At 40.9% G+C, this 120,005-nt stretch overlaps 1 protein-coding gene and 1 long non-coding RNA gene across 4 annotated transcripts; one reads left to right on the top strand and one right to left on the bottom strand.

Moving 5' to 3' along the window:
* Nucleotides 1–21,896: 21,896 nt before the first annotated feature.
* On the bottom strand, nt 21,897–49,849 carry LOC125458835 (uncharacterized). The gene is made up of 3 exons (XR_007248912.2): nt 49,596–49,849; nt 23,757–23,971; nt 21,897–23,673 (listed from the first exon to the last, which is right to left on the bottom strand). It is a non-coding gene; the product is annotated as an uncharacterized LOC125458835 (long non-coding RNA).
* Nucleotides 49,850–50,021: 172 nt separating this feature from the next.
* On the top strand, nt 50,022–106,055 carry LOC125458885 (transcription factor Dp-1-like). Of its 3 annotated transcripts, none has more exons than XM_048544683.2 (12): nt 50,022–50,511; nt 51,957–52,047; nt 69,659–69,725; nt 71,729–71,829; nt 75,998–76,119; nt 87,959–88,124; nt 94,958–95,101; nt 95,678–95,746; nt 96,174–96,325; nt 97,892–98,058; nt 102,310–102,394; nt 103,150–106,055. In XM_048544683.2, exons 2-12 carry the CDS (start codon nt 52,036–52,038, stop codon nt 103,319–103,321), a joined length of 1,257 nt encoding a protein of 418 aa, XP_048400640.1. In that variant the 5' UTR covers nt 50,022–50,511; nt 51,957–52,035; the 3' UTR covers nt 103,322–106,055. The 3 variants fall into 3 exon arrangements, with proteins under 3 accessions (XP_048400640.1, XP_048400642.1, XP_048400641.1); XM_048544684.2 differs by lacking the exon at nt 50,022–50,511 and adding an exon at nt 51,186–51,205; XM_048544685.2 differs by lacking the exon at nt 71,729–71,829.
* Nucleotides 106,056–120,005: the final 13,950 nt, after the last annotated feature.

Raw genomic sequence — 120,005 nt, 5'->3', positions numbered from 1 at the left:
AAGTTACCTCTTTTGGCTCTTCAACTTTGCCGTGTTGTTCTATATCGTAACTATCTCTTCCTTGAATGCCACCTACTGCTTTAAAACAGGTTTATCTTCAACTAAATGGAATTCAGTCTACTTTTGCGAAATCGCATCTCAGTTTCATAAAATTGAGACCCTTATTGTTTGTTATATATACATAAATGTTATAGATGAAAATGTGGGGGTGAATGTTAAGCAAATTTGCAAATGACACCAAGATAGGTGAGTGAGTCATGTTGAAGAAGGTGGTTATAGGTTACAGGAAGATATAGATGAGGTTAGTCAGATGAGCGGGCCAGTAGTAGATGGTGTTCAACTTTGATAAGTGCAAGGTGGTGCACTTTGGAAAAAGAAACAAGATGAGGGAGTATTTAATGAATGGTAGGACACTGAGTAGCTTCAAGGAACAGAGGGATTTTCCGTAATTATTCACAGATCCTTGAAGTCACCAGAGCACATGAACAGGATAGTTAAGAAGGCACATGGGACACTTACTTTCATCTGTCGTGGCATACAGTATAACAGCAAGGAGGTAATGATGGGATTGTGGACAGCATTGGTCAGGCCACAACTGGTGTACTGTGTGCAGTTCTGGTCACCTCACTACAGGAAGGATGTGATAGCACTAGAGGTGGTAGAGAGGAGGTTCACCAGGATGTTGTCTGAGAAGGAGAAATTAAGCTATAAAGAGAGACAATGTAGGGTTGGATTGCTTTCTTTAGTGCAAAGAAGATTGAGGGGTACATGATTGAGGTGCTTAAGATTATGAAAAGTATGAACAAGGTGAATGGCAGCAGCTGGTCCTTTTGGTTGAGGAGTCAATCATGATAGGGCATAGTTTTGGGGTAAGGAGCAGGAAATTTAGAACGGAATTGGGGAAAAATGTTTTCACTCAGAAGGTGGTGAGAATCTGGAACACACTGCCTGGGAAGGTGGTGGAGGCTGGAAACTTTACAACCTTTACAAAATATTTATATGAGTACTTCGAATATCATAACATTCAAGGATATGAGACAAGTGCAGGAAATTGAGATTAGCCCATTTTTACTGGTCGTTATATTGATGAAGACTCAATGGGCCAAAGGGCCTTTTCTATACTGTATATAGTATAGAATATATACGGAGGTAGAGGAAGCAAAGGCTAAAAACAGACAGAAAAGGATTTAGCAATGTTGAACAATATATTCTTCAACACAAAGAATATGTGTTGAAGACATATTCTTCAACATCTATGCACTCTTCTGATTTTTATTCCTTTTCTTTGTATTTACCCTAAATCTAACTGCGTTATGATCACTCACTCTAGAACAGTCTCACCTGCCCATTTTCATTCCTCAAAATCAAGTCTAGAATAGCCCTACATCTGTTGGTCTAGCCATAAAATGGATAATAAAGTTGACTTGTGTGCTTCTCATGAATTCTAAACTCTATATTCTGCTTACATTATTTAAATTCAAGTCAATATTAGGGTAGTTGAAACATCTAACTTACCAATTGCTTTTGCACTTCTCAGCAATTTGCCAAATATTTGCTGTTCGATTTCCCTGGACTATTTAGGGGTCTACAGTATACTCACAGAAACGTGACTGCTCCTTTTTTATTTTCCTATTCAACCCATATAACCTCATTTGAAATGCTTCCAACATATCATTTCTTCTCAAAACTATAATCCAATATTATGGTTCATCCATCATACCTTGTCTGAAAAGTGTTACCAGGAATGTTGAATTGCAATTATTGCCTTTCTTCAAGACGTATTTCAGAACTAACTATGATAGGCAAGAGTATTTCTGGCCTTAGCTCATCTATCTTATTCAGTAAATGCCTTGTGTTGAAGAATATATTGTTCAACATTGCTAAATCCTTTTCTGTCTGTTTTTAGTCTTTGCTTCCTCTGCCTTTCACACGTATGTATTGAATTTTGGCTTCCAACTCCAATTTTGCCCTTCTCCCTTCTGAATCTACACTCAGGCCCCATCCATTCATTACTTTACTTTAAACCCTTCCTGGAAACACAGGTTGTTTTTAAATTCATTCATGGGATATGGGTGTCACTGGCAATTTACTGTCCATCCCTAATTACCCTTGAACCGGGTGACTTGTTAGGGTTATTTCAAAGAACAGTTAAGAGTCAACCACATTTTTATATATCTGAAATTCCAAATAGATCAGACATGTAAGGTCAGCAGATTTCCTTCTCTAAACACAAAAGATTATGATGAGGCTAACAGGTAGAAATTGAAAAATCGTTTCAACTAGTGGAGGAATCTTGAGCTCGCAGACATAGTTACAGAGTAAAGGGACACTCATTTGAGATTGAAAAGTGAATGAATTTCTTTTTTTAAAAGGTGGTGAATGTCTGGAACTTTCTAGCCCAGAGAGTTACTGAGGCTAGATCACTGAAAGCATTTAAAGAGTAGGTACAGAGATTTTCGAATCACCAGAGAGTCAGGGACTATGACGAGCTGGCAGAAAAGCAGGGCTTGAAGCTTGGCGAAGATCAGCCATGATCTTTTTGAATTGTAGGGAAATGTTGAGGAGCTAAATGGCCTACTACAGTTCCTATTTCTTGTATTTTATGTTCTTGAAGTAACTCCAAAGAGGTTGGTATCCTGTCACCAAGGCAACCTTTATTAACATATAGACAGTCCTTGACTTTAGCACTACATTTTCAGAGTCAGCTATCAGAATGCCAGACTCTCTGACACCTTTCTTTTTATCTGTCAGCCATGGCTCCCTGAATGGATCAGATTAACAGTTCCAATTAGGGAACCCATATTCTTTGAAATTCAGTTGGCTAACCTCGTTACAATTACTACAGTTCTAAAGAACATTAGTGAACCAAGTGGATATTTCAATAATCAACAATGGTAATATGATTGCCATTGTGCCAGTTTCAAATTCCAGATTTTAATTGTGTTTGAATTTCACCATCTGCCAATATTAGGAATCAAACCCAACTGTTTGGGTTATTAACTACTAGTCCTGTGATATTACAATTGCACCACTATCTGCCCAAAAATGAAACTCTCTACAACAATATTAGTCTCATTAGTGAGCAAGTGCAAGCCGTCTGGATCATATAAAATCCATCCCCGTAGAACTGGTCTCAGTTTCTAGGAGTCTAAAGCTGTTCCTCCTGAAACATCTCTCCAGCCACAAGTTCAGTTACATAACCTTCCTATTTTTTGCATTCATGTACAGAATTTTAAAATAATATTGGGCATTTGTACAGTATCTCTAATATCGTAAAATATTACACAGTATTAGATTTTATCTTCATCAACACAGCCTATCATATGCCAGGGTCCTTGGTCAAGCAATGTTAAGAGGAGTTATAAAATGTTGCTGGAAATAGTTGGTGTGGAAGGTCACATGTCCCTTTACTCATTAGTGATGATTACAATGTCTGTACAACCTAATGGGGTGGGGGGAGGTGGTAGTCATACCTGTAATGATTTCTAAATTAATACAAATAAAATTAGGTGGGTATGTTTATGCACGTCCAATCTTCCTAATTTTCTCTGGAGTCAGAAACAATTCAGCATTTCAGTGATTCACTGCTATCATTTAGGTGGCATTACTGAAGTTGTGAGGTTTTCATTGTGATCTTACAAGTGGGCAAGAGGAGCAGGCCACAGCAAGAAATATGCTCCTCATGGGCGCCTTGGCCCCACAAATAAATACTACATATTTAACTTGTACGCTACCTTCTGTCTCAGTGGGGAAGATGACAGCAGTTTCCACACTGGGATAAAGCTAAAATGACCTTGAGGGTTCTATGAACATTAAAGGGCTGAAGTGATCATTTATGTCTGGGCACCTACCTGGGCCCGAAGCAATTGAAATCAGCAGGAACAGCATGGGAAATGTTTCGGCTTCATTTCAACTGCTTGCCTACTCAGCTCTAAGAGTGACGGGGTGGCCTTTGACAAACAGTCAGAATCTCCTGTCTGCTTACTTCATGACTCCTGTTAGGATTGAATAAGTGGCTGGAATGCTTTTTTTTGAGGTGAAAACTTATGTTTATACAATACTATAGATTTACAACAAAACCTTTCTAACTCTCCCAAAACTTTTCGCTACCTAATTAGGAAGCATTGTTAATTCTGAAGCTAAAGCAGAGCTGTGTAACGTTGCAGTAATAAGAAAGATGCAGAGGCCTTATGCAAAGGCCAGTTGTTATAAATGTTTCCAGCCCTCCTGTCTTGTTGATTTACTTCTCTCTAAGGCAATTAAGAAATTCAAGGATTCATTACGAACAGGAGAGAACTGCTTTCTTCCTGTCTCTTACTCCACAGGCTGGCTGATGTAGCTCATTTAGTGACACTCCTACCCCTATATCAGAGGATTTCGGATTCAAAGACATAGATAGGCTAGTATTCCAGTACTGCATCAAAAATATGTTCCACTACTGGGCCAGGAGTACTCTCAGAGAGCTGCATTGCATGGTTGCTGCCCCCTCCACACTTCACAGAGCTCTGATGAAGAGTAATCTATACTTGAAACATTAGCTTGCTCATTCTACAGATATTGCCTGCTCTAATGTGATTTTCAGCATTTCTTTTTGTTTTCTGTAATCTCAGAGATGCTGTCCTTTGCATTGGATGTTAAAATCATGTTTCATTTATCCTCTCCAATGGGTGCAAAGCTCCTACAATGTATTATTCAAAGAAAACATGTGAATTACCTTATTTCCTGGCCAACATTAATCCCTCAGCCAACACTTAAATGGCAATATATAAATGCATATCTTTCATTCCTTTCTTCCCCATGGAGAACTGAAAGACATGCATGGTCAACAATATGGTAGCTTCTGCTTCACTAACATGCTCTCCAGCGTCTTCTTCAGAAGGCCAATTTTACCTTTGCGGGCTATAGTGGTCCCATCAGATTTTACGCCATCCCAGTTAGCAAACTGTCTACAAGGAAAGGGATTAGCATTTGCTGCTCAGTAAATGAGGCCTGACTACAGCATTTGATATGGGTGGATAACCCAAACACTCCTTGCTCAATAAATGTTGGAAACGAAATCATATTTACCGTGATAAGTGATGCAGAAAAATACATCAGTACCATATTGGGGGTTGTGTCATGTGAAGGGAGCTGATGCCACCTAGTGATGGACAGTGCAAATTGTGCTTCATTATTCAGAACACACACTTCTATCACCCTGTCATCGAACATTAGAGTGCCTTTCCTGACCACAATTTGTTGCAAAGTGCCATATTGCCAATGAAATTGATCTCTGAAATGAAATACATTGGTAGTCACTGCAGGGATAAATTCTATTGTCTGATCCTGGCAGACAGTAAGTCCAGCAAGGGAGATGCAGAGTAAAAACCTGAAGGAATTAGCCAGAACTTCAGATTTTAGATTCTATCAGAATATAGTAGTGTGTGAAGATAACTTCATTTCAAATTAGTTTTGACACTGAAAGCTCCATGACAGCATATAGATGAGAAAAAGAACAAGAAGGAATAAAGAACATGAACAACCCAAAGAAATGAGAATTTGCATTAAGTCAACACAAAAAAGATTTCAAGCTGTAGATATCTGAGACAAAAGTTTGAATTGGATTGAGAATTGGTTGAACATAATGGATACTAGTTGGATGGAATGACAGAATGGAAAAATTCAATGAATTGAGTACCGGAGTAAATACTGCATAATGCTTGCAATTTATTTTTCCTGATCATAATCCCAACTTCATCTCATGATTGCCCTTCATATATTAGTCAGTAGGTACATAACAGAAAACAAGAATGATAGAAACTGTTTCGCACTTGATGAAACTTAACATTGATCTTTAAACATTTTTTTCTCTTTATTCATTAAAGGATGAGGGCGTCGCTGCTAGGCAACATTTATTGTCCATCCCTAATTGCCCAGAGGGCAGTCATCCACATTGCTTGGGATCTAGAGTCACATGATGGCAGCTTCCTTCCCTAAAGGGTATTAGTGAACCAGATGGCTTTTCTCGAATAATCATAATCCAATGAACAATGGATCCATGATCATCAGTAGATTCTTAATTTTGGAAATTTTATTGAATTGAAATTCCACCAACTGCCATGGTGGGTTTTGAACCCAGGTCCCCAGAACGTTACCTGGGTCTTTGAATTACCAGTCCAGCTATAATACCACTAGGCCAGCACCTCCCAAATAACTGCACTTGGATCAAAGTTAATTCCATTCTTGCTCAAACTTAGGCCGTCAGCATTCAGTTCTACCATTAAAATTAAAATATGCTGAAAACATTCTGTAGGTCTGGCAGCATCTGTGAAAAGCTAATTATTTGGGTATTTAGGTCGTGACTTTTTCAACAAAACTGGGCAAAAAGGAAGAAGTTCTTCAAGGTGGCAATCTCTGGAAGAAAAGTGACATTGAATTAAACTCTAATTTAAAAGCCAAATACTGGGATGCTGGAAATCTGAAATAAAAACTGAAAATGCTGGAAACACTTATTCTGGTGAAGAAACATCAACCTTAACTATTAAGTCAATTTCTAGAACATAGAACAGTACAGAAAAGTACAGGTCCTTCGGCCCACAATGTTGTGCTGACCTGTTATCCTACTAAGATCAAACTACACTGCATTCCCTTCATTATACTATCATCCATCTGCCTATCCAAGAGTCGCTTAAAACTCTCTAAAGTATCTGACTCCACTACCGCTGTCAGTAGTGCATTCCACACGCCCAATACTCTCTGTTCACAGTTGCGGCAAAACCATACATTTCCAACATATTTCAGTTTCTATTTCAGATTTCCAGAATTTGCAATATTTTATTTGCTACTTATCTCTTCTAAGCTACTCCAGAATTGTATTCAAAGTTGATTCCAAGCTATACTTAGAATCTTTCTTCTAGAAATCATACTTCTTCAAATATGATAGTGTCACAGAAGCACAATTGTACTTTTTGGCCTCTCTAGGAGCTCTGAATGTTGACGTAATTCTGTCGCAAATATAATTCTGAATTGGAAGAAGCAGAAAAAGAAATCTGCTAAAAACATAGAACTTGTTGGAGAATTCCAAGAAATCATGCATAAATGACACAGGAACATCATAGAGACCTAGAGTCATAAAGTCCAACAGCTCAGAGACAGGCCCTTTGGCCCAAACTAGTGCGTGCGACCCAAAATGTTCATCTACACTAACACCATTTCCCTGCACTTGGCCCATATCCTTCTGAACCTTTCCTATCCATGTACTTATCCTAATACCTTTTAAAATGTTGTTAACGTACCCATGTCAACCACTTCCATTGGCGGCTCAATCCATATGCATACCATCCTCTGTGTAAAACAGTTGCCCCTCAGTTCCCATGTATTATTTCCCCTCTTACCTTAAACTGATGCCCTCTCGCCCTTGATTCACCAACCCTGAGAAAAAGGCTGGGTGCATTCACCCTATCTATGCCTATTATGATTTTATACACTTCTATAAGAAGCCCCCACCTCAGTCTCCTACGCACTAAAGAAAAATATCGCAGGTTGTTCAACCTCTCCTTATAACTCAGTCCCTTGAATTCAGGCAACATGCTTATAATTTTTTTCTGCACACTTTCTAGTTACATTATTCCTATAGCAAGATGATCAAAAATGAACACAATACTCCAAGTGCGGCCTCACCAACATCATGTGCAATTGCATCACAACTTTCCAGCTTCTATACTTAATATCCTGACTAATCAAGGCCAGTGTGCCAAATGCCTTCTTCACTGCCCTGCCTACTTATGACCCCACATTCAGAGAACCATGCACCTGAACTCCAAAGTCCCTCTCTTCCACTATACTCCTTAAGGCTCTATCATTCAGCACAAAGCTCCTACCTGGATTTGACTTTCCAGAATGCAACTCCTCACACTTATCTATATTAAACTCCATTTGCTATTTCTCAGTCTGCTTCCCCAGTTGATCAAAATCTTGCTGTAATTTCTGATAACCTTCCTCACTATCCATGATACCACCTATTTTAGTGTTCTCATCCAAATCATCGATATAGATGACAAACAGCAATGGGCCCAGCACTGACCCCTGAGGCACACCACTAGTCACAAGCCTCCAGTCAGACAAGCATCCTTCCAGTATTACCCTCTGCTTCCTACCATCCAGCCAATTATGTATTCAATCTGCCAGCTCTCCCTGAATTCCATGTGATCTAACCTTCCAGAGCAGCCTACGAAATGGACCCCTATCAAAGGCCTTATTGAAATCCATATTGATTATGTCTACTGCCCAGTCCTCATCAACCTTCTTGGTCACATCAAACAGTTTTAACAAATTTATGATGCATGATCTCCCATGCACAAAGCTATACTTACTACTCCAAATCAAACCCTGTCTTTCCAAATGCATGTATATCTTATCTCTCAGAATCTTCTCAAGTAACTTACCTATCACAGGTGTTATGCTCACTGGTCCATAATTCCCAGGTTCTTCTTCGCAGCCCTTCTTGAATAAGGGCACAACATTCGCTACCATCCATTCTTCTGGGACTTCACCAGTAGCTATCGATGATGCAAACATATCAGCCAGGCCCCCCGCAATTTCTTCCCTTGCCTGTTGTAGAGCTCTTGGATACATCTGGTCAAGACCAGGAGATTTATTCACCTTCATACATTCTAATAATTCCAACAAGTCCTGTACTGTGGTATTGACAGTGCCCAAAATATCGCCACCAACTTCCCCAAGCTCCCAATTCTTCATGTCTTTCTTCACAGTAAACACAGAGAAGTATTCATTGAGGACCTTGCCCATCTCTTGCAGTTCCACACATACATGTCTACTTTGGTCTTTGAGGAGTCCTTTTCTCTCTCTAGTTATTCTTTGTCCTTTAACATTACTTAAAGAATCTCCCTGGATTCACCCCAAACTTTTCAGCCAAAAGCTATCTCATGCCCCCTTTTTTGCCCTGTTGATTTCCTTCTACAGTAAACTCCTGCATCCCCTATGTATCTCCAGGGATTCTCTTGATCCTGGCTGCCTGCTCCTGAGTCATGCCTCTTTCTTTTTTGTGATCAAAGCCTCAATATCACTTGTCATCCAGGGTTCCCAACTCCTACCAACCTTGCCCTTCAACCTGATAAGAATATAAAGATCTTGAAGAAAACTGAAAGAACTGCAGATGCTGTTCTGAGGAATGGTCACCGGACCCAAAACATTAACTCTGTTTTTGTCTTCACAGATGCTGCCAGACCTGCTGAGCTTATCCAGCAACTTCTGTTTTTGAGTTGATAAAGATTTTGAACTTTAGCTATCACACTTCTAAAGGCATCCCATTTGCCTGATATCCCATTGCCTGCAAACAAACTATTCCGATCAACCCCTGCAAGGTCCTGTCTAATTCCATTAAAATTTGCCTTACCCCAGTTTAGACTTGAACCTGTGGACCAGTTTTGTCCCTCTCCATAACTATTTTAAAATTAATAGAACTATGGTCACTGTTCCCAAAGTGTTCCCCCAAAGTCACCTCAGTCACCTGTCCCACCCTATTTCCCAAGAGTAGGTCAAGTTTTACCCCTTCCCATGTAGGACCCAAATATACTGCTTAAGGAAACTTTCCAGAACACATTTAACAAATTCTATCCCATCTAAGCCCCTAACACTATGGCGGTCCCAATCTATGTTGGCAGGGGATTTTAATTTTCCTATGACAATCCTATTGCTCCTGCAAGGATCCCCAGTTTACCTGTATATTTGTTCTTCTAATTCCCGTTAACTATTTGGGGGCCTATAGTACAATCCCAATAATGTCACCATCCCGTTTGTATTTCTTAGCTCCACCCACAACTCCTCACTGAATGATCCCTCAGTTATTTCATTTTTGACTACTGTTGTGAAACGACTCTTAATCGAAAATGCAACACCCCTCCCCTCTTTCCTCCACCTCTGTCCCACCTCATGCACCTGTACCCCAGCATGTTAAGCTGCCAATCATGTCCCGCCCTTAGCCGTGTTTCTGTAATGGCTATATTATCCTAGCCCCACGTACCTATCCATGCCCTGAATTAATCGGCCTTACCCATCAGCCCTCTGGCATTGAAGTAGACGTTTAGTCTAAGTTGAAGTAGAATTTAAATCAACAGGCATTCCTTGCTCTCGGCCATGTTTCATCCTGACCTGTCCCTTCAACTTGCTATTTCTGATTACTGCATCTCCTTCCAGCCTCGCACTTGCCTCCCTGCTGTTGAGGATCCCAAACACCTGCCAATCTAGTTTAAACCCTCCCTTGCAACACGAGCAAATTTGCCCGGCTGTATATTGGTCCCCGTCCAGTTAAGTGCAATCTGTCCCCTTGAAAAGATCACGTCTGCCCCAGGAAAGATCCCAATAGTCCAGGAATCTGAATCGCTGCACCCTGCACCAATTCTTTACCCATGCATTCATCTGCTATATCTGTGTGTCCTTAATCTCACCAGCACATGGCATTGGAAGTAATCTGGAGATTACCACCTTGAGGACCTGGTTTTTAAAAACTTCTTTCCCAGTTCTCTGTAATCACAACAGAGGACCTCATCCCTATTTCTATCTGTCATTTGTGCCAATGTGCACAATGACTTCTGGCTGCTCACCCTCCCCCTTGACAATATACTGCAGCTGCTCCAAGACGTCCCAGACCCTGGCACCTGGGAAGCAGCACACATTCCTGGATTCCCATTGGTGGCCTCAGAATCTCCTGACTGCCCCACTAATTATGGAGTCTCCTATCACTAAGGTCCTGTTTACCTTTACCCTTTCCCACAGTATCCCAGAAGTAGTTGTAGCTTCACCAAACTGGCTACTCATGCTTTTCTGGCCAAAGGAGATTCCTGCATTCTCTACCTACTTCCTTCGTATTTCCTGGTGGTCACTCAGCTACTCTCTGCCCGCACCTTAGGTGTGACCATCTCACTAAAACTCTTATCTATGATGTGCTCAGCATCTCAGATGATCCTGAGTGCAATCAGCTCCAGCTCCCTAACATGGTCTTTCAAGAGCTGCAGTGGGTGCACTGCTCACAGATGTAATCATCAGGGACAATGGAGGTCTCCCTGATCTCCTACATCCTGTAGGATACAGAGTCCAAAAGGATCAGTGGACATGACTGCTTCTAGGCTCTAAATGTTTGCGCTGAAGTGATACCTCTCCCCTACAATCATTCTCTGCTGGACGCTTTTTCTCCTGCTGATTATGGGGACTGTTGCCAGACAATCCGCTCTTCATTGGAGGTGACTGCTTCCAGGCTCTAATGTATGTGCCAAAGCGATGCCTCTCCTTCGCTCACACCCTCTGCTGGCCAGCTGTGATGATGGGACAGCTGTGTTTTTCCACATGGTTATGTAAAAGTTGCTGCCTGAGATATACTGCTTCACAAAAAATAACATCTTGCTGACTTATCTAACACTGCAATGTTTTGGCTGAGAGTCTCTATTCTTGCACAGCAGATAGAAAGTAGATGCAATACAGGAAGTGAAGTTTTCTCCATTTCAGACTGAGTACCTTTATGATAAGTGTTAGTTAATAATTGCCAATAATCTCTCGGCATTGAAAATCAATTTATAAATGGGGAGTTTCAGTCCTTCAGGCTTTAGTTTGAAGGTTTTAACAATATAACAATTACTTTTGTTTTAATGTTTCCTTCCTGTCAGAACCTTAATCCAAGCCCTTCTCTCTTTTTCCTGCTGTGCCTAATTAGACATTGAATTTATCCACTCTATATTATGCTTCTTTCTTGAACCTTACATTCTGCAATTATTCACTCTGATTGGTTAAGAAAATGTATAGTTGATTGGCCTAGTCAGTGTGTAAAACCTGAAAGGACTGACTAATGGAAGGTGGTATTACATGCCTACTCCAGTAAATTAAGTCCTAATATAGAAATTATAGTTTACCCTCAGTTGTGGCAAACAGTATGAAGGATAGGACAATTAGGATTTGGAACTGTTGAGAGAGATTTGCAAATGGCAATATAACCATCAAGTTGAAATGTTAACTCGGTTTCTCTTTCCACAGTTGCAGCTTGATTTGTTGAGTATTTCTCATACTTTCAGTTTTATTTCAAAATTTCCATGATACACGTTGTTTTGCATTTTGAACTTAACCAATATAAGTGGATGATGATGCAAAGCAAAAGCATATGGGATCAGATAAGAAATAAAAGATGAACATGGGGAAAAAAATGTAAATACAAAAGCAGAATCATCCCTTATAATCCTGATAGATAGTATTCTTGGATATGGAAGCAAGTTATATTACCATCAGTAGTAGGGAGCATGTAAGTACATTAAGATAAGCAAAGAAATGTGGGAAAACTGCTTTGATGCTTAATTGGTTATACCATTATACATATTTATGTAGCTTTCAGTTTACTACTAACGTACAAGACTATGACTCAAAATCTTGACAAGAATTAAGACTATTAGACAGTCTTCACCAATAGGGTTTTAACAGAAAAGCAAAATAAATGTCTGCAAATGTACTTATTAGAGAAAAAAGGGTTTGAAAAGAAAATAAGAAATGAAATTACTAGCATTGTCAAAGCAAATGCAAGATGGTGGCCATCAGCAAATAATGTAGCATTGCTATAGATTACAACTTTTGAAAAACTTTAATCAATAGTACTTGAATTTTACCGATCACTTTAACATCTCTTAAGAACATAAGAAATAAAAGCAGGAGTAGACCACATTCAGGTCGAGTCTGCTCCACCATTCAATGTTAGCGTGGCTGACCTTCAGCATCAGCTTCACTTCTCTGTCTACTCCCCATGACAAAGCTTTTTTCTTCGAGGGCTCAAGTTAAGATTTTATCAAGGCTTTCTTTTATTTTTAGGGTTACCTTTTGATTTTCAATTTTGCCACCTAAATTATTAGTTGATTCAGTCACATAGTAACAAGATCACCAATTTTGTAAGTTCTAGATTACAATCAGTGAAGTTCCCATTAAATAAAATGTTAACCCATCACTGGCCATTTGCTCTTCTGAGATCCATTTGATGAACTTTTTTCGAGTGGTACTTGAATTCTTGAAAGAGTTATAATTGCATTTACTTTTTTAAAAAAGGCAAAAGATATAGTGTAAATAAAGTTTCTAATAACTATAAAACTATTAAAACTAATACAAAAGATCACAAAGCACTAATTTGAAGAAAATGTCTTACACAGTATGCAAAAAGATAGTGAAATATTGTTCAATACAGTAGTCTTGCATGATGAAAGTCTTAAGGATTATACAATTACAAACTTAAACACATTGTATTAGCATTAATTTTGCAACAAAGGTTACATTGACTAAAAAAATATATTTAGTTACACATAATTGCTTCACTTCTCCAACAAATTAAAACAACACCAGAACAGGGGTATAACTGTGACCATGATGTTTGGTGAGGGCTAATGAACTGGGAGGATACCAACTCATCCTTTGAATTCTGGAAATAAGTCCAGCCTTGTAGCTCTATCTCTCACACTTTAGTGTAATGTCTTCATTCTGTTCACAATGCCATGATGTATATCTTTGTCAAGCGAAGCTAAGTAGAGTCATATGATATTAAAGCACGAAACTCTACACCTTAAACTGCATAATATTAGATTAATTAATGAATATACTTCCAATATACGACTATAACTAAACAAAGCCAATCACAAAATGTTAATTTCCCTATTAATCCTATCATATTTGGGCTCACCCAACTCACTCACAGTACTAGAAAAGTTCATCAACATCTCCGATAATAATCAACTTTCCATTAACTATAAAGCTCAACACACAAAGAAAGGATTACTGTCCTAGATACCATAGTATTTAAATTGATGCAAGACAACAGGCACAAAATAGCAACAGAAATTCTTACAATAGCTGTTAACACTTCTAAATATAAAAGCCATCGCCCGAAACATACTTTTCACAGATTTCTGAGTTCACAAGTTATACAGTTCCATTGCATGCACACAAATCTAGAACGTTTTAACCAGGCAATTACCTACCTTTTCTACTGTATTTCAGATCTCAATTTCAGAGTTAATTTTAGCAATCAATACAATGTTCATTTCAGCAGGATCCATAGTCTTTTCCCAAGTTGCTGAACTTATCCTGTCTTAAACTAGAGATTCTACATTCATTTATAAGGAAGTCATTACCTCCGTGATTTAAAGTTTTCATGGGTCCCAGTTATCTCAACATTGTTTTGTTTACAAGTCGCTTTTGTGTTTTTAATTGTTTCCTGTATTGCAACCTCCTTCTGCCCCCAGTACAACCCCTTCTTTCCCCCAACACTGATTATGCACCCTATTCATCTTGCAGTCTTTTTTTCACTTCACAATCCACTTTTGGTCTCTTTCTCTATTCACATTAAGTTTGCAGACCCCTTCTCCACCGCAGTATTTTCCAGTCTCCATCAATCTCCACAACTCCTTTGTAGCTGCCAGCTCCTTCACCCGACCCCTAGCAACGATTCTGTTCTATTATGTCTCATGGTCAGTGTGTCTGTGCATGTTGAGGTCACGTGCTGTGATACAATAATTATGTCAAGAACATGGGTCAGTATGTCAGTACACCTTTCAGAGGTATACTCTTGATAGCATCATGATTTATTGTATAAAGGTATCATATTTCATCTTACCAGGATCACTTGATTCATGACACACTAATTAGAGATTGCTGATCAGTTGTAATCTAATAACTTCATGTTAGCATAGATACTTACATTCATAAGAATATAATTGTTATACACGTGGGCATTTATACAACTGCCTATCAGATACTTCAATACAATGATATGTACACTTAGTTTCTTATATTATGGAGAACAATATAAACACCAAATAAAAAAAACGAAAGAACTGCAGATCTTGTAAATCAGGAACAAAAACAAAGTTGCTGGAAAAGCTCAACAGGTCTGGCAGCATGTGTGAAGGAAAAAACAGGGTTAATGATGCAGGTCCGGTGACCTTCCTTTGAACAGGGAGGGTCTGAGGAAGGGTCACTGGACCCGGAACATTAACTCTTTTTTTTCCTTTACAGATGCTGCTAGACCTGCTGAGCTTTTCCAGCAGCTTTGCTTTTGTTCATAATATAAACACTGCTTAATAGGGTAAAATGCTCTGTTGGAAGCAAAACTGACTGATGGAATTTCTGGATACTGAATACTGGCATTGGCAAAAAAATTGCTTCAAGGTACTGGCCCTGACTAAGATTCTCCTTGGGATTCACTGTTATAACTTACTTTCCTAACAATTTGTTGCTGCTTTATTCACAGGTGCTTCTCTCCTGAAGTTGGTTCTAATAGATTCATTTCAAGTCTATCGGCTACAAACATCAGAGAACACTGGCCTGTGATTGGAGAAGCAGTTCCTCACCACGTTCTGCCATTTTACCAACATGAGTAAATTTTCTCTTGTTTCCTCATCCCCATGGACGAATTTTCCCTGGCAGTTTGGAGATTCTCAGATACAGATTTATCTCTTGCTTCTATGTATTTTGCCATATCCCTTGATTTCACAACAGACCAAAACTTCTTTTCCAAGCCTAAAATGTATTAAATGGAGCACTCACAATCCTCTGAAATTTCAAAGATTCACAACACTAAGTGAAGACGTTCCTTCTCATTTCAGGCTTATCCATTCAGTTAATTATCCATAGTCTGTGCAGTCAAGTTCCTGCCTTCTCAGTCAGCAACAACAGGCACTGAGTGTCTACCCTGTCAAACCTCTTCAGAATTTTGCACATTTCAATGACATCTCTTCTCATTCTCGTAAATTCCAGAGATATAGATACAATTTACACAGCATCTCATCATAGGACAACATTGTCATCCCAGGGGCCAGCACAGTGAGTGTTGGCTGCACTTCCTCTTATACAAGGGCATCCCTCATTCAATGTGAGGACCAAAGAACAACATATTATTGCATTCTAGGTGTGGTCTCATCAAAGCTCTGCACAGAATCACAAAATTGTTACAGTAGACCATAATAGCTGGACCATCTAGCCCATCACATCTGCTCCAATTTTCTGAATGAGTATTTTGACTCGATAGCATTCTCTTGCAGTTTTCCCATAACCCTAAATATCGCTTCTCTTTAAACAATCATCTAGTGCCCTATTTAATATCTCAATTCAACCTGCATTCAACACACTTCAATGCTGTACATTCCAGACCCCGGTTACTCGCCGTATAAAAAGTTCTTTCCCTACATATTTGCTTCTTTTGGAATTACCTTATATCTGTGCCTCGTCATTTTTGATTATTTCATGAGAAATAACTTTCTCCATACCTACTCTGTCCAGCTCCCTCATAACTTTAAACTTTTATCAAATGCCCTCATAGCCTTTTCCTTTCCAAGGCAAGTCCTAATTTCCCCAATGCTTCTGTATAACTGAAGTTTCTTATCACAAGAGCCATTCTTGTAAATCTCTTCACCAACCCCTGCAATGCATTCTCATCTTTCCCAAAATGTGGCACCCAGGATGGTACTCCAGGTGAGGTGTAAAAGTTGTAAAAGTTTGGCATAAGTTTGAAGATAGATAAGTCCCCTGGGCTTGATGGGATTTATTCAAGGATTCTATGGGCAGCGATGGAAGAGATCGCAGGGCCTTTGGTGATGATCTTTTCATCCTCACTGTCCACGGGTATAGTGCCAGAAGATTGGAGAGTAGCAAACCCTGGAAATTACAGGCCAGTCAGTCTTACTTCGCTGGCAGGCAAATTATTGGAAAGGGCTTTGAGAGATTGGATTTATGACCACTTGGATAAGCACAGTTTGATTTGTGATAGTCAGCATGGATTTGAGAGGGGTAGATCATGCTTCATAAACCATATTGAATTCTTTGAAGAGGTGACAAAACACGTGGATGAAGGTAGAGCAGTGGATGTGGTATATATGGATTTAAGTAAGGCATTTGATAAGGTTTCCCCCTGGTAGGCTCATGCAGAAAGTAAGGAGGCATGGGATAGGGGGAAATGTGGCAGAATAGATTCAGAATTGACTTAGACAACAAATGGTGATAGCAGACAGAAAATATTCAACATGTTGCTCAATGGTGTACACAAGGATCTGTCCTGGGTCCTCTTCCTATTTGTGATTTTTGTAAATGATTTGGATGAAGGAGTGGAAGGGTGGATCAGTAAGTTTGCAGACGATACAAAGGTGGGTCAAGTTGTGGGTAGAGTAGAGGGCTGTTCTAGGTTACAAAGGGACATTGATTGGATACAGAGCTAGGCTGAAAAGTGGCAGATGGAGCTTAACCCTGAAAAGCGAGAGGCAATCATTTTGGAAGGACGAACTTGAAAGCAGAATACAGGGTTAAAGGAAAGATTCTTGGCAGTGTGGAGGAGCACAGGGATCTTGGGGTTCACATCCACAGTTCCCCCAAAGCTGCCACCCAGGTGGATAGAGTTGTTAAGAAGGCGTATGGTGCGTTAGCTTTCATTAGTAGAGGAAGTGAGTTCAAGAACTGTGAAGTTATGCTCCAGCTATACCAAACCCTTGTTCAGCCACATCTGGAGTATTATGTCCAGTTCTGGTCGCCTCATTACAGGAAAGATGTGGAAGCATTGGAAAAGGTGCAGAGGAGATTTACCAGGGTGTTGCCTGGAATGGAGGGAAGGTCTTACAAGGAAAGGTTAAGAGAGCTAGGGCTTTTCTCTTTAGAAAGGGTGAGAGGTGACTTGATAGAGGTGTACGAAATGATCAGAGGTATAGATAGAGTGGACAGCCAGAAACTTTTTCCTGGGATGGAGGTAGCTATTATGAGGGACCCTAGCTTTGAAATGAGTGGAGGTAGATATAAGGGAGACATCAGAGGTAGGTTCTTTACTCAGAGTCGTAGGGGTATGGAATGCATTGCCGGAGAGTTGGCCTCATTAGGGGCACTTAGGCATATGGATGATAGTATAAGGTAGGGGTGGAGGTTAGATAGATCTTAGGTTTAGTGTAAAAGTTCAGCACAACATCATGGGCTGAAGGGCCTATACTATGCTGTACTGTTCTACGTTCCATGCTCCAAGCTCCTTACTCCCGTTAATAAAGCCTCGGATATTGTACACTCTATTAGGTCTTAACTCTACCCCTTCTGCAAATTTTGGTTACTTATGCACATTTATACCCAGGTATCCTTTCTCCTTCACCTTTAAAGGTAGCATCTTCTATTTTACACTGTCTTCATGTTCTTTCTACCAGTACGCATCATCTCACATATATATGTATTGAACTCAGCATTGCATCTGTCACCTATCTGTCCACTCCACCAACTTGTCAATGTACTTTAAACTGTACTTATCATCACTGCATGTTCTGTATCATCCACAAACTTGGAATTGTCCCCTGGATCCAAATCATAAATATACATTAGGAAAAAATCAAGGGTGCACTAACATTGGGAACTATTGCTCCTGGTTACCTACCTTTCAGCCAAATTTGTACCCATGATGTTCCTGTTCCATTTATTACATAAGCTATACATTTTCTCACCAGTTTATTGAGTGGCATTCTATCAAATACCTTTTGAAATCCAGGTACACTATGAAAAAATCTGTTATCTCTTAAAAAAACTCCAGTAAAGTTAGCTAAACATGATTTTCCCTTAACTAATTCAAGCTGGCTCTTCCTATTTAACCCACATTTTCCATTTAATTATTAATTCTATCATCTATTCTAATAAATAATTTAAACAGGTTTTCTCACCATTGAAGTTAAAATGACTGGTCAGTAATTACTAGGGCTATTCTTACAACTTTTTATGAACAAGGGTGTCACACTTACCAATGCTCCAGTCCTCTAACATTCCCAACCACCCCCAAACTGATTGAAGAAAAGTTTGAAAGCCTATTTCTAGTGTCTCTACAATTTCCACTCATTCCCTACAATATCCTTAGATGCAAAACTGGTTCTACTCCCTTATCAACAAGCATCAACAGCCTATCCAATATCGACTTTTGTCAATTTTAAACTCTTCCATTGATGGAATTTCGTCCTCTGTCATCAATGACTTGTGGATCATAATCCTTTGTGAAAAAGATGCAAAGGATCCAATTCATTCCCCAGCCATGTCCCCCATCTCCGTGTGATGTTTCCGGTCCATAATCAATTTTATTCCTACTGTTATCATTCATTGTTTGTATGCCTATAGAAGGCTTTGTCTTGATTGGTAGTTTTTTCTTCCATAATCCCTCTTTGCTGCTGTCACAACTCAATTGGGAAGAGTGAACCGTTAATCAAGAGCCACTATTACACCAGTTTGTAAGCACACAATTAAATCAGATGAACAACGTACCCGACTGACCAATATTCCGGACAACAGTGACTCCACGCCAGGCTTTGTTATTGAACATGAAAATGACTATTTGCTGTAAGCAAAGGTGCTTTTTCAACTGTACGAAATGGACTACTAATACACTACTACGTGCCTTAAGCTGTATTATATCCTAAAACCACAGACACAGGCATTCATTCATGAATAAGACACACAATAAAAAGGATAGTTTGACTCAAACGTTATGGATGGAAAAAGTATAGAAAAGAACCAAATTCTCCAGATCAAAAAATGTCCAGATCACAAGAGGTGGCTGGTGTTATTTCTCAAATTTCGTTTGATTTTTTGTTTCAGTCATGGTGACTTGTTGTCATCTGTAGTGCTACCGTCAATGTTCAATTCAACTGCTGTTTGGGTACACCTGAGTCTTTCAGTGTTAGAATTATTTTCACAGCCCCCAAGTTTCTGTTTTTGTCATTCATAGAGAGTAACGGAGAGATGTACCTTTTGTTTACAGGCTTTTGGATGTTTCCGAGTGCATGGCCCTCGCTGGACTGTTACAAACTGCATCAGAGATAGTAGGAACTGCAGATGCTGGAGAATCCGAGATAACAAGGTGTGGAGCTGGATGAACACAGCAGGCCAAGCAGCATCAGAGGAGCAGGAAAGCTGACGTTTCGGACTTAGACCCTTCATCAGAAGGGTATAGGCCCGAAATGTCAGCCTTCCTGCTCCTCTGATGCTGCTTGGCCTGCTGTGTTCATTCAGCTCTACACTTGGTTACAAACTACAGCTGGGCCAATCGGTAGGCTGTCATTAAGAGGTTTTACCCAAACCTGAAATCTTATGGTGTTACTCCATCTCAAAACATATCCACCTCACTGCTCTAAATTTTAATAGTCTCAAACAGCTAAAGTGTACATCATGTAATACCAATTAATCTTTAAGCTGCAAAAGTTCTTGTGATACTTTTAGCTAAATCACAATCCAATTTCCATTTTCCAGGTTATATTCTAAAGGAAAGAAAATGTGGTCCCTTACTTCTCTTATTTTTCACCTACCTTGTCAACCTTCATTCTCAATTGTATTTTCTACTTGACATCTGTCATAAGCATATTTTTTCTTGTTTAACTTAATCTCAATTTTGTTTTTAAATCAAAAAAAGGTTTAGTTTTTGCCCTATAATGTTTGAAAGAATATAGCTCAATTTCTGGCTTTGAAGGTAACCCAATTTCCAGCCACAGCTTTTCCCACCGATCTTTAGTTCCAGTCTATCAATCACTGCCCTGCTTTTGCCCCATTGAAAACCCCAGGTAATTATTCTTACAGTTTTCCATTGACATTCTAAAACATTATTTTACATGATCCCTGTCCTGTAAATCGTCCATCATTAACACTTACTTTACTTGGCTTGTGCATTTCCTTAGTACCAGGTCTTTGCTGTGCTAATTTTCCTATTGGACTGAACGCAATCTAGGAAAAATTCCTATGCTGCTCTTTACACTGACACTATTAAAGTCCTCTGTTATTACGATTTTATGATTCTTGCATCTCTCCACAGTTCAATTGCGGATTTGTTTCACTTGGTGATCTGTAAGCTGCGTAAAGCAATGCAATTTCACCCTTTTTCATCCTTAGCTCGAGCCAAGTCAACTGTCCTTCAACTCTTTTGGGCTTTCAGTTTCTGCAGCACCAAAATGCTCTCCCCTTAACCAATGCCATTACCCCTGCCCCTATATTTCATGAACTTTGTAACCAAAAATATTTAACACACTGTCTTCCCCTTCCTTGAGCTATGTTTCTGATCTAGCCAAAACAAAACTATAATTTCAATTGGCAATCTGCACCTGTAGTTCACTATTCTTCTTGACTATTCTATGCATTCACATAGCTTAACCCTAGTTTGGATTAAATTTCTTTCTTTCTGCAACTTTGTCTATTAACTCATCATTCTCTAACGTTCTCTCCCAAATTTTTGTGCCCCCCCCAGTATAGGTATACTCTCCTGATCCTGCAATTTGCTGAATTAGTTTGAAACACCCCCAACCTCCTCACACATACAAAATGGCACCAGAAAAATGGCATGCTAGGCACACAGTCCTGATGCATAGAGTGTAACTCATCTGGTTTGTACAGTAACATATCCCAGTTGTGGAAAACTGAAGCCCTCCATGCTGCACAATCCTTCCAGTTTCATTAACACTTCATCCCATGTGATTTGGATTTGCATCCTCCTAAATATTGTATCCCATAATTGATTAATCAACCCCTGCTGCTGACATCAGTTGCATCTTTATATTTCCTCCATCATCTATGAAGATTGTCCAAACCTAAAAGGCGATATGGTTTAAATTGTAAAATACTTACATATTCTTAAATTTACAATTGAAAAAAATCCAGTGTATAGTTTGTGTAAAACACAGGAGAGTCTTTCATCACATCAACAGAACCAATGTCTTCACTTCCTTCCGTCTTTTTTTTATTCTGCAATGTGTGCCGATAAATTTCAGGGAAACAGTGGCCTTAAAACATTTAAAAATATTTTTAAAAAGAACATCGATTCACACAATCCTTAGGACTCAACATGCAATTTATTTCCTTAAATGATTCATTATTGAACAACATAGAAGACATAATTTTTTATTTACAAAAGGTGTAAAGACATGCCTTGTCAGGTAATGGGACAATGTAAAATACTTGACATTTTTATCCTTCAAATATTTTAAGATTTAGGCAATAACATCCTTGCAGAATTTGATAGGATTAGTCATTGTTAAGGTTAGGCATAAACACCTTGCTAGCTACAATATTTTATTGGAGAGATATTGAATGAAAGGGTCTTGTAGATGATACATATTGCAGCTGTGTCAGTGGTGGGGGGAGTGAAGATTCGTGGATATATTATATCTCAAGCAGGCAGCTTTGTTGAGCTTTTTGACTGAGTGCAGTTCCAACAACATTCAAGCGAGTGGGGAGTATTCAACCAAAACTCCAACTTCTGTCTTGACTATTGTGGACTGACTCAGGAGATTCAAATGAGTTACCCAATGCAGGGTTTCCATCCTCACCTATTCTTGTAACCACAGTTTTGACATGACTAGTCCAGATCAGTTTTTGGTCATGATATTGACAGTGGAGGAGTCACTGATAGTAATGCCAATGAATGTCAAGGGGCAACTGCTAGATTTTGTCTTGTTAGAGACAGTTATTGCCAGGCATTTGTTTGGAGCAAACAACATTTGCCACTTGTCAACACCAATCTGGATACTGTCCAAGTCTTGCTGCATTTGAACTTTAGACTGCTTCAGTATCTGAGGAGTGCCAAATGGTGCTGAACATTGCGCAATCAGCAGCAAGCATTCCCACTTCTGACCACATGGAGGGAAGGTCATTGACAAATCAGCTGAAGATGATTGAATGAGGACACTGCCGAGGAACTTCTGCAGAGATGTCCTGGAGCTGAAAAGATTGAAATGACTCCAATAAACATATCCATCTTCCTACATGGCAAGTATGACTCCAACCAGTGGTTAACTCTCCTGCCCTCCAACCTCATGCCCATTGACGCTAGTTTTTTTTTGAGGGACTTTGATGCCACACTTGGTTGAGTGTGCCTTCAGTTCAAGGGTAGTCACTCTCACTTCACCTCTGGAATTCAGTTCTTTGGTCCATGGTAGTACCAAGCTGGAAATAACCTCAGGAGCCGAGTGGCAATGGCAAATGCAAATTGAACTTCAGGTGAGCAGGTCATTGCTTAGCAAATCCTGCTTGATAGCACCATTGATGGTCCTGCCCATCATTTTGATTATGTATTGAGGGTAAACTAATGGCATGTTGGAGTTCTCCTGCTTTTGGTGTACAGAACATACCTGGGCAATTTCCCACACTACTACTGTTGCAACATCACTAGACCAGCTTAGGTCAGGATACAGCAAATTCTGATTTGGATTCATGTGATTTATTTATTGTCCCATGTATCTTGTTAAAAAATACAGTGAAACATGCTGTAGTGTCGCCATCTCCAGCACCATCTTATAACACAGTAAAATGAAACAAAACATAGAATATTCAAGGCAGAAAAATGAGGAAGCAAGTATCCAACTTTCCAGTCCTCCTTGTTAAGAGTTCCATCATGGGCCAAGGGCCTGATGGCCAGGCACAAGTCTCCTTCGCCACGTTGCCACTGCTGGAACAAAATTCATCACTCTTTGGCACCATCTTGTGTCCACCAATGCCCTCACTACTGTGAGTTTTCGCTGGATCTCAGTACTGCACACGCCACTGATGCTGCTCAGTACTGTTCCGCCTAAACTCGACTTCATCGCCATCATGAGTCTTCTTTGGGCCTACCTCGCCAATGCAGCCACTGGGTCTTGTACCGGGCCCAAATTCACCTGTGCCGCCACCTCCTTGAATCTGTGCTGAACGCAAACGCCATCAGGAAACCAAACTCACCTCTGACATCACTGGCACAAGTCTGCACTTTTGAGCCTACTCACCGCCACTGATGCAATCACCACGATTGACGTCTTCACCAAAAGCGGAGAAGCCCAGGCCTCAGAATCCCTACTCCACCGTCATCTCACCAGAATGGTACGCGTCTTCCATGCTATTGTCAGTATGTTGACAGGCCCCATACTCCTTACAATATCCATTTTCTCCAGCTATTCTTTGACATCAAATGGAGAGAACTGAATTGGTTGAAGACTGCCATCTATGACAAATAGAAAAGAAGCAGTTAAGACAACCTAAGTTAATAAGGAAGGAAAGCAGCTCTGGATTTTTAAACTGCAAAGTGATGATTTTGTGTACTACATCAGATTTCGTTTTGCCAGGTGTTGGAATGTTTTAAACTATTAAATGAATAATAGTCTTCCCTTTTATTGTTAGAACCAAATCTGCAGGCTGGCATGCTGATGTTTCATTTTAAATAGTGATCTTTCAATGTTTCTAAACAAAAAATTAAAATATGATCTATCAAACAAGATTTTATTCCGGGATTTGACTTGTTCAGTAGAACTGCAGCTGGGGTCCTCACATCTTCTGTTGCAAACTCTCCTTTTGGAGGATGTTTGGCTATTGCTAGACATTGCTGTTGATCCTGGACCTGCAGACTTCCTCCATTTCTACGAGTGTTCTTTATGCCACGGCGTCAGTGGTGGTAACAGCTGCACCTGGATCTATTGTTGGTTCCAATGAGGCTACGTGGAGTATCAACACCAAAACAGTTCCTTAGTAATGTGATCAGTTAGCAATCATAGCACAAAAAAGGTAATTGGATACCTTTACATGGTCAATGACATAGTGGTGGTTGATGGAAAATATTCAGCCTGGAGTCAGAGTGGTGTGCCTCAAGGACGTGTTTTGGGACCACTGCTGTTTGTCATTTTTATAAGTGACTTGGACACAGGCATAGGTGGATGGGTTGGTAAGTTTGCAGATGACACTAAAGTCGGTGGAGTGGTGGACAGTGTGGAAGAATGTTGTAGGTTGCAGGGAAACTTGGATAAACTGCAGAATTGGGCTGAAAAGTGGTAAATGGAGTTCAATGTGGATAAATGTGAGGTGATTCACTTTGGGAACAATAACAGGGAGGCAGAATACTGGGTCAAGAGAAAGATTCTTGGTAGTGTGGATGTGCAGAGGGATCTTGGAGTCCACATACATAGATCCCTGAAAGTTGCCACCCAGGTAGATAGTGCTGTTCAGGCGGTTTACGGTATGTTAGGTTTTATTGGTAGAGGGATTGAGTTCCAGAGCCATGTCATGCTACAACTGTACAAAACACTAGTGCGGCCTCATTTGGAATACTGCGTGCAGTTCTGGTCGCCCCATTACAGGAAGGATGTGGAAACATCAGAAAAGGTACAGAGGAGATTTACCAGGATGTTGCCTGGTCTGGAGCGCAGGCCCTATGAAGAAAGGTTGAGGGACTTGGGTGTGTTCTCATTGGAGAGAAGGAGACTAAGAGGGGATTTAACAGAGACATACAAGATGATCAGAGGGTTAGGTAGGGTGCACAGTGAGAGTCTTTTTCCAAGGATGATGACTTCAGCTTGTACAAGGGGGCAGGGCTACAAATTGAGGGGTGATAGATTTAAGACAGATGTCAGAGGCAGATTCTTTACTCAGAGTGGTAAGGGCGTGGAACACCCTGCCCGCCAATGTAGGGAACTCAGCCACATTAGGGGCATTTAAACAGTCCATGGATAAGCATATGGATGATGATGGGATAGTGTAGGGGGAGGGGCTTAGATTAGTACACAGGTCAGCGTAACAGCGAGGGTCAAAGGGCCTGTTCTGCGCTGTATTGTTCTATGTTCTAAACTGCACAAGCCATGTTGTGCACATACAGTAGATCATAAGTACAGTAGAATCAGACACCTTATCACAAACCCTTATGCCATACCTAACCCAAGAAACACATTCCATATAAGACAATATTTTGAAATATTTAACAGTTCAAATGACGGAGGTGAGCAGCTCTCCTCCTTGCATAGCCTATGAGGATTAAAAAGGTGTTTGCAAATTGTGGATTGTAGATGACACTTGAAAAGATCTGGTGTTCATTTGTGACTCAGGGAGATTCCTGGGATTAATTTGTTAACGTGAATATCACGATCAGGATTGCTTGTACCTAGATTTGCAATCAACACTGTTGTTGCATTCAAGCAAATTTTGAGAGTCAGGTGTCTTTGATTTGAAATATGAAAGCTTCTTATTAATGGAACCAACCATTCAAAGGACTCACATCATATACAAGTGGAGATTGCTCCTGAGTCAAAACAAACATTATTCTGCCCACTCTGGGTGAGCTGGTCAGAGTTTTTCATTTTCATTGTGTATTGGCAACACAGATGAAGATGGAAGGCAATATAGATAGCACATAAGAGAGTCAGTCACAGGCTCTGCATGTTATCTTAGGTACACTAACCACACCCCCACACCCCAAATCAACACCCTTCAAAGTGTCATGTTTCTTTCTGCATCACATCGCTCTCAAAGCCATCAGGTTTGAACCTCTCCACATTCCGAACTGACCATCTTATTTGACTGTACATCTTCATTCATTATGCCCTTCAGCCACAAGCCCCCCAGCCCCAGAGCAGGATGATGGGGATGACTTTCAGTGACCTAACTTTCTGAAGCACCTCTCATTCTCTATGGTCTCCCACCTTAAAGTTGATCTGCTCCCCTTTGTTTCTGAGAACGTTGCCTCCAATTCCCACACTTGATTTCCCACTTCAACACCACAGCAGCAGTTCCTGACAAACTCCCTTTAACTCAACAAGCCCCAGAACTGCGTGTGGCCCATGCCCAACTAACTTGGAATGACAATCCCAACTGATTACGGACCAGACCCCAGACTGATCTTTGCGCACCTCCCTGATTAAATTGCCACTAATCTCTGGGCAGGTTGGACTCAATGTGCTCAACTGACCATACCCACTCTGCAGACTGTAACGACAGGAATGCCAGACCCTGATCACAGCAAATGGGCTGACTGATCACGTCCATGCCTCTGAACTGCAAGTGAATGCTGCCCTCCGTTGAATATGACAGGACCTACCCCGATTGGCCATTGACCTCCTTGAGTGGACTAAGGACCATTCTTCTTTGACATTTTGACATGGTCATTTCATTGAATCACATGCAATGAGTTGGCCATGTAAGCTGCTAGCACGTGCTGTAGGTGTGACATTGATCTCACATGGTGCCTTACAGTGACATGCCTGTCCCTTGGCAGACTGCCACTGGAAAATACGCCAAACTGTCTGGCTATCTGTCTACTCTAAACAGCAAGGCAAGACAGGTGAGCCAACAAATACTGAATGAAGAAGACACGCATAAAAAGACAAGGCAAGATAGAGATGCTGTGAGCATCCAAGTAAGTGAGTGAATACCAATAAAGTGAGCTAAGAGATGTAATCCTGTTGTGATGCACGAGAGATAGTTGCCTGTACATGTGCAAAACAGCAGCATTGCAATGTTAGATTTCAGTGTGTTCCAAAGTTTAGTATTGAAGCACTGAACTTTATTAACAAAAACAGAAGTTGCTGGAAACACTCAGAGTTCAGAGTTAATGTTTCGGGTCTGGTGACCATTCCTCAGAACTTTATTAGCAGTTGGTCCAGTATGTGCCATAATGTGGTGAAGCTGGTACTTTGCAAATGCCAATTTCTATGGCTGACGGGCAGGCAGATGCTGCCCATGGAGCACACCCATAAAAGATTGGAGATTCTTGGTCAAAATTGATGCAAATAGAATTCACTGATGAACTGCAGCCAACAGCTCTGACTTTCATATTAAGAACTAGTGCCATCTAGTTTTCCCGGGTTATAGAGGTAAAGGGCAACCTGCCTAGTACTGACGTGAAATTAGCTAATACTGAGACATTAATGAATGCAAGTAAGCCCCTTACTACACACTAGCAAGATTCTGATGCATTCGTTAAAAATGTTGTGGAAAAAAATAGAACTTATTTTTTCCTCAGAAGTCGAGACTCTGTTGGCTCCGTTTTTGTCATATTTTACTAATTGTCTCACCATTTCCCATGTCGTTCAAAACAAATATTCTATCCATTGTTTTTAAGCACTGTTAAAATACTTTGTACGTCATGCCTCATTTTCTGTTTTTCTTGCTTCTAGGTTTTATTAATCTTGTAAATAACGTGCTTACTTAACTTCAGACTAAACCATGTATTTTGCTTTCTATCATGAGTAAAAGTACAAGGTAAGACCCCGATAACTTCTTGTGCAAAACTATGATCAAAGAGTAATTGTTGGACCAGTAGCACACTCGTCCCATTCACTATTCCTTCAGGGTGTAAACCTAGGATCATGAGCTAGCGGGTGAGCTGAGGGAAGCTGTTTCGCTGCAAACACAAAGACAGAATTGGGAAAGAATCCAAACTGTAATACAATCTTACCCCAGTAGTCAACATGACCCCTGCTTGGCTTAACTGACAGAATAGTTTGCTTCTGTGAAAACTCCCCTGTGAAATGGCAGTGACTACATATGGGTCAAAGAAAGCTGCCTATTGCAACAAGGAAAGATTTTTCTCATTTGATTTGAACTAATTGCACATCTGTATTTACACACGTGTCAGGCTATTTTCTGTTATATAAATTGTGCGTCAGTATTTTGGGTGCACTGCACTTATTATCTGCAAGCTATGCTTGAAGAAACAATGTTGGAGAATTACAGAACTTTCCCTCATTCATCTTCTTTATTTATAATGTGAATTGAATAAAATATACACATATCCAAAATGTTTTGTTTTATGATAGGAGATTGTGGAAATCCTTGACACAATGCAAATTGTATTGCACCTAAAAATTTCAGTTGCTTTTCATGACTTGCATTATTATATTCTGAAGATATGCTTTAATAAGGAAACACTACATTTGTTCAGATTTTCTGTGGTAAATACATTAAAATGCTAACACATTAATTTTTTTTCCACTGAAACTGACAGCAACTTTGGGAGTCTACACTTGTGCAGAATAAATGTGGAAATTCAGAAACTGCATTGGTTAAATCTATCAGAGATAATGGGAACTGCAGATGCTGGAGATTCCAAGATAATAAAATGTGAGGCTGGATGAACACAGCAGGCCAAGCAGCATCTCAGGAGCACAAAAGCTGACGTTTCGGGCCTAGACCCTTCATCAGAGAGGGGGATGGGGGGAGGGAACTGGAATAAATAGGGAGAGAGGGGGAGGCGGACCGAAGATGGAGAGTAAAGAAGATAGGTGGAGAGAGTGTAGGTGGGGAGGTAGGGAGGGGATAGGTCAGCCCAGGGAAGACGGACAGGTCAAGGAGGTGGGATGAGGTTAGTAGGTAGCTGGGGGTGCGGCTTGGGGTGGGAGGAAGGGATGGGTGAGAGGAAGAACCGGTTAGGGAGGCAGAGACAGGTTGGACTGGTTTTGGGATGCAGTGGGTGGGGGGGAAGAGCTGGGCTGGTTGTGTGGTGCAGTGGGGGGAGGGGATGAACTGGGCTGGTTTAGGGATGCAGTAGGGGAAGGGGAGATTTTGAAACTGGTGAAGTCCACATTGATACCATGGTATCAATGTGGACTTCACCAGTTTCAAAATCTCCCCTTCCCCTACTGCATCCCTAAACCAGCCCAGTTCATCCCCTCCCCCCACTGCACCACACAACCAGCCCAGCTCTTCCCCCCCACCCACTGCATCCCAAAACCAGTCCAACCTGTCTCTGCCTCCCTAACCGGTTCTTCCTCTCACCCATCCCTTCCTCCCACCCCAAGCCGCACCCCCAGCTACCTACTAACCTCATCCCACCTCCTTGACCTGTCCGTCTTCCCTGGGCTGACCTATCCCCTCCCTACCTCCCCACCTACACTCTCTCCACCTATCTTCTTTACTCTCCATCTTCGGTCCGCCTCCCCCTCTCTCCCTATTTATTCCAGTTCCCTCCCCCCATCCCCCTCTCTGATGAAGGGTCTAGGCCCGAAACGTCAGCTTTTGTGCTCCTGAGATGCTGCTTGGCCTGCTGTGTTCATCCAGCCTCACATTTTATTATCTTGGTTAAATCTATGTTGCTTCACTGGGTAACTGTAGACTGCAGTCTTTATTTTACATGAAAATTTGTTTTCAAATTGATAGTGTCGCTGTATATACCCTTATAAAAAGTTGTACCTTGTTGAATGAGGTCCAAATGGGTTCACAACGAACTGAAAACTTCATAATTTCTGCTAAACATCGTTACATCCTATGGTAAACCGATATATTTGAGGAATAGTAAATTTCTCCAAAGTGGTTAAAAAAAATCTAAATTTTTAAAATCATACCTTTTAAAAAGATTTTGTTATAGATTCTATCTTAATCCTATTTAGTCATTTTTAAATTTTGGAATAAGAAAATGAAGTGATTTCAAGATTTAAATTTCCTAGTGTTGCCATCTGTGAAAACAGTCATGGAATGCTAAATGTGATAATGGGAACTGCAGATGCTGTAGAATCCAAGATAACAAAGTGTGAAGCTGGATGAACACAGCAGGCCAAGCAGAATCTCAGGAGCACAAAAGCTGACGTTTCGGGCCTAGACCCTTCATCAGAGCTAAATGGAATGCTAAATGTTTACAGGAGAAAAAAAAAGTCATTCAGCTTATCAAGTTTGTGATGGTCAAAAACTATCTAACTATTTTATCCACATTTTCCAGCACTGGTCTATGGTCTTGCATGTCTTGGTGTTGCAAATGTACATCTAAATGCTTATTAAATGTTGAGGATTTCTGCCTCTGCCACCCTTACAGGCAGTGAGTTCCAGCTTCCCAACACTCACCATTCAATAACTGTTTCCTCACATCCCCACTAAAACTCTGGCCCCTTACTTTAAATCTATGCCCCCTGGTCATTGGCCACTGTAGCAAGGGGAAAAGATTCTTCTTATTTACGTTACCAATGCCTCCCAATTTTAAACATCTTCGTCATGTACCCCCTCAGTCTCCTCTGTTTCAAAAAAAACCACCCCAGTCTACACAAATCTCTCTGCATAACTAAAGATCTCCAACCCAGGAAATTTCCTCTGCACTTTCTCAAATCCACATCCCTCCTACAATGTGGAATCCAGACTCGCAAACAATACTCTAGCTGTGGCCTAACCAACATTTTATACGCTTACAGTATGACCTTCCTGCTCTTCAAGCTATGCCTCGGCTGATAAAGGCAAGTATTTCATATCAGAATCCCATGTGGGAACTTATCAAATGCCTTGCTGAAATCCAAATAGACTACATCAAACACATTGTTGTCATCTTGATAAGACATGACACTTAAAACCATGCGAACTGTTTCTGATTAATCGCTGCCTCTCCAAGTGCAAATTAATTCTGTTCCATAGCATTGCTTCCAACAGTTTCCCCACTACTGAAGTTAGACTGAAAAGCCTGTAGGTTCCTGATCTGTTACTCCTTCTTGAATATCATCACTATATTTTATCTGACCCTTAATATTTATCTACTTTTTAAAGCGGTCAGACCTCTCAGAATCTTCTACATTAATTTCTTTAATATATCACAGTCCTTCTCCATGATTTCTGCACCCACATGGTGTTCACTGGTGGGAAGGGCAAACACACCAAATCCCATACATGTCCTCCAGCTGCACACAAATTACCATTTTGCTTCTTAATGGGCTCTACTCTTGCCTAGTGGTTCCTTAAAATACTTCTAAACAATACAGCTTTTTCCCTGCTGGTATTAGACTGCTGAATGGACCTCTAATTTCAAACTAATGTTGGCCTTGCTTTGTGCACCTCCCGCACCTTACTCTAAGCACCCTATTAAGGGTACGTTTCCTACGATTTCCCTGTACTGCTCAAAAAAACTTTTCATTGTACTTAGGTACAAATAAAGCACATCAAATTTGTAATTTTTCCTTTATTTTACCTGCCAATATTTCTTTCCCGCCCCTTCTTACACTCCTAATTTACTTTCTAAGATCCTCTTTACACGTTCTACACTCCATAAGAGCATTTGCTGTTTTGAGACCTTGGTATCTGCCATAAACCTCCCCTTGTTATCTCTATCTGATCCTAAATATTTCTCGATATTCAGGATTCACTGGATTTGATGGGCACACCCTTTGTTTTTATTAGAACATGTTGGCCCCTGTACTCTCACCATTTTCTTCCTGAATGTCTCCTGCTGCTTTGACACAAATTTACCTAAAAGATGTATGCTCCCATCTACTCTGGTCAAATCAGATCTGCTCTTATTTTAAATCGGCCTTTGCCCAGTTTAAAGCTTTGAATTTAGAGCCATCCTTCTCTTTTCCCATTACAATCTTGAATCTAACAGGGGTATGATTGTTGTCTGCAAAATGCTCCTCCACTGATACTTCAGCTACTTGCCCCACTTCAATATTAATAAAAGTCCAGGACTGCATCTTCAATCACACGCCTTTCTACATACTGGTGTAAAAAGATCGCCTGACTGCATTTTACGAATTTCACTCCCCTAAATCTTTCACACTAGGTCTATGCCAGATAATGATGAAGAAGTTGAAAATGCCCGCTATCACTACCCCATCACTTTTGCACTGGTTTTGAATGTGTTTTGCTGCTTATCTTGATTCATGGCAAAATATCACCTGGACTTAGTCATAAAGCTGTACAGCATGGCAACAGATCCTTCAATCCAGCTCGACAATGCCGACCAGATATCCTAAATAAATCTAGCCCCATTTGACAGCATTTGGCCCACAGCCCTCTAAACCCTTCCTATGCATATACTCATTCAGATGCCTTTTGAAAAAATTGTCATTGTACCAGCCTCCACCACTTCCTCTGGCAGCACAGTCCATACAAGCACCACCCTGTGTGAAAAAGTTGCCCCTTTGGTCCCTTTTAGATCTTTCCTCTCTCAACTTATACCTATGCCCTCTAGTTTTGGGCTCCCTCCACCCCTGGGAAAAAGACATTGGCCATTCACCCTATGTATGCCCCTCATGATCTCAAACCTCTTTAAAAGGTCACCCCTCAGCCCCCAACACTCCAGGGAAAATAGGGAAAGACTGAATAGGCTGGGGCTACAGCTCATAATGTCCAACCCTGGCATCATCCTTGTAAATCTCTTCTGAACCCTTTCAAGTTTCACATCCTTCCTATAGCAGGGAAACCAGACTGCCTAACTGATGTCCCGTACAGTCAAATTATCACCTCCCAACTCCTATATCCAATGCACCGACCAATAAAGGCAAACATACCAAATGCCTTCTTCACTATCCAGTTTGTACCTGCTGGGGTTCAGGAGAGATAAGCACTGGTTGCCCAACCTTTCTTCAATAGACAAGCCACTCATTTCAAGTTAACGTTTCGGGTCCAGTGACCCTTTCTCAGAAGGGTCCTCAGAAGGTCACCGGACCCAAAACGTTAACTCCGTTTTCTCCCTCACGGATGCTGCCAGACCTGAGCTTTTCCAGCAACTTTGTTTTTGTTCCTGATTTACAGCATCCGCAGTTCTTTTGGTTTTTAATCACTCATTTCAAGTATTGGTCTGCTAATCTCATATCATCTCTTAAAAAAGGTGACTAATACTGAACACAGTACTCCAGTTACGACCTCACCAATGCCCTGTATAATTGAAGCATAACCTTTCCAATTTGTATTCAATTGCCCTCGTGATAAACGATAAAATTTTATTAGTATTCCTAATCACTTGCTGGTTCTATTAACTTTTTGCAATTAATATGCTAGGACACCCAGTTCCCTTTGTATCTCAACCATCTGCCACCTCTCACCATTTAGATAATATTCTTCCAAACAAAACACTTACTCTCTGACTCATGTTTTTGTCATGAGGAAATTGGGCACCATATCCTGTATCCTTCATCCATTAAATTGTAAGCACTGGAGATCCCAACACCAATCCTATGGCATACGACTCATTACATGAATCAACCTAAAAATGATCCATTTATACTTGCTTTCTGTTTCCTGTTAGCCAATCTTTCTATTCATGCAAATATACTGACCCCAAATCAGAAGCTTACATTTTTCACAATTACCTTTGAGGTGGCACTTTATTGGATGGTTTTTAAAATTGTAAATACAGTATATCCACCAGTTCCCCTTTTATTCACAGCATGTTACTTCCACAAATAGCTCCAACAGATTGGTTGTCGAAAAAATGATATTTAACCAAACATAATAAAATGTGAGGCTGGATGAACACAGCAGGCCAAGCAGCATCTCAGGAGCACACTGCTTGGCCTGCTGTGTTCATCCAGCCTCACATTTTATTATCTTGGAATTCTCCAGCATCTGCAGTTCCCATTATCTCATTTAACCAAACATTTTGTATTTGCCTGATTATCTTGAACTTATTTAATAATAGCTTCTAACACCTTTTCTATGAAGTTGCTAAGCTAACTGATCTGTAGTTTTCCAATTCCTGTCTCCCTCCTATTTTGAATAAGGGATTTACACTGCCCATTTTCCAATTGAATGGGATCTTCCTCAAATCAAAGAACTTTTGGAAAAGTGAAATCAAAGTGCCAACTATTGTACCAGCCACTCCTTTTAGCAACATGACAGATGAAGTCCATCAGGACACAGTTTTCAACCTACAGGTCCAATTCACTCAGTACCACTTCTCTAGAGATTGCAATTTTCCTGGATTCCTAACCCCCTTACATTTTGTGACTATCACTGTTTCTGGGACGTTATTTGCATATTCTATTATGAAAGCTAAAGCAGAAAAGTGAAACAGCATGTCAACACAAATGTCTAGACAAAAACACAGATAATGCCTTTGCACTGACATTTTACAGTACAGAAACAAGCAATTTGCCCTAGCTTATCTGTGCTGGTCAACACTGATATGACTATACATCCCATTTTCCTGCTTTTGGCCCAGAGCCCTGGGAGTTATAGCAACGCAAGTGAATACTGCCATACTGCTTCTGATTCAAACTTCTTCTCTGGCAGTGAGTTACAGACTCCCACATCACCTTAAACATTCTCATCCATCTTCTTAGCCTTGCACCTTTTATCTCACTTTGTGACCCCTGGTTATTGACTCCTTTACTAAGGGAAAAAGTGCCTACTTATCCATCCTATCTATGCCCCTCATAATCTTATTCCTCTATCAGGTCTGCTTTCAACCTGCTCAAAAGAAACCAACACCAAATTCTCTGACTTTTTCTTAGATCAAGATCCTCAAGCACAGGCAGCATCCTGATAAATCCCCTGTACGTTCACATCATTCTGTAAACATGGTGATAAATATGAATGTCCCACCTTCTCAACTGCTCCCTCATCTAAAGGTGTGGTGACCTCAGGTTAAACCTCCACCAGCATCTCTAATGAGAGAGAAGCTCTACTCATTTCGGGCTACAAACACTTTATTTTATAATGTGATGAGTAAAAACTGCTGGGGATGTACTCCAGGGATGAAAAGGAACTGCAGATGCTGGAGAAGGGTCTAGCCCGAAACGTCAGCTTTTCTGCTCCTAAGATGCTGCTTGACCTGCTGTGTTCATCCAGCTCTACACCTTGTGATCTCACAATACTCCAGGTATCGCTTATCCAGCGTTTTACACAGCTCCCGCATAACCTTCTTGCTGTTGTAATCTATTCTGGCTAATAAATTCAAGAATCCTACATGAAGTAGCTCATGAATTCAAGTATCCCGTATGTTTTCTTAACTACTTTATCTAAATGCCTTACACCAGAAATCTGATCATCACCTGCAAATTCCTCTCCAGGTCATATAATATTCTCTCTCTGCTGTGACTCAAACAGCTTCTGCTAGCTCCTAGAAAAATATAACCTACTTTGCATGCTTCTGGCACATGCACAGGATACCTGCATTATTCCCAAGATGACAATCCAAGTTAGGCATGCTGCAAGTCACTGTAAACAGATTCAAACAGACATCCCCACCCCACCCACCCAACAACTATTTTATAATCACCAACTTCCTATAATTTCAAAACCAGCTTCAAAGAGCTGAATTTTCAGCCAAGGTACCTCAGGAAGAATTTCTCAACCTGATGAGTTTAGATATATTGTTGCTCGCCCTATTTCATCTGAAACAGCATGTCAACATGGAATGGTGAGACAAAAACAATGATAATGATTTTGCAAAGGAATTTACAGTGCAGGAACAGGCCTTTATCCCCAGCTGATCTGGTCAACACTGGTAATAAAGCAGAGGGCATTAGGCTGAAATGATTTTCTAATTAGTACAGGGTGGAATGCAAAAGTTTACCTACAGACTTTTGTGAAATGTAAATGCAATAAATAGCTGGCACCTTCAATTCAGCACGGGTCATAAAATTCAGGACTTATTTATATTTCAGTAAGGTGTTTGATAAGGGTCCCCATGGCAGGCTGATGGAGAAAGTGAAGTCACATGGGGTCCAGGGTGTGCTAGCTAGATGGATTAAAAAAAACTGGGTGGGTAACAGGAGACAGAGGGTAGTAGTAGAAGGGAGTTTCTCAGATTGGAGACCTGTGACCAGTGGTGTTCCACAGGGATCTGTGCTGGGACCACTGTTGTTTGTGATACATGTAAATGATCTGGAGGAAGGTGTAGGTGGTCTGATCAGCAAGTTTGCTGATGACACTAAGATTGGTGGAGTAGCTGATAGTGAAGGGGACTGTCAGAAATTACAGCAGAATATAGATAGACAGGAGAGTTGGGCAGATAAATAGCAGACGGAGTTCAATCTGGGCAAATGCGAGGTGATGTATTTTGGAAGATCAAATTCAAGGGCGAACTATACAGTAAATGGAAAAGTCCTGGGGAAAATTGATGAACAGAGAGATCTGGGTGTTCAGGTCCATTGTTCCCTGAAGGTGACAACGCAGGTCAATAGGGTGGTCAAGGCGGCATATGGCATGCTTTCCTTCAGTGGGCGGGGTATTGAGTTCAAGAGTTGGCAGGTCATGGTGCAGTTGTAAAGGACTTTGGTTCGGCTACATTTGGAGTACTGTGTACGGTTCTGGTTGCCGCATTACCAAAAGGATGTGGATGCTTTGGAGAGGGTGCAGAGGAGATTCACCAGGATGTTGCCTGGTATGGACGGTGCTAGCTATGAAGAGAGGTTGAATAGATTAGGATTATTTTCATTAGAAAGACGAAGATTGAGGGGGGACCTGATTGAGGTCTACAAAATCACGAGGGATATAGACAGGGTGGATAGCAAAAAGCTTTCCCCCCCCCCCCCGCCCCCCAAGAGTGGGAGACTCAATTACTAGGGGTCATGAGTTCAAAGTGAGAGGAGGAAAGGGAGATATGCGTGGAAAGTTCTTTACACAGAGGGTGGTGGGCACCTGGAATGCGTTGCCAGCGGAGGTGCAGACACGTTAGCGTCTTTTAAGATATATTTGGACAGGTACATGGATGGGCAGGGAGCAAGTGGACACAGACCATTAGAAAACAGACGACAGGTTAGACAGAGGATCTTGATTGGCACAGGCTTGGAGGGCCGAAGGGCCTGTTCCTGTGCTGTAGGTTTCTTTGTTCATGTGTAGGAGGAAGTAAGCACTTTGAACTGCATATTTGTCAATCTATAATTCAGAAGTAACTGAGAGAAAAAAAAAGACATTTTCTTTGCATAATAAAATCTGCTTAACTGTCTCTCAGGATTAGGGAGATATGCTCCCACACTGGTTCAATCAGCTCGCAGACAGCTAACACACCAATACATGATCTGCAGACTTTGTAGGTGGAGTTTGAAGAGTAAGGTGGAAGGATTAGTTAGAGGTTTTTGCAATTCTTTTGATGCCTCTAGTTTGCATTCGCAGGTTCCTGATGAAGTATCTCCATGTGCTTAGTGTCTTTACAAATCAGCTTTCAGCATTTTGTTGGTGATAAATTGGAGCCACCAATGAATCAGTCAGGGTTTTTTGACTTCTTCAGGGATGCTTTAAGGGTATTGTTAAAATGCTTCACTGGAATATCCACCTGCAATCCCCTACACAACAGAGGTCCAAACAGAGCTGTTGATACGACGTGCACAGTGGAGTTGATTTTGAGTCATTAGCACCTTGATGTTGGGCAAGTTGGCTTGGGAGAGGCTGTGGCTGTTGAACCACCTTTCCTGTCACCAGCTTTGGAGGATTTTCCACTGGTGATTGTGCTCTAGCTCTGTAGGCTGTCTGAATCTCTGAATGTATAGGAGTGCAGTATCATTGCTGCTAGTAAACAGTTTCTGGTTTGAGATCCTGGCCTTCGAATACTCTAACATCTTAAGCCAGGCAAAGGCTCAGCAGGCATATTGGAGGCAATTATGAATTTTGTTGTCTACAAGGATAAGAAAGCAGTCAACAGTTTCCAGCACCTCGCCTCTGATCTTAATCAGTGATGGGGGAGGTGTTTTGCTGTCCAAAAAATTTGGAAGAGAACTTGGTTTACTAGCTGTTAATTAAAAGGTCTACTTTCTCATATGCCTCAGATATGGAGTCAACAATAATCTTGGCCTGAGTTTGAGTAACTGCAGACACACTGAAAGTGTATGACTGAAGTTAGAGCCGTTTTGGTTTTGAATTGAAGACGGTGTAGGTTGAACAGCTCCCCAACTTTTTCATAGATTATCTCCGAATCTGTGGGTAATTTTCTGGAGGTGAGGTACAGCATACTGTTGACAAAGATAGGGAAGACAGTTGGTGCAAATAACAAACTTTGTTTGAACCCAGTTTTCACTGGGATTGGATTGGTGCTGGTTCTGTTGATGAGGATCATGGCATACATGTTATTCAGGGAGGGTGGTGATCACAAATTTCTGACAGCAGCCAAAATTTGGTGTGACAAAGTAGAAAATCAAAGAAACATCATTGAACAATTGCTCAGGAATTAAGTTGCAGTTTCTCTATTCTTCAATTCTCTTTCCTCTCCCAATAATGGCCTGATTATTGATCTCAAACCAGCTCAAGTATCAAGGCCATTCGATAAAGGTAGGAGTAGTCCAAAAACTGAAGAGGAGGAACAGGAATACACTGCAAATATAGTAATCTAGTGTTAGAATGACCCGAGTAAAATCTGCACTAAATTTGTGGAACTTTTTTTCTACATGTTCAGGTGATTGTTTTGTTTAACAACTGTAATTAAATAATTATGTCTTAATCTTTAAATTGGGTACCTAATATCCAATTATGGACACATTTGGGAAATTTGGTTAGTGATGAACAAGGCAGATTACTGGTCCGCCTTGTATAGAATTCTTCAGTAACCCATGGGTACTCATGTTGTATGAGAAAAATATCCAGAGTAGAGAAGTAGTGACAGCACCCAGTTTCTCTAGGCCACTTCATACTTCTTCCACCAGTAGTGAGACACAGCCTGACAATAATATCTTCAATTGAAACTGCCTAAGAAAGTGAGACCAGTGCCAGCATTTCATTTGTGTTTATTAATGAGATCCAAGGATCCACAAGTATTAGCTTCTGGTTCCTAGATTAATTACAAGCCCAAGAGAAACTAGTGTTCGAATATCTAAACAGTGGGCCAATTGCTGTTGCTGAACCTTCAAAATCTAATCCCTGACAACCAGATATTTGGCACTACTTTTGCTTAATTTATTTGGTTTTCCCTGTCTAAATTCTGTGGCTCTGGACAGCTAAAAATGTCTCTTAACACTGCTACGTCTTTGGTGACAAATCCTAAATATGACCACAAAAGTACTAGTATTGGCATACTGAAATGCATGTACATTAATGGGAATATTGCCCCATCTCTCATTCATGCATAATTTTTCTATCAAAGACAAAAAATCTGAGATAACAAGGTACAGAACTGGATGAACACAGCAGGCCAAGCAGCGGAGGAGCAGGTAAGCTGACGTTTTGGGTCTAGACCCTTCTTCAGAAATTTTCTGAATCACAAGTGAAATGCTGGCACTGGTCTCACCTTCATAGGCAGTTTCAATTGAAGATATTATTGTCAGGCTGTGTCTCTCACTACTGGTGGAAGAAGTATGAAGTAGCCTAGAGAAACTGGGTGCTGTCAATACTTCTCTACTCTGGATTTTTTTTTCATACAACATGAGTACCCATGGGTTACTGAAGAATTCTATACAAGGCGGACCAGTAATCTGCCTTGTTCATCACTAACCAAATTTCCCAAATGTGTCCATAATTGGATATTAGATACCCAATTTAAATGATTAAGACAGTAATTAAATAATTATGTTGTTAAACAAAGCAATCACCTGAACATGTAGAAAAAAGTTCCATAAATTTAGCGCAGATTTTATTCGGGTCATTCTAACACTAGATTACTATATTTGCAGTGTATACCTGTTCCTACTCTTCAGTCTTTGGACTATTCCTACCTTATCGAATGGCCTTGATACTTGAGCTGGTTTGAGATCAATAAATCAGGCCATTATTGGGAGAGGAAAGAGAATTGAGGAATAGAAAAACTGCAACTCAATTCCTGAGCAATTGTTCAACAATGTTTCTTTGATTTTCTACTTTGTTACACCAAATTTGGCTGCTGTCAGAAATTTGTATTCTCAGATTCTCCGGTATCTGCATGCAGTTTCTACTATCTCCAAAAATCTTATATGCTACTGATATAAAGAATGTTAATTATTTTATTTTAAATGATCAAAGGCTCCAAAGCCGCCTCAAGTTCTCCAAACCAATACATTAATTGAATGCTCTGATGCCAAATAAAAGATAATCCAGCGCTCTCCTAATGAAATGCTGCAGAACAGTTGAAACACCAAATACTTTGAATTGCTGTGTATTTGATGACTCCAGTCCACTAAAACGAACTTCCTCTTGGAGACCAAGGTTTCCTTACTTGCCCAGCTTGCAAAGTCATTCTCATCGCTTTGTACCTTTAAATTTATAACACCCTTTGTTTCTCGTAAACAAAACAACTTGCAGGCTTCCAATCCTACATCTTCACAAATTCAAACACAGCATATCTGCTGTAAAACACAAAATAAAGTTATTTATCTTTGATTTGGAGTCAATAATGGTGTTTCCCCTCCCTTACAACGCTTGATTTTTCCATGCCTCCCTGGCCAAAAACACTGCAAGGACTAAACAAAAATCGATTTCTGCTCTGTCTTTCAGCAGCATTCTAAGCAGGCCTACCTTGAAGAATTTACTTTCTTCCCTCCGGAAAGGCCGCAGTGGATCGCTCTCTCACTACAACACTCTCGTATCCACTTTCTAACCGCCTCCCACTCTCTCCTTATTTATTTCAGAATCCCCTTCCCTTCCCCCATTTCTGAAGAAGGGTCTAGGCCTGAGACACCAGTTTTCCTGCTCCTCTGACGCTGCTTGGCCTGCTGTGTTCATCCAGCTCTACACTTTGGTAATTCTAATGAAGGTTTCCATTTCCATCCCTTGTGGAAGATCTCTCCTTTCAACAATGATATGATGAGTAAGCCAACACATGGGAAATACTAAACACCAAATCATGTGCTTGTCAGTGTTTAAATGTGCAGAATGTGCGGTCAATGTTTTCTCATTCAAAATGTTTAGGATACATTTTTAGACTCTTTAATACATCCCTGTGTTGTGACTCCTCAAATCAGTTAGGCCTACTGTTAAATCTTTTTAAAAAAACTGGAATTGGTATTACCCTAGCTTTGCTCAATAAGGGCAGGTATTTTCTAACAAGCCTGTTCCATTCTGATATTATACATATCCGCAAGCAGGTGGGACTTGAACCAGGGCCACTTGGCTGAAAAGTAGGAACACTGCTAATTAAGGATATTTGTGTAATTAATTAAAAACTAATTAAGCATGGCAGGATAGGGCATGTATCAAATTTGCAACAAGTAGAACCTCCTGGATAGAACTGTGTTCCAGGGTAAAATTGAGATGGACTTCAAACAGTGCTAACTAGGGTGACTTCAAAAACAGATTTAGCAATGAGATGAGGCACTGCAGGCTATCAGCAGCAGCAGAATCATACTGCAACAAAATCTGCAACGTCATGGCGTTCCCTATACCCCAATCTACCACTACTGTCAAGCTAGATGCTCAATGCAGGTTCAATGAAGTTTGCAAGAGGGCATTCTAGGAGCAGCACCAGACATACCTAAAAATGCAGATGCTGGAGAATTCCAAGATAATAAAATGTGAAGCTGGATGAACACAGCAGGCCAAGCAGCATCTCAGGAGCACAAAAATGAGTTGTCAACCTGGTGAAGCTACACATTACGACAAAAAGGTAAAGTAAAATCACCACAACCTCAGAGGATTTATAGGGCTGCTGTCTCATTCGAGAGAGATGACTGGTGATGGTTTTAATCTCAGGAGCACTACAACTCAGACAAAAAGGGAGAGACTGAGAAGAGGAATCTTTCATGGTAGCCTCAGCCGGTATCAGAATTGAACCCACGCTTTGGCACCACAATAGCCAGCCATCCAGCCATTTGAGCTAATGGAGCCCCAACTGCATGTCAAACAACATAAACAGCAAGTAACTGACAGAGCTAAGCAATTTCACAAATCAATGGACAAGACACAAGCTCTATAGTTCTGCCACACCCAGTCATGAATCAGGAGTTGCCTATTGGTCCATCATAAGAGAAGGGAGCTCCACAAATATCCCTATTTTCAATTATCGGGGAGCCCAACGTATCAGTGCAAATGATAAAAGCTGAAGCATTTGCAAAAACATTCAGCCAGAAATGCCGAGTGGATGACTTACCCTGTCATTGTCCAGAGATCACCATTGTAACAAATGAACAGTCATCAGCCAACATGATTCACTCCACGTGTGAAGAAATGCCTGGAAGAACTGGATAATGCAAAGGCTACAGACCTTGACAATAGTATGACAACAGTATTGAGGAATTGTGCTCCAGAACTTGTACCCCTAACCAATCTGTTCTGTACAGCTATAACACTGGCACCTTCTCAATAATGGTGTATATTTGTTCAGTACAAAAAAAAAGCAGGATAAATCCAAACTGACTAACTACCACCCAGTCTATACTTGATCATCAATAAAGTGATGGAAGATGTCAGTGTTATCGAGCAGCACCTCCTCAGCTACAATCTGGTCGATGATATTAAATTTGGATTCCACCAGGATTGCTCAGCTCCTGACCTCATTATAGCATTGGTTCAAATATGGACAAAACAGCTGAATTCTAGGGGTGGTTTGAGAGTTTATAGTGCTTGACATCAAAGCTGCATTTGACTGAGTGCAGCATCAAGGAGGCCAAGCTAAAAAAAAAAGTCAATAGGAATCAGGGGAAAATTTTCAGCAGATTGGAAACATACCTGGCACATAGGAAGGTGGTTGAGATTGTTGGAGATCAGTCATCTCATCTGCAGGATATCTCTGCACAAATTCCCCAGAGTAGTGTTCAAGGTCCAACCATGTTCAGGTGCTTCATCACTGACGTTTCCTTCATCATAAGGTGGGGATGCACGCCAATAAGTGTACCATTTGTGGGTCCTCAGATACTGAAGTAATCCATGTTCAAATGCAACAAAATCTGAACAAATCCAGGTTTGGGCTGACAAGTGGCAAATAACATTTGCACCATACAAATGCAAGGCAGTGGCCATCTCCACTAAGACACAATCTAACTAACAACCTTTGATATTCGGTGGTGTTACCATCACTGAAACTCCATTATCAACATCCTGAGGGTTACCAGTGACCAGAAACTCAACTGCACTCGCTGTATAAACACAGATGGTAGAAGATTAGGGCTTCTGTGCCAGAGCTCATCTGCTCTGAATGCATTTCTTTTTATCCCCATCTCTCTTCTTAAAGACGTACTTACTTTGTCCTGAGCTTGGATGGCATTGGCAGCAGCAAGAGCCCAATGCACAGACCTCGAGCAGACAGATGGCGCAGACCTTGAACAGAGGGGACGAACTCTGGCAAGGCTACCAGGGATCTCAAGCAACCCAGGGCATGGATCTCAAGCAGTCTCATGTCAGGCCCAGGATGTGGACCTTGGGCATGCCTACCATGGATATCAACCCAGGTCCAGCATGGAGGATAGTGAGACTCTACTTACTTTTCTGGAGCAAGCAAGGGACCTGGAATTCGCAGCTGCAGAGGCAACATTGGCAAGATAGGCCCAGCAGCAAAGGATGGGGCCTGAGGGTTGGCGACTTCATGCTGGTTGGGTCCAGTCTAGACAGCAAAGTGATGGCAGAGGGATCGCCGTGCAGGTGTCGTTAATAATGATAAGCTATCTCAGGATTGATGAACTCTTTTCAAGCTATGTCTTCTCATTCTTTTTTCCTTATTCTTAAATTAAAGATGGCATTGTTTCAGGGTAACAAAATTTTTCCACTGTATTTTATTGTACTCTTACTGTAAAATACACATGACATTAAAAATCAAATGAAAAATCATAGACAAAAATCAAATCAGTGGCTACAAGAGCAGGTCAGAGGTTAGGAAAACTGTGGCACATAACTCACCTCCTGACTCCCCATACCCTGTCCACCATCTATGAGCGGAGTCACGAGTGTGATGGCAAATGGGGAGTATTCCTCGATGATTTCAGCTCCAACAATGCTCAAAAAGCTAGACACCATTCAGGACAAAACAGCCCACTTGATTGGCACCACATCCACTCCCTCCAACACCAATGCTTAGTAATAGTGTATACTATCTATATGATGCGTTGCTGAAATTCCCCAAAGACCCTAAGACAACACCGTCCAAACTCATAACCACTTCCATCTAAAAAGGACAAAGGAAGCAGATACTTGGAAACACCACCACCTGCAAGTTCTCGTCCAAGCCACTTGTTATCCTGGCTGAGAAAGATATCACCATTTCTTCACTGTGGCTCAGTCAAAATCCTGGAATGCCTTCCCTGAGGGCATTGTGGCTCTACGTACCACACATTAACTGCAGTGTTTCAAGAAGGCAGCTCACCACCATCTTCACAAAGGCAACTAAGAATGGGCAATAAACATTTGCCTGGCAGCGACATCCACATTCCACAAGTGAATCAAAAAAGGATTTTGGAAGCCAGCTAGAAATATTTAAAAAAGGATAGGAAGAGTTTCTACATGCACTTAAAAAGGAAAAAAAGTGGAAGAGTTGGCCACAAGGAGTGGATGCTAATAATTGAAAATAAGAAAATGCCAAATTAAATGAACAAATATTGTGTTTTGGTCTTAACTATAGCTGCAAAAATAACCCTTCAATTCGAGAAGGCAAGGAGGTAGCAAACAGGAAACTACAGGTCAGGTATAGCTTAACATCTGTTCTGGGGTTCACCTGCACATCTGCCAATGTGGTATACTGCATCCACTGTACCCGGTGCGGCTTTCTCTACATTGGGGAAACCAAGCGGAGGCTTGGGGACCGCTTCGCAGAACACCTCCGCTCAGTTAGCAACAAACAACTGCACCTCCCAGTCGCAAACCATTTCCACTCCCCCTCCCATTCTCTTGATGACATGTCCATCATGGGCCTCCTGCACTGCCACAATGATGCCACCCGAAGGTTGCAGGAACAGCAACTCATATTCCGCCTGGGAACCCTGCAGCCATATGGTATCAATGTGAACTTCACCAGTTTCAAAATCTCCCCTTCCCCCACTGCATCCCTAAACCAGCCCAGTTCATCCCCTCCCCCCACTGCACCACACAACCAGCCCAGCTCTTCCCCCCCACCCACTGCATCCCAAAACCAGTCCAACCTGTCTCTGCCTCCCTAACCGGTTCTTCCTCTCACCCATCCCTTCCTCCCACCCCCAGCCGCACCCCCAGCTACCTACTAACCTCATCCCACCTCCTTGACCTGTCCGTCTTCCCTGGACTGACCTATCCCCTCCCTACCTCCCCACCTACACTCTCTCCACCTATCTTCTTTGCTCTCCATCTTCGGTCCGCCTCCCCCTCTCTCCCTATTTATTCCAGTTCCCTCCCCCCATCCCCCTCTCTGATGAAGGGTCTAGGCCCGAAACGTCAGCTTTTGTGCTCCTGAGATGCTGCTTGGCCTGCTGTGTTCATCCAGCCTCACATTTTATTATCTGTTCTGGGGCAAGTGTTTGAATTGATCATTAATGTTATAATTGGACACCTAAGACATTCAGGGAGTCTCAGCATAGTTTTGGGAAAGGGAAATCATGTTTAAGCAATTTTTAGATGTCTTTGGAGTAATGTGCAGCGGATAAAGTGCAGCCTATAGATGTAATGTAGTCAAATTCCCAGAAGTTATTTGATAAGATGCCACAAAGGTTATTACAAAAAACAAGCACAATGAGCTGGTGTGTTTGTGTGCACACAAGCAACATATTTGCTTGGTCGAAAGATGTTCTAAAAACAAAGAAAATGATGTAATTGGGAAGATGTGACAAGTGGACTCCTACAAGTGCCTATGCTGAAGTCTCAATATTTTACAATTCATACCCAAAATTCAGATGAGGACAGCAAAGACCATATTCACAGAAAATTGAGGATAAGCAGGAAAATATGTTGTGAAGACGACATAGTGGGCAAAATCTGGCAGATTGAGAAAAATGAGACACATGAAGTTGTTCACCTTAATAGCAAGAATATTATTTGAACAGCGAACAACGCAGGATCCCACACTGCAGAGGGATTTACGTGTTCTAGTGCATGAGGCACAAAATGTTAGCATGCAAGTACAGTAAACGATACAGGCACATGGTATTTTTTTTTGCAAGAGGAATTGAACATAACAGTAATGATGTTATGTTCAATTATATAGGACATTGGTGAAACCACATCTCAAGTATGTGTGCAGTTTATACCACCTCAGTTAAGGAGGGATGTAAAGATGATTCAGAGTTAGTTCGTTAGACTGACACCTTGAGTGAATAGATGGTCTTATGGATAGGCTAGACAGGCTACATTTGTTTCCATTGGAGTTAAGAAGCACGAGGGATAATTTGATTGCAGTATATAGATTTCCTAACCTTGGTGACTTTCACATGGCTTAAGAACATTCACGCATGAATTGGCTAGAAGGCCTGTAAATAGTCAAACAATGAAGTTGCTTTCTTGCCTAAATGAAAGGCTCACGTTCTTAGGACACCAAGTGTGCTTTTATCATTCTGTGTGATTTTCAACTTTTTGGATGTCATTTCACAGATTTTGAATCAGTCACCTTGATCTCCCTTCCCTTCTGTCAGCCTTCACGGCAGCATGGGAGCAGTCTTTTTTATAACTCTAATGAGCAACAACATCGGCAACAACTGTTGTGCCTTCACTTCAACAGCATGCCACTTCCCAGGATAGAGGAGATGGATGCAAAATTCTACCTCTCAAGAGTCTAGATCCGTCGCACAGGGTTTACTGGCAAAGGATCAATTTTCTCAGTAGACAGCAAATGTGCTTCAGGAGGCTCAGGCTTTTGTGACGGGTCATTGCTGACATCTACAGCCTTCTGGAAACGACCTGCTTCGCAGTAAACTAGGGGGCTACATACTGTCAGTGGAAGTCAAAGTCACTATGTCCCTGGATTTCTATGACCCATGATTCAGAGTTGTCCAACACAGAAAAAGTCTCTTCGGTCCAACTTATCCATGCTGACCGGATATCCTAAATTAAATTTAGTCCCATCTGCTAGTACCATATCCCTCTAAACCCTTCCTATGCATACACCCATCGAGATGACTTTTAAATGCTGTAATTGTACCAGCTTCCACCACTTCCTCTGGCAGCTCATTCCACACATGCACCACCCTGTGTGAAAAAGTTACCCCTTTGGGCCCTTAAAAATCTTTCCTTTCTCACCTTAAATCTATGCCCTCTAGTTTCAGACTCTCCAAGCCTGGGGAAAAGACCTTGGCTATTCACCCTATCCAAGCTCCTCATGATTTTATAAACTTCCACATGGTCACTTCACAACTTCCAACCCTCTGGGGAGAACAGCCCCAACCTACTCAGCCTCCTCCCTATTGTTCAAACCCTCCAATCCCAGCAACATCCTTATAAATATTTTCTGAGACCTTTCAAGTTTCACAACATCCTTCCTTTATCAGCGAGATCAGAATCTCACAATTAGCTGCCCATAAATGCATCTACCAAGTAACCAAAACCAAGCTGGTCAGGACTGCATTTATTTTTATGTTGCTACCAACAAAGCCAATCATAACCAGATGTCTTTTGCTTCTCCATTGGTGCAGGAGTTAGAGATTGCACACATAGCAATTTAGGTAGCCTCAGATCAAGGCAGCAATCTTTTGACGATTTGAAGGTTTTCACTTCAGTGTTCCAAATTTGATGTGTAATTCAGCTCACCGGACAGATCTGGAGGATCTTTCGATCTTCCACTTGTAGCAACAAGGCTGTCTAAAATAGGGAGGGTCCGCTTTGGCTTGCGAAAACATCACACGGCAAAGAGAACTGAAGCTGCAGGAACAGGAAGGTGAAGACAATGGTAAACTAAGTATGCAAACCATTAGTTAGGGCAAGCACATACACTGTTCACTGACTTGCCTGATCCTCCAAACAGGTAGCCATTCTTTCCGTAAAGTTTTGAATATCAATTTAATGGTGCTAATGTTTAAGACCAAAACTTCCAATCTTTCTCCAGGATGCAATATGTCTCTGAAAATGTACATAGAATCTCACATTTTCAGCTGTTGTTCCAGAATAGTTCCCTTTACTATTCACTGCCAAGCCTCAGCATTTGCTTAATGATAATTATCACATGGCCATTTACAGGATTTCATTTTTGCTTTTTAAATATTTATGAGATGCAAATGTCACTGGTAAGGACATTTCTCATCTTTAGAGGGTGTTGGTAACCTTGAATCACTGCATTCTACACAGTGTCAGTACACCAACTGTTAGAGAGGTAGATCCAGTGTTCTGGGCTACTGACAGTGAAGGAATGTCAATATATAGTTCCAAATCAGGAACAGTGAGAGACTTGGAAGACAACTTGCAGATTGTAGTGTGCCCAAAATTCTACTGCCCTTATCCTTCCAGGTGTTATAGTTTAGGGGTTTGGATGTTGCTGGAAACCTGATGTTTTGCACTTTGTACACTGGGCACACAGCTCTCACCATGCACTGGTACTACAGTCAGTAAATATTCAAGGTAGTGAATGGGTTGTCATACAAGCAGACTTGCTTTATCCAGGATGCTGATAAGCTTGTTCAGTATTCAGGGAGGTCACTTACCAGAGAAGAGTTTTACATCACACTCTTCACTTGTTATTTAAGATGGGAGTCAAATTTTGGGAATTGAACTAAATAGCACAGAGTGCCTAACATCTGATCTGCTCTTGTAGCCACAGTATTTAAATGGCTGGTTCAGTTAAGTTTCTGCTCAATAAGTCCCAGAATGTTGACAGGAGGGAAATTCTGTGATTGTAATGCCAGGACTTCACTCCATCCGTTAAGGGTCAAATGCTGACTTGATGGTCCAATTTTGTAAGGGCTCTCTTTACCAGACTTCTATACTGTACCAAAATTCTCTTTAGTACCAATTTTCCAGGGCTCCAATTAGTTAAAACTGGAATGAAAACAAAAATTGTCGGCAAAACTCAGCCGGTCTGGCAGCATCTGTACAGAGAGAGAAAAAAAAAACGAGGTAACGTTTCTAATTCAGGGCCTTGTTTCACTCATTCGATTTATGGCTCACCTGCCCTGTAGAGATCGCGTCTTAGTCTGACGCTCCAGAATGATAGAACCCCTAATGTGAGGAAGCAGGGCATTCGGCCCATCGAGCCCAGTCCGAAGAACACCCCGTCCAGACCACAGCCATGTCCAGTGCAGACTAACGGGAGACATTTAGTCGCGCTCCATACCCAGGAGCGGTCCGCACAACCATGATGAAACAGTTGCCTAAGCTAGGCGCATGGCTGTGGCTGTACCCGAAGAATTACAAAGCATTCTTCTTCATTAGGCTGTAGCTACCAACGAATGCCATCTTACCTGACCTGAAAGGCTGAATTGACAACCACATCCCTCAAATACTCGAACAAACTCTTGCTCTCCGGTCACGTCCAACACATTTTCAAAAACAACAGCTACAGGGAAAGCGCACGCTGGCTGAGCCTCCACCAATCGCCAGCCTCGATGGATGAGAAGGCCGGAGGCTTATTTCGTAAAAACGAATCCGATTGGGCGAAGGGCAGACCCCGATGGGGGCGACGGCTGTCCGCCCTCGGAGGGCCAACCGCGTGGGGCCGGAGACTTCGCGGTGGGAGGGGGAGGGAGAAGAGAGGGGGAAGGCTCGTTGAATAGACCAATGGGGCAGAGTCATGGAGGCGGGGCCGAGCGAGGAGCCAATGGAGGAGCGGCGCGAGCCGGACACCGCCAAGATCGGTTGAGGATGAAAACAGTTGTGAGCGACTGTAGGCAGCTTCATTTTGGCCGGAGCGGCGCGTCGGTTGGTGGGGAGGGAGACGGGGCGGCAGTGCGTTTGAAAGCCTATCTTATCCTACCCTAGGACCATCTAAACACCCTAAACTGCTATCCTCCTCCTCTTTTACCCACCCTGCGCACTAGTTGCGATTAAAAAAAAACTGACAGAAACAAAAAAAACTAAACCCTTCCCGCCTCTCAGAGAATAATGACAATGTAATTCCAGTGGATTGGAGCTGAGTTTTATATTAATTTTTGAATCTATTCCCCTGATGTGTCTGGTGCTGGCCGAGAAGCGGCGATTTGCTTCATTTCTCTCACTCACCCCTATCCCCCGCCATCCCCTTCTTTATTTGGTAATCGCTGTTATATTTATTTTAAATTTCTCTTCTTCACATTACTCCCCTTTCACCCCCCCTGGAAAGAGGAAAAAAATTGAGAAAGCGCCGCCTGTGGAGTCGACAGATTGATATGTGTTGAAAAGGTATCATTGCTTCACCTCGGTCTTTTTTTTTCTTAAGAAAATAGGGAAAGGAATATGTGATCGGCTTAATTTTAGCCTCAAACTAAGCTTTTCTCAAGTTTCTTGTCTAGATTTTGTCTCGGTGATGTTCCTGGAAATGAGTTAAAATGACTGAAGTGTTTTTGTTGTTGCTGCTTCGTTTTCTCTTTGACACGAATTAAGGAAGGAGAGGCCTGGTGGTGTGGGGAGGGAGAATTGTATTTTTTTTAAGCTGTAATCTTGCAGCACTGCTATGAGTCCCATCTGCTGTTGCTTTGGCTTCAGGTTGTTTACAGTAAGAGAGCCCCTGGCTTCAAGGCCTATAGGCTCCTGATGAGGAGGGGAGGGGAGAGTGCCGAGGTTGGAGGTGTCCCAAGTTGAAGTGGAGTGGGTATAGGGGGAATTGCAAAAACGGCCCGAATTGTTTAAACGTATGAATTTTGCTAGGCTTTCAATTTTAAAAGAAAATTTGAATCGCCTCCCAATATAACACCAGAGTATGTAAGACATCAGCACGAAAGACAAAAGCAATTGCAAGCTAATTTATCTAAAACTTTTTTTCGTCCAAACTTCTTGACGTTGTAAATGTGCATAGTTTTTATATCTGTATGTATAATCTTGAAGGAACTACACCTTTTGAGCATATATATTGATGAAAGGGATAAGCTCTCTCAAGGTTTGTTTCGAGCATGCTTTCAAAGTAAAAAGTGTAATCTTTAAATGCTTGATTTTCTGATCGTTAACAGGACGGTGAATATAGAGTATGGAAGGCACTGATCTTTAGAACGGGATTTGAAAAATAGCGATTATTAAATGTATTTGTATTTCATATTCGTGTATCTGGTGGATAGGCCATGAGGCCTGGCGGGGCCTTTTTGCTAACTGATCTGCAGGAAACCGGTTGTGTTAACGTCCTGTCTTAATGTATTCTGATACCGTTTTAGGATTTGACCTTAGTTTGCAAAAGTAATAATGTTGATCAGGTTTTGGTGTAGGTTTTAAACTAAAGTAAACTGCAGATTGTTTGATCAGATTTTACACAATTTGCCTAGTTGCTTCTGGAGGACTAGGCCCCAACAATCTGTTTCAGTAATTTACAAATTAAGTTTTGCTTGTATGCAATTACCAAGTTTCTTTGATTTTTTTTCATTGCCTAAAGTATTTTCATTTGTAATGTTTTCAAATATTTGAACAAACGTTTAAAATGACCTAAAAGCTGCAGAATATAATAGGCAATTGACTGAATAAATAAAGATAATAGCAGTATTTCTGCTATGTAATGTAACTTTAAAAGTGACAAGCCAAATAATCGTTGAAGTTCTGAAAAGTTAAATGAAGGCATAAGTTAATTAGCTGTTATATTTTGGAACTTGTGCATTAAAGAAGTTTACTCAAAAAATTATTCAATTTCACTCTTTTACATTTAGGTGCCGTCACATTGGAATCCTGCATGTTTAATTTTGGCAACTGAAGTATCCAAAATTCAGCAATAAAAGTACCATTAACATGGCCAAAGATGTAAGTCTTTTATTTTTGCCAAAAATAAAGCCTTAATTGTGAAATTATATGCAACATTACTCTGTAACATTAGCTAGCATTTTTGTATTAATCCAAAGATGCCCTTGGCCTTATTTGCTTTTAAGGAATAGAAGACGGTTTGCACTTTTATAGTATATCTCATATTGCAAGTTGTTAGGAATCCACTAAAATACTGTGTCCAATTATGTGCATTTATATCAGCGAACATGGTAGCCAAGATCTACAAACATCATGAGTTGAACAACTGCTCGGTCATATTGCATGTTGTGTATGTGGATTATTGAACAGCATAAAAAGAAGGCTCCTTCAAGTGGTGTCATTGTGTTTCAGCTGTTCTTCAGGTACACACGTCTGGATCCGTCAACTGGCAGAAGTCATGGAATCTTCTTGCCCACTTGAGTGGATAAATGGGTTAATGTCCCATCAAAAAAACAGAAATTCTGCAATGTGGTGCAACTGTCTTTACAATACGTTGAAAGATATACCCACACTACATCAGGCATATCTTACTCTAGCTTAAGTGCAGCATTCTTACACTTTCAACATCAAAACACATTGTAAGGTTTAATCCTCAGTTTACTTCTTGCTCCTGTGATCATAAGCCTTTAGACTTGTTTTTTGATACACTCTACTCTGTAATTCTTGCTGTTCTTACAATCAGTATATTTCCCTGTATATGGCCCTTCACCATCTTTTAGCCATTTAAGACGGACAATTCTACATCATTATGCACAAACCATTTGCTGTATTGTTGCATCAGAAATTATAACTAATTTAACAACAGAGATTTTTGAGTATTTTGGCCAACAAATATCAGCAGTTTGATTTTATTATCCTCCCAAAAAGAGGGTGTGAGTGACGATAAATATCTTCTCTATCCCCACAGGAGAAAAGTCCAACTAGTTTATTAGCTAGCTGCTGATTATGTACTTCAATTAATTGTTCTTAGAAATGTTCTTACTCTTCACTTCAGAATGCACAGCTGTCTGTTGGATTATTGCCCCATTGGCAACTTGGCCTTGCAGTAAATTAATAGACATTCACAAGGCAGCCCAACATACATATTCATACAAATTAGGGCTGAAGCAGGCCATTCAACCCTTTAAGCCTGCTCAATCATTCAATAACGTGGCTAATTTGTTTCAGAGATAATGGGAACTGCAGATGCTGGAGAATTCCAAGATAATAAAATGTGAGGCTGGATGAACACAGCAGGCCAAGCAGCATCTCAGGAGCACAAAAGCTGACGTTTCGGGCCTAGACCCTTCATCAGAGATGCTCTCTGATGAAGGGTCTAGGCCCGAAACGTCAGCTTTTGTGCTCCTGAGATGCTGCTTGGCCTGCTGTGTTCATCCAGCCTCACATTTTATTATCTTGGCTAATTTGTTTGTCTAGAATTCCACATTCACATCTATCTCTAACTTTTGATTCTCTTGCCTAACAAGCTAGCGACCTCTACTCTAAATATATTTGATTCTGTCTGCCCTGCTTTGAAGCATTTAGTTCCAAAGTCTCTCAACCCTCAGTAGAAACTTTCCCACAGTTCTGTCGTGAAAGGTGGACCCCTAGTTTTTAAATCTATGTTCACCTAGTTCTAAACAGACCAGAAGAGGAAACATTTGTTCCATGTCAATCTTATGGTAATTCTAAGGTCATAGAAATGAAATTGCCCCACACACTCTTAATCCCTGTGAAAGCAAGCCCAACCTGTCCAGCCTTTCCGTGTGATAAACCAGTCCTGTCAGGTATCAATCTTGTAAATCGCTCCTGAACAGCCTCTTAGCATGCTTACATCCTTCTTTAAGCAAGGAGACCAAATCTGTACTCCTTATTCGAGATGTGGTTTGATAAATACCCTGTATTATTGCTTTCTTAAATCCTTACTTTTTTATGTTCAATTCCTCTGATAGCAAGAAATATCATTGCGTTAGCCCTAATTGTTTCCTTGTGTGTGAACTTTTTGTAACTTGTGAACTTGATTATCTAAATCCCTCTGAACTTCAGAATTATGCAGACGTTCACTATTTGAGTAATATTGCTTTTTCTATTCTTCTCACCAAAGTGAGCAACTTCACATTTTCCCATGTTGTACGCCATCTGACTGTTATCATCTTCTTTCATGGAATATGAGCCCATCCTGACTGCTGAGAAGATCATCTTAAGGCACAGCCACATTGACATGGGTCTAGAGTCACATGTAGACCAAAAGAGATAAAGATGGCAGGATTTCTTCCCCTAAGGGACTTTAGTGAACATATTTGAGTTTTTTATGATAATCAACATGGTCACCATTGTGCTAGATTTTTATTGTATTCAAATCTCACCATCTGCCGCGTGGAATTGAAACCCATTTCCTCTGAACATTAGCCTGGAGTTCTGGATAACTAATCCAGTAACACTACCACTACACTGCATCATTTCACTTTGCTCACTCAATTAACCTCTGTATCGTCTGTGTCCTTATGGCTCCTTCGCAACATATTTCCTACCTATCTTCTTGCACTCTGGAAATTTAGCTGCCATGCCTTTGATCCCCTCATCTAAGTAATTGATGCAAATTTTACAAAGTTGATATCTCACCGCTGACCTCTACAGAATCTCACTCAGCATATCCTCCCAATCTGGGGAAAAAAACATTTATGTGCACTCTGATTATCTTGCAGAAAATAATTTTCCCTCTATCCGAGAATGTTATCCTCTAAACTGAATTCTTACTTTGAACAAATCTTTTATGTGGCACCCTGTGAAGTCTGGAAATCCAAGTTCAGCACAACTGAGCTCCCCCTTTATCTACATCCTGTAACTGCTTCGAATTCAAATAAATTGGTTAAACACATTATACTTTCCACAAAACTGTGCTGACTCTTCCCAGTTACCTTGAATTTTTTCCAAGTTCAAAGTTATAACCATCTTAACTATTGATGTTAACGCCTTCCCCACAAAGGCATTAAGGCTTGATGGAACAAAGATAGGTAGGGAGAAAATTCTAGAATTAGCTGTTTCCTCCTCTTTTCCCCTCTTGAATTAAGGGGTTATATTTGCTGCTTTCCAATCTGTTGGAACCTTTCTGAAATTTACTGAGTGTGGAAAATTAACACTACCTCATTATCCTTGGATAAAATCTACCAGGCTCCAGAGAATTCTCAACCCATAGCTCCATAAATTTACTCAGTGCCTAATGTGATTGTGATGTCAGTGAGTTTCTCTTCCTTTCAAACTTCTTAATTGCAGGTATTAGTGGGATTTTTTTGGTACCTTCTGTAGAGAAATAGAAGCAAAATATTTATTTGTAGCATCACCATTTTCTTGTTACCATCTACTAATTCCCATTCCCATTCTCTCTCTCGAGGGCCTAAACTCACTGTATGCACTCTCTTCCTATAAATACATGTGGAAACTATCTGGTTTTACGTTCTAGCTAGCTTCCTCTCTTATTCTAATTTGTGTGTACTAGTAAGCCTTCTAGTTCATCTCCAGGCTGGAGCAGATGTCCTGAACCCCAGCACTGGACAGGCAACACAGCAATCTAGACTCTCGCTCTTTGCCACTAAGCCTTGTCTCAGTTTCCCAATTATATCAGTTCTGTACTGCCATTGCATTCTTTTGTTGCTCCCCCAACTTCCTTGCTGACTGGTTGCTTCCAGAACATGCTGCTCTAAGAAAGTGCCTCTGAGAAAAGTCCTTAGAGTCCCACTCTTACAGATGTATTTCTTTCCTATTAATATGTAGATTAAAGTCGCCAATGAATACTATCCCTTAGATCATCCTTGATGGTTATCATCATGAGCTGAGATTGGGTAAAGATGTAGGAGTAATCAAATCCATGGTTAGTAGATGGAACCACGATGTCATATCCCTGTCAGAAACTTAGTTGAGAGAAGAGCAGGACTGGCCCTTCCAGGACTTAGTTGTTTAGGGCATCATAGAGAGGGAGATTACAAAAGGAGAGTGCATCCAGCGAGGCCATATAGGTAGAACTAAGAAATAAGAAGGTTCACATTATGAAAGGGTTACGCTATAGACCTCTCAAAACCCAGTGAGACATCAAGGAACAGATATGTCAGCAGATCCTGGAAAGATGTAAAAACAAAAGGGTTATTATTATGGGTGTTTTTAAGTTCCCCGATATTGACTTGGACTCTCTCTTAATGTCTGGAGCTTGGATGGGGCAGAATTTGTTAGTTCCGTCCAGGTGAGTTTCTCGGCATAATATATAGATAGTCCAGGCAGCATCAGAGAAGCAGGAAAGCTGATGTTTCAGGCCTGGACCCTCCTTCAGAAGTGGCAGAGGGGAAGAGGGCTCTGGAATAAATAAGGAGAGAGGGGGAGGTGATGATGGATGGAGAGAAGACGGACAGGTCAAGGAGGCAGGAATGAAACAAGTAAAGGTGAGTGTAAGTAGGGAGTTGGGATAAGGGTTGGACAATGAGGAGGGAGGAGCAGATAGCTGGCAGAGAAGATGGACAGGCCAAGGAGGCAGGGATGAGAGGGGGGCTAGTCTTGGGATGAGGTTGGGGATGAAGAGATTTTGAAGCTCATAAAGTCCACATTGAGACCATTGGGTTGTAGGGTTCCCAGGCGGAATATGTGTTGTTCCTCCAGCTTTCAGGTGTCATCGGTGTGACATTGGATATGTGGGAGTCATTTAAAGGCCAGTCAGTCAGAGTTCAGGACAAACACTTGATGACAAGATTTGGGAACCCTGGATGACAAGTGAAATTGAAAGTTGAGTCAAAAAAAAGGAAATGTCAATATAGATAAAACGCAATATATAAATCAATGCATCTATGTAAGTAGATTTTTAATCATGTCATAAAGTGAAGAAAAACATGTAAAATACCTACATCTTTGAAAGAATTATATATTTTTATTGTTAATTGGGTGCCATCCTGACAGGCCCAAAAGTATCTGAGTATACATTGGTCATAATATAGTGAAAAGGCTAGACTGTCTAGGCTCACATCCTTTGGAGTTTCAAAGAGTCAGAGGTGAATTACCTGAAACACAAAATCCTGAGGGGTCTTGACTGGGTGGATATTGAATGGATATTTTAGGTTATATTCAGTTTAGGAAACTGAAGTCACACAAGATCTTTGAGTAGTACAGAGGACACAGGAAATAACTTAAATAAGGAATTAGTGCTAAAAGGGGCAATGAAATATTCTCAGCTGGAAGGGTTAAGGAGAATCTCAAGGCATTTTATATGTAAATTAGAAGCAAGTGCGTATTAGGGAAAGATAACAAAATGTGAAGCTGGATGAACACAGCAGGCCAAGCAGCATCTTAGGAGCACAAAAGCTGACGTTTTGGGCCTAGACCCTTCATCAGAGAGGGGGATGGGGAGCAGGTTCTGAAATAAATAGGGAGAGGGGGGGAGGTGGACCGAAGATGGATAGAGGAGAAGATAGGTGGAGAGGAGAGTATAGGTGGGGAGGGGATAGGTCAGTCCGGGGAGGACAGACAGGTCAAGGAGGCGTGATGAGGTTAGGTGGGAAATGGAGGTACGGCTTCAGGTGGGAGAAGGGGATAGGTAAGAGAAAGAACAGATCCAGCTTGTCCCCACCTCCCTAACCTGTTCTCCCTCTCACCTATCCCCTCCTCCCACCTCAAGCCACACTTCCATTTCCCACCTACTAACCTCATCCCGACACCTTGACCTGTCCGTCCTCCCCGGACTGACCTATTCCCTCCCTACCTCTCCACCTATCTTCTCCTCGATCCATCTTCGGTCCACCTCACCCTCTCTCCCTATTTATTTCAGAACACTCTCCCCATTCCCATCCCCCCGATGAAGTGTCTAGGCCCGAAACGTCAGCTTTTGTGCTCCTAAGATGCTGCTTGGCCAGCTGTGTTCATCCACCTTCACACTTTGTTATCTTGGATTCTCTAGCATCTGCAGTTCCCATTATCTTGTGTATTAGGGAAAAGGTAGGTCCACTCAAGGATAAAGGAGGGAATTTGTGTGGAGCCAGAGAAAGTGTGTGAGGTCCTTAATGGATACCTTGTCTTGGTATTCACCAAGCAGGACATGGAAGATGGTAAGGTTATGTTGATATTCAGGAGCATGTCAGTATTGAGGAGAAGGTGGTGCTGGGTGACTTCAAAAATATTAAGTACCCAGGGCCTGATAGGATCTGTCCCAGGATGCTGAGGGAGGCAAGGAGGAGCTAGTTGAGGTTTTGATGGAGATCTCTGCTTACTACTTAGCTGTAGATGAGGTCCCAGAAGACAGGTGAATAACTAATATTCATTTGTTTAAGAAGGGCAGCAATGATAATCCAGGAAATTATAAGCCAGTAAGCTTTATAGCAGCGGTAGGAACATAATTGGAGAAGATTCTTAGGAACAGGATTTATTCTCATTTGGAAAAGAATGAATTTGATTGGAGATAGTCAGCATGGATTCTTCAAGGGCAGGTCATGTGTCACAAACCTCATTGAGTTTTTTGAGAAGGTGACCAAGCATGCGGATGAGGGTAGGGCAGTTGATGTGGTGTACATGGACTTCAGTAAAGCCTTCAAGGTTCCACATGGTAGGCAATTGGAGAAAATACAGAGGCACGGGATTGAGGGAGATTTAGCAGTTTGGATTAGAAACTGGCTTTCTGTAAGAAGTCAACGAGTGGTGGTTGATGGAAAATATTCAGCCTGGAGACCGGTCACTAGTGGTGTGCCTCAAGGATCTGTTTTGGGACCACTGCTGTTTGTCATTTTTATAAATGACTTGGATGCAGGCATTGGTGGATGGGTTAGTAAGTTTGTGGATGACACTAAAGTCGGTGGAGTGGTGGACAGTGTGGAACAATGTTGGGGGTTGCAGGGAGACTTGAATAAACTGCAGAATTGGGCTGAAAGGTGGCAAATGGAGTTTAATACGGATAAATGTGAGGTGATTACTTTGGGAGGAATAATAGGAAGGCAGAATACCGGGTAAATGGAAAGATTCTTGGTAGTGTAGATGTGCAGAGGGATCTTGGTGTCCATGTACATGGATCCCTGAAAGTTGCCACCCAGGTAGATAGTGCTGTTAAGAAGGCTTACGGTGTATTAAGTTTTATTGGTAAGGGATTGAGTTCTGGAGCCGTGATGTCATAACGCAATTGTACAAAACGCTAGTGCGGCCTCATTTGGAATATTGCGTGCAGTTCTGGTCGCCACATTACAGGAAGGATGTGGAAGCATTGGAAAAGATGCAGAGGAGATTTACCAGGATGTTGCCTGGTCTGGAGCACAGGCCCTATGAAGAAAGGCTGAGGGACTTGGGTCTGTTCTCATTGGAGAGAAGGAGGCTAAGAGGGGATTTAATAGAGACATACACGATCAGAGGATTAGATAGGGTGGACAGTGAGAGTCTTTTTCCGAGGATGATGACTTCAGCTTGTACAAGGGGGCATAGCTACGATTTGAGGGGTGATCGATTTAAGACAGATGTCAGAGGCAGGCTCTTTACTCAGTGGTAAAGGCGTGGAACGCCCTGCCTGCCAATGTAATTACCTCAGCCACATTAGGGGCATTTAAACAGCCTTTGGATAAGCATGTGGATAATGATGGGATAGTGTAGGGGAGGGGCTGAGATTAGTTCACAGGTCGGCGTAACATCGAGGGTCGAAGGGCCTAATCTGCGCTGTATTTTCTATGTTCTATGACTTAGGGGTGGTCGTTATGGCCTTGTGCAGTCTTTTCTCTGAAATTTGAGTTTTTTGAGAAAGAGAAGGGAAGGATTTAAATGGGACCTAAGTGACAACATTTTCACAAAGGTTGGTGCGTATATGGAATGAACTGCCAGAGAAAGTGGTGCAGGCTGGTACAGTTGCAGCTTTAAAAAGCAGCTGGAAGTATATGAATAGGAAGGGTCTAGAGAGATAGGGGTCAAATGCTGGCAAATGGGGCTAGATTTTATTTGGAATATCTGGTCGGCATCAACAAGGTGGACAAAGCATCTATTTCCATGTTGTATATCTCTGGTTCTATTTTCAAGGTCCTTCATGGTTAGCTGGTCCAGAAGTTAAGCCACATACGATCCATGATGACTTGTAAACTGGATACGAAATTGGTTCGGTCAGAAAAGACAGTGGTTGTGGGGGCTTTTTTTCCTAACTGAAGGCATGTGGCCAGTGGTATTCTGCAAGGGTCAGTGCTGGGACTTCTATGGTTTGTTATACATATAAATGATTTGGATGCAAATGTAGGTAGTTTGATTAGTAAATTTACAGGTGATACAAATTGGTGGAATTGTGGATAGAAAGGAAGGTTGTCAAAGAATGCACTAAGACGTAGATCAGTTGGAAAGTTGGGTGGAGAAGTGGCCGTTGGAGTTTAATCCAGATAAGTGTGAGGTGATGCATTTTTGGGATGTTTAATACAAAAGGAAGTTATACAGTAAATAACAGGACCTTTTAAGAGCACTGATATACAGAGTGTTCTTTGGGTATGATTGTACAGCTCCCTGAAATTGACAACACAAGTGGATAAAGTGGTAAAGAGGAATACAGCATTACTTGCCTTCATTGGCAAGCCATGTTGCAGCTCTGTAAGACTTTAGTTGGGTCACTCCCAGTGTATTGTACGTAGTTCTGGTTGCCATACTACAGAGAGGATGTGGGTGTTTTAGAAATTGTGCAAAAGATGTTTAACTGGATGATGCCTAGTTTAGAGTGTATTAGTTATAAGGAGAGATTTGTTTTTGTTACAGCTTTGGAGGCTGAGGGGTGACCTGAAAGAAGTACATGAAATTATTAGAGGCATGGTAAGATTCATAATAGTGCTTTTCCCAAGGTGGAAATGTCGACTCCTTGGGGGCATGGATACAAAGGGTAAAGTTCAACGGAAATGGTGCAAGTCAAGCTTTTTACACAGATGGTGGTAGGTGCCTCAAATATGGTACTAGTGTAGGTGGTAGAAGCAGATACAAAAGTAACACTCAAAGTCCCACTATTACCTGCCCTGTATGCAGATAGATGGGACTTGTTGAGAATGGCTTCATGGTTGGCATGATATCATGGGCTGAAAGCCCTGTTCCTGTGCTGTACTGGGTTTTTTTTGTTCCAAACCCAATGCATGGTCACTGCCATTTATGTACTTCCAAATCTACAGATGCAAGCATGGAATGGCATTTTTCTTTTTTCATTTTTATTCTTTTTATCTATCAACTGATGTTACTTCAAGACAAGCTAATCTGGAAGATAGTGTGGATCCTCCATATTAAGCAAGGACCTAATTATACTATGGGTACCAGTCTGACTGTTCTATGAACAGTAATCACAAATTACATTTGTAGTTATTGTTTCTGTCTACATGGATATAATGTATCAGAGATAATGGGAACTGCAGATGCTGGAGAATCCAAGATAATAAAATGTGAGGCTGGATTAACACAGCAGGCCAAGCAGCATCTCAGGAGCACAAAAGCTGACATTTCGGGCCTAGACCCTTCATCAGAGAGGGGGATGGGGAGAGGGAACTGGAATAAATAGGGAGAGAGGGGGAGGCGGACCGAAGATGGAGAGAAAAGAAGATAGGTGGAGAGAGAAGAGGTGGGGAGGTAGGGAGGGGATAGGTCAGTCCAGGGAAGACGGACAGGTCAAGGAGGTGGGATGAGGTTAGTAGGTAGATGGGGGTGCGGCTTGGGGTGGGAGGAAGGGATGGGTGAGAGGAAGAACCGGTTAGGGAGGCAGAGACAGGTTGGACTGGTTTTGGGATGCAGTGGGTTGGGGGGGAAGAGCTGGGCTGGTTGTGTGGTGCAGTGGGGGGAGGGGACGAACTGGGCTGGTTTAGGGATGCAGTAGGGGAAGGGGAGATTTTGAAACTGGTGAAGTCCACATTGATACCATTAGGCTGCAGGGATCCCAGGCGGAATATGAGTTGCTGTTCCTGCAACCTTCGGGTGGCATCATTGTGGCAGTGCAGGAGGCCCATGATGGACATGTCATCTAGAGAATGGGAGGGGGAGTGGAAATGGTTTGCGACTGGGAGGTGCAGTTGTTTGTTGCGAACTGAGTGGAGGTGTTCTGCAAAGCGGTCTCCAAGCCTCCACTTGGTTTCCCCAATGTAGAGGAAGCCGCACCGGGTACAGCGGATGCAGTATACCACATTGGCAGATGTGCAGGTGAACCTCTGCTTAATGTGGAATGTCATCTTGGGGCCTGGGATAGGGGTGAGGGAGGAGGTGTGGGGGCAAGTGTAGCATTTCCTGCGGTTGCAGGGGAAGGTGCCGGGTGTGGTGGGGTTGGAGGGCAGTGTGGAGCGAACAAGGGAGTCATGGAGAGAGTGGTCTCTCCGGAAAGCAGACAAGGGTGGGGATGGAAAAATGTCTTGGGTGGTGGGGTCGGATTGTAAATGGCGGAAGTGTCGGAGGATGATGCGTTGTATCCGGAGGTTGGTAGGGTGGTGTGTGAGAACGAGGGGGATCCTCTTAGGGCGGTTGTGGCAGGGGCGGGGTGTGAGGGATGTGTTGTGGGAAATACGGGAGACGCGGTCAAGGGCGTTCTCGATCACTGTGGGGGGGAAAGTTGCGGTCCTTAAAGAACTTGGACTCCCTTGTTCGCTCCACACTGCCCTCCAACCCCACCACACCCGGCACCTTCCCCTGCAACCGCAGGAAGTGCTACATTGCCCCCACACCTCCCTCACCCCTATCCCAGGACCCAAGATGACATTCCACATTAAGCAGAGGTTCACCTGCACATCTGCCAATGTGGTATACTGCATCCGCTGTACCCGGTGCGGCTTCCTCTACATTGGGGAAACCAAGCGGAGGCTTGGAGACCGCTTTGCAGAACACCTCCGCTCAGTTCGCAACAAACAACTGCACCTCCCAGTCGCAAACCATTTCCACTCCCCCTCCCATTCTCTAGATGACATGTCCATCATGGGCCTCCTGCACTGCCACAATGATGCCACCCGAAGGTTGCAGGAACAGCAACTCATATTCCGCCTGGGATCCCTGCAGCCTAATGGTATCAATGTGGACTTCACCAGTTTCAAAATCTCCCCTTCTCCTACTGCATCCCTAAACCAGCCCAGTTCATCCCCTCCCCCCACTGCACCACACAACCAGCCCAGCTCTTTCCCCCCACCCACTGCATCCCAAAACCAGTCCAACCTGTCTCTGCCTCCCTAACCGGTTCTTCCTCTCACCCATCCCTTCCTCCCACCCCAAGCCGCACCCCCCATCTACCTACTAACCTCATCCCACCTCCTTGACCTGTCCGTCTTTCCTGAACTGACCTATCCCCTCCCTACCTCCCCACCTATACTCTCTCCACCTATCTTCTTTTCTCTCCATCTTCGGTCCGCCTCCCCCCCTCTCCCTATTTATTCCAGTTCCCTCTCCCCATCCCCCTCTCTGATGAAGGGTCTAGGCCCGAAACGTCAGCTTTTGTGCTCCTGAGATGCTGCTTGGCCTGCTGTGTTCATCCAGCCTCACATTTTATTATCTTGGATATAATGTATGCTGGGAACTGTACTGATTAGTTGTGTCACATCTGTGAAGTGTTAAATTGTGTAACTAAGAGCAGGTCATCAAGTCATTTCAATAAGAGTAATGGGATGTGTTGATTTCTAAGATATAAGGTTAGCATAGAATTCACAAGAATCATACAGTGCAGAATGAACACTTGTGGATCATCTCTGCTGACTGTTTGAAAAGTCTACCCAATTAGTTCCACACCCCGTTTTCCTGTCCCCTCCCTATCTTTGCAGATTAGATGCACCGGCACAGAAACAAACCCTTGGCCCAACTCATCCATGCCAGCCAGATATTATAAATTAATCTAGTCCCATTTGGCCCATATCCCTCTAAACCCTTCCTATTAAGTTATCCATCCACTTGCCTTTTAAATGTTGACACTGTACCAGCCTCCACCACTTCCTCGGGCAGCTCGTTCCATACATGCGCCACCCTCTGCACGAAAACGTTGCCCCTTTTAAATCTTTCCCGTCTCACCTTAAACCTGTGCCCTCTACTTTTGTACTCTCCTACCCTGGGGAGAAAAACTTGACTATTCACCATATCCATGCCTGTCAATTTTGTTAACTTCTATAAGTTCATCCCTTAGCCTCTGCTCCAGGCAAAATAACCCCAGCCTATTCAGCCTCTCCCTACCGCTCAAAAATTCCAGCACTGACATCTTCAATATTGAATTTGTTCCTACCACCCTTTTGGGGAAGTTCATTTCAGATCATAGTAAGGCTACATTATTTTCAACAATGACTGTATTAAATTGCTACTTACTTATTACTAACATTTGAGACTCCATCTGATTTACTTGCAGAAGTTGGGTTCTTGCTTCTGATGTACTGTTGTGGTTCAGTTGTATCTGTATGCTATACAATGACTAAATTCTTAGTTTACCCTTATCTTACAAAAATAATCATTTTGTATTTGTATTGTGACTCCAGCATTATAACATGTACCATGATGGTTCACACCAGGCTTCAAGATACGCAGGGGCAGCAGGCAAATTTGCTGTCGAAAGCTCGCACACAAATCCAGAAAAATTTGTTAAGAGCAAACACTGAGAGAAAAATCACTTAGTGTGTGAGAAAGATAAAATCTGGGAGGAGCAGTCCTCCAATCACACACTGTTCCTTTGTTTAAAAAGCAGGATTTTACATAGACAATTGAGGTGATAATGAGGTTAAAGGTTTCATTTAAAGAGACATATTTTAAGTTTCATCCTGTAAAGGAGGGTGATATGAAGATGTTTAGGAAATGAATTCTAGAGAAGGCCTTGGCACTGAAAGCAGTTACAATGGTGTGGCACCTAAAATCCACAACACCCTTCAATGTGCTTTGCATGTAAATTTATTCAGTTGAAATATTGGTGATTTTCCAGATGGTGTAAGTTAGTAGATTATAATAAAACACAGGTTAAAAAAGGGGGGAAAAGGCCAGAATTACTAGAGTGTAGATATGTCTTGAAAAGGCTGCTGAAGATTAGAGATGAGACAGGATGTAGCAATGGACAGATGTGAAAATGAGAAAAATTGAGGTAATGTTGGGCAGTAATCATGAATAATTAATTAATTGGATTTGGTGTAATGAAGCACTTGGGCAGCAGAGCTTTTGATGACCCTAACGCAAGTTAAGATCTGGGAGGCTGGCCAGGATTCTGAAATGTAGAAAGGTATGCCGGGTGCAGTAAGGTATACCTGATAATGTGCTGCTGATCTGGTGATGCCTTTGTTCCAATTTGCTCTTGGGACATGAGCATTGCTGGCTGGTCAGCATTTATTGCCCATCCTTAGTTGTACTTTGAGGTGGTGATGGTGAGCTGTGTACTGCTGTAGTCCATGTGCTGTAGGTAGACCCATAATGCCCTTGGGGAGGATATTCAGGATTTTGACTCAGTAACATTGAAGGACTGGAGATATATTCCAAGTCCAGGATGGTGAGTAGCTTGGAGAGAAACTTGCAGGTGGTGTTCCCATGTACCTGCTGCCATTCTCCTCCTAGATGGAAGTAGTCATGGGTTTGAAGATACTGTCTAATATTCTTTGAATTTCTGCAGTGCGTCTTGTACATAGAGCACACTGCTGCTACTGAGCAGCAGTGGAAGGACCTTGTGGATGTGGTACCAGTCAAGCGGGCTGCTTTGTCCTAGATGGTATCAAACTTAGTGAGTGTTTTGGAGCCTCCCTCATCCAGGCAAGTGAGTATGTCAGCACACTCCTGATTTGTGCCTTGTAAATGGTGGACAGGGTTTGGGGAGTCAGGAAGTATGTTCCTAGCCTCTGTGCTATTCTTGTAGCCACTATGTGTATGCCAAGTGTAGTTGAGTTTCTGGTCAATGGTAACCTCCAGGGTGTTGTTAGTGGGTAGTTCAGTGATGGTAACACCATTGAATGTCAACACCTAGTGGTTAGGTTATCTCTTGTTGGACATGCCCTTTGTGTCAAAAATATGTGACGTGACTGTTACTTGCCTCCTGTCAGCCCAAACCTGCATGTTCTTCGGATCTTGTTGCATTTGAAAATAGATTCTTTCAGTATCTGAGGAGATGTGAATGTTGCTGAACATTGTGCAATTGTTGGTGAACACCCCTACTTCTGACTTTATGATTGAGGTGATTAATGAAGCACCTGAAGATAGTTAGACACCTGAAGAGCTCCGACAGAGATTCTGGATCTGTGATAACTGACCAGCAGCTAGAACCATCTTCCTTTGTGACTCACCTCTGGAATTCAGCTGTTTAGTCCGTGTTTACACCAAGGCTGTAATAAGCTCAGGAACTGACTGGCCCTGATGGAATCCAAACCAAGCATCAGAGGAGCAGGAAAACTGACATTTCAGGATTGAAGAAGGGTCCCAACCTGAAACGTCAACTTTCCTGCTCCTTTACTGCTTGGCCTGCTGTGTTCCTAAAGCGTCTGCAGTTCTTGCTATCTTCATGTTGGATTTGTGCCACTTTTTTTTGTGTAAAGGATGTACCTGGGCAATTTTCCACATTGTCAGAATGATGCCATTGTTGAAGCTTGGCAGGGAAACAAGAAGTTCTGGACCCCAAGTCTTTAGTACTATTTCTGGACTGTTGTTAGAGCCCATAGTCTTTGCAGTATCCAGTGTCTGCAATATTTATTGATATCACATTGAGTGAATCGAATTGGCTGAAGACTAGCCTCTGTGATTCTGGGACCGCAGGAGGAGGCCGAGGTAGATCATCCACTTGGCGCTTCTGGCTGAAGGTTGCTGTGAAAGCTTCGGCTACAAACGGCAACGTGCAAGATTATCCATGAAAGCAGCAAAGCATTAGTAAGCTTAGATCCCACATCAGTCAATCAGAGCTAACCTCTAAAGACTTGCCACATTGAGTTGAGTGGTGGCAGATAACTGAACTGTGAAGAAAATGAGAAGACAGTCTAATATTTCCTTCCTTAGTGATTGGGAAACCTGGCGCATCATTATGAAGTGAATTGTTTTCAGGTAGAAGTGCTAGGTGAATGATTACTTTGGTCTCCCATTGAGATCACAAATGCCATCTTCAATCCATTCTGTTTACTCCACGGGATATCAACATACAACTGAAATCACTGGATACTGTAAAGGCTATAGGCCTGACAACATTTCAACATTAGTATTGAAGACTTGTGCCTCAGAGCTAACTATAGGGCATACCTAAGCTGTTCCAGTGCAGCTACAGTACTGATGCTTAACCAACAACATGAAAAACTACTGGGTGTATTCTGACCTCAAAAAGCAGAAAATCCAACATGACTGATTAGCACACTGGTCACTTGAGCCCCAGAAAAATGATGGAATATGTCATCAAGCTTATCAAGTAGCATATATTCAGCTATAATCTAGCGAGTTTTGAGAAGATTTGTAGCTCAGGTTGAGGTTCTGACCCAAGGAAACCTAAATAGAAAGCGGGACATAACACCAACACTTCGTTGGAGGCGCACTGATGATGTTACCTAGAATGGTGACGAAACGTCTGAAAACTAATCTTCCAGCTCAGCGAGCAAATTCACATTCAGCTATAATCTGCTTATTGACACCCTATTCGGGTTCGGTCATGCACTCTCAGGTCATGATCTAAGTACAGTCTTGATCCAAGTGTCAACAGAAAAACTGAACGCTCAAGATGATGCCAAAGTATCTGTCCTTTACATCAAGGAGGCAGAGGAAAAACTGGAGTTGTGGTTGGTTGGCTTACAGAGCTGGTTTGTTGCTTTTCCACTGACGTTTCATTACCCTGCTAAGTAACATCATCAGTGCAGCCTCTGATGAAGCACTAAGATAACAAAGTGTGAAGCTGGAAGAACACAGCAGGCCAAGCAGCATCCCATCATCTCTGATGAAGCACTGTTGTGTTTTCCCGCCTGTTATTTGAACTCTGGAGTCCATTGAACTGGATTACCTCACGACCAGTTTTCCTTCACTGTGGAGTGTATATGGGGTCAAGCTCTGTGTTTGTGTTTGTTGATGGCATTCTTCATGGAGTACCAGGCTTCTAGGAATTCCCATACTTGTCTCTGCTTTGCTTGTTCCAGGCTCGGGAGTAAATGAAAATGGAGTGAGGAGTTGAGTGTCCACTGGTGGAGTCATACCTTAAAAGTTAAGATGGCCTTAGCCGTTGGAGGCCAATGGAGGACATCACTGTGAAATAGATCACCTGCGTAGTGTCCTAGGCCCAACCATTTTTAGCTGTTTTATCACTGACTGCCCCACTGTTGTAAAGTTAGACTGAGGTTATTTGCTGTTGATTGCATTGTGTTCAGTACCATTCATCATTCCTCAGGTCTGTACTGAAACATCCTATGTCCATATTCAGCGAGCCCTTGACAGCATACAGGGTGGTACTGAAAAATGCCAACAAATATCTGTATCACAATTGCTAAGCGATGACCATCTCTAACAAGCAAGAATCTTAACTCTCTTCCCATGGCAATCAGTGGAATTACTACCATTGATTTCACCAGTATCAACGTTCTGACCAGAAACTGAAGTGGGCCAGTCACACAAAAACTGTAGTTATGAGAGCAGGTCTTAGCTGGAATTACTGCAGTGTTATTTGCCTCCTTACACTACCAATGTCAAGGTATCAGTCAGGAATGTGATGAGATGCTGTCCATTTGCTTGAATGACTACAGCTTCAGCAGCACTGAGTTTGATAACATGCAGGGCAAAATAGGCAGCTTAAATGGCATGCATTTTAGCACCATTGCATTTACTCCTTCCATCAGTAGTGCCAGGGTGGCATTTGTGTATACCATATGCCAGATACAGCAATACCAACTTGCCTTCAACAGTACTTTGCAAACCTGGCATTCCTCCCCCTAAAAAGGGGAGGGTGGCAGATTGCTGCAATCCTAGCATCTGTACGTTAACAGAATTGAATAGTCGATTATATTAACCTCCAAGTTGCACGCCATTCCAACTTGGAACTATATCCTCTTCTTGTCACTGGATCAAATTCCTCGAACACTTTCCTAATGGCATTTGTGTACATATGCCATATGGACTGAAACTGCAAAAAGGCAGCTCACTACCCCCCCTGTGGTGCAATTATAGATGAACAGTAAAGTTGTCATCGTCAGTGACATCTACATCCTGTGTAAGAATTTACAAAACAAAACTGTAATGTCACTAAGGAAGTGTTTATCTAAAATGCCGCAGCCATAATTGTTGTGTATTGGTGTATTCATCTCTGTTTCCTATTCTCATCAACTTGATGAAAACATTTATTTCTGACATGAAACCATCAAATATACTGAGAGCTTCTGGAGCAGATTTGTGGCAAGACTTCAGTTTGCACTGACCATTCCATGTGAAATAACTTGCTGATCATCACTACATGACCAAGGAAAATGGTCTTCAAAACTGGGAGGATAAACATGGACAAGAGTTCCTCTTGTAAAATTACTAATGCATGTGTTCAAAATAACAACATTATTGTACTGTAGTAGAGGCCTAGAAGCAAATTGTACATTTCCTGCCTAACTCCTTTTTTTGGAAACTGAGATCTAAAAGAATGAAGGAAAATAACAAAAGTGGTTCTAAAATTAATTGTTCAAACTTCAGTTTCCACTGTTCATTAAACCATAATGAAGTAAAATTGTTATTTGTAATATTTGTGTTTTTTTAATAGATTGGAATCCTAGAAAGTAATGGCGAGATCAAAGTTTTCACAGATCAGAATGTTAGTCCAGCAAAAAGTAAGTGTTGATATTAGCTTGGTTATTTGTAACAATATTTAGTATGCATTTCACTTGATAAAATGCACATTCCATTTCTTTTGGTTGAAAGGTTCGAATATAATGAGTTCTACGAACTTAATTTGGCTTTGAAAAACTTGTTAGTTACAATGGGGTTCATTAACTGGTTCTGCCTTTTAATTGATATAAGTAGAATGGGAGTATAATAAAATGGGGCTATCTAGTGCAGGATAATAAAATGTGAGGCTAGATGAACACAGCAGGCCAAGCAGCATCTCAGGAGCACAAAAGCTGACGTTTCGGGCCTAGACCCTTCATCAGAGAGCAGTAGTGCAGTATTGACAAACTGATACGTGAGGACTGGCTGCATTTTCTCCCGTTTTCTCTTCAATGAGCAGATAATCTGATCCTAGGCTTCTGCTAATTGTGCTCCATATCTAATCAAAAGATAATGTGCAGGATAGCCAAGTGTGGTTTTCTTCCACACACACACACACACACACACACACACACACACACACACACACACACACACACACACACACACACACACACACACGAGCCCCAGTAATTTTGTTTACAGATCAAATATTGCAGTTTTTTGGGAACCGTAATACATCGTGCTACCTGAATTACTTAACACTGAAGTGAACCTGCCATGGATTTGGTCGCCTAATGGTCCAAGACAAATAATTATTGATGACTGCTCGATGAATGAAGGGAAGGTATTGATTTTCATTCAGTCTTTTATCTAGAGACGGAGGTGGACACAGTTGCTTCTGCTCTATTGTGGTTCTCGAGGTTATTAACAGTTCTCTCTATGGAGATAATTCGTCCATTTTGTACTGTAACTCTCATAAAGATGAAAATTAAGGAGAAAGTATTACAGGTTCATTAGATAGTTGATGAGACATTGCTTAGCTTCATTGCCAGTACTGTTAGGTTTTGCTTTGGATTATAAAACTATTCAAGTTGTTCACCATTTCTGCTTGCATAAAAGGGCTTACTGAAATATGTTTATCATTTTTGTGTAAACGAATTTTTTTTCTTTGAAACAAGCTAGTAATTGTTTGGCATTGTCAGGTTCCATCAAGCAACTTTTTCCATTCTTTAGAAATGTTCTATTCCAATCAATAACATCAGGATACTTTACAGATGGCAGGAGGGCCCTGGTATCTTTCACCATCATTCCTTCAGTCAGCCTGTTCAGTGAGTGTTGGCATGGTGTTTGACTAAAGAGGGTATTACAGTTGAATCCATTCCTGTTCTCTCCTGACATCCATACGTAATTTCTAGAAGGAATTGCTGGATGTTAAAACAAACTGTGGTGCTCATTGTGGACCCTCCAGAATGAACATTAACGCATGCATACACCCACACTTCATTTCCAGGAACGCAGAGACAAAGTTGTGTCCCTGCTTGAGATCTGGTTTTTCTTTTGTTAAACATGTTTCATCCTATGTATCGACTTTATGGTTGTACTAGCACACCTAGTTACTTGGATTGTTCATGTTTTACATGGAAAACCTTCTGGAATCTGCCCAAAGTGCACTACATTACCAGGGATGATAGTCTCAGTTCTCAGAGCTGAGTGGTAACTTTTGACTAGAGCGAGAGATTTTGCATTAAAACTAATAACAAGGTTAACCTGCGCAACGTGTATAGTGCTGTTGTTACATCCAACTATTGGCTTCTGTCAATAAAACATGTGATCCAAGACTCAAATTTCAGAAGTAATTTATTAGTTGTTTTGGAGATTGCTGGCATCCATAGACTTGATTAATTAAAAGAAAACACAGCTGCACAACAAATTATGTTTGTTACAAAATTATGCAACTTGTTTGCCTGCATCTTGTAGCATCTCACTGGCTTTGGTTTTTTATTTCTTGTAATTGACAAGTATACAGATGCTAGAGCATCTTGAACTACCAAATGTTTCCATTGCTAATGTGAATACCAGAAGATGGTGCTGGTGCTTGCAACCTCTCTCTTTCTCTTTACAGTTGCATTAGTGACAGTAGCATCTTCGCATCTCACGACCCCAGGGAAACAAATTTTGCCAAAAACACTGGGGCTATCAAATGTTAGTAACGCTCCTCAGATGGTAAGGATGCTGCTTTCAAGCGCCAAATGTTGACTGTTGCAATATAGTTACATTTCTTTCCCATTACCTTACCTCTTCTGAAGGTTCAATGAGTGTTGGTAGCTCTCTTGATAACCTTACCAAGTAGGCAGCCTGGATAGTGATGCAACTATATGCCCAATAATGAGGAAAATATTGCAACTGAGCTTAATCCCTCACTCAGATATGCAAAGGGAGAGGAGATGATTAGATGCCCATTTTCTCCATAAAGCTCCTCCAGAAGGTCACCTGGATTAATAGTTGAGGAGCATTTGCAAGGTAAATAAGAATATGAAAGGTCATTCTGTGCATTTTGACTTAACTGCTTTACAGCTACCTATCTCTAATACGATTGCATATTTTTATTCTTCACTTCTATAGTTTGCAAGCCCATTCCAATTCGCACTGCCTAACAAATCCTCCGCTCTGCCATTGCCATCAAGTGAGGAGATTCTGGTTTATTGAGGAGGGCATGTCTAAAAAAGTTTGAAGCTAAACACGATATTGAATAGAATGCCAAACATTGGAAATAGCATGTAGTGTACAGAGCTAAGTGATCCTACTGCCAGTGGATCCAATCTAAGGTCTGCAGTTCTCCCACATCCAGCCATGAATGCTGGTGGATGTTCAATCATGTAATTGGAGGACGAAGTCACACAAATACCCCCATCCTCAATGATGAGTGAGCCCAGTACGTCAGCAATAAAGGTGAGGCTGAAGTATTTACAGCCTCTTCAGTCAGAAACATTATGTAGTTAATCCATTTCTGAATCCTCCTAAAGTCCCCAACATCGCAGATTCCAAACTTGAACCAATTCTATGACACAGAAAGAAAAAGCTGAAGACACTGGATGCTGCAAAGACCATAATCCCTCACAACATTCTAGCAGCAATACTGAGTGTGTTCCGGAACCCTTGTGCCCCTGGCCAAATTATTTCAGCACAATTACAACACTAGCATCTACTTATTTTCTAATCAGCCTGTTCAACGATTTTATGACCCACCTCCTGGAGTGGATTGGACAAGAACCTGGAATGCCTGGCTCAAAGGTAGGGACACAACCCCTGTGCTACAAGGGACCCACACTAGCATCTACCTGGCAATATGAAAATTTGCCCAGATAACAAAAAAGTGCGGCGCTGGATGAACACAGCAGGCCAAGCAACATCTTAGGAGCACAAAAGCTGATGTTTTGGGCCTAGACCCTTCCTAGGCCCGAAACATCAGCTTTTGTGCTCCTGAGATGCTGCTTGGTCTGCTGTGTTCATCCAGCTCCACACTTTGTTATCTCGGATTCTCCAGCATCTGCAGCTCCCATTATCTCTGAAAATTTGCCCAGTTTTTATTTTAAACTAAAGTCAGGTTAATTATAGTCCATTCAGTTGATTCAAGCAGTAGCAAAGTGATGGAAGGAGTCACTAATGGAGCTAATGTTGTGCATCAAAAAAAACAATTTTCTCAGTGAAAATTTGTGTTCCTGCTGGACCACATAGCTCTTGACCCCATCAAAGCCTTGGTCAAAACATGAGCAAAGGAGCTGAACTCTAGAAATGATGACAGTTATGGCACTTGACATCAAGGAAGCATTAAACAGAGCGGCATCAAGGACCCTCAGTAAAACTAATGCCATTGAAAATAAGGAGGGAAATCTCCACTGGTTGCATCATGTCCAGTGAAAAGTAAGGAGGTTGTGATTGTTAGAGATCAATCATCTCAGCACAGGACATTGTTACAGGGGTCCCTCAGTGTTGATGTGTGTCCAACAATCTTCAGCTGCTTTCTCAATGATCACCCTTCTTCATGGAGATATTTGATGATGATTGTACATTTTTTACTACCATTAACAACTCTTCCTACAGAAGTAGTCTGTCCATATGCACCACGTCCTGGACAATATTCAGGACTGGTTGATAAGTGATGCATAACGTTGCCTGGCACTTGTGTGGGGCACTGTCCATCTTCCTTTGACAGTCAGTGGAAATACCATTGCTATGTGTCCATTATCGAGAGCCTGTAGGTTACTGTTGACCAGAAACTGAGCTGGACTAGCTGTGTAAATGCTGTAGCTCTGAGAGGAGGCCTGGGAATACTGTGGCAGCACGATTGTGGCTCATGACTTCTAAATCCTGTCTGTTTTTCACGTTGTGGACAAGTTAGAAGTGTGATGTAATATTCACCACTTACCGGGATGAGTGCAGTTCCATCTTCACTCTAGCTAGACTTCCATCCAGAATAAAGACATCTGCTGCCTAAAATGCTCACTTACCCCACCAGCAAGGCACATTAATGTATATAGTCTGCAAGTTGCACTGTTGCTGCTTACCAAATCTCTTTCGACAGCACCTTCTGAATCTACCACTTGGAAGGATGAAGGCAGCAGATGCATGGAAACATCACCACCTGCAAGTTTCCCTCCAAGCCACATGTCATTTTGACTTGGAGGTAATTCACCATTCCTTTGCTGTTGTTAGAACAAATCCCAGAATACTTCACCCACCGCCCCCCCAAAAAAAAATGAAAAGCACTCCAGATGTACCAATGCCAGATGGACTGTGGTGATTCAAGAAGGCACATCATCACTACCATCTTCTCGAGCAATTACAACTGGGCAACAAATAATCCAGTAATGCCCACATTCTGTGAATGAGTAGGAAAATAAATTGTTGATTCTTCACAAACTACTTAGACTTGTCTTTATCAGTTTAAAAATATACCCTTTTAAATAGTGCACAGGATTACTTTCTGTATAACAACATAAATAGTTGAGTGATGTCTGCCTTTTATGATCTTCAATGCCTAAAATCCCAAATCAAATTACTTTCCTCAGCATAAAAGTTTACCTTGTGCCTTTGCCTTCTGAGCTTGAATATAGAGTAATGTTTCTGATGGTATTGTCGATACAATAGCATGCAATACATGTGTTGTAATCTTATCAAATCTGAATGGTTTCCATTTTCAATATGGCATTTATTGACATGTTATACTATCTAATGTTCTCCTAATTTATCAACAGGTGTCAGTGTTATGCTTGTTGATCCATAGTGAGTGGACGTGTTACACTATGATTCAACTAGATTTTTCCAACATCACTAATTCCATAACACTTCCTGAATGTGCTAAGCTTGACTCATCAGCTTCTCTCCCCATTTACACCTACAGTTTCTTACTCCTGCTCTCACGTGAATAGGCTACCAACACTCATTATCTTCATTTGTGTCTGATGATTTTTGATTTTAATGATCTTTTATTTCAGCAGAGAATGTTTTAGAGAAAATAGAAATTGGGCATAGGGTTAAAGTTCTTGAAAAAGAGTTGAAATTGTTTGGCTTAGTACTTTTAATACAAGCTAATAATCATGCGGTTTTGGTAAAATTTTGAGGTATTAACTTCTTGGCTCTTTCCTGAGATTTGCCTAAACTGTTCTGTTGTACCTCCAGTAATTAGCTTCTGATCAGCATTGACAAAGACCTGGAAATAAGTCATGTTTTTGTTTAGTTCCTGGGATTGTTTATTGCAAGAAAACCTAGCTAAGGATGACTAAGAAGGGGATATGGCATAGCATGTTGCGATATAGAGCAATTGAAGCAAATCCCAAATTTGCAACCATGGCCATTTTTCCCTCCCACAGTTTAAATATTTATCCATTTTTACCTTGCATTGAAATTATTTCACATCTTAAACATCCCATGCTCTAATATCGCTCTGTTTAAAGAAGTTAGTCCTAACCGACCCTTGATGGAGAAATTGAAGACCAGGCTTTTTCCTCTCACCGTAGTACATCACGTGATAGTGCACTGTACAAAAATATCTGTGTACTCATGATTAAAGGACTAGGAGCTCATTTAAAAAGTCATGAAAATGAGCAGTTATGTCGTACATCTTAAATTATCTTATGGACAGGAGAGCCCCTCTACCCATTGCTCTTGAAATGCCATACATTGCAATTGAAATATATTGTTTTCTGGCTTTTCTACAAAGAATGTATAATTTATGTATTTAACCTTTAATTTAGTATGATCTCATTGAGAATTATTTTCAATTTGAGGTGGACTTGAGATGGTAAGTCCAAAGTGGTGCTGTTATCTTTAAACTGTCTTGTTTGTTTAAACAATTTTTAATCCCTTTCTATTTCTTCCATTTCCAATTTAGATAATTAGTACACCTCAACGGACACCGACGACACCTACTGTTCTAGTGGGAAGCCCACATGGTCCTAATATACACATGTTAACTCAGGGTGAGGCATCCGACTCTTCTCCATGGAGTACAGGGTAAAGAAAACAAACTTGTTTGTATGCACTTTAAGGAATATAGATTTTATTTTGGCATCAAGTTTGTAAAATTAAACAGTATTCTAAATCATATACTCATTGTTTTGTTGAAATTCATTTTTTTTGAAATATTTTATGCAGCTCAGCCTGGGTGGAATAGTGTCTGGACCATGAAGCTGTAAAGCAGTCATACTGAAAGATTAATCAAATTTGTCGACCAAAATATTGGATTTTTATATTGTTCGACTTTTGCCATCACCAGTTAAAAGGACTACGTGTTTAACCAGTAGTAAGAAATTAATTGTTAAATAGTTTAACAGTTCTTCACCAGATCTGATTAAATCTCAAAGCATTATCATACAATGGTTTTCATCACTCAAAAACTGTCTGCTGTTCTTTTAGATTATCCAGGAAGGCAATGGTAATAGCCAGCTTCTCTTCACTACACATCTCCTTTTTAGAAGCCTGAACTGCAACAATAAATGTGATTAGTTCATGGATTTTCTTTTTCTTACAAAGATTAAGACCATTTTTCCTTCACTCCTTTCTAATCCATAGCTTCCTCCATTTGCTTAACCATGAGTTCAGTTCTGCCTCCTAGTTACTCATTTTCTTCCTCTCCTGTCTACACTCTCCTCATCAATGAGTCCACCTTTCTGCTTCCTACCCCCTGCCCTTTCCAAATAACTGCTGACCACACAGATTCTCTCTCCCTGGTATTTTCTACCTCTTCACATACCTTCCCATCCCCCATGCCCCCCAATTCCTTTGAATCATATCTCTCCTCAGAAACAAAACTTCTAAGCCCCTCTATCTTGTAAATAACCATTCATATCAAATCTCTTTCCTCTTAACTCCACCTGTCTTAGAATCCATTGGCCATGACTAAAGGGTATATTCTCAACAGGACTGCAGTTATTTTTGCTCAGGGTAGGGAAAAATAGGGGCCATCCATCCAACCAGTCAGACAGTGCTTACAGGCTGTCATTTCGGGAAGAACAATCCCTCGATCTGCAATATTTTGCTTATGATTGAAGAACTGGCTTTGGGAAATGGGGCAAGGGATGCCAACCTGAAATTAACCAATGGCCCCATTTTGTTATAGCTAATTGCTTGCCATGGGACACATATAAATAAAGCTAGAATGTTGAAGGCAACATGCTGAATTTGTTTGGGCCGAATTTACAGTGTAATTTTTTAATTCATTAATGGGATGAGGGTGCTGCTAGTTAGGCAACATTTATTGACATCCCTAATTGCCCAGAGGGCAGTTCAGAGTCAGCCACATTGCTGTGGGTCTGGAGTCACAACAAGGCCAGACCAGGTAAGGGTGGCAGTTGCCTTCCCTAAAGGACATTAGTGAACCAGATGGGCTTTTCCTGACAATCAATATTAGATTCTTAATTCCACTACCTGCCGTGGCAAGATTCGAACCCAGGTCCCCAGAATGTTATCTGGGCCTCTGGATTAACAGTCCAGCGATAATACAGTGAGGCCATCGCCTCTTCAATGTGAAGCACAATGAATTTGTGGAAATCCATTAGAAATAGTTAGATTTGGTAGAAGTGGAAAGATGATGAGATGAATGATAAATGCAACTGATTTCTTTAATCTCCACCATGAAGGAAGAATGTTTTTTTTCTGCAAGTTGAGTTTTTTTTTAAAAATCCATCACGTTGCAGCTTGTAAGTCATACAGATATTTTAAAGATATTGAGTGAGCAAAATGCACTTTGTCATTAAGTTCAAAAGATCAGAAATTGAGACCTGTCTCTAGGTTACTTCTAAATCATACGTTGACCAAAAATTTTAGTACGGTGAACCCAGGCCCCCTGGCTAAGAGGTAGTGACAAACACCTCACCCCAAGTTCCTCATGATAGATATTTTCTCATCACTCCATTCAAAGATGCTATTGCATAACTCTGGAGGAGGTGATAGTTGAAGCAGGGCCTTCTGTCTCTGAGATCGGGACACTACCACTGCAGTATAACTGCCCAGTTCCTCTTAGTATCATCTTTACCTCAACTGCCTTTAGCTCTATCTATTAATGACCTTCCCTCCATCATAAGGTCAGAAGTAGTTAATTCTATTCACTGCTTCTCAGCTAATAAAGTTGTCCATGCCTACATGCAGGTATTATGATCCCAGCTGATAGTCATACTGGACAAGTCAGAAGTCAAGGTGAAACCTAACATGAAAGACCATAGGTTTTATTTTTGCTATTTGTTTACCTTGGTGATCACCCACTGAATATATTTATAAGAAGTAACCAATGTGCTTTGAACAAAAGAGGTTCAAAGTTTATTACAAAAGAAAAGCAACAAACTATTTAAAACAGTTATCAGAAGTAAAGATTCAACCCTTTCACCCTATTGCACATATGAAGCCCCAGTGAGGATTCATCTTTAACTTTCCTTATTCAGTTGATACAGCTGGAAGTTGTTTCTAGAGCTTGCTTTCTTACTGAATTATAGACACTTTCAGAGCAAACACTTGGCTTTTCCATGCCTCCACTATTTTCAGTTTCTCGAGTTTTTGATCTGTACTACTCTGAACATTTTTTTGGATATTGCTATACGAATGGCACCTTTTTTGCTCTGACTGAACCTGTCTGACCATCTGGATGATTCTGCCGTTGAGTGTGCACTGCTGTAAGTAGCAATGGCAGGTTTTATTTTGTCTTCTGCCCTAGTTACTACTAATGAACTGAACTATTCACCTCAAGGATTTTAAAGATGTATGGAATGCGAACTTCAGACAACCCATCACCATGCTTAGAATCAAAACTAAAACTATCTCCTCCATTCTTCAGTGCAATAAAAAAGTACAAATCAAATTTAAAGTGATACCATTGTCCTGTGTATTTTAGAACCCAAGTTTCCTAATATATCATGTGCCTTCATCACACAGCAAGGTCTGGACAACATCTGAGCTGGACTGAAAAGTATCATTTTATGCTGCGCAAGTGGCAAGCAGTTAATCCCACTCTGAGGAAGGGTCATTTAACTCGAAAGATTAACTCTGTTTTCTCTCCACAGATGCTGCCAGACCTGCTGAGCTTTTCCACCAATCTGCTTTTGTTTCTAATTTATGGCATCCACAGTTCTTTTGATTGTTGGACAATTTAATCCAATTTGAGAGAATCTTAACCATTTTATTTTGATATCCAGTGACTTTACCAGTGCTGAATCCTTCATCAGGATCCTACAGGTTACCATTGACCGTAACCTTACGTGGGCCAGCTACATGAATAGAATGTCTACAAAAACACAGGGCAAAGTCTGAATTTTGCCTTGAGTAATTCACTTCCAAGTGTTCCAAAGCCTAACCGCCATTTAAACAGCACGTCAAGAATATGATGGAATGCTCTATGCTTGCCTAAATGAGTAACAATCAAGACGATAGTCAGTTGCAGGATAATACAGTATTTTTTATACCAAACTCTAAGCTGCCCACCACCTGCTCAGTGGTAGCTGCACCACCACTGTCATCAACAAGGGAAATTGCAGCAACTAACCAAATCTTCTTTGGCATCTTACAAACCTGTACTGTCAGATAGAAGAACAAGAGCAGCAGAAACATGAAAACACCACTTGCTAGTTTCTCTCAACCTCATGCTATTCTGAATTAAGAATATACTGTTGCTATCTCACTGTGACTGGGTAGAACTCCTTTCCAAACAAGACTTGTGGATGAACATACATTTTATCAGCTGTGTAAATAGTCATATAGCATAGAAACAGACCCTTTGGTCCACCCAGTCCATGCTGACCGTGTCCCCAATCGCAACTACTCCCAACTGTCTATATTTGGTCCATTTCTTTCCTATTTGTGTACCTATCTAAATGCCTAATAAATGTTGTAACTGTACCTGTATCCACCATTTACTCTGGCAGTTCATTCCGCACATGGAGTGGTTCGTGTTTCTAAAGGAAAGAAGTTGCCCTTCATGTCGTTCTTAAATCTTTCCCTTTTCACTTTTAAAAATATGCCCTCTAGTTTTGAACGCTCCCACCTTTGGGGAAAAGACCTTTTACTATTCACCTTAAATAAGTCCCAGCCCTATTTTCATAACTCAAATCCTCCTTTCTGAACAACATCCTGGTAAATCTTGTTTAGACCCTTTCCAGTTTATTAATATCCTTCCTATAACAAGGCAACCAAAACTGTGCACACTACACCAGAGAGGACTCACCAACATTCTGACCAACCTCAAGATGATGTCCCAACTCCTATATTCAAAGGTCTTGAGCAATGAAGGCAAGCATGCTAAATACCTTCATAACCACCCTGTATGCCTGTGTTGCAAGTTTCAACACTGCCCAGGGCCCTACCATTAACTGTATAAGCCCTGCCCTTGTTTATTTACCAAAATGCAATAACCTGCATTTATCTAAATTAAACTTGCTCTGCTACTCAGCCCATTGATCCAATTCATCAGGATCTCTTTGTAATCTTAGATAACCTTTTTCATTCCACTATACTGCCAATTTTGAGGTCATCTGCAAACTTACTAACCATGCCTCCTATATTCGCATCCAAATTATTCATTCAAATGACAAACAGAAGTGAATCCAATACCAAACCCTGCTGGTCACAGGCCTCCCCAGTCCAAAAAACAATCCTCCACCACCACCCTCTGTCTTCTACCATAGAGCCAATTTTGTATCCATTTGGCAAGCTCACCCAGAATCCCATGTGACCTAATTTTACTAATTAGTCTACCATGCAGAACCTTGTCAAAGGCTTTACTTAAGTCCAAGTAAACAACATCTACTGCTCGACCTTCATCAGTCCTTTTGGTTACTTACTGAAAAAACTCAATTTTTTGAGACACAATTCCCTTCGCTCAAAACCATGCTGATTATCCCTAATGATTTAGACATGAGAAGTTGTTGGCGGATAGGATCAGGGTAAACCCTAAGGCTTTCTATAGGTATTTAAGGAATAAAAGAATGACGAAAGTAAGATTAGGCCCAATCAAGGATAGTAGTGGTAAGTTGTGTGTGGAGTCAGATGAGATAGGGGAAGCGCTAAATGAATATTTTTCAACAGTATTCACTCTAGAAAACGACAATGTTGTCGAGGAGAATACTGAGATACAGGCTACTAGACTAGGTGGGATTGAGGTTCACAAGGAAAAGGTATTAGAAATCCTTCAGAAGGTGAAGATAGATAAGTCCCCTGGGCCGGATGGGATTTATCCTCGAATCCTCTGGGAAGTCAGGGAGGAGATTGCTGAGCCTTTGGCATTGATCTTTAACTCGTCATTGTCTATAGGAGTAGTGCCAGATGACTGGAGGATAGCAAATGTGGTTCCCCTGTTCAAGAAGGGGAGTAGAGACAATCCTGGTAATTATAGACCAGTGAGCCCTACCTCAGTTGTTGGTAAAGTGTTGGAAAAGGTTATAAGGGATAGGATTTATAATCATCGAGAAAAGAATAAATTGATTAGGGATAGTCAGCACGGTTTTGTGAAGGGATGGTCGTGCCTCACAAACCTTATTGAGTTCTTTGAGAAGGTGACCAAACAGGTAGATGAGAGTAAACCAGTTGTGGTGTATATGGATTTCAGCAAGGCATTCGATAAGGTTCCCCACAATAGGCTATTGTACAAAATGCGGAGGAATGGAATTGTGGGAGATATAGCAGTTTGGATTGGAAATTGGCTTGCTGAAAGAAGACAGAGGGTGGTAGTTGATGGGAAATGTTCATCCTGGAGATCAGTTACTAGTGGTATACCGCAAGGGTCGATGTTGGGTCCACTGCTGTTTGTCATTTTTATAAATGACCTAGATGAGGGTGTAGAAGGATGGGTTAGTAAATTTGCAGACGACACTAAGGTCGGTGGAGTTGTGGATAGTGACGAACGATGCAGTAGGTTGCAGAGAGACATAGATAAGCTACAGAGCTGGGCTGAGAGGTGGCAAATGGAGTTTAATGCAGACAAGTGTGAGGTGATGCACTTTGGTAGGAGTAACCGGAAGGCAAAATACAGGGCTAATGGTAAGATTTTTAGTAGTGTAGATGAGCAGAGAGATCTCGGTGTCCATGTACACAGATCCTTGAAAGTTGCCACCCAGGTTGACAGGGCTGTTAAGAAGGCATACAGTGTTTTAGTTTTTATTAATAGAGGGATCGCGTTCCGGAACCAAGAGGTTATGGTGAAACTGTACAAAACTCTGGTGCGGCCGCAGTTGGAGTATTGTGTACAGTTCTGGTCACCGCATTATAAGAAGGATGTGGAAGCTTTGGAAAGGGTGCAGAGGAGATTTACTAGGATGTTGCCTGGTAGGGAGGGAAGGTCTTACGAGGAAAGGCTGAGGGACTTGAGGCTGTTTTCATTAGAGAGAAGAAGGTTGAGCGGTGCCTTAATTGAAACATATAAAATAATCAGAGGATTAGATAGGGTGGATAGGGAGAGCCTTTTTCCTATGATGGTGACGGCTAGCACGAGGGGGCATAGCTTTAAATTGAGGGGTGAAAGATATAGGACAGATGTCAGGTAGTTTCTTCACTCAGAATAGTAAGGGAATGGAACGCTTTGCCTGCAACGGTAGTAGATTCGCCAACTTTAGGTACATTTAAGTCATTGGACAAGCATATGGACATACATGGAATAGAGTAGGTTAGATGGGCTTGAGATCGGTATGACAGGTCTGCACAACATCGAGGGCCGAAGGGCCTGTACTGTGCTGTAATGTTCTATGTTCTGAGGCAACCAGTTATCCTTATTCAAGGTCAAGTGAGGATGAGCAATAAATAACTCAGTTTACCATTGATGTTCCTATCCTGAAAACAAATATTCAAAAACAGGATGAATTTCATTCAGTGAAGTTGCAATGAATGACTCCAAATCTGATAATGCGGAACTCCAGTTTGTGCCAAAGCTGTCAATCATTCTAGTCGGCACAATAGCAAGTTCATTGGCATAGTGCCTGTGAGGAGTCAGAAAGTGATAATTCAAGATTAGCTGAATTTGTGTAAACTTGTCATGTTGCTGCGCTGACAAATCTGCAAAGTTAAACCACTCAAGCACTAAATTATAAAGTTTTGAGGACAAACCATTGTTTGATATTTGAGACTTTACTGTGAAAGAATGTTTAAAACCTGCAAATATAGCTGAACCTGGTATGAAGGCTGATGATATTGTTGAGCGAGGAGCAGATGAAAGATAGAGTAACTGTAAAACTTTGGCATTAAGCAAACAGCAGGCATTGCAAAGGGTTGCGAGATTCCACTATAGAATAAATCATTCCAGAATACAAGATGAACATCTCGGCACACTTAGTCAGGTTTGTAATCTGTCAGGCAAGGCAAAGAATGAGAATAGCTCTCTATCCTCATGTTGAAGAAGTTATTCTAATATAGATGAACTTGGCTGGAGCAGAGAACATGCCCAACTCCAATTCAATCCAGCTGGGAAGGGGAGTAGTTATGGCAAACCACAGGGCATGAAGGATTGCAGTAATAAATGGTGGACTGCATCACACTTTTCTGAAGACTGTACTAAACAGAAGAAAATTAGTGAGCTTCTCCAATGCCTTTTACAAAATCAGAATATGCAAAGAGTGGTAAACATTGAATAAAAGGCATTATTGCACAAAGTGCATTTGTAGGCAACTCGAGGATACAGGTGGGCCTCTTCGGCTGTCTCAGGGCTGAAATGAGCCAATCTGCTAAGGTTTCACACATCAGGATTTTACCATTTTTTGGCTTTGAACTCCAGTGCTGCCTAAATCTTAGAATCCCTACACTGTGGAAACAGGCCATTTGACCCATCAAGTCTACACTGATCTGAAGAGCATCCCGCAATGACTCATTACCCCTACCCAATTGTTGTAACTCTGCATTTCCCGTGGCGAATCCACCTAGCCTGCACATCCCTAGACCCTATGGGCAATTTAACATGGCTGATCCACATCACCCAGACTGGGAGAGGAAACTGGAATATCCTGAAGAAATCCAGATAAATGTATGAGAACAGAGATAACACACTGTGGAGCTGGAGGAACACAGCAGACCAGGCAGCATCAGAGGACAGGAAAGGTGATATGTTTGGTCGGGAAACTCTTCTTCTGAAACCACTTCTGAAGAAGGGTCCCGACCCAAAATGTCAACTTTCCAGCTCCTCTGATGCTCCTGGCCTGCTGTGTTCCTCCAGCTCTACACTATTATCTCTGACTCCAGCATCTGCACTCTTGCTATCTCCAAATGTATGAGAACAGTCTTGTTTGTTCTAGTTGAGTCTTATTTCAGAGCCAAATTACTTGCCTGTAAATGCTGACTCCCTTTGTCCCCATTTGGTATAAATGTGCTTACTTTTAACAGAGTTTCCAATCTTAATCTTTGAGACTTCTGCTAAGGACATTAAGACGTGGGCTTGTTCCAAGTTAAGCTGATACTGTACTATTTTTATTCTGCACTCAACCATGTCCTAACTGAATTGATAGCATAGATACAGCCAGTGATGGTTACAACTTACTCATTAGCTGTAGTGTTTGTGACAAGGACAATGGATATCTGCTCAGACTCTGGCATCTTCTTATACTATTTTGAGCACCGGTTTGTGAAGATTTGAATGCCTCCATGGATTAATGATGGAACAGGTTGGCGTTCTGCACAAAACAGGGGAAACGTTATTTGGTTGAATGACATTGATGATTTTGCTACATCAAGTTTGTGTACTTGCTGTTTCCTTTGGAATTTGCAAAGCAAAGCGACTGTATTTCAATAATTGATTTAATCATAGTGTTTGTATCATTTCCACTTAGCAATGTGTTCACCCAGCTTGAATACTATTACTAATACTTGAAACTTGTAACGGAAGGGGAGCTTGGTACCCTTACAGAAGAGTAGTCAATCAGATGCATGGTCAAGATTTTTTTGATTGACTTTAACTTTGTGGCTTTTAGACTATTCCTACTTTTGGCGACCTAGCAGCCTATTGTCAAATCGCAAAATTATCTGTCTCCCAACTACTTTTCAGTTTTCTGTTTGCAGGCTAGACAGAATTTAGCTGTTCAGCAGCCTAGCAACAAGTTGACTCTTCTTTCACTCACTTAAGCTACAAAAAAATTTTAATTGGGAACAGGACCCTTCCCACTCCCCCGATTGAGTGGTGGGAACTTTCCACATATGTACAGGCCATTAAGGTAATTTGGAACCATAGCTGTAAATAAAAGACAAATTGTGAATTCATCAAATGGGAACCATGCATATGCAGAAATGAAGGAGGTGTCCCCCGATTGTTGTGTATTTTCAAGTTCTGTAAAAACTTTGCATGAATGCTTCGGTATGAGGGTATAATTTTTAGCACAACCACTGACTGTTTTCAGACTCTTATTTCCCTTGCATTTTGGTTGCTAATTTACAATGAAGAGTGATCTGGGCCTGATGTAGCTTTGTACAGAAAAGCAATTGAGTGATGTTTATCATTTGAAATACCATTTATGACCATTACTTGGAAACAACATATTTCAAGGTGGGGGATCTGACATTAACAATTGTGGACCTCTAACTTTGATGTTTGTAAACTGGCTCATCCTTCTCAAATTAAATATTTAACATGGTTGGCCAAACCGTTCTCTTACGTCTCTTCTCCATCATTCAGCTCATTAAAGTCACAGACAGAAGATAATCTGAAATGAAATCAGATACTTCTGGAAATATTCAGGCACTCTATTCACATCTGTGGTGGGAGGAGTGATCATTAATGTTTCTGACCAATGACCTTTAATCAGAATCACTCAATTGGGAAGGCATTGATCTGAAACGTTAACTTTGTTTCTGTCTCCACAGAACCTGCTAGACCTGCTGAGAATTATCTTGGCTTTCTTCCCCACTTATGCACACATACCTCATCCACACACATCTATCCATGGTAGCCTCTTTTATATCTGATCTGTGTGCTGACAGGTTGCCAAAATTTGAAAGACCAGTGGTAAGTTCTGTGTGAACACTGACATCTGTCACTTTCAATACCTTCGTTGATGCCTCCTACGTTTGATCTGTTATGCCACTTGTCTGACACACAGAACTAAAGGAGTATGAATTGCCTTCCTGCCAAATTGTTGGAAGTCCAAAAATGTTGTCTTCAGCCCTGACAGAAACTTTGTTCCTTAACCATTAGTGCGATCTATCTGCTTGGTCACCGTCTGAAATTGAAACAGGCTGTTCACAAATTCAAGCCAGAATGGAGCTTCCTACCCCAAAATCTGCTCCATCACCACTGCCTCCTTCCAAATCTGTTACTTCACCTGTCTTCAATTTTGTTACTTTATTTTCTTCTTGTAACTACCCATGTGATTGTTATCCATTTCAAGGTTGGCCAGGTCAGGTCCTTGTCTTCATCTTCCGTAAATGTGAGTTTATCCTAAACAACAGTCCCATTCAGTCATTATTGCTGAGTAGTATCGGTAACTGTGCCTGTAATTCTCAGTTTTAAAATTATCATACTTTTCTCTGCAATATTGCCTTAGCACTGTAATCTGCAGCAATTACTAATATAAATGACACTGAGAGACTTCAGGGCAAATAATAAGAAAGCCTTGCTGTGATTACACGAGGCTTTAATGAAAATCACATCTGGAGTATTGAGTACAGTTTGATCTGCGCGTGAAGGCTGAGTGTTGGCTTTTGTGGATTTGTGACCTTACGTACCTAATGCTGATGGTCATCATTTGTAAGGCATTTTCAAATAGTTTCTTAAGTTTAAGAAGCTGCCTGTTAAATGTTGTACCTTAGTTAATGAGACCAAAAAGATAGACAACTCTTGAAAATTGAGAATATTCACTAATACGAGAGAATGAATGGGATTTTTTTTACTAATCTTAAGTGAAGGCAGCATCCTTCTCACTACCCAAAGTGTTGGAGCACTCTCCCAGGCTTTTCCCTTTCATCTGAAGGAGACCACTTTCTGGTGAGCACTGCCAATTGACTAGGCATTCTCTCTGAGCACTTGTAACTATGCCTTGTTTTGGGGGCTTGCAACCTATGCTGCGTAAATCACTTGTCTGTATCCTTTTTAGCAAATGAGCATGGGATACCTAATCACAATGCCGTAAGTCAGTGTTCATTATTCTGAGAAAATTCTCTGAATCGTTTGAGGCACCAGGCATCGGTAGCCTGGTAGCTTTTTGTAAAGTGTAATTAGTGTTTTTCTTTTTTAGCTATTTGTTTATTTTTGAGAAGGGAAGTAACTGGCGTAGCAGCCATTATATGAGGATTCCTGCCATACTGGAAATCCTAGAAATATTTGCTTCACTTGTAAAGGGACCCTAATTGCCAACATATGTTTGCTTTGGAAGGAAGCACAGCAAAGCTCTATTAGATTGACTCATGAGTGAAAAAATTGCGTTGTAATAAACAATTTAGAGTGGGCCTATGCTCTGAGGTTTCAAAAAGTGAGAAACCATTTCATTCGGAAAAATGATATACGTTTGAGATGGCTTTGCAGAGTATATGTTACGTGGCATAATCGTGTTTGTTCTTAAATGTTTTTGTGTAATTTTCTCCATTTCTAAGCCCTCCCAAGAGTCTACAATCTTTTGCATTCTTTATTCCACTTTCAGTACCAAGACCCTTTGAACACCCTCCTTTAAACTGCTGTACCTTCCTTGTACTCCTTTGAGACACTTCTTAATACCTGTTCTGCTGACCAGGTTTTCTGTTACCTGCCTTTTTTGTGGTTTGGTGTCAAATTTTGCTTGATATTGCTGTCGTGAAGCTCCTTGACACTTTTACATTTCACTTTTAAATATAGGAAAATGAAAATTGACCTCTAAATTTCTTAACTATTTATTACACAGTTTTAAAACAAAAACCTTTTACTTTTCAGTAAAAGGAATAAAAAGGGCGAAAAAAACGGCAAAGGACTGCGACATTTCTCAATGAAGGTCTGTGAAAAGGTGCAGCAGAAAGGAACAACTACCTACAATGAGGTGGCAGATGAGCTCGTGGCAGAATTCAGTAACACCAATAACCAGGAATCTGGCTCTGATGAAGTAAGATAGTTATAATACTTAGAATTTCAAAAGTAGTTGTACTGTTTTTATTCACAAAAACTTTACAAAGCATTGGTATCTTAATAAATCCGGATATTTAAATGGTAGTGATACATTTATGTGGCAGACACTCCACAATGGACAAAATTGTGAAATAAATAAGATGTTCAGTGAAGAATGTCTTGTAAGCATAATATAAAGAACATTTGAATATTGTTCCTCCAACACAATTCTTTTGTTGATTGACAGAGGGAGCAGCAACTGAGGAGAGGTTGGATTTTATTCTTCCATTCTGCAGACTTTGAGCAAGTTGACTTGAGCCCATCAAATTGTGTAGTTAAAGTTTGGTTAACTAAATAGGGAGAAGTGCGGACTACATTGCAATATTGTGGGTAAAACTAAATTGAATCATTACCTGTTGCTGAATTAGGTGTGTAAAAAAGAGCATGAGGTTTAGATTCACAGATGCTGCTTGGACTGAGTATTTCTAGCACAGAAACAAATTGCTTGAAAAGCTCAGCAGGCCTGGCAGCATCTGTGAAGGAGAAAACAGAGTTAATGTTTTGGGTCCAGTGACCCTTCCTCAGCATTTGTTTTTATTTCAGATTTCTAGCATCCACAGTATTTATGTTTTTGTGTTGTTGAGTTCATGTTGATGACTGACGTACAATTCACTGGATGACCTGGCTTAAAAAGCTTTAAGACTTAAAAAGTAGAAGATGTGTAGACAAGGAAAATAGGAAAGCATGATGTACAACAGGAAAGCTGACGTTTCAAAAGGTCCAGATCTGAAATGTCAGCTTTCCTACTTCTCTGATGCTGCCTGGCCTGCTGTGTTCATCCAGCTGTATACGTTGTTATCTCGGACACTAGCGTTGGCAGTTCCTACTGTTTCTATGTATGACGGTGTTCTCTGTGAGAATAGCCTAAGGAATTTAAGGGACTACTGATGGACTGCTGAATTTGACTCTGCAGTAAAGAGTTGAAGGGTAAGGAGCCTAGAAGCAGGTGTGACCGACTGATGCATTCAAACTATGAAATAAATGTTAAAAAAAATGTTGAATTAACTGAGAAAAACAATTTTTTGGATTGGAAATTTGACAGTAAAAGTAGAGTTAAAGTGGGTGGACACGCTTCAATAGAGTACAAAATTGTTTGAAGGTGGAACCGGCTTTCTGCTTATCCAGTCTAATTAAAATATGTGGTCTCCCCGCCCCTGCCAAAAGAAAGAAGAAAATGCTTGTGTTGGTAGGTTTGAACGCGGTAACTCAAGAAATGTTTTTAAAATTGTAACCGTTTAAAGTATATGGCCAACATGTGAAGATGGATAATTCCTTGTTGTTATCTTGAACTAATGGAACTCTGCTGGAAAGAATAGTCAATATCTGTTAATCAGAAGCTCATTTAGAAGTGACGTTGCTGAAAAATGAAGGGAGAGGACTAATGAATTTGATAATGGAGTTAAGGAATAATGAAGTGGAAATTTAAAAATTGAGACAAAGTATTGTCCATGGCGTTTAAAACACTGAAAAAGTTGGTTTTATGTAACTTTGAGAGTAGTGTCCATTTGATGCTTTATTCCTGTCAAAAATTCCATATAGCTGTGTGCGGAAACATGTTGGATATGTTTGAATGTGTTATGCAAATAGCTATTTCACATGGCATTTGAGGTGGATAGACTGATCAACATGGAAATAGTAAAGAGTGGCCTGGACAGTAATGGCCTGTGATGCAGCAATTATATTATAATATGCCTGTGGCTTATCATTTTGGAGGATAATATAGAATCCCGGAATTATTATGATACACACAAGGAGGTCATTCAGTCTATCGTCAGTGCCTGCTTGAATGCCTGAACTGAACCTGCCTTGACCATGTTTCCAGGTAGCGTATTTCATACCCTAAAACATGCTGTGTGGAAAAAGTGTTTTCTCACATCGTCCTTGTTTTATTTACATGTCATTTTAAATCTGTGCCATCTCACTCTTGTGTTTTTTACAAGCTGAAGCAATGTTACCCTATCTAATCTGTCCAGCACATCTTCAGACTCCTGTCCAGATCTGCCTTCTGGCCAGGGAGAGCAGTCTCATATTGCTCAGTCTATCCTCACAGCTGAAGTTTTTCACACTTAGGAACCATTCTAGTAAATTACTGCTACATTCCCTCCATTCCGTTTACATTTTTCGTATAATGTAGTGTACACAATTCAACTATCCCAACCCCATCAGGCAACTCTTGATCATTAATAAAGTGACATAAGGTGTCATCAACAGTGCTGTCATTCCACCTAACCTGCTCACTGGTATCCAGCTTAGATTGTGACAGGGCCTTTCACCTCCTCATGTCGTTGCAGCCTTGGTTCAAACATTGGCAAAAGAACAGAATTTCAGAGCTGATGTGAGAGTGACAGCCTTTGATGTCAAGGCCCCATTTGACCAAGTGTGGCATCAAGGTGCCTCAGTAAAACTACAGTCAGTAGAGATCAGGACACACTGTCCAAATGGTTGGAGTTGTACCTGGCACACAAGAAAATATTTGTGGTTTCTGGAGGTCATTCATCTTGGCTCCAGGACATCTCAGCAGGAGCTCCTCAGGGTAGGTTCTAGGTCCAAACAACTTCAGCTGCTTTATCGATGACCTTGCCTCTATCATAAGGCTAGAAGTGGGATGTGCAAACATTTGCCACATTTAAAAAACATTTGGACAGGGAATTGGATGGGAAATGTTTACAGGGGTATGGCCCAAACACAGGCAAATGGGAACAGTTCAGTTTGGGAAACCTGGTCGGCATGAACAAGTTGGTCAGAAGATCTGCTAACATGTTGTATGATTATCTGACTATAACTGCTCAGATACTGAAGCAGTCCATGTCCAAATGCAGCAAAGCCTGGATATTGTCCAGGGTAGACTAAAAAGTAGCAAATAACATTTGCGCCATGCAAATGCCAGGCAATGGCCATTTCCAATAAGAGAGAATCTAATGGTGTTACCATCACTGAATCCCTCACTATCCATATCCCTGGGGTTACCATTGACCACAAGCTGGATGGGTTTTGCCAAACAATTATAATAGTAACATAAGCAGTTCAAAGGCTAAGAATACTGCAACGAGTAACTCGCCTCCTGACTCCCCAGACACAGTCCACCATCTACAAGGCACAAGTCAGGAGTGTGATGGAATAGTCTCCACTTGCCTGGATTAGTACAGCTCCACCAACACTCAAGAAGCTTGACACCATGCAGGACAAACCAGCCCGCTTAATTGGCACTATATCCACAAACATTCAGTCACTCGACCACTGGCACTCAGCAGCAGTATTTTCCACCTATAGGATGCACTTTGAAATTCACCAACGGTCTTTTAGATAGCACCTTCCAGACTCATGACAACTTCCCTCTAGAAGAACGACGGCAGCAGATAGTTGGGAACTGCACCGCCTGCAAGTTCCCTGCCAAGCCACTCACCATCCTATCTTAGAAATATATTAACATTTCTTCACTCACTGATTCAAAATCCTGGAATTCACTCCCTAAGGGAACAATTGTGACAATATATTTTAAAAGAAATGAGCAAAGTGTGTAACATAAACAGTATTTAACTCTAAACTGAAATCTACCCAATTGTTGAATTGCCTCACCTGGAGGGGTTTATCCGTTACCTTTCAAGCTGTTAAATAGATGATTGGGAATTAAGGTGCTACTCCTGAGTGATCAGAATAGGAGGAAAATATTTCTTAAGTCATTTGTAATCTCATCCTGCCCATTGAGAAAACAAATTGTGATAGTAATGTGCAATATTGAAGCTGGAAGAAAACCTTCTGCAAGGGGACACAAGTTAAGCATATACAGTTAAGACCAAATTAGGAAGACTGTTTCATGATTGTACTTTTTCTCTTGATGGGCACACCTGATGAAAGGGCTACAATCCAAAAGCTTGTGATTTCAAATAAACCCGTTGGGCTATAATGTGGTGTCGTGTGATTTCTGACACTTGAGTCCTACACTAGCACCTCCACCTCATGGTCTAGTGTGGATGATGCATGATTAATTGTTTTCAAGTTTACTATTACCGTATTTAAACCCTTCCACTAGAGGGCTTGTGTGACCTATGTAATAAAAGTTCTCTAGTGGTAAAAATCTGAATTCCTAATATACCCAAGCCTTTTTGTATTATTTGCATTTTCATCTCCATGTATTTCATGTCACTTTGTAAGCCAACAGTTTACATCCTTGAACTTCAATTAGTGGTAATTTTGCTATACCTCTAAACCAAATTAAGGCAGTTGACAGAGTAATATGAGTTTCTCCAACTTCTGTGTTTGAAGGAAAAGTACATTTGGCAGATTTTCAGTTCCTTCCAAGTACAGTTTCGTAATTCATTTTGTGTATACTGTTCCCTGTTGATTTTCTTTTGGGGATTGCTTCACTTTCAAAATTTAGTTCGGTAAGCTTCATCAAATTGATTGAGTATAAGAAAAACAGTGGACCATTCAACTCTTCAAATCTGTTCTGCTGCTCAGTGAGGTTGTGGTTATTTTGTGTCCTGTTTCAACCGACGTTCAATGGCTTCCTATCCTTCATCACCTTTGGCTAACAAAGATCAATCAGTCTTAGAATTGAAATTCTAAATTGAGCTAATATTTGCTGCTTTTTGAAGGAAAGATTGACAAACTTCTACCACTTCTCCAGCTAACCTAACGCTAACTTCAATTCAGTGCCACAAACCTTGTCCTGGACTCCCAGCAATGGAAGTTTTCTCTTTTCAACTACACTATTCAAAAGACATTCTGAAACAAAATGAATTGGTACACTTTCTATCTTGCGTGGAATATAAAGTCCAGTTTATGAAATCTGCTGTTCTACTCATAAATGAACTCTTGGAGCCCTGGTTTCATTTTATTTTGAATCTGCAGTAGGTTACCACGCCAGTAAAGAGCCAGCATTGATCAGTTTGTAGCACCTTCATTTCATGAGGTTTTGGATTCAGATCCTACTCAGAACCTGAACACCAAAATCAAGGTGCAGCTCCACTGTCATACAAAGGAAATGCTGCACTGATGGAAATGCTTTTCAGATAAAACATTAAACTAAGGATATGTTTTCCTCCTGAAATGGCTGTAACAGACCTCTTTAGAGATTTTTCGAAGAGCAGGGGAATTATCCCAGGTATCCTAGCAATGTTTATATATCAGCCAACATCTCAACAAACGGATTATCTGGTCATTATCATGCTGCTGCTTGAAAGGAACTGCTTGTCAAACATTTTCCCACTATGATGCCATTTAGAGGCTTGAAAATTGTAACAATCCCTCTGCAAAAACTGAGAACAGGTTGTGCATGGGAAGATGCATGAGAGTATGGGATAGACAACAGAAATGAGGAGGATGAGGAGCTGTGTAAGGGCCATTGCTGCTTACGATCACGTGACACCAAAATTTCAACTGGTGACCTCGATTGGGAAGCCCTGTTATAGGAGTTTTCTGTGCACGTGTTGACTGTTCTATCTCCTACAGCAGTGAGTTCATTTAAATATGTCATTGGCTTTAAGCCATAAAGAGATGCCTGTTGATCATGTTGAGTGCTAGAAAAATGCAGAATTTTATTAATCAGAACTTTGTCTAACAGCTAAATTTCCTTGTTTTTATATTTGCCCCTCTTAAGGCATAAAGTCCAACATTCCATTAAAGTTTTTGATGTTTTTCTTTTCACATTCTCATGATTTGTGTACATAGACCACTAAGTCTCTTTGGATCTCCACTGTTCCCAGATGTTTACAAGTTAACAAGCAGATAAATCTGATCAAAAAGGGTGCTCCTCCTGCTTTGAAATCCACCTGCTACAATTTTGCCCACTCAGTATTTATCTGTTTGTAATTTATTGCACCTGTCACCATTAGTTGCTATGCCGCCAATCTGGAATATTATTGGCTATTATGGTGTGGAAATTATTATTAAATATAGTAAGCTGTTGACATGCCAGCGTAAATTTTTGTTGTGCTGCTCATAATTTTGTCCAATATGGAAAAATATTTTTATCTCTTTTTTTGCTTTATGCTTTACAAAACCCCTAACTATGTTTTGAAAGAGTACCTATTTCTCATTTGGGAATGAAAACACTGCCTTGTTGAGCCCTTTAGAATTGTTACATGGAAACTTTGTATTTTTAAATATCTATGACTTTGTTAATACCTTTCTCACTGAGATTCATACTACATGATTATGCTGTTTACTCATTACAAAATATGTATCACTTTTTCAACAGTCCAAAGTCTGACAGTTTTTCCCAATAGTCTGTAGTTTGATCACCGTTACTAATGACTAGCTATTGACTCCAGTTTTATTTAATTAAGTTAGAGCATCGGTCTGGACACCTGGATTACTAATCTTCTAATTTTCCACTACGTTCATGATAGTTATTAAGAATTTATTTCTTTTGTCATTTTTGAGTTGGGATGAAGGGATGTTGCTGAAACAATCAATGCAATACGTCAAGGATGAGGGCTGGTTTCTGTTCCTCCTTTAAGCACTCAGATTTTGGATAGCTGGATGTTGTACATTTTTGATTTGTAATTGGCCCCTCTCTGTGACTCTCTGCTGTGTGCAGATAAGAGTAGCCAAGTTCCAGTTTCCAAACTGTTCAACTAAGAACCTGTTCAAGTTCCTACCATTTATTAAACATTCTATTCGGCTCTTCTCTGGCAACTACTGTGTGAGGAGCATGTATGTAACCATACCAGGCTGACTCAACTGACTCCTCAATATGACTCTAATGAAATTAGTTGTCCATTGGAATACTTTTACTTTGGACCAAATGGAACTTCTTATTCACAACAGGGTTATGATCAAAAGAATATAAGACGTCGTGTATATGATGCCTTGAATGTGCTCATGGCAATGAATATCATCTCCAAAGAGAAGAAGGAAATCAAATGGATAGGACTTCCCACAAACTCAGCTCAAGAGTGCCAGAATCTAGAGGTAAGAGTGCTGAAGTTCTCTTCATGAAGCATAGCACACATCCAGTGTGTATCGACCTAAATTGGTGTGCTAAGATTGATGCAATAGGCTCTATCATTTGGAACAAGTTCTGTAATTCTGGTCTAAACAGTTAACATCTGTAAATTATTTTGCGCATTTCATCTACATTTTTATTTGACTTTTATCTATGCCAGTAAACTTTTTTCCCTTCTTCCTGATTAACCTGCCCAATCTCCATCTGTTAGGCCCACAGTGTACATTTTGAGTGACTGAAGGCCAGTAGTTTTCAGTTAATTTTCTTCAGTGCCTGTTGGAAGACCCAATGGATTCCAGTTTTTGGCTTGAGGAAAAACACCTGTATTTCCAACACTTACAGCTGTCTTGTCTGTAAGCTACACAAGCTTCTCCAACTCTATTAAATTGCACCTCCTAGTAAATCCTTACATGGCTCAATTTCAAATGATGCCTGATAATGCTCCAGTGGTATTCCTTGAGACATATTACCTTGTTACAAGCACTGCTTATTATGGTCTGTATTTTGCAGCTGATAGACTTCTTTTTAATTTATGTAAATAGATGGAGAAACGAAAGAAAATGGAAATGATTAAACAGAAGCAATCACAACTTAAGGAGTTGCTGCTGCAGGTAAAATAAAATGTAAAGAAAGTGAAACATTTTGCGGTATTTCATACTTGCTACACACATCCACATGATGGGTAAATGTATTTTTTTCAAAAATCTTGCCTAGCTCATTTTATCTACTGTAATATTTTTAATGGTGTTAATGCAATGAGAGTTGTACAGAAGATTTCGCATTATGTCAAAGATTTTCTTAAGTGCCTGCTTTCATTCCAGAGTAATTTTTGCAATTGTGTCAGATGGATAGATCATAGTGTGCTTTTTGAAGAAGAAATGGGAATTCCCTTTGCACCCTGATCAGTAGCTATCCTTTTGAAAGATTAGATGCTTTTTGAGAGAGAAAGAAGAGAGGCATAGTAAATGCATGTAAAATTTATAATTGTTCATTGAATACACGACGGAAGTTATATTGCAAGTTATTTGTGTTTTGCAGCAAATTGCCTTTAAGAACCTGGTTCAGCGAAATCGCCTTGTAGAACAACAGTCTGGGAGGGTTCCTCCTCCTAATACTGCAATTCAACTGCCCTTCATTTTAGTCAACACCAGCAAAAAAACAATCATAGATTGCAGCATCTCTCCTGACAAGTAAGTAGTTCAAAGTTGACCATGATGAGCAAATTTGTTATTTCCATCAGTTAGATTACATGGAAATTTATATTCTCAAAATACCTACCCCATCAAACTGCAAGATACTGTGAATCATACTTTGTGATATAATTAGTAAGGATAATAAAATAAATGGTGGAGCCTGAGCATAGATTTGGAACACAGGTTACTGTTTGCTTTTAAAGCATTAAATTGTTTTATTTTTAATTGAAATTTTACTCGTGCTAATTTTTTTTGAGTAAATTATCAGGGACATGTATTTGTGAAAAATTTATATGGATTCATTTAATGTTTAAACTATTAATCATGTAGGTTATATTCAAAATGCTGATAGGATATGCCATCGTATCATGTGAAATATAGCCTCCTTCAAGATTAATAGGCCTATTAAATGTACATAGATTGATCATTTTAGAAGACTTCTGCAATAATTCTTACAATCATAATATCACAGAGCTGTACAGCAAGGAAACAGACCCTTTGGTCCACTCGTTCATGCTGACCAAATGTCTTGTCCCATTTGCCAGCCTTTGGCCCATATTTGGCTCTTAAACCCTTCCTATTCATATAACCCATACAGATACCTCTTAAATGTTGTATATGTACCAGCCTCCTCTACTTCCTCTGGCAACTCATTCCATAAACATACCACCCTCTGTATGAAAAAGTTGCCCCTTGGGCCCCTTTTAAATCTTCCCCTCTCCCCTTAAACCTATGCCCTCTGTTTTTGGACTCCCTACCCTGGAGAAAAACCTTGGCTATTCACCCTATCCGTGCCCCTCATGATTTTATAAACTTTATGACGACACTGTTCAGCCTCCGATGCTCTAGGGAAAATAGCCCCAGCCTGTTCGGCCTTTGTCTATAGCTCAAACTCTCCAACCCTGACAAAAGCAGCCTAACTAATGTCCTGTACAGCTGCAGCATGACCTTCCAAGTTATGTATTCTGTGCACTGATCAGTAAAGGCAAGCATGCCAAAAACTACCTTCAGTGTCCTGTCCACCTGTGACTCCACTTTCAAAGAACTATGAACTGGCACTCCAAGGTCTTTGTTCAGCAACACTGTCCTGGACCTCAACCATTAAGTGTATAAGTCGTATTCTGATTTGCCTTTCAAAATGCAGCACCTCACATTTATGTAAGTTAAACTCCATTTGCCACCCTTGAGCCCATTTGTTCAAGGTCTCGTTTTACTCTGAGGTAACCTTCTTCACTGTCCAGTGCACCACCAATTTTGGTGTCATCTGAAAACTTACTAACCATACCTCCTAAGTTCACATCCAAATCATTTATATAAATGACAAAAAGCAGTGGACCCACCACTAATCCTAGTGGCACACTGCTGGTCACAGGCCTCCAGTCTAGTTTAAATGTCTTTTAAAATGTTCAGACTAGCAAAACACAATTATTTAAAGAATTTTAAAGAATTTTGGGAGTGGTTATGTTGTGAGAAATATTTGAAAAGCTGATGTGATCTCTATCTTAGGATATTACTTTAAAATTTGCAAAGTGAAAAATTCAACATTGTAACATTTCTTCGCAGGTTTGAATATTTTTTTAATTTTGATAATACATTTGAAATCCATGATGACATTGAAATTCTTAAAAGAATGCGAATGGCTTTTGGATTGGAATCTGGTGGCTGTTCTGCTGATGAGTTGAAGATGGCTAAGAGTCTAGTACCCCACGTACTGGAACCATATGTCATAGGTAAAATGAAAGGGGATGTGATTTATTCATGGTGTCCATCACATTATTTTACAAGTTCCAGAAAAGAGGAACGAAGGAACGGCATTAGAATTTCATTTTACTGAGTAGTTACATAGTATTGAAATCTGGTTACTTAATTATCTAGTTCATAGGTAGAGTAACGATAATTGTGGTTAATGCTGCACACGGCAAGAATCAACATACAAAGCGTTTGCATAATTCAGGATTAATTCTTTTGAGTCTTCTCTTTTGGGTGGTTGGGGCAGCTGGGTGTGAAATGGTGATACATTATTCACTCTGTGCTGTGTTTTGATTCCAAGTCTCCTAAAGCAGTTTGTGCAATTGACCATATCCTATTTCATGACTCTTGGCCTCCGGAAAGCCACATAACAATAGGCTTGTCATAGAATCCCTCCAGTATGGATGCAGGCTGTTCAGCCTATCCAGTATACAAGGACCCTCCAAATAATATCCCACCCAGACCCCACCCCTACCGTATCCCTGCATTTCATGCGGCTAATCCACCTTGCCTGCACCCTCCAGGACATTGGGCAATTTCGCATGGCCTTACCATCTAATGTGCATGTTTATCGGAATGTGTGAGGAAACTGGATTACCTGAACGTAACCCACGCTAACATGGGGAGAATGTTCAAATTTCACGTGAACAGTTGCCCAAGGTCAGAATCAAACCCGCGTCCCTGGTCCCTGGTGCTGTGAAGCAGCAGTGCTAACCACTGTGCAGAATCCCGTGCATGAATAGAAACAAAACCTTAGTGTTCCTCGTTGAACATATTAGGAATGGTAGATGGAAGCCCTGGCTTTATCAGCATGGAAATAGAATACGAAAGCAAGAAAGCTATGATAAAACTTTGTCCAATAATGTTTGACCTTAGCTGGAAAATTCCACTTGATTCTGGGCACTGCATTTTTGGAAAGATATAAAGGGTTTGTGTAATGTTTCCAGTTAGGATGGAACTTTTTTTTTCATTATAGCAGCCTGTCAGTGCTGAACACAAATTAAATCATGGTTTTCAGGGGCAATTGGATAATTAAGAGGAAATTTGCAAGTGTACTGGAAAAGGTGGAGGAATGGGACTAGCTGAGTTTCTCTTTCAGTGACTAAGTGTTAACCAATTGGCCTTTAAGTTTAAACATCTTGTTCTATAAAATGTATATAAATTGTTTTCTTTAAAATTTAAAAAAAAATAGTTTACCAGTGTTCCTTGCTTGTGTTCTAGGGCGTTGCATTCAGAGCTAAAGGAATAGCCTTTACATAATTTCAAATTTTCACCACAGTTTTAATTCTTTGAAATGTTTGAATTTTAGTTCTTCAAGATGGTTTTCCTAAACTAAGGGATCATTCAAGCACTGGGATAATGTGGAAGGGTGCAGTTTCATCAGGGTGGACTGATATCTCCAAGATGTTTCTGGGTGGAATTCTGCTGGAGGTGCTGAGGGAAGAATCTGGGATGGTGACAGTGTAGCTGACCCATCTGTCAGTAGTAATGGTGCCACAGTAACAGCAGAAATGAGAAATGACTTTGTATTAGTGTGTTCATACATGGGAAGGAGGGGTGAAGCCAAGGGACCATTTCAGGTTTAGATAATTAATCTTGAATTAAGTCTTGAAACATGAGAGACCAGCAGAACTTTACCATGACCAGGTGTAGTGCAATGCATCATAAGGTTCCTACCTATTAGAGGTGTAGAGCAAATGTTCAACCAGGAAAACTTTCCAGCACTAAAGGAATGCATTGTAGTTTTCACATTGGAAGGTGAAAGATGAGAGCGGAGACAGATATTTTTGGAGGTGAAAAATATATGTTAGCTCAGATGTGATGGAGAGAATTGGTTTTAGAATGTTTTTGGCTTAGCTATATATAGCCTAAGAGGCCAACCAGAAAAATTATTCTAGTTGACTGATGGTACCAATGGTAATAAAGAATGTGGTGTCTATTTGCTGGACGAAGTTTAAACATGTGCCCGTTTTAATGCTGAAAATTCAACATGATGTGTTATCTTCTGGAACTGGAGAAGGGCTGAGTGACCTGTCCATTGCAGTGCCTTGCATGATGGGTCTCTGAAGAGTATTAAGTAATGACAGAAAGCTAAAAATTGAACTTGAAGTGTAGCAGTGGAGATCCCATGGGTTCATAACCAGGAGGGATGTATAATTGCATTCCTGTAGCAGAGTTTTTAGAAATCTGGTATCGGTGTAGTAAACCCATGTTACATGACTGTGTGGTTTTGCATGTTTGAGTTTGATGCATTGTACAATTCCAATTTGAAATAGACGCCCTGACATTACTGAGGTAATGGTCTAACCACTAGATTTTTTTTATTCTGCCTGTATGAATGGGTGAGGAAAGAACCAACACTCTTCACTGAAGAAGGGAAATGAATTTGGGGGCCAGTTTGAGCAGTGCTGCACTGAGCTTTCTTGCCAAATGCCCCCACCCACACCATTTTCATTCCGGGCAAGCAAGTATAGGATGAAGTTGGGTCTGCACCTCTGGAACAAGTCTGAAGTGGGTGAATAGCGCAGGTTGAGGGCTTGCCTCCATTTACTGGACATCAGCCCAGTTGTAATTATGATTGTCAGGCCCTGAGACCTTCACCCACCCCTCCATAGCCACTCATATTTCCTATGCTTCTAACATTCCCCCCATATGTTCTCTATATCCGCACGCCCAATATCACTGTGTACAGAATCAGAGCATTTAGTGAATCTCAAGCCCTTGAAATTCTCCTGAAACTGACACTGTAGGCAAAGGCGGGGCTAAAACTGCTCAGTTCACAGCCTCAAAGTGTTAAATCAATTGCAGCCATTAATCCTATTAGTGACCAAAAGCTATTGTACGTTTCACTCCCTTAATTGTGCAGCCGTTCAAAACAAAACACATGAAGGAAGGTCATTTCTTGCAATTCAATAAATATATCAATTTAAAAAAAACACTAAGCTTGCATTGCTTGCTGAGAGAAAAGAAAGCAGCCAAGTATGTTAGTGTTTTACCTGCCCCCACCCTAGGGAAGACCTTCGTAATTCACCATATCTATGCCACTCAAAATATTATAAACCTCTATAAGATCACCCCTCAACCTTCTGTGTTCCAGTGGAAAAATGACCCAGCTTTTTTAACCTCTCCTTATAACTCAAATTCTCAAGTCCCATATTACTCAAGGACTTAACTGAGCTTTTGATATACCTTCTGGTTGTCAAGAATTTTTTTTAATGATGGGGCATAGGAACAGGAGTCATTCAGCCTCTTGAATCAGTTCTGCCATTCAGTGAGATGGCTGATCTGTAAGTCACATACCTGCCTTTGGCCCATATCCTTTGCTTAACAAAAACGTGGCTACCTCAGATTTAAAATGAATTGCTAAAAGAGTTTCAAACCAAGCTCTACCGCCTTTTGTGCGCACAAGTGCTTTTTAACATCTCTGCCGTTAATTCTCAGGTTATGCCTCCAAGTTGTAGAATCTCCAACCAGTGAAAATAGTTTATCTTTGTATGTGTTGTCTCTTCCCATTAATATCTAGAAAACTTCGATTAGTTCACCTCTTAACCGTCTGAATTGTAGAGAAAACAGGCTTAATTTGTAGCATCTCTCATAACTTCACCCCTGGGTCCAGGTATCATTCCTATAAACCTACATTGTACACTCTCCAAGACCAGTATTGCCTTCCTGAGATGTGGTGCCCAGATGTGCTCTCAGAACTCCAAGTGGGGTCTGACCAGGATTTTGTACAGCATAATTTTTGTGTCCTTGTATTTTAGTCTTCCAGATATAAAGAAAAACAATCAATTTTTTGATTTTTTTTTTTGCACCTACTTGTGACATTTTAAAGATCTAGACACCTGAACACCTAAGCTGCTTTGGCCATCGACTGGATTTAACTTCATGCCATCTAGAAAGAGTGCTGATCCAACCTTTTTCTCTCAAATGGATAAACTCTCATTTGCATACATTGAAATACAGCAGCTATAATTGTGCCCATTCACCTAGTTCATCAGTATCCTTTTGTAATTTTATGCTGTCATCTACAATTCAGCCTAGCCTGGTCAATGACTTGGTTTTGATTTTCTACAATTTTTTGGTTACAACCAGAATTTATGCTTCCTTGAAATCAAATTTTCCTTTAATTTCCAGTCCCTGGAAATCTGCAAAATGCAGCTAATTTAAAATACCCTAATATGGTATTCATAGCAATTTTTTTAAAGCTCTAATTTTCCTTTGTTATTACACAGAAATGGCGAAAGTAGTGCAAAACGTTAACTCAGGCCCAAGTTCAGTAGCAGCATCTACATCTTCGACAAGCTTCCAATCTAGCAGGTAAGTCTGTAGAAGCTAGTTGCACCTCCTATTGTTTTAAAAACTGATTTCGTACAACTGAGTGATTTCATCTCAATATTTTCTCAAGATGAAAGTACCATTGAAACAAAAATTGTGATAGTTTGAAAAAGAATCATTTCCCAGGCAGTGCTTTTAATTTTTTTTTATACAGCTCTGGTTCTTCATTTGACCATCTCCACATACCATGCATATATTTGGCACACGATAAAATTTTAGCATTATTTTTGTCTGTAATATGACTTCTATATTCTCAAGTGTTATGTACACATTGTTTACTTTTCTGAATATTTTTGAATGAAAATGCTTCTGATAATTTTGAAATTAACTTACTGAGCTGACATTGCAATTTGCTCTATCACATAAAGTTCAGAGGTGATATCTATTGAAACTTAATATTAGCTTACTCCTATGACTGAGAGCTAATTATCATAATCATTTGGTTCGAAACTAATTTTCCAGATTGTGTGAAACAGAGGAAACGTATTTAACTTCCAATGGGCCAGTTATTATAGCCTCAAACGAGAATTTGTGGTTTTGAAATAACAGCCCTCCATTAGTTGAATTCAACTGGACTCAGTAGATTCTTGACCCTGCCTGCTTACTCTTTTACTGCTTTATCAATAATTATGTATATTGTCCTCTTCCCTGCTTCTTCCCACCCCCCCTCACCTGTTTCATTTTTTTAATGTCATCTTCTCTTAAAAACTTCTTTTAATAAATGATTTTAATTTCAGAGCGTTTGGTGCCAGTGATGAAATAGCCTTACCAACTGATACCGAAGTGGCCTTAGTGACCAGTCAAGCACAAGGAAGTTTCAATGGTACACATTGTTCTGATCCCAGAATGGAAACTCCTACGTCCTATATTGAAGATGATGATGAGGACGACGAAGAGGAGTATGAATGAATTAATAATCATTCTGCATTTCTTCCTGTTTTCTGTTGCTTAAAATGGCATCTCTGGAAAGAACTATCTCTTGAGGCAGAGACTTTAAAGAATTGTTATTTGACTTATGAGGGGTTTAACTTAATTCTATTCTCTTCTAATTTAAACATCAAAAACTTTGAATACCGGACTGTAGAGAGAACTTTTCTGAATTTACGAGCAACAGTTGAAATTTTAAAGAAGTTTTTGCTTCTCTGTTGAGGATCTACAGTGTGTTTTCTAATTGCACCAAGTGCAGCTATAAAAAAGCTACTGTTTGTTCAATTATATCATAGGTCACTATCACAGCAACATCTCTGGCTTCACTGCCAGATACTGATGTTTACATGTTGTGATTTTGCTATCCACAGCTGAGCTGGTGTAGCACTTTACAGATGTGTCCCATTTCAGGGGCAAAAGAAGTGGAGTTGTTATCTCCACCTGCTACAAATTTGTGTGCTGTTGATCACCAAAAGGCATTGAAAGTGGTCACAGATGGGTCAGTGATTTTTCGTATCTCATCAGCTCAGAGATGATGTTTTGAAGAAATAGTTGGGCTAACTAATAAGAAGGGGTTTAAAAAAATGCTAGTGCAGCAAAAGATATTTGTTTGAAGTGTTATATGTAAATTTAAAGCTTTTTGCTGCTGCCAGAAAACTTTGTAAAAGGCAATCTGTGATTGGTGCAATAGAATTCTTGGTACTAGGTCAAATACACATGCACCACATAGTTCAATTTAGTATGCTTCTGAAACAGCAGTAATGTATGAAGTACTTCTTAAAGTTTAACTTCACCTTTTCAAAACCACAAATATAGTGGTATATTCACTGATCAGATGCAGATCTTTTTACCCATCTTATCTTTGTAAACAACTACAAATAAATGCTGAACAAAGCCTGTTGTGGAATCAACAGTTTTTATTAAACACATTCTTAATTTAAAGAACTCTCTTGCTGACCGTTGGGATTTTAAAACTTTTTGCAGTGTGTATACAAATGCTTAGTTTTCTGCAGCTAAGCTAAAAGCTTAATATTTTACACTGTGGTATTTCTAGGCTTACTACTTGTACAGGTTTATTTTGGAGTGAAATTGCTTGCATAGTATAGCAACATGTGTCGGGTTAATGCACCCAGCTTTCTGATCCTCCATTCAATTTGATAATTTGCACCACTTTTCCTCAGTTTGGCTAATTCCAGACTGTCTGCTACATGCTGTTGGAGGATCAGAGTTAGGCTGGGCTGCGCAACAGGGTGAAAGGAAAGCATGTGAAACACTTGTATAGCTGCACTTCTTTATTAATAGGTTACAAGCAGAAAGGGAAAAAGCTTTGCTTCTTCAATTGGATATAGATATGGGATGAATGTCTAATGTAGGTCTGACTTCCTAAACGGATAATGAAGCATTTGAGATCTTTGCCCAGTACTACGTAGTGGATTTATTTTTATTGCTGAAGTGGTTTGCTGAATTGTTTCCCATTACTGAAGAATTCATTGTGGAAAGCTGGCATTTCCTATCTCTGTTGGAAGCATGCTTCCTGTTAATTATTTGAGTATTGAACATGGAAGTCTACAACTTGGATAGGTTGTATTTCCTCGTTTATATGGGTGCCTTCAGAAAGCCAGCTGGAAAGAAAAAAGGGGGCAAAATGGTTTGCCATCAAGCATATGATTTCTTGGATTTATTTAAATGCAGTTAGAGTAAAGAAAATGGAATCAAGTTATGAAGAATCCCTCTGAAGTTTGCTTTTGCCCTGTTGACTACAAGCAAAAGTGTTTTCACGTATAGTTTTGTTATTCAAAACACTTTCTTGTCCAGCACACCTTTCGTCTCACATGGGGTGCAACAACTTTGTACCCTTTTCATCGTGTCTCTCCTTTTCATGTTTATTTAATTCACTGTTTGGAGCAATACAAATTGACTTCATTACTTGCTGTTTGTTAATCTAACAATAGGGTGAAACTTTTCATCCTCATAAGCCGTGCATTTTATAAAAGAAAGTTGTCAGTAAGATCAAATATCTGAATATTTGGATTTGAAGCGAAACTTAAGCTCGTGTGTGTGTGTGTGTGTCTCTCTCTCTCTCTCTCTCCCAGGTTTGTGATTGAGCATTTGGATTGAATAAAACATAGGAACTGTGGCCCCATGGTAATCTAATAAACTAAGTCTGTATCTTGATTCTTAAATTGATTTTAGGGAAGTTTCCTGAAGCAACTTTTTGAGGAGCTTTGTAAATTTTCAGAAACTTGTTCACAGAATTTTCTATAAACACTAGGTCGATTTGTAGACCCATCTTGAATATAAAGAGAAGGCAATAACTGGAATAGAAATTATTTAAGACTGACAAGTCTCTAAAACACACTTGGAACAAAGCAATCCGCAATATTAAAAAATACAGTATTTAAAATTTATGAAATCCCGAAGGTGTATATTTTGTTGGCAATAGTGTGCTTCAATGATGCAACATCTTTCATCCACATTATAAACAATGTAGTTACAGATAATCTTTTCCTATCCTAAATATGTTTTTTTCGTTGCAAAATGAGAGTTGGAGGAAGAGATTGTAAATGTTGAGACAAAACCTGAATTCTCAATGCTGCAGTTTAATATCTGTAATTCAAACATAATTCTGTCTACATTGTTACACACAAGGATGTTTTTAGTTTCATGACTCATTAAAATTTATAAGCTTGAAATAAAACTGTAATCTTATATTTGACTTTGGTTGAAATATACTATTTCTTTAACTCAAGGTTTCAATACTTCTGATTAATTTGTTGCTACTTTGTTTCTTTTCTACCTGGCAACTATCCAAAATTATTAATTTTTACAGTAATTGGCCACATTTTGGAGCAGTTCAAATTGCCTGAAGTTTAACGCAAATGGCAATGATTGCCAGTGTTGGATATGTCCTTTGTCTTTCTAAATTATTCAGTATTTTTGTTTATTGCTAAAGGGAGATAAATTGAATCAAGAGGAAAGAGTCATAAGTCCATCTTATTTATAACACCATTTGAGGGTAGGCGATGGCCCAGTGGTAATATCGCTAGACTGGCCCGCGTAACATTCAGAGGACCTGGGTTCAACTCCCCCCATGGCAGGTCTTGGAATTTGAATTCAATAATAATCTAAAAGTAAGAGTCTAATGATGATCACAAAGCCAATGGTGATTGTTGAAGAAAATCCTATCTGCTTCACTAAAGTCCTTTAGGGAAGGAAGCCTGCCATCATTACTTGGTCTGGCCTACATGTGACTCCAGGCTCTCAGAAATGTGATTGACTCTTAACTACCTTCTGGGCAAATTAGGAATGAGCAATAAATGCCAGCCTAGCTGGTTATGCCCTCTCCCCATGAATGAATATTTAGAAGATTTAATTATTTTGACTTTGGTTCAGATAAATAGTTGGTAACAAAAAAGAGTTTGTTTTTGTTCCTGGTTTACAGCATCTGCAGTTCTTTTTGGTTTTTATTCAATTAATTGTTGATATTGGATTTGCTCTTTCATCAGCAGCAAGCAGTTATTGGCTATGAAATCTGAGGAAATTACAGAACTTTTTTTTAAAGTCATTTTCTCTAATTTCTTTTGAGCCTTGTGCCAATGCTGTGCTTGAAGCAAAGGTTTATTCTTGTTGTCAACTTGATTTCCAATGATCCTTAACCTAGAAAGTCCCTTGAGTTTCTCAGTGAATTTATTATCTTGAAATTTTGAGAGCTATGAAATGTGTTTCCTGTCATTTTGGTTGTGACTTAAAGCTCTACCTTGATTCTGATTTTGTTTAGCAATATACTAGCTCTTATTAAAATTTCACCCCAGTTTTCGATTTCAACTGATGTGCTGAAAATTCGGCACATTATCTTATATGCCTGTTGTTTGTATTTTTAACCCTTTTTGATTTCTGTGTGAAGACACCATTGAAGGATAGGTTGATTGAATGGGTGGGTTTTAGCATCCAGTATCTTTCAAAAAAAAACTTATTGTGACTGCATCTGTGGAGACACATTTAGGTTCCAAATACTAACCATACAGTATCAAAAGCCTCAGATCTGACTTGTTCTTGCTATCGAAACAGTTAAGCAAAGATTTTGCTACCTTGCTCTCTTAAAAAGCTGGTTGCTGCCCAACACAATCAATTAATCCGTTCCCATGATTGGCTATTGGGATAAAGGATCATTTAAAATCTAGCTAAGGAAAATTTCATGTTACAATAGTGGTGAAGGAGTTTTTAAATTGCTGTTTGTGTTTTTGGTAACTGACAGACAGAATGAACTACATTTGAATACTTATTTTATCACCAGGAATCAATTTACAATGGTCCTCAGGGGCACCTAAACACCGGTTATGCCTAACAGTCTGACATCTACAGTTATAAGTCTGTTCACAAAAATCGGCAAAAAGCACTAGGTAACAAGTATTTTTCCTCATGTAACTGATCGTTTATTGGGATGTGTAAAGTTCTAATGAGCATATAATATTTTTAAAAGGACATGATCCAACTATTGCGAAATAACGCCACATCAAGGTAAGCTGGACTTGAAAAGAAATGAAAATATTGGAAGTTTGGAACAATGCTGTAGTTTTCATGAAATACACTGAATATTGGATAATCTATCAAACTTTTGCTGAAAGGACACTGAACTGAAAGGTTAACTCTTGATTTCCACAAATGCCAGACAGCATTTTCTGTTTCTAGCATGAAAGCCTCTGCCACTGCAATAAAGGACAATAGGTTTAAAAAATGCAAGGTTCTGATTCTCTTGGGCCCTGATAGCCAGCTGAGTGTTCAGTTGCCCTCGTCTCTTCAAATACCCCTCTGAACAGTTAGCTTCTAGAAATCAAATCTTTTAGTAGTTGTTTGTTTATCCTACCTTGCTAATAGGTGTCCTCATTGCCGAGATGTAGACATCCAGCAGATTGTGACAGTGACCAATTCATCCTATAGAATATCTTTGAGAAAATGGCCATCATGTGATGAAATAGTCAGACCAATGCAGGTGCATTTTCCTTGTAATGAGAGCATGCTGATAGAATTGGCATGCCTCAGGACATCTTCAGTTAGTGACCTTACCCAGCCAAGATCACATCTGAGACAATGAAGGTGTAATCTGTTAGCCTTCTACCCCTGTTTAGCACATGTTGTCCAGGCCTCATACTATTGAGGATAATTGATAAAGAATTAGCTCAGTAGACTAGAATTTGATATTCTCAATAAGTCATTATGCTCCACACTCCCTTATTCAGCTTTGTCTTAATAGCTGCAGTTTTTGTAATGCGCATGCTGATTTCTGTGTCAAGGACCTGATTGGTACCACAATCCCCAGAGATGTGTCATTAGCCATTAATTAGCATTGACTACGTCCTGGCCCATGAAATTTATTTTCCTGATGCTGACAGTCAATACAAAACTAATTGTAGGGATTAGAGAGTACATCTATTTGTCCCTGAATGCTATTGCAGATGCATTGATGTAAAGCAAAACTGATCATAACTGGTAAAAGTGTTCACAATTGTTTATTACACAAGTAGTTCAAGGTAAGAACACTATATTTAGATCATATCTAACAATTCTTCTTAAAAAAATTTAGTAAGGTTGCAATATTCATGCTAATTGATTACATAATGACATCACTTATAGCATTCCCTGCACACTCAAGGACGAAGGTGAAGAGTCAGAGGTGATGGTGCATGTCGGCACTAATGGCGTCGGAAGAAAAGGAGGGGCATTCTACAGCGGGACTTAAGAGAACTCCGGAAGAAGGCTGAAAAGCAGGACTTGCAGGGTGGTTATCTCCAGTTTGCTTCCAGTTCTCAGGCTGGAGAGGGTAGGAACAGAGAGATAATGGACTTGAACGTGTGGCTGAGGGAGTGGTGCCGGAAGCAAGGATTTAAATTCTTGGATCACTGGGGTATGTTTTGGGGTAAGGATAAATTGTACAAGATGGATGGTTTGCATCTTAATAGGTGGGGGACCAGCATTCTGGCAGGAAGGTTTGCCACTGCAACACAGGTGTGTTTAAACTAAGTAGTGGAGGGGAGGGGCAAACTGGAAATTTAAGAATCAAGTTAAAGGGAAAGTGAGAATAAGAGAAGTTAAGAAAGACAACAGAATCAACAGAGCAGAAAACTCAAGAAGGGATCGTACAGTATGGCCAAGTGAAATAGGGATTGATAGGAAGGGTGAGATAGATAGAAAAGTACAGCACAGTACAGGCCCGTCGGCCCACGATGTGCCATGGAATAATCCTAATCCAAAACTAAAATAACCTAACCTACACCCCCCTCAATCCTCTGCTGTCCATGTGCATGTCCAGCAGTTGCTTAAATGTCACTAATGACTCCACTTCCACCACTACTACTGGCAAAGTATTCCATGCACTCTCAACTGTCTGGGTGAAGCACCTTCCATTACATCTCCTCTATACCTTCCTCCTAGCACCTTAAAACTATGATCCCTTGTGGCAGTCACTCCTGCCCTGGGGAAAAATCTCTGGCTATCGACTCTACCCATGCCTCTCATTACCTTGTACACCTCGATCAGGTCACCTCTCTTCCTCCTTTCCAGAGAGAAAAGTCTGAGCTCAGTCAACCTCTCCTCATAAGACAAGCCCTCCAGTCCAGGCAGCATCCTGGTAAACCTCCTTTGCACCCTCTCCAAAGCCTCCACATCTTTCCTATAATGGGGCGACCAGAACTGGACACAATATTCCAAGTGTGGTCTCACCAGGGTTTTGTAGAGCTGCAGCATAACCTTGTGGCTCTTAAACTCGATCCCCCTGTTAATGAAAGCCAAAACGCCATATGCTTTCTTAACAACCTTATCCACTAGGGTGGCAACTTTGAGGGAGGTATGCACTTGAACACCAAGATCCCACTGTTCCTCCATACTGCCGAGAATCCTGCCTTTAATCCTATATTCAGCATTTAAGTTCGACCTTCCAAAATGCATCTCTTCGCATTTATCCAGGTTGAACTCCATCTGCCATTTCTCAGCCCAGCTCTGCATATTGTCAATGTCTCGCTGAAGCTTGCAATAGCCCTCGATACTATCAACGGCACCTCCAACCTTTGTGTCATCAGCAAACATACTAACCCACCCCTCAACCTCCTCATCCAAGTCATTTATTAAAAACTACAAAAAGCAGAGGCCCAAGAACAGAGCCCTGTGGGACACCACTCAGCACTGACCTCCAGGCAGAATACTTACCATCTACAACCACTCTCTGCCCCCTGTCAGCTATCCAATTCTGAATCCAGACAGCCAAATCACCTTGTATCCCATACCTCCTGACTTTATGAATGAGCCTGCCGTGGGGAACCTTATCAAATGCCTTGCTGAAGTCTATGTACATCGCATCCACTGCTTGACCCTCGTCAACCTGTCTCGTGACCTCCTCAAAGAACTCAATAAGATTTGTGAGGCATGACCTGCCCCCCTCAAAGCCATGCCAACTCCCTTTAATCATGCTCTGCTTTTCCAAATAGTCAGAAATCCTATCCCTCAGAATTCTTTCCAAAGCCTTGCTGACCACAGAAGTAAGACTGACTGGTCTGTAATTTCCAGGGATTTCCCTATTCCCCTTCTTGAAAAGAGGAACAACATTTGCCTCCCTCCAATCTTCTGGTACGACTCCTGTGGAGAGTGAGGAAGCAAAGATCTTCGCCAGTGGCTTAGCAACCTTCTTTCTAGCTCCCCAGAGCAACCTAGGATAAACCTGGTCTGACCCTGGGGACCTATCAATCTTATTGTTTGCCAAAATTTCCAGCACATCAACTTCCTCAATCTCTATCTGTTCAAGCCTGTTTTCCTGCTCCTCAAAGTTCTCATTCACAACAAGGTCCCTTTCCTTAGAGAAAACCAAAGCAAAAAACTCATTTAGGGCTTCCCCTATCTGCTCAGACTCCACGCACGAGTTCCCTACGCTATCCCTGATCGGCCCTACCTTCTCCCTGATCATTCTCTTATTCCTCACGTATGAGTAAAATGCCTTTGTGTTCTCTCTAATCCTTCCTGCCAAGCCTTTCTCGTGCCCCCTCCTCAGTCCACTTTTGAGCTCCTTCCAAGCAAGCCTGCAATCCTCTAAAGCTGTGCTAGACCCTTGCTTCCTCCACCTTATGTAAGCTGCCTTTTTTTGATGAGAAGCACCTCCGTTCCCGTCATCCAAGGCTCCTTAATCTTACCCCTTCTTACCTGTCTCAGAGGAACAAATTTATGCATCACTCGCAACAACTGCTCCTTAAACAGTCTCCACATGTCTGTGCCCTTTCTGTGGAACAATTGCTCCCAATCTGTACTTCCCAACTCCTGCCTGATAGCGTCATAGTTTCCTTTTCCCCAGATAAATATCTTCCCCTGGTGACTGTTCCTTTCCCTTTCCATGGCTATGGTAAATGTGAGGCTGTTGTGGTCACTGTCACCAAAGTGTTCTCCAACTGTGACATCTGACACCTGTCCTGGCTCATGGCCGAGCACCAAATCCAAAATGGCCTCCCCCCTCGTCGCTCTGTCCACAAACTGAGTAAGGAAACCCTCCAGAACACACCTGACAAAAACAGCTCCATCCAAACCATCTGCACTGAGGAGGTTCCAATCTATATTGGGAAAGTTGAAGTCACCCATAACAACAACCCTGCTACGTTTGCACTTTTCAACAATCTGCCGGCCGATGAATTCTTGGGGAGAAACAAATTAAAAATATTATATGTGAATGCATGAAGCATAAGAAATAAGGTGGAGGAGCTTGAGGCTCAGTTGGAAGTTGGCAAGTATGGTGTTGTGGGGATAACTGAGACGTGGCTTCAAGTGGACAGGGCCTGGGAAATGAATATTCAAGGCTGTACGTGCTATCGAAAGGACTGACTGGTGGGCAGAGGGGGTGGGGTGGCCCTGTTGGTGAGGAATGATATTCAGTCCCTTGTGAGGGGCGACATAGAGTCAGGAGATATAGAGTCAGTATGGATAGAGCTGAGAAATTCAAGGGTAGAACGACCTTAATGGGAGTTATCTACAGGCCCCCAAACAGTAGTCAGGAGGTAGGGTGCAGGTTGAATCAAGAGTTGAAATTGGCCTGTCACAAAGGTATCACTACAGTTGTTATGGGAGATTTCAACATGTGGGTAGACTGGGAGAATCAGGGTGGTACTGGACCCCAAGAAAGGGAGTTTGTGGAGTGCCTCCGAGATGGATTCTTCGAACAGCTTGTACTGGAGCGTACCAGGGAGGAGGCAATTCTGGATCTGGTGTTGTGCAATGAACCGGATTTGATCAGGGACCTCAAAGTAAAGGAGCCATTTGGATATGATAAGTTTTAATCTGCAGTTTGAGAGGGAGAAGGGAGAATTGGAAGTGTCAGTATTGCAGTTGAATAAAGGGAACTATGGAGCTATGAGGGAGGAGCTGGCCAAAGTTCAAAGGTACAATACCCTCGCAGGGATGGCAGTGGAACAACAATGGCAGGTATTTCTGGATATAATGCAGAAGGTGCATGATCAGCTCATTCCAAAGAGGAAGAAAGATCCTAAGGGGAGGCGGGGGCAGCCATGGCTGACGAGGCAAGTTCAGGACTCTATAAAGATTAAAGAGAAGAAGTATAACAGAGCAAAGATGAGCGGGAATCCAGAGGACTGGGAAGCTTTTATAGAGCAACAGCGAATAACTAAAAAGGCAATATACAGAGAAAAAATGAGCTACAAAGGAAACCTGGCCAAAAATATAAAAGAGAATAGTAAAAGCTCTTTTAGGTATGTGAAAAGAAAAAAAATGGTTAAGACTAAAATTGGGCCCTTGAAGTCAGAAACGGGTGAATTTATTATGGGGAACAAGGAAATGGCAGAAGAGTTGAATAGGTACTTTAGATCTGTCTTCACTAGGGAAGACACAAGCAATCTCCCAGATGCAATAGTGGCTGAAGAACCTAGGGTAATGGACGAACTGAAGGGTATTTATATTAGGCAGGAAATGGTGTTGGATAGACTGCTAGGTGTGAAGGCCGATAAGTACCTGGGACCTGATGGTCTGCATCCCAGGGTACTTAAGGAGGTGGCTCTAGAAATTGTGGACGTATTGGTAATTATTTTCCAAGGTTCTATGGATTCTGGATCAGTTCCTGCGGATTGGAGGGTGGCAAATGTTGTCCCACTTTTCGAGAAAGGAGGGAGAGAGGAAACAGGAAATTATAGACCGGTTAGCCTGACGTCAGTGGTGGGAAAGATGCTGGAGTCAATTATAAAAGATGAAATTATGATCCATTTGGATAGCAGTAACAGGATAGGTCAGAGTCAGCATGGATTTACGAAGGGGAAATTGTGCTTGACTAATCTTCTGGAATTTTTTGAGGATGTATCTATGAAGATGGATGGGGAGAACCAGTGGATGTAGTGTACCTGGACTTTTCTGAAAGCCTTTGATAAAGTCCCACATAGGAGATTGGTGAACAAAATTAGGGCACATGGTATTGGGGGCAAAATACTGAGTTGGATTGAAAATTGGCTGGCTGGCAGGAAGCAAAGAGTAGTGATAAACGGGTCCCTTTCAGAATGGCAGGTGGTGACCAGTGGGGTACCACAAAGTTCAATGCTGGGACCGCAGCTATGTACGATATACATTAATGTTATAGACAAAGGCATTAAAATTAATATTAGCAAATTTGCTGATGACACAAAGCTGGGTGGAAGTGTGAAATGTAAGGAGGATGTTATGAGAATACGGGGTGACTTGGACAGGCTAGGTGAGTGGACGGATGCATGGCGGATGCACTTTAATGTGGATAAATGTGTGGTTATACACTTTGGCAAGAACAGGAAGACAGATTACTATCTCAGTGGAGTCAAGTTAGGTAAAGGGGAAGTACAATGAGATCTAGGTGTTCTTGTACATCAGTCAATGAAAGCAAGCATGCAGGTAGCAGGCAGTGAAGAAAGCTAATAGCATGCTGGCCTTCATAACAAGAGGAATTAAGTATAGGGTCAAAGAGGTCCTTCTGCAGCTGTACAGGGCCCTGATGAGACCGCACCTGGAGTATTGTGTGCAGTTTTGGTCTCCAAATTTGGGGAAGGACATTCTTGCTATTGAGGGAGCGCAGCGTAGGTTCACAGTCAATTCCTGGAATGGTGGGACTATCATATGTTGAAAGATTGGAGCGACTGGGCTTGTATACACTTGAGTTTAGAAGGATGAGAGGGGATCTGATTGAGGCGTATAAGATTATTAAGGGATCGGACTGGAGGCAGGAAGCATGTTTCCGTTGATGGGTGAGTCCAGAACCAGACGACACAGTTTAAAAATAAGGGGTACACCATTTAGAAGAGAGTTGAGGAAAAACTTCTTCACCCAGAGAGATATGGAATGCTCTGCCCCAGAAAGCAGTGGAGGTCAACTCTCTGGATACTTTCAAGAAAGAGATGGATAGAGCTCTTAAAGATAGTGGAATCAAGGGTTTTGGGGATAAAGCAGGAACAGGATACTGATTGTGGATGATCAGACATGATCATAATGAATGGTGGTGCTGGCTCAAAGGGCCGAATGGCCTACTCCAGCACCTATTGCCTATTGACATGTAAAGAGCTGATGAAGGTTTGTTTGAGTTGAAACTCATCCCATTTGCCACTTTCTTGTTCTCACATCCTTCACTAGATTCAGCTCTGTTTCTGATCGGATGTCTGAGCGGGTGCTAAAATCAAAGATAATTTCATTGAAAGGTTTGGTTATAATACTTTGAATAGATTACCTACAGTGTGGAAACAGGCGCTTGGCCCAACAAGTCCACACCACACCTTGAAACATCCCCCCCAGACCCATTGTCCTAATATACACACACACCACTGAACACTACAGGCAATTTAGCATGGCTGATCCACCTAGCCTGCAAATCCTTGGACTGTGGGTGGAAACCGGAGCACCCAGGGGAAACCTGCGCAGACACGGGGAGAATGTGCAAATTCCACACAGACAGTTGGCTGAGACTGGAATCGAATCCGAGTCCCTGGCACTGTGAGGATGCAGTGCTAACCACTGAGCCACCATGCTGCCCTTCTATTTAGCAGAACTCTCACGCAGGACATCCAATATCTGCAAAACACAAGGCTCTGCAATTAAGAGTAATGAGTCTCAGCCCCCAAACCTATATGTTGTTCTAGTATATGCTCAATGTAGTGTCCTAAGCCTAGCCATCTTGAACTGCTTCATAAATCAGCTGCCTTCCATTTCTATTTCTGACTTTACAATGGTTTCATTGAATGCAGTTGGTTCTGAAGAAGACTATGTTGATATGATGTCATATAAAGTTGGGATTATCCAGTGGCAAATAACATTTTTCTTAACATCTGTGTTCTATCAATAACCATGCCCAAAAAGAGAATAATTTACCCTTGAACTTTAAGGGCATCACATTTGCTGCATCTCTGGCCATAACTAACTTGAGGGTTACTCACAAGTTAACCCTATACAATTACTGTGGCTACATGACCAGTTCAGAGGTTGGGAATTCTGCAGTAACTCCCCTCCTAATTTCTCCAACCATGTTGACTATTACACAGCATGTTAGGGGGAATAAATCCAGTAGAGCATATTCTAACTTTTAATGGGATCATAATATATCTAGCCCAGATTAAATAGAACCAAAGACCCACAAGGGAGAAGGAAGAAGAAACAGAACATTGGGTAATATTTACAAAGGAAATGCTTCGTGGCAAGTACTGGATGCATTCCAACAAGGTCAGTGGAAGTTTAGATACTGAAATTCATGAAACAAAAAAAAATGTGTGGTCTATGTCAGATTGATTCTAGTGAAAACCAGATCCAGTACAATGATTTGAGAGGGATAATGATGAGGAAAAGACAATGGGCAAAGAAAGAATGAGAATGGAATAGCAGTAAAAGGGGAAGCCAAAAACCAATAAGTGGCTTGTAAATAGTGAGTTTGTGGTAATGTCACTAAATTGGTAATCCACAGCCTTGAAGTAATATTCTGGGAGGAACTGATTCAAATCCCGCCATGACACAAGATGAAATTTGAATTCAGTTTTGAAAGAATTGGAATTAAAAGCTGGTCTAACAATATAATTTTTGATTGGTATACATACAAATCTGGTATGTCCTTTTAGAGGAGGAAATCTGCCATCCTCACTTGGTCTGGCAAAATGACTGCATACCCACAGCAAAGTAGTTGGCTCTTAACTGCCCCTTGCTACTCAGTTCAAGGGAAATAATAGATGAACAATGAATGGTGGCACAGCAAGTATTGCCCAAATCTCAAGGTCAAAGGAGGTCAGTCTGAGCGGTGATTGCAACAGCAACAGTGCAAAGGAGAGTGAACCACGGTAGCAGGAGAAATAACTGAGGAGCAGGGTCTGGCAGAGTGAAGATGAAGCTGAATTTAGGGCAGTGTTCTGGAGGTGATGTCACAACTCAAAACATGACATAGGCCTGGCTGCTCAGAAACCAGGTTTGCTGACTGTGTGGAGTCTGGAGAGAAATAAAGTACTTTTTGTAGTTGCTGTCTGCTAGGAATAGAGAGCGGGGAGTGAGAGATCTGAGATTGGTGATGTGTGGGAAAGGTTTTTGTAACATTGGAGAATATTCTTAGGGATAGGATTTACCCACATTTAGAAAAGTCCTGACTCTTTACAGGCAGTATGGCTTTATGTGCAGAATATCGTGTCTCAAACTTGATTGAGTCTTTTGAGGAAGTGTCAAGATGATGGAAGGCAGGGCAGTAAATGTTGTCTGTATAGACTTAGCCGGACCTTTGCTAAGGCCTCTTTTGGCTGGTTGATACAGAAGGTGATTTCACATAGAATCCACAATGACCTGGTAGGATGAATACAGAACCGACTTAGTCATAGAAGACCATGTAGTAGTGGAAGATGTTTTTCTGAATGGAGATCTGTGACCAGTGCTGCTTCCTGTTTCTAAGATATAAATGATTTGGAAGAGATGTTGTGGTTGGTTGGCTCGCCAAGCTGTTTCATTATTCCACAGATGTTTCATTACCCTGAGGGACATTCCGAGAAGCCTGGTACTTCACTAAGAAAGCCATCACTAAACACATAGAGCTCGAACCCACCACTGTGGAGGAAAACTAGAAGTGATGTCATCCAGCTCAATGGACACCAGAGTTTAAATAATAGGTTGGAAAACACCACAGTGTTTCATCAGAGGCTGTACTGATGATATTACCCAGCAGGCTAATGAAATGTCTGCGAAACAACAAACCAGCCTTGTGAGCCAACCAAGCACAACATCCACAACCCAAGCTACAAATCTACTCTAAAACCATAGAATTCTTCATGTAGTTTTGTACAGTTTGGGGTCAAGTATAAAGTGCTATGTTAATGCAGTTTGGTTGATAGTACTTGATATCACTGTAGATACTGGGTGCTGGCTGCTTACACCATCATATGTTTCTGGGTGAAGTGGGTAGCATTCTGTAAATTAACCTGGGTAAAGGAAATTACTAGAAATGGCATGTCAGCCAAAAATCTAAACGTGAGAAGGGAGCTAGGCTAAAAGAATATGACTTCACAAAGAGGACAACTCAAAGGAAGAATCTCACTAAATCTCACTCACAGAAGAAAGTCCACATTACATTTCTCAAAATGTAAAAACACCAATTGCTCACAAGCTGAATGGTTAGAAGGTTCACCTAGTTGAAGGTCCTTTGGAATATTTTGAAAGCCAGAGGTAATTGATCCAGCCAATGAATGTTAAGTAAGGCACAAATATCTTTGCCTTTGATGTGGTTGTTGTTGAGGCGACAGTGATTTTTGCAAAATTAAGATCTAATCAGTCATCAAGAAGTTTCAGCAAGAGGCAATGGATGCATTCGCAGAGTCTGATGCATCCATCCTGAAGAAGGTTCCCATTGATTGCTAATTACTGAGATATGTGTTTACCCTAGACTTCCTTGCTGGTGGATATAGAGTCAGTATGAGATCCATCATATCCTCGCTAAAACTGTGAACTTCAAAGATTCACTTTAAATGTCAGACTATTCCATACAAAGCCTTGATACAAGAAGTTTTGTAAGAAATTAGACTTACAAAGGAGGCAGCTTCAAAACTCACTGCAGACTTGCTTTGAACTTTTTCCATAAAGGTTGTTCCAATGCAATAGCTTAACATCATTGACTCAGGATCAATCCACATTGATATTTCTTCTAGCAATGTCCCTCAGGATCAAGCATTACTTTCTTCTATTGCCGTGTGGTGGGACCTGAAGTGATAAACCCAATGCTGGATCCTCCTACCCTGCCACAGCTAAGACGGGTGGTGTTCAAAGAGGAGTGTAGTGGGGTTCTTGGAATTTCACACACTCTCTCCACTGTTTGCACTTAATCTTCATCCAAGCCTGTTAGAGATACTCAGAATGATTGGCTCCTTCATTGATACTTCTTCTCTAAATTGGATGGTCTTAGGTTTGAGATTCCCGTGAGTCCATGAGACTATAACAATTTGCCGTAACAAAATTCTTAGTGGAGAATTTGTCCTCAGTCTTCTGGTGATGCAACGTAAGAATATAAGAAATAAGAGCAAGTGTGGACCACTCAGCCTCTCAAGCCAACCCCATTAAGCTGATGGCTGATCTACCCCTGTTCTCAACTCCTTTTTTGTGGCAGTTGCTCATGGAAGTCAACTCTTCTAATTCAAAAACCTATCTGCTTCCTCTTGAAATACCTTCAGTGATCTAGTGTCCGTTTGACTGGAAAATTCCAAACATCCAGGAATTAGATTTGAGGAGGATGCTCCATTATCGTTTGCAGTTGACCAAGCCAAACTTGAGTTTCCTGCGTTCAGCATCATGGGGAAGTAATCCAGAAAGAGTGTCCAGCAGCTGGTGTGGCAATGAAAAATCCACAAGAGTTTGGCAGTGGAGCTCGATCCTGTTTGTTTCACAACCTGCAGTACGTGGGAAATAATAGATAGTCCTGACAATCTGAATCACCACATCTGCAGGAAATACCATGGTCTTATCAGCTTGAGCACCAGGTTTTGGAGCTTGAGCATTGCTGGAAGCACAACAGTACATCCATAAGAGTATGCATGTTTTTAGACACAGTCATCCCAGCCTAAGGAAGTTCAGAGAAGGAATGGGTGACCATCATTCAGAAGAAAGGAGGTGGGGCAAGTAACCAGGAAAGTTCCAGATACACGGATTTTTCAGTGTTGGAAAACAGTAAGAGTGATGTTTCCTCTGGGGAATTTAGCCACAGCCGAGCTGCACAAGGAAGAGTAAATTGAGTGGGAGAACAATAATGGTTGGAGACTTGATCAGTGAGGGAAATAGACTGGCATTTCTGCTGCTGCAGATATGACTCCAGGTTGCTGTCTTGCCTCCTGGGACATAGGTCAAGGCTGTTACTGAATGACTGTAGGGCATTCTGAAGGAGGAGGACAGAAAGTCAGAGTGGAGTTTGGAGTGGACTCAACAGCATAGACAGAAAGAGGGATGAGATCCTAGAATAAGAATTTATGGAGCTCGTTAGATTCAAAAGCAGGACCTCAAAAGTTGTAATCTCTGCATTATTCTCAGTGTCAAATGCTGGTGAATATAGAAATAGGCAGATAGAGCAGACAAATGTTCGGCTGAAGAGTTGGAGCAGGAGGAGGAGGGTGCTTTTGATTTTTGGCTCATGGCATTCCATTTTTGGGCAGGGTGGAACATATACAAGTCTGAT

The sequence above is a fragment of the Stegostoma tigrinum genome, chromosome 15 (assembly GCF_030684315.1).
Source record: "Stegostoma tigrinum isolate sSteTig4 chromosome 15, sSteTig4.hap1, whole genome shotgun sequence".
NCBI classification, from domain to species: Eukaryota; Metazoa; Chordata; class Chondrichthyes; order Orectolobiformes; family Stegostomatidae; genus Stegostoma; species Stegostoma tigrinum.
This window is presented reverse-complemented; position numbering and strand designations above follow the sequence as displayed.

Excerpts from the sequence above, each read along its gene's own strand:
- LOC125458885 (XM_048544683.2), top strand. Across the intron at positions 69,726-71,728 it reads GAATGTTAGTCCAGCAAAAA|TTGCATTAGTGACAGTAGCA; the intron begins GTAAGTGTTGAT and ends TTCTCTTTACAG. Across the intron at positions 102,395-103,149 it reads ACAAGCTTCCAATCTAGCAG|AGCGTTTGGTGCCAGTGATG; the intron begins GTAAGTCTGTAG and ends TTTTAATTTCAG.